The sequence below is a fragment of the Corapipo altera genome, unplaced genomic scaffold (genome assembly GCF_003945725.1).
Source record: "Corapipo altera isolate COAL_440 unplaced genomic scaffold, ASM394572v1 61167, whole genome shotgun sequence".
NCBI classification, from domain to species: Eukaryota; Metazoa; Chordata; class Aves; order Passeriformes; family Pipridae; genus Corapipo; species Corapipo altera.
Window position 1 is genome coordinate 1518359 of NW_020884949.1, and position 129073 is coordinate 1647431.

General features: G+C 38.2%; 4 protein-coding genes and 2 long non-coding RNA genes across 10 annotated transcripts in view; 1 reads left to right on the forward strand and 5 right to left on the reverse strand.

Annotated features, from left to right (window-relative positions):
• Nucleotides 1-1054, forward strand: part of RORB (RAR related orphan receptor B) — a 145003-nt gene extending 143949 nt beyond the window's left edge. For both annotated transcript variants that reach the window (XM_027662887.1, XM_027662888.1), the window contains exon 10: nucleotides 1-1054. This exon is cut by the window's left edge and continues 71 nt beyond it. In XM_027662887.1, the coding sequence (XP_027518688.1) occupies nucleotides 1-85 (85 nt within the window). In that variant the 3' untranslated portion in view covers nucleotides 86-1054.
• A 15577-nt stretch (nucleotides 1055-16631) lies between these two features.
• On the reverse strand, nucleotides 16632-25879 carry LOC113956377. The gene is made up of 4 exons (XR_003530826.1): nucleotides 25815-25879; nucleotides 25413-25597; nucleotides 18612-18705; nucleotides 16632-17622 (listed from the first exon to the last, which is right to left on the reverse strand). It is a non-coding gene; the product is annotated as an uncharacterized LOC113956377 (long non-coding RNA).
• A 598-nt stretch (nucleotides 25880-26477) lies between these two features.
• LOC113956384 lies at nucleotides 26478-29687 on the reverse strand. 3 transcript variants are annotated; one of them, XR_003530830.1, is made up of 2 exons: nucleotides 29437-29687; nucleotides 26478-26780 (listed from the first exon to the last, which is right to left on the reverse strand). It is a non-coding gene; the product is annotated as an uncharacterized LOC113956384 (long non-coding RNA). The 3 variants fall into 3 exon arrangements; XR_003530828.1 differs by lacking the exon at nucleotides 29437-29687 and adding an exon at nucleotides 28771-29367; XR_003530829.1 differs by lacking the exon at nucleotides 29437-29687 and adding an exon at nucleotides 28374-28720.
• Nucleotides 29688-30937: 1250 nt separating this feature from the next.
• On the reverse strand, nucleotides 30938-65335 carry LOC113956380 (transient receptor potential cation channel subfamily M member 6-like). The gene is made up of 17 exons (XM_027662891.1): nucleotides 64874-65335; nucleotides 62967-63166; nucleotides 60441-60573; nucleotides 57616-58760; nucleotides 56797-56909; nucleotides 55762-55888; nucleotides 54778-54875; nucleotides 52512-52570; nucleotides 50893-50918; nucleotides 49195-49245; nucleotides 45734-45799; nucleotides 43072-43358; nucleotides 42733-42815; nucleotides 41991-42196; nucleotides 40021-40072; nucleotides 34814-34920; nucleotides 30938-33947 (listed from the first exon to the last, which is right to left on the reverse strand). Exons 1-17 carry the CDS (start codon nucleotides 64900-64902, stop codon nucleotides 33826-33828), a joined length of 2904 nt encoding a protein of 967 aa, XP_027518692.1. The 5' UTR covers nucleotides 64903-65335; the 3' UTR covers nucleotides 30938-33825.
• Nucleotides 65336-84811: 19476 nt separating this feature from the next.
• Nucleotides 84812-121199, reverse strand: LOC113956381 (transient receptor potential cation channel subfamily M member 6-like). Of its 2 annotated transcripts, XM_027662892.1 has the most exons (10): nucleotides 120920-121199; nucleotides 99702-99781; nucleotides 98866-98904; nucleotides 93515-93695; nucleotides 92938-93151; nucleotides 91997-92121; nucleotides 91024-91195; nucleotides 89566-89740; nucleotides 88100-88223; nucleotides 84812-84941 (listed from the first exon to the last, which is right to left on the reverse strand). In XM_027662892.1, exons 1-10 carry the CDS (start codon nucleotides 120932-120934, stop codon nucleotides 84873-84875), a joined length of 1194 nt encoding a protein of 397 aa, XP_027518693.1. In that variant the 5' UTR covers nucleotides 120935-121199; the 3' UTR covers nucleotides 84812-84872. The 2 variants fall into 2 exon arrangements, with proteins under 2 accessions (XP_027518693.1, XP_027518694.1); XM_027662893.1 differs by lacking the exons at nucleotides 84812-84941; nucleotides 88100-88223 and having other exon boundaries at nucleotides 89562-89740.
• A 2539-nt stretch (nucleotides 121200-123738) lies between these two features.
• Nucleotides 123739-129073, reverse strand: part of CUNH9orf40 (chromosome unknown C9orf40 homolog) — a 5964-nt gene continuing 629 nt past the window's right edge. The window contains exons 2-3 of the mRNA XM_027662970.1: nucleotides 128862-129035; nucleotides 123739-125062 (exon numbers count right to left, since the gene is read on the reverse strand). Coding sequence (XP_027518771.1) covers nucleotides 124907-125062; nucleotides 128862-129035 — 330 coding nt within the window. The 3' untranslated portion in view covers nucleotides 123739-124906. The remainder of the gene's footprint in view (nucleotides 125063-128861; nucleotides 129036-129073) is intronic.

Sequence of the window (129073 nt, forward strand, 5' to 3'; positions counted from 1 at the left end):
ATCTCATCCAGACATAGTGAACACACTGTTTCCTCCATTATACAAGGAGCTTTTCAATCCAGACTCAACCACTGGCTGCAAGTGAAGGGGATAATAGAATTTTCACGTAGTCATGGAATGCATCACTATTAAGACAAAAAGAAATGTTTTCATGAAGAACTTATTAAAAATGTCACTACTGCAACACTAGGAATGTCCTGCACTTAATAGAATTATTTTTCACCGCTACAGTTTGAAGAATGTAAATATGCAACTCTGAGTGGGGATGTCATTTTTCTCTTTTCTTTTTTTTTTTTTTTTTTTTAACTGACAATGATTATACAGATTTAGGACACTGTGTGTTACCTTTTTTTTAATTTACATTTATTGGGGGATGTTTTGGGAGACAACTGTTCCTAGAATTTTATTGTAGATATACATGAGAATAGAGCAGTACTTTGCAGTATTACTCTTGCTGTTTATTGTTCAAATATTATTTAAGAAAATTCCACTTATTAGATTGCCTAGTTCTATGTTTTTAGATAGTTTAATGCATGTGGAAATTTGTAACTGTCTTGGAAATTATGGTGCATATAAGGAATACACACATATATATATGTGCTATATACTTATATATATATATGAATATATAGATAGATATATATATGTAGGTATTATATGCATACATGCTGTAGCTTAAAAATCACATGCTTACATTTAAAGGATGCTCAGCCCAGCTGTAATGTATTTCTTAATCTCCAAGTAATGTATTAGATTTATTTTGGGCAATCAAGATTTGCTTTGCCAGTCAAGAGTTAAATTATCAGCTGCCAATGTGTAATGACAGGATCACTTCTGAGATATGTATAATGTAGTGCATGTGTACTGTGTGTAAATCAAACATCAGGAATGTAGCAATGGTTCAAAAGCCTTGTCTGGATGATTTTAGTGGAGAAAGGAGTAGTTGGTTTTTTTCTATTTTCTCACTGTTGCAGGGATAGAGCATATATAAAAGTGAACATAGGACCTGATGTTAGTAAAGTGTCTGGAGTAAAAATGTAGACTATCTCATATGTACATTTTTCTGATTCCACACATTTTATTTTATATATATTGCTTTGAAAAGTAGTTTCAAGTCTTGGTTTGTTTTTTGCTGAACTCATTAGAAAGGTAGGTCGGTCGTAAGCTCAGTGAAAACCACAGCAAGCCTAAAATATAACTCTGAAGAATAGTGGCAGAGGGAGAAAGGGAGGAAAGGAGGAGGAAAGTCAAAGTGGGCAAAGTCCATGGTTGTTACAAAGGACAATATAACTATCACTGTTTCTGAGAGTCATCATCTAGATGGGACTGAGTTTCCATTACACACGTGCATCTATGTATGTTTTAAACACATGCATATATGTGTGTATATATCTGTATGTATATAACTGTATCTATATATATGCATATAAGGATTTATTTTAGGCTCATTTCAGGAGAGGAGCAAAGCATTGGGGCTTTCTTTTTGTCTCTGAATGGACAGTATGTGCATTTGCTTGCAAAACCAAAGGCAAACACAGAGGGGAGTGGAAAGCTGCCATGGACTTAATCTTGTGGATTAATTAAGTTAATTAGCAGTCATGATTCATGTATCTGAATTCTGCCAGTGATACAAAACACAGACTTTTTAGCTATAGAAGAGGGATTCAGTTTATGCTACAGCTCTCTTTACCACCCCTTTTACCCATTGTGAACTTTTCCAGAGAAGTCTCCTCCTGGGATGCCAGCGGAGGGCATAGAGCACAAATAAGAAGCAGCAGCCAGTAGAGAAGAAAGGAAGTGAGGCCAGGATCACAAGCAGATACCTTTCTTTATTTCAAACCATAGAGCAGTGCAATCTGAGGCAGGGCAAGGGGAAGCATGTTGGCAGGGAGGCCAAAGAACCCACCCATCTGCCCGAGTTTACAGCAGGACAGTGTCACAGGCAGCCCCCAGGGACAGAGGTGGGCCCTAGGGTGGGTGCAGAAACTTGGTTTGTTGTAGCGATAAGTTAATGACTGTCAGAGCTCTGGTCTCAATCTTGTCTTTTCTGCATGACCAAATAATTCACTGGATATTCCGAGTATTTCATGGAGTTTTCCCTTGAGTTTCATCAGTCAGTTTGCAAGTTTGCATACAGGTTTCGTGGTAGAATCGAGTCTAGACAACATCACAGTTTGTTTGTTCTGTTTTAGCAATGTCAGAACAGGTACAAGAGTGGTTACAAACTCTCAGCTAATAAATATTTCTCTGTAGGTCCATTACAATGTAGAAAAAATCTGCACAGCAGATTTAGTTGTGCTGAGAATTTTGTTGCAAATATGAGATTCTCTTTGAAATTATTTAATCCTATAGAATAGCAATTACTAAAATATCTTTTTTTGCTCCAAATTCAGAGCACATTTCTCTAGTGATTACATTAAAATGTCTTCAATTAACATAATAAAGCATTGCTCTAGATGCTTTTTTATACCACTCTAAGACTGACATTCCTTTATGAGGTGATTTATCTGTTTGCAGCCCCTTTTGCATGGCAAATCCATGAAAAGGACCACAATTCCACTTGTTTTTAATATCAAAAAACTTAATTAACTGTGTCTGTCTACTGTTTGTGTGGATTTATTTGGGAAAAAAATGAGCCAAATTGAACTCTAGAAGTGCTCAGTTTTAACTGCAGGGAAGTCGTGTTTTCCTTGTCTTTTCCAACACAAGAACACACACATATATATTTGTTTGAAATATATTATAAATCTATTTTCAGTATATCAAAAGTAACATATTTAACCAACCCACAGAAATACAGAATAAGTGAATAAATACTACTGTTTATAGTGCTAACTAATAAAGAGGTTTGTCATGTTTATAAATAGTCCTCCACAATTGCATATTACATCTTGAAAACGTTTTGTTCTTTTCAAATAAGCTAATTGCTCCTTGAGATTTTTGAGTTATTTCTTAGTCAAGATAACCAAATGGAGATCACCAGTGTAAAAGACATTATTTAATCATTATCTGCAGAGCTTTTAATCCTTAAAGCACTATTATTAAATCACTCCAACCTCATGACCTTTTCAATCAGTAACAATTGTAGCCACATTTTAAAGATGTGGAAATTAAAGAAAAAAAGTTAAATGACTTGTAAGAGACCACAGAGATAGCAATATCCAATTCAGGAATATAAATGGATTCTTGCCTTTTGTCTTAAAAATATTAAGACACTAGCATACAAAATCTTAATTGCCATTCATAGGCATTAGCCTCTACAAACAATTACGAATATTGCCAAACAAGTTTTTACCCTCCAATAAGGTTAATTATCAGCATCTTACTCTGTTTTTATTACTACTTTTACAGAATTAAAGCAAATAGCATTATTGTTTATTTGGAAAATGAAAATTCATTTTCAAACATTATTTATTTATGGTAAGTGTAGTGTGGTAACTGTAAATATATTTTATTTAATTTTCTCTGATTTGGGATTGGCCACATAGCTATAATGCTTCTTTTGCCCTTCATTGACTGACTGTAGAACAACAAATAACGATCACATGCTACAGGCTGGATTTTTGTGATTGGTCTTGATACATAATCATTTACACTCAAAATTTCAAATATTTGATATTGAATTTCACATATGCAAATTATCCAGAGACTTTAAATAATAAAATAGCATGAATTTTAGTAAATAACTTCATAATTCACTCAAAAAATCATTTCAGAAAATATTAGTTCTTGATTTTAGTTTGTCTTGGCTTTCATTAGTCCACAGTAGTACCTGAAGCTCTTCAATTAAATATCCAAAATTAGAATTTGTCACATCTTTCTGTAGTTATGTTTGTTAATTTTTTTAGTGACAAGCTTTTAAAATGACACTCTTTTTTTAAGGATTGATTAACCTGGGACCTATAAAGAAAGGATATTTAAAAAGTATATTGAAGCTACTACTTCTAGCATTGCTGTCTGATAATTGAACCATATTAATCAAAATTATTCTTGACATTGAGGAAACAGATGTCAGCTCTCCATTATACTACCAAAAAGACTTTATCTTGGTGTAAATACCACTCTTATCTGCTCTTTGTTTAAAGGATTACAAGATTCGTATTTCCTTCTAATGGAGAGATTGCTTTAGCAATTACTAGAAAAGAAGCATGGTAGTAGAAGCCACTTCAGTTGAGCAAACTTATTTCTGAAAGGAATATATGGGTTTTGATTGACTTGTGATAGGCAGCATTTAGGAATTTCTTCTGCAAGTTGTCAGATTCCCTTGGCTCTAACTAGAGTCACTTGAAAATTGAGGCATGGAAACGCCAGTGCTCAATCCGTCACAAGGTCAGCCGTCCTTAGCCTTAAGAGGTCTCCTATGAGTTTTGTGGAGCAGAAGGCAGATGTTATTCTCATGTTTGTATTGGAAAATTTTGACTTCATGCTTCCTGTTATTCTTTTCAGCTCAGTTTATTTCTTCTGTTACCCCTTGGGCTCCAACCTATGCGAGGTTACGGTGCTGCAGATGGAGCAGCTACCAGACCTGCCTGTGAAGATGAACTTTGTTATGTGATTTGCTTTGTTCAGTGTCATGGTGGCAGCTTGTACGGATATATGTTTCCCTTTGGGATAGTTTGCAGGGATTTCTGATATAATAACTTCTACTCAAAGAGGGTGCAAAGCTGCTCCTCTGTGCTAGCCTCTTGATCTCCCACCACCAAGCTGTGGGAACTTCTCCAAGGCTTCAGCAGTCTTACAAATTGGTCAGACAGCTTGGTTAGAGATGTGCAGCTGATGGCTCCTATTCCTGTTGACTTTTCCACCTCTCTGAAGCTGTGCTTCAAAGGTAATTTGAAAGATGTTCAGGTGCCCCAACTCCTCCTCCCTCCTAACTCTTCACTGATTGTGCTGTTTCAGAAGAGCCAAGGTCCAGCCTGGAAGGTGGTTCTTAGTTTCAGAGTCATTGGCTGTTGGACATCTCAGGAATATAGGACTTGGCAATAAGATCAAACTAAAACATGGAAGTTGATTTTTTTGTCCAAATTCATTATGTCTAAGCATATATGAAATGGAAACCTGAGACAGAACAGTTTGCTTTTCCCTAGCCATAACAAAGTAGTGTATTTACACCTACCAGCCTGTTCCAGCACTTTCTGCCTCCACTCTAGAAACTAACTCCTGTCTTTGACATCCATTAGGAACAGTGTGTTGAAGACTCCCTCCTCTTCTTTACTTTTTAAGTTTCACGCTTTGTAAATGACAATCACTGCTTGATGCAAATGTTGCACTCTATGCCACTCAGGGATATTTCTTTACTAAAAATAGCTATATAAATATAACAGAATAAGGAAGAGAATGTTAAAGGCTTTGAAGAGCATGGGTTGAGCTGCCCAAGTAAACATGACCCAGACAAGGCTTTCAAGCCAGTGATTTAAAGTAACATTGGTATAAACTGAATTCACTGTCAGCATTTCCTCAGCTCGATCTCACTTCACTCATTGTTTCACAGTCAGCAGAGTCCTACTGACCCATCAACTTATGGTCCTTTTGGAAACAAAATGTAAAAGAGCTTTGTACAAGTTACTGAATTTAGCCAACTGACAAAAGAAAGCACAGTTTAAGAGTGCTGAGTTTATGTACATTAATGTAAGATTATACTCAAAATTGCTGCAGACATGTAAGAAGAAAGATTAAGACATGGAATAAGTGATAGTTTGTCAGCAGTGATAGGAACACCACCTAGGATACGGAAAAATTACTATAAAGAACAAGTAGGTATGAGCAAGTGGCTAACAGCTACCATTTTCTCTCAGGGATGCAGAATCATAGCTAACCCAGGACTCTGCAGCAATGCTTCTTCATAGTACGATCAGTCCCTTTCTCACCTCAAGAAAACATTATCTGATTTTATACTGTGCTAGTGAACTAAAATTTTGGAATGTGTTTATCCCTAGCTTTAAACCACATGTTTTCTATATATCTGTCATTACAAGAACACATACAGAAAGGTAAATTGCAGTCAATTAGATTGCCAGTCATTAAGTTAATTTCTTGTCTTCAACCAAGAGGTTGTCATCAGCTCTGAGCATTGCTTTTATTATTGCAGTGAGTATGTATGGTTTTCTACTCCCTCCATCCTCTGAACTCCCTACACCTAGAAGACAGATGGACAGCTTCAAGAGGTGGAGTGGCCAGCATCCCTGTGCATCAAGGTTTTCACAATCATAATCTTTACCAACTGTTCCATTTCAATTTATATTTTAATCTTTCAGATTGTTGGGAGCCATGGCCAAGTGACTGAAATTCTTGTTAGCATGATACCTTCCTGTTAAAAAAGACAGTCTTCTGGCCAGAGGATCTTGTCCCTCTTTCCTTTTCCTTTTACTCCTAGCTCCTAGTGAATGAGGCCTTGAGTGATCATCTTTCCACTCAAAGTTGATCTGTACCTGCAGCTTGCAAGGGAGTCTCCACACAAGTGGTAGGAAGCAGGCTCCTTCCTCCTTTTCCTTCATGTCCTCACTTAGCTGTGTTGTCCCTGCATGCATTGTCCCTGAAAAACTGTATGACAATGAGCCCAACATCCCAGTAATTTATCATCCCAGAAGTGGTTTGGAGCTATAAAAGCCACTCGTGTATGCAGTTTGCAGACAAAAGTCATTGTGAAAAGAAGGGACCTAAAATTTCTACAGCGGTAGCTCACAGATCAGTAACTCTCCTAAAAAGGTAACCTGAATGTCCAGTGACACAATGGCTGTGTCAGTGTCCTCCAAGTGATCCTTGCATTTCGTGTTGAGAGAATAAAGCAATGAACAAAATGCTCTGGGAAAAGAGAGATATTTCCTGGGTGTTACTGCAGGCGGCGAGGATAATGCTGCTCATAGTGAGTTCAGTAACATGGTGTACTACATTTACATATTTTCATCATTCTCACAATTCAATCACACCACATTGGGAGAGTAAAAGAAAACATCATTGGATATAGCAGCAATAATTAAATTATAAGTGTTTCTTTGTAACTGTACTTGCAGAAATTATTTGCTTTGCACGTGGTCTTCTGTACCATAACATAAAGAAAAAAAATCATCTAATGTAGATATCACAGTGGTTTTGCATATTTGTTGAATTTGTTGGCTATAGCTGCTAATTTATGAACGAAGATACTGCTGTTGAAAAAATTGTGCTTCAGGAAAATGCTGAGGCCTGTGTTTATGACTATACATTGGCAGCAGTAAAGTATGTTAAATTAAGACTTTGTCTGGAGAGAATTAAAAAAATGACTCCTAGTTTTCTATATTATGAACCTGTTGGCCCCTTATTTGGGCAAAAAGAATGAAACTGCATTGAAAACCAAGCAAGGGTGGATGGTTAACCACCAAGAACAGGAAAGAACAGGCTTTACCTTGAAGACTGTTCCAGATAAAACCAGCTTGTTAAAAAAAAAAAAAGCACTTAAACTTGTCTTGATTAGACACACAGCTTAATAAGTCAAAGTAACTACATTAGGCTGTTGACTTTGGGGATTCAGATTCAGATGCACTACATTTGTGGGTTTTTTAATGTGTCACTTCAATGTCAGAATCAGGCAAAAAAGATGTTTTGTTGTTAGTAAGATACGCTAATAATCAGTTAACCCTACAGAGTGTGGACCACACATTCTCGTGCAGTATATGGGGATTTATTCGTGCACTTATTTTTAAAAAGCCACTGAGTAGCATAGCTAGTGAACCAGCCATGATAGTCCTTGCCTCTTGCGTGACTGCAATGTGACCTCTAGTACGCTACGGGGAGCAGCTCTGTGATTGTACTTGTGGCAACAAATAAAGCACAACTGAACTCTAAGCCGATATTAACACTCAGCTAAATCAAATGCATTGGGTATTTTGAGATTTATGCTAATCGCTGTGAGATAATTCCCATGTTAAACTAATTACTCTGGTTGTAATGAATGGATGATATAAATAATATAGGAACAAGAATAGCAACAAAATCCCTTATTTTACGGCTGCACTCTCTGCCTCATCTGATTAACACTAAAGAAGTTACTTAAAAACTAAACAAACAAAACAAGAAGAAAGAAACCTGATTATGTATTGTAGAAATGTAGAAGACAAATAAAATATTTTTTCAAATGTAATTACTTTTAATATATGCTTGTGGAAGGTCTGATATTATGTATGCTGTCTCTGTAATTTTTGCTGTAAATAACTTGGGACAGTGAATACACTGATTTTTCTATGTCTCTGTTTAAGCATAAGACTTTGTAATGTGTTTTTTTTTAAAGAGGAAAAACATCAAAGAGCAAATTATGTACTTGCTTCCTTTAAGTGTAATGTACTCTTCAGTTTTTATGGAAACTGATTGTAATAGATAAAGCCTTTTGACCAGCTGTTGATATTTAGTGTATGCTTCTGTTTGTAACTGGGGGGAAAAAATATATGGGACCGTCAATGGAACATGATCTCAGTGAGTCTGTACAGTAAGTATTGTAATAATTCCTGCAGACTGCATTTGACTAATATGGTTTGAAGACAAGTTCCGTAAGCAAGTATGCTTATATTCCTTACAGCATATAGATTTATGAATCCTTCTGGCATGAATTATATTAATAGAAACATTTCTTTCTTTCCAATAAGCAAAATATTTTTTGTATACTTTTAATCTCTTATTCAAATTTGAGGTCAGGTCACTTATTAACTGTAATCTGAAGCCATAACTGATCTTCACCAAATGCACATTTTAAAGATCATAATGGAAAAAAGAAATTATGTCCAGTTTATCAACAGCTATAATGCAGGCAGGAGCATAAATAACAAGCAAAGTATTTGGATGCTGTTCTGGCATCCAAATATGACTTTAATGGCTAGTATTTTGTGATTACCAATTTATAAAAAAAAAAAATACATAATTAAGATAGATATTTAGATTTAAATGAAGCTTTCTAATATTTTTTAAATATTCCTAAAAAAGCTTCCTTGCTTTTAGGATTAAGAGAAGAAATGATTTTTCATATACTTCCCACTTTCAAATATCTAATGTTTTTATCCTATTTCCAGTTCATTTTGTTAGAGTGAAGTGAGATGTTAAGACCCAGGATCCAAGCCCTGAGCTATTTGGTGCTTGGTTGTAGCTTTATTGTTGTAAATCAATTTAATTTGAATTTTAGGGGTGTGTTGTTTTCTACTCGGTAAGCATGTTTACCACTATTGGTAATGTAGATATCACAGGAGTTGCATTGCCTATCAAGAAGTATGATAATAAACAATCTAATAAAATATTAATAACATCAAAATTAACCACTCTCAAAAGACGAATAAAAATTCCTTTCTAAAATCAAATGCCTCATAGAGTCAACAGTGATTTATTTTTTTTAGTGCTTAACTCTGTAATAACTATAATGTATCTTAACTGGCTTGTAGGTGCAAAAAGCAAAACTGCAAATGAATCGTGACATACTGGGTAAAAATCTGGCTCCATTGAAACCAGCAGCAAACTGTTCACTGATTTCAACAGAGCCAGGAGTTCATCTGGCATTTTTACATCTGCAATTTTCTTCTGATCTTTCTCCCTTGTTTAATATAACTGACCTAATTTATGTGTATGTGAGTAAAAAGACAACCTGATTAATTTAGTAAGTGACCATTAAGGGTTTTATTTTTTATCATGAATTTTTAGGACCAGCATCCCTGTCAAATGAAAAGATTCTATATTACTTTAGAATGTAATAGATTTTTGTTTTATGTCCTGTAAATTATTAGTTCAACACTGTTAGCATTCCGTAATAATGCACACATGATTTTTGAATGTTTTCTGTAAATGACAATCAATGTTGATGAAATTCCTTTCTTTAATGCAAAATTAAAAAAAGAAAAAAGCAACTATAAGAAAATAAATTCTGTTGTGGGCTTTTTAAGTTGTTTTTTTTCTGTCAATTTAAACAAACTATCTGTCAGGAAAAGGTACAATGTGTGCATTTCCAAAAGAGAAAAAACCTTAACATCATGTGTCCCTGCCTACAGCAGGGAGGTTGGAACCCGATGATCTTCAAGATCCCCTTCCAACCCTAATCATTCTATGATTCTATGATCAGGAGCCCATACTTATTTTCAGGTTTTCTCTTAATGAAAGAATTAAATATATAGCGTATTGCTACATCAACTGACAACAAAATTGGCTCTGTTTTGCAATTTAAATTAGAGCTTTGCCTTTTACAATATGGAAATCTCTATACTTATTCACTTATTCCTTTATTTATTTTGGGGAAAGCCTCAGCTCATAGAAAAGCAAAACAACACAAGAAACAATTGCGCGTAGGCGAACTGCGCAGTAATGTAACAGAATGTTACCTTATTTAAAAGAACACACTGTATTTAAAATCACAAATATCTCTCTTTTTTTAAGTTTGTGTATGTCTAGCTGTCAAAGCTGTGGAGAGTACCTTTCAAAGATACTGTCTTTTCATTTAGAGGACCCTAAATTAAAAGTAAAAGTAAATTTAAAAAGACAGTACCTAAAGGTCTCATTTTGCAGACTCTTAGGCACATGTTTATAGTGTACTGACTTCAGCAGGCTTGATGCATACACTTAAAGCCAGTTAGTTATATGTTTAAATGTTTTGTTGCATCTGTGGTAAAATGAGAGTAAAAAGATAATGGTATGGAAATTACGGGGAAAATATGGTTGTATTCCCTGAATGAAATGTGGTCATCTGAAAAAAATTCAGACAAGTGTAATAGAGAATTAATATATAAACATTCATATTTCAGACATCATGAAGCTGAACAGCTGACTAGCCATATGAAATAAATGGACTGTTGTATTTACATTATTTTGAAACGCAATTATATAAAAGCCTGACAGGGCACAACTTACTACACTGTTGTGTCAGTAAAATGTCAGTGTAAGTGTCAGTCTTCACAGGCCCACAACAGATTTACTCTAATGAGTATGAACTATTGTATACATTTTGCACATTGCAGGTTCTCAAAGATAAATGAATAAATATAGGCTTTCAAGAAAGACAATGGTGAAATGCATTTTACAAAACAACATTAAATAACAACAGCTGTCAGTTCCAGAAAAATTATATACTTACAGGTGTTCACTTGATTACAAACCCATGTATCATGAGGTATCGTAGATGTATTCAACCATGACTTATCATGCACTTTGTGCAACATCTTTGTAACTGTCTCATGAAATGTGACCAACATCCTAAAAATAGTCCAGCATTTGTATTGGATAAATCAAAATCTGGCTAAGCAATTTTTCTGCATCTCTTCCTTCTTACTCCTTCACTGTTCATCTCACTTTCCACCCCCATACACATCACAAATCTTGCAAAAAACCCTTTGAAAACTGGATTGCACATAGCTTTAGGAGGGCAAAGACTGACTTATTCTGCTGGAGTTATAATTTTGGTATTATAAGCCTGGCATCTGTTCCTGGAAAATATTTGCCTACTTTCCTAATTATACAGGAGTTTTGTTGTAGTTTTAATGGTATGCATATATGAGAGAAGTGAGATTTACAGGAGACTTAAGAGGTTCGATTAGTACTAATGACGGGACTCTGATCTCAGAAGGGTTTAATTCCAATTATATTGAACAGTCTAGTAAAAATATTATCTCCCCCTACAGACATGCATTAAAAGTGTTTATGTAGCTATGATTCTTGAAAAATGTGAGCAAGTCTTTCATCTGGGCGTTCTACCTGTAAGGATTCAATGTATTTGGTCAGAGAGTTGCACTGGTCCTGTTTGCATTGCTCTTGGGTACTTTGTGTGACCTCCTCCTGCTGCTCCTCATATCTTTCTCCAGAATATGGACATTTTGAATAACCTACGGCAATTGTGATGATCTTCAGGTGTCCATAGACGGTCTAAGCACACAACATCCATACTTCATATGAAAGCCTGGAATTTTGCATGTATGAAAGTGAATTGATTGGACACTATCAGTGATTTAGAAATAATTGCTGTGATTTCCCTTCAAAATCCTCACAACAGTAACTGCATTACAGAGCTTAAGAGAGTACTTCAATGATCAGTAGATTCAGCCCAGTCCTAGTAAAGCTGTTGTGTAAGACACTTCCATTTCATAGAATCGAAGAATCATAGAATCAGACGGGTTGGAAAGGACCTCCAAGATCATCAAGTCCAACCCTTGATCCACTACCACCACAGTTGCTAGACCATGGCACTAAGTGCCACGTCCAGCCTCATCTTAAAAACCTCCAGGGATGGAGAATCCACCACTTCCCTGGGCAGCCCATTCCAATGGTTGATTACCCTCTCTGTAAAGAATTTCTTTCTAATATCTAACCTAAACCTCCCCTGGCACAACTTAAGGCCATGCCCTCTTGTCCTACTGCTAATTGCCTGGGAGAAGAGACCAACCCCCACCTGGCTACAACCTCCTGTCAGGTAGTTGTAGAGAGTGATGAGGTCTCCCCTGAGCCTTCTCTTCTCCAGGCTAAACAACCCCAGCTCCCTCAGCCTCTCCTCAAGTCCCTTCACCAGTCTCGTTGCCCTTCTCTGGACCTGCTCCAGCACCTCAACATCTTTCCTGAACTGAGGGGCCCAGAACTGGACACAGTACTGCAGGTGTGGCCTCACCAGTGCTGAGTACAGGGGCAGAATCACTTCCCTAGTCCTGCTGGCCACACTGTTCCTGATACAGGCCAGGATGCCATTGGCCTTCTTGGCCAATTTCAACTAATTAACCAATAGCAATTTGGGGCAAATGTTGAATCTGTCTGCAATTTCTTCAGATTAAGAAAAATGACCTTATCAGAGGGCTTTAAAAATTGCATTCTCCATCCCACTATTTTTATTGCATTTTGGCATTCAAAAATGCATTCAGTTATAAAGACAGCATCGCTAAAATTGCAGTTGTGGTTGATAAGCTCTGCAACACTCCTCTAAATGACAGGCAAGGTTTAGTTTGCTTCTTTGTGACAGCTGATGACTAAACTCTATGAAGTTTATGCTGGTATTACTCCCTTACTAATGAAATTTACTGTTGGCTTAGAGGTTAGGTCTGTCATTTATTGGGCTTGTAATTTCCACTGCTTCCCCAATTTTTTCTCAGGCAGTGTAGTCACTGTTATACCAAATGGAAGATAAAAGAGCTGATGGTGAGGTCATGATGTTAGGAGAGAGCTCATCCTACCTTCACCTGCTGTTAGAGTCCGTGCTGCTCTAATCACTACGCCCATCTTCTCAATACAAAAGAAGGAGACAATTTAATTTATTTTTTCCAGGTTGCAAACTATGTTTGTGCACAGTGTTTGTGCACTATGTTTGTGCTTCATATTAAATATTTCTGGAGACACTCCCATACATGTGAGGGGGAATAGAAGATTTCTCCCTTTTGTTCCTCAGCTCATGTGTTTGCCTGCTATGAATGTTGAACTGCCACTATTTCTGTCTCTTCTAGAGGTCCTTTACTGCCATATTATTAAAGATCTTCTCTACCCTCACTGTTTCATAACATAGGGGAGGTTGAAAGGCATACTTTAGAAGAGTCCCTGGTGAGTTAGTGGCATTAGCTTGGATGTGCTTTTTAAACTCAAACCCTATACAAAGAAATCAAGACCTCCTCCATGAAAATAAAGCTAAACATATGCTTAAATAACTGTCTGAATACAGCTACCCTTGTACCTTCAGGAAGTGCAGAACATTTTAGCAGCCAAAAGTTGTGCAGACAAATGCAGCTTTAAGAAATTAACATTTTTCAGTCTCCAAAACCTAAATCAAGATACTATTATATAGATAACCGAGAAGCCTACTGGAAAATGAGAACACCACCAAGTTTAAACACTATATTTTGGTAATACTGAGTCTGACTCATTTTAGGCAACAAATGATTTGACATCTGTATATATATTTAGCTATTCCTTGTCACTTCTGAGGTATAAGCACTGTCTTCGTCTTTACTCTAAGGTTTTCAGATGTTATCAAATAAACACATACTATCTTGTCAATCACTACCTCATTATCTTGCTGTCATTTTGGTTGTTAATGAAATACACTCCTGTCTCTGCAGTGAGTTATTTTCCCAGTCTCTCAGAGTGACTTGTTCTGTGCAGGTTAGTCTGAACTGTAACAGCTTTTACATCCTTAAGGGGAAATCCTGCAGTTCTGTGATTTCACTGTAATAGCATGCTGAGAACCTGTGGCTGTTCACAAACCAGGATTTAGAGTTGTCACTCCTAACCCTCAATGCTGCATGCTAAAGGATACCCAGCTGTACTAAAATATGCATCATTAACACCTCCTTCAAACACTAGCAAACCAGAGATATCATGCCTTCTACACACTAGTGAACCAAGCTAATAGATTTCAAAATCTTTCTATGAAAAAGGAAATCTAAACTTGTCAATTTTCTTTTAATTTGATAACATGCAGTGAGTGCAATGAAAGTATGCTTTGCACTTTCAGACGCGTTGAACCTTAAGCCCCCTACACAAGATGTTATATGCCAAAAACAATTTGAGGGCATTTATGATTGAAGCTAAAAAAAGTATATACAGTCAAAAGGATTAAAAAAATGCAATTAGAATTAGATCTAGCATTTTAAACTCTCCCATGGGCACAGTTTTCCTCCAAGGAATAGTGCATTGAAAAGTAATAAAAAATTATATAAATATTATGCAATATTTCATTAAATTTAAAAGAAAATTATATGTCTTTTTATGGTATTCCATAGAAAGACTAAGAATCAGAACACATACCACAGAAGACCAATGACGGAAGTTCTGTTTAAACTTCTTCAGTCATTTGTTGGCTGTATACAACTCCATATTTATTACGAAAGGTGAACCAAAATGTGCCCTTCGAGTGTCTGCATCAAAAGCACAGGCAATAACTCCAATTCTTCTATTTTAAACTTACATACTCGAAACACCTAAGCTAAGGACTGATCTCTGTTAGCTGAGTTTGGGGCAATAAAAGCATTTGCCAATATCTTTTTAGGCTGTCTTACAAGAGATGTAATGCTGTAATGTTCCTTCCAGTATGGAAGATTGTTGCAACATAAAAAGTCACTGACACTCTAGTCTCAACTCACAGTAAAAATGTTTATTTCATCCTGTCTTCAGCAAAGTGATGAAGGTAGGAATGCTTCACATAGGACCGATCCATTTTCTTCCATTAGAAATTGTGTTTTCCGAGTATTAAATAGAGAAAGAACCCATGCAATCATATGCCTCAAATGTCATCATTGTGGGGGTTTTTAAATAGATATTTCATTTTTTTATTTCTTTTTTATCTGATTCCCTTAGAAAACATTTGTAAGTAAACTGCAGAGTAATAGAATTGCAGGAAACAAGAAAGTGTTGACATTTTTGAGTCAAGAGCAATCCTTTTATAGGAATATTAGCCCATATTTACTCTGAAATCAGCAGGTTTACTTGACAGTGATGAAACTGGGTGCAGAAAATTATCATATGAGTATAAAGATTTCCCTAAACAAATACATACAGCGACTATATAACTTTAAGTGTAAAATAAAATAATGGCAGGTTATAAATGTTTATAGCTGCTACCAAGCGTTCAAGATTTTCTGCAAAAGTTCAGTCGGTTTAAGCTAAAAAGGCCTCCCACTGAAATCTAGACGTTGGCTTCACAAACCCACAGAGTGAACAAAAAACACCTCTGTCTTACCAAGATTGTTTGCTGAACTTTATTGCTCATCTGCCTTTGGTCAAACAGCTTGAAGATTAGTATGATGCCAAACAATCATTCAGAGCAGATGGAAAATTTTTTATCTTGTTATCTTTCATCATCCCATGTGATGGTCCTTTATCACTGATCATAGCTATAGAAAACTCTGGATTAAGCAGGTATTTCCAACCCATGGATCAAACACAAGTCTTTCAGAGTGTTGGTCTGTGTAATTGCACCTGTGGCAGTGCTTTTTAGCCTTGGAACGGGGCTGTAAACAGAAGGCCTTGATACAACATTCACTGAATATGGGTTAAATTCTACTTATTAAATTTAGGTTACTTCATCAAGTAGTTTTCATAGTGACCTACTTCTCAACTGCATCCCCAATAGCCCATAAAAATAGGGGTGTATAGCATCATTCACCTGAAACTAAAAGAAACATTAGAAGAAACATTCACTTCATCACATCTGGCTGAATACCTCCATGCATATACTGCAGCCCTAGTAGCTAAATAGTATGGTTGGATCGTCATGGAAACATCTGTGTATGTTGTTTAATGCTTTGGTCTCAGAGACTGTGTGCCATGTAACTCAGCTACAGATTTGGCTCATCAATACCACTGGGAGACTGTGTAACATTCCTAAACAAGTCACAACACTGTTCCTCCTTCCCTATGTTTTTCAGTTTGTTGAGAAGCAGCTGAGGGAGCTGGTGGTGACTAGCCTGGAGAAAAGGAGGCTCAGTGGGGACCTTATTATTCACTACAACTACCCGAAAGGAGGTTGCAGCCAGGTGGGGGTCAGTCTCTTCTCCCAGGTAAAAAGTGAGAGGTTGAGGAAATGTCCATAAACTGTGCCAGAGGAGGTGTAGATTGGATATTAGGAGAAAGTTCTTCACTGAAAGGATGATCAGTCATTGGAACAGGCTGCCCAGGGAAGTGGTGGAATCCCGTTTCCTTGAAGTACTTAAAAAGCATGTGGATGTGGCATCTGGGGACACAGTTTAGTGCTGAACACAGTGGTGGTGGGTTAATGGTTGGATTCAATGATCTTAAAGGTCTTTTCCAGCCTTAATAATTCCACCATTTTATGTTCAGCATTGCCTGGTCTCTCAGTGGGCAAAGATGAATTGCAGTTTTTGGACCAACATGTCCCAAAGGGTCTTTCATTCTTCTCATTAACTCTAATTTGAGGATTTTGTCTCTGGTCCTAATCTTTTGATGAAGGAAGCTGGAGGCATTTAAATCTCTCAGGTCACCAGCATCCATGAGCCCTTTTCTGGGTGTTATTGACTGTGGGAATGGCAGCAGTGAACATGTGCTGTTCCCTACACCATGTTGTTCACAGGCTGATAAATTAAACACAGCCCTCATCATCTCTCACACTGAGATTTGCTGGGAAGTACCAGTCAGAGCTTTTAGGTTGCACTATATCAAAAGAGGCTCCTCCTAGAGCATATAATGTCCTTGCAGATGCCAAAATGAGCCAATGAGCACAGTAGTTCTGCTCAGTAACTAGGGCAATGTTGAGCAGGAATCTCTGGTTCATGTGGATCCAAATGGAAGCATACAATGGCCTCTTCTGACCACAACATCTATGGAGGAAGTTGATGCCTATGTCAAAAGCCTTCAGTCTGAGAATGGCTAAGTTATCATAAAGACTCCTAAGGTGCTTAAACTTCAGTTTTGTCTTCATCCCATCTCCTAGATTCTTTCCAAGTCACAGAGTCAGAAACATTTAACAGCATGAGAGGGTACAGGAAAACAGCTAGGAAATAAAGTAGACAGCATAGTATCTGGAAGGCTGAGGACTCTAATTTGTCCCCGCAAATGTGGAACAGACAGTTTCACTGACCAGCTCTTATTTTTTCACCTTCCACTGCTAGGAAAACAAAACTCTCCTCTCACTGCACCTTCATCAGAGAAGAACAATTGCCCCAAATTTACTGCAGTCCATATTCAAACCAAGTTTGCCTGGAAACAAGAGACAACAAGGTTTTTAGGCTGATGTTATTAGTAGTCTACAATAGACATTAAAGAATTTCGCAGGAAAAAATAAGGAGAAATAAAACCCCAAACTAAATCCAGTTTTTTTAGTCATAAGCTTACAATTAATAAAGAAATAAATACATCTGGGTGACTATCACCTTCAAAAGCCTTGAAAGAAAATAGGTTGCATTCACAGTGGTATTAATCATGCTCAATCTATTTCCCCCTCACTGCGAATCAGAGCAGTTTTCAGCTAACAAGAAAGGGTGCTCCACTTGAGCCGACAAACCCTATTCCCCCTGACAGGAGAGGCACTTAGCATGGCGTTACCATCATTACATCCCAAGGTTAAAGGCAATGAAACTCCAGGAGTGACAAAGTCAAATCAGTTCAATTGTCTGATTGTTCATACTCATGAAGTGGTGAGGCTGGCAGGGGATCCAGCATAAAACTTAGGACTTTCCAGAGGAGCTCCTTTAAGGTAATTCATTGCCCTCTACAGTAGCTTAAATCAGAATGGTCACAGTAAATGTGGCTCCCGACATTTATTAAGAGCAATATTAGCAGTAGCCAGCTGCTAAGCCAGATGTCAAAGGTGCATTAAGAGCACTTTGTTTTGATCTAAATCATTCTGAAGAAGTAGAATGGATTTGGCTTTGAGCAATGCAATAAAAAAGATTGTGATTAATGAAGCAGTACAAGTTAATAACATAGGTTGACTCCCGCTTCCTTCTCTCCAGTATTTTCACTGTCCAAAAGCAGTTGTTTTACTTGCCAGCCTTACCAGGGACATGTAAAATGTTAATCATCAATCTGTGGGCCATTAAAGAAGTAGTTTTTGTTTTCTCAGCTTGAAAACCAAGGGGGAAGGATAATAGGTTTGGTAAACCGAGCTGTTCAGATAATGGAGAAATTCAAAGGAAAGCTATCATAGAGTCAGCATGGGAGCTTGGTGCCGTAATCCTTTTACTAACCTGACTTCAGAATGTAGGTAGGGACTGGAATTCAGGATTGAGACAAGAGGAAAAAAGCCTTTCTCTTTCCCAAGATGTTCTAATTCAGCATGGCCTGGAACAGCAAGAGAAGATAAAAGTATTTTATTCCTTGTGTCTTATTGTTTGAACAGAGGGCACACAGTCAGAAATAACTAATTAATGTCTGCATTTTTTGACTTTACACTAAGTAATGAAGTAAAATTCATGCAACTGCAAATTTAAGATAGAAAAATAAGAAGAATACAGATTCTAGTAAATTGTGCATATTTATAACAAGAAATGGTGAGTAGAGCTTTCTCTCTGTTCTTTAGAGGGATGCAGAGACCATCATGGACAGAAAACATTTTTGCATAAGCTTGAGCTTGGAAAATGGAAGTGGCTGACAGTATTTTGAACAAGCTTCATGCAGTTCTATAAGACATTTTGTAGTCTGTGTTTGAGCATCAGTTCTGCTTTTCCAAGGAGAGGAAGAAGATGTAAAGACACCGAGAATTACTGAGAGGGGAAAGTTCCAGGGGAAAAAAAAAAAGAAAAGAAAAGAAAAAATGTTTTCACACCTACCAGCTGCTCTTTAAAAGTTATTTATTTATTTATTTATTTATTTATTTAGTGTATTATACTGTATTTGAGAGCTCATTAGCAAAAAGCTTCAGCTGCTCCAAAAAAACCACTGTAGTCCCACTTTGAAAGCTGCTGGAGTAAATTCATCTGAAAATACAACCATTACAGAAATTCTATTATCATGTCAGAAGAGCTTACTTTAGCATGTCGCTGAATGAAACCGCAGGCTTACAGGACAAGAAGGGTTTAGATTCAGGTGGAGTTAGCTAGCTGTGAGGCTGTGCTTCCTAATTTGCAAGGCTGGAATTAAAGGATCTTCACCTTTCCCCTTCTCACAAACTTTGCTTTCTTAATATTTCCATATATTTTTGGTCTTTTCCTCAATTAGATAATAAACATCCATCAGGACTTTTGGGTTTGCAGTGGTTTTGAGGTTTGGCTGCAGGTGGTATGGTTAGGGTTTTTTTGTTTGGTTTTCCTTTTTTTGGTAAGACACATGCTTGCTAAAGGAAAGGTAATCTTACAGTACCTTAATTGGAAAGCTGGCACCAGCACTTTCTATAATTTATTCCATGTTGTGGAGCCTACATGGTTCAATTAGATGTCATTGCTGTACCCTTGATTTCCATTTTCTGAGGAGAAGAAGGTTGAGAACTCCTTTTAAGCTCATATTTCCCTGTCCAGAGTTTCCCAGGCCCTTGGGCCATAAACTCTCTTATAGGTGGATTAATCTGTGAAGAAGGGATTTATACCCAAATGTAGCAAAACACCAAATTTGCAGTTTATAATCTAATTTCCTAACAACAGGCATAAGAGTCTCCAAAACCCCTTGTGACAGGAATTTTATTGTTGTTGTTTTCTTTTTTTTTTTTGTACTGTTGAGTCTCCTTACTTATAAGAAAACAAAAACAAAAATCTAAACTCTAAGATATTGGAGTAGTTGTTTATGTATACAGTCCTGGGTGGATGTAGTGCCAAGAAACTATGGGATATGAGATTTGCCAAAACGCAATCCAGTTTTCTCATAGTTCAAGTCCAACCTCACATAAGCAGCAGTATTTGGAAATCAGGCGCAACCACTGTGCAAGTTGTCTGCCTGATCCTAAAAATGGAACAAAATGTTTTAGCACTCCAGTAAACAGAGATCAAATCAAAAGGTTAAGCTTTGCCAGATAACAGTACATGTTTCTGTTTGAAAAAGTGCTTTTTTACCCTCTGTGTTACTTCAAAAATAGGTGGCTGTTTAGTTTGTCTACCCTTATGGAACAGAGATACCAGCAAAAGACAGTTTAGTCACTTGGTCCTACCATAAATATCTGAGTGCAGAAATTTCCTCCCTCAGCATTTAAATGCAATCTGTAATGAAGAGTACATCAGATTTTTAATATTTTTCAACAGAAAATGAAGAGCAGCATGTGTTACTCTTGCTTTACATGCATGAAGAGACCAATTTGATCCTAAAGTCTTATTTACAACAGTTTTAGAGTAAGAAAAATGGCAAATAAAGAAGCAATGAGATCTGGTAAAAAAAGCATATGGAAGATTCATGAAATGATTGATGGATGGGTACTTCACTGTTTATTACCGAGGTGTTGGCTTAACTAAAGCAGATTTCCTGGAGAGCGAAGGTTTCTCTTGTGCTCTGGAAGGAACTGTGTGTGCTGCTCCTTTCAGGTTTAAGGGGTCTGACAAAAAGAAGGTCATGTAGGTAGACCTACCTGTAGTAAGGATTCTGTTCAAGGTACACCATTCCATAAAGGACAGAGAGACAATGCTTGATATCTGCCAAAGTAAAGCATTCATGTGCTGATTAACATTCTGGTCACACTTGGAACATTGAATAGAAGGGTTTTCATTCCTATGGTAAATGATCCTGTTTCACAGGAGCAAGTGGGACATTCCGATGCTGACCCTGAGAGAGACTTTACGTTCAGCTTGATCAAGAAAACAGTACCGATATTGTTGTAATAAGAGTTAGAGCACTTACAGCAGGTATTGACTGGAAGATAGCAATCCCAATGAAACAGCTGAGAAAGAAATTTCAAGGGAGGGTTCAGGAGAGACAAAGGAAATGATGCCACCTGCTAAAGATTACATTCCTTTTTTTTCAGTCCCATACCACATATTAGTCCATTTCTAGCTGGCGAGGAATGGTATGAAGGACCATATAAAACAAAGATTGTGGGTAAGAGTAACAGTCTGAGACTGAAGTGAAGGAGATTAGTAAGGGAGGTTATGGAAGAGCCTTGAAATACCTCCCATTAATTATAAAGTTATGCAAGAGTAAGCCTTCTATCATAACAGTGCCACCCGCTAAGGAAACTAAGGCCTGATGTCCACCTAATGGCCGTCAATCATAGTAAATAAAAATATTTAGTGGCTGTACAGTAATTACGGTTGTGCAGCCCTGAAATGCTGGTCTCCAGTTCTTCCTCCTAGTAATCAAACACAGTTGATGGAGAAAAGCACAAAACTTAACTATTCTTGTGCTAATATATTTGAAGCTTCCATGGGTCTGGAGCAACATTTAAAAGCCAGAAAAAGCACAATTTCATCCTTATTCACATAAATAATTGTGTTATATTAATTAAATGGGAGCAAGAACGTATGCTAGTGAAAGTAATTATCTGAAATTTGCTGGAACACAGAGGGTAAATAGCCAGCTGTCTGACTTCTCCCTTGGCATCTCAAAGGTTTCCAATTAGTATACACATTTGTTCAGAGGAAAAAGACAGCAAATCCATTCTGAGTTGAAATAGCCTATGCAATTTGTTTCATAGTGATCTAGTATGTATTTAAAGGCTAGTAATACAGATGTGTCTACACAAATTTGATCTGTACATCAGAGCCCTCCACACACTGCCGTACACACTAGGGTACAGTAGTAGGCTTTTCTTCACAGGCATATTTGCAGTGAGAGTCCTATAATTGTAATATACTTGTCGAAGTAACTACAAGAGTTGATGCTGTGTGTGAGGAGTGATAATTGTCTAACTTGAGGAGAGGCATATTTTTCCAATTTTGATCTTGTCTTTTGCAGTGGCTACACATTTGCATTTTATCAGACTACACTTGAATCATCTAGAACACGATTGGTGTTCCATAAGTAAAAGTTTATTAAAGCAAAGGAAACATTAAAATCCAAGGAAGTGTTAGTCAAGTACGTAACACATAGGAGAGTTGAAGCTTCTAACAGGACTTGAAGTAGAAGTTTTCTTTCTGTCTGGGTGAAAATCTACCATACAATGTAAGACATCTGACAAAATATTTGGAATGTTGTTGAATTCAGGAAAGAAAAGGATTTACATATCTGATACAAATCAAGGTACTAAATACAAGTTGGCTTGAAACTGGGTGGTGTTCTTTGAAATACAGAATATTTTATATTTTTTTATTTTGTGACTGTGCTATTAATGTCCTTTCTAGACGGTACCACCTGTCGCACTTCTAGCTGGAATATATATATGTTCCTTAGGCTTATGATAAAGGACTATATCTTTACTTGAAGATACCTGTGATTTTCTGTGGCTCGGTTTTATTATGGTAAGGCTATTTTTACTTATGCAGAATACACAGGGGTCATAAAAGTTTTGCTAGGTTGGCTAGTCTTGAAATCAAAACTATTGAGAGAATAATGTAGGTCTACACAAGCCAGTAGGGTCAATTTCAGCTGACAAAAGACGGTCAGTCACTAGCACTCATGCAGAGTGGATCATAGAGACTACACCTACTGTATAATTAACAGACCAAGCAGCAGAGAACCTCAGTGATTCTACCAGAAATACTCATGTTGTATTTAAATACCTCTGAAGAATCTACCTGATGGAAAGTAATTCTGTTCTTTAAGCAAGAGGTGCAGTACTTCGCAGCAAATGCTTCCATCATTCAAATATTAAGTTAATCTCATGTTTGGCTTTGTAGAAAGTTAATACAATATTAATAGATTAAGATTTAGTCTGGATTCTGAAGGTTGTATTAGACACAAACCACTACAAGTATTTTAAGCACCTAAGTAACTCTGATACTCTTACATTTTAGAATGGAAGAGTTAGATATTCTGGTTTAGATATTATTGTGTCTTCACTAGGTATTTTTTCTTCAGAGTGAATGATGGAAATTTTTGGAAATTCTGATAGAACACAAAAAACATGAATGCAAGTGGGTCGTAGGGGAGAGGAAAACAGCAGGAAAGGTTCAGAGAGAGGGTTAGACAGCTAAAGGGGCAGATATTTTACTTGAACACTGAAGTCTAGGTTTAAATCCTGGCTCCGCTGAAGTCAATGGCAAAGTTGTGGACTTCCTTTAGGCCTGCTTTTTAATGTAAATAGTGTAAAAATGATGTCCTTAATGAGCAATGACATCTTGAGAGTCCTCAGTTCAGAAGATTGAAATGCTGAGTTTTCAGCTGCAGTGAGACACTAGAGTAGGACAGAGACTCCACATGCCAGTCATCAGACAGCCTGCCTCAGAGCAGGTGACCTCAGGAATTGCAGCTACCCGGTCTGGCTTTGTATTAATGTTCATAAGGAATTAGTTGCAGACTACCTGTCCTAGTCAATATAATGAGATTAAGCTCCAACATGTTTTGGTGTTCAGACATTACTGAGACAGCTATCAGGCTCTACTTTTCAGATGTCATAAAGTTTCAACACACTGGCGTATTTTAAATCTCAAAATCCAGATGTGAGAGCAGGGGCATTAATTGAGATTATATCCTGTCACCACCTCTAGTATTGTTATGGATGCAGTCTACAGTTGGGTCACTGCACTGTTCTGCTGCTTAGGATGCAAGAGGGTCATTTACTTCTTCAATACAAAGGACTCATATGAGGTCAATTACTCCTTCAGTTAATTATTCAGGGGCAATATGAAAATAAATATTAATCTGTGTCCCACATTTGGGCTCAGGAGTCATGAGCCCACAGCGCAATTTCTGTCCCAGTTTGCCATTCATAAAACACTGGTAAAAATTAATAGTTATGTTCAACTTAGCTGAAATGTCTTATCACTAACAATCCTTAGAGTGATTACATAAAGTCCTAAAGACTTTTCTCACTGGACCTGACTAGATCATCTGTGGTCAGCACTGAGTATCTGGAGGTCAATGCTTGTTTATGGTTCAACGTTCAACCAATATCAATTGTTGACCCAATTCAGAGAAAAAGAACATCCAAAAGTTAGCAAAATATGTGTAGAGCCCAGACAGAGACAATTTCTGACCTATTTTTATATGTAGACATGTTGTTAAATCCACCTGCACAAAAATTTCCAGTTTTGTCAGGATAATTTAATTATTATTCCAGATTGCTGGTCAGACGCAACAGATATCAATCTATCTATTACCTATGCTGCTTGAGGATTATCTGAGGTCAGCTATTGAGCCACAGTTTGGTAGTGGAAGTAAATAAAGTTAAGTAAATGAAAATTTTCACGCTTAAAGACATATTCAGGTGAAATACTACCTCAGTCTTCTGCTGAGGGGAATAAAGGAGATCAAACATTGACAAGTTCTGTGATCTATGGTTCTTTGAAGTAACATGTTGATACAGATCTCCCCACAGCTATTGTAAGAAAACTCCCCTCTTCAACCATCCAGGAGCCGCCCTGGCAGTCACACTTGCTCTGCCTGAACTAGGACTGGGGCTCCTTGGCAGATAAAGTCACCACATTCACACAGTCAGACCAGGTTGCCTTACTGGCTCGAACCTAGGTTTCCCACCCATAGCAGAGTTTCCAATTTCCGAATCCTTAAAATAATTTAATCTTCGTGCAAAAACTAACAAAATAACAGTTTGAGCTGGGAGCATCCAAGGAGGGACCCCAAACAAAGGAAATCCTGGGCTTTTGTACCCTTAAAGTCTATACATGGTAAAGTCTGGGGGTTGTGAGCTCCTGCTGTCTCTGAGTATCCAGTCACGTGGCCGGCACCACAGTTCCTTTTTTGTGCAAAGGGTCAGCAGTTCATAGCCTCTTACTTCAGGTTTTGGCTCAGCCTCAGCCTTCTGCTCCCCAGAGCTCAACCTGCAGCTCACACACTGAGCTACCAGCCCTAAATTATTCCCCAACAGCTGTCAGTAAAGGGTAGCTATTGTGAGATTTAGTTTGCTCTTTGGGATTAACAGAGATCAGTTCTCATCATATCTGTATACAGAGCAGTTAGCTGCAGTCAAGTACAACTGCACTGCCTTGAACAAAGAACATGAAAATGGAAAGATTTACCTGTTTTTGTATTAAGTGATTACCTGAGATTGAGCACAGGAATTCAGGCACAGCCTGGAATTCATGCTGCCTGTTATCTTGGGAGCTGAGGCCCTCAAGCTTGCTTTTTTGTCAGCACCTGCTCATGTAGCCTCTGCTTCATGACTTGACATCAGACCTTCAACACTGTCTGGCAATTGGAGCTGCTGGCAACAAGAAATACGCTACTGGCATGAGTGAAGCCAGTACAAATTGTAGCCAGGGTCTTCTAGGAGCCCCACAGCAAGAGGTGCAGTAGACACAGGTTGAAACAAAGGAAATTACAATTAGACACATTAATAAAAAACAAGAGTGATCAGTTACTGAAACTGGCTGCTGAGAAAAATTGTGAAACCTCCTTTGTTAGAAAAAAGCAAAATTTACCTGGGAAAGGGTGTGAACACCATCTAATTGTACATGCTTTGTGCAGAGAGTGGAACTAGATGAACTTCAAATGACACATACAGACTGAGCTCATTTACTTTTATATAAACCAAGGATGGTCCTGGGTGTCATTTGCTCTCCAGAGATTGTCTGAGGTCAATGGGAATTGTAATTAGATGCACAAAGGTCATTGAAGCTCAGATGATTCCCATTGCCTGACCAGGGGTCATCTCAGGTCAACCTGAGAGACAATAATCTATTCAAGGAGACATGTAAGGTCAATCACAATCCTTATTTCCTGCCTAGCATCTAAAGTCTAGTTTCGATACTGTGAATTTCACTGGGGTAATCTGAGGTCTAACTAAGTATAAATTCAACGTGAAAATACCCCACATATTTTGTCTAGGGTCATCTGAGATTGACTTGATATGCAAACAGTTGACAGGGTATCATTTGACATCAGCTAAGTCCTTGTGTGGTGCATAGGAGTCAATTGACATGAACCTGAGATCCAGTTAGATCTCTAGAGGTAGTTTCAGGCTTTTGCAACCTGAGCTCATTTGACATCAACATGAGAACCACTTGCCTATTCAGAGGTGTTATGATCTGACTAGTGACAGATGCCTCTGCCCGAATTAGGGTTCAAATTAGAACATATGGCAGTTCAACAATACTGACTTTATTTTGTAACATTAAGTGTGTAGAGGGAAGAGAAAGGGAGAAGAAGAAAGAGAGAAAAAGAGAAAGAGAGAAAGAGAGAAAGGGAAAAGGAGAGAGATAGCACAAGCAAAAGATAGTCACTACTCGTGGATCCAGTGGCATCCCATTGGTCCTTGTTCACCCCGAGCTTCTCAGTGGTGGGGCAGCAGAACCCAGTTCATTCTTCTGTTGGTACATCTGGCGCAGAGAGAGATACTGGTTCCACAAAGTCCACTGTTGACTATCAAATCTTCTTGCCATTTATACCTTTTAGCAAACAAAGGAATTAATATTTATTGGCTACCAGTTACATAGTTCTCTTATTAATTAGGATTCTATCATCTATTGGTTTAATGATTCTCTCACTTCTCATGCTAATTAGTCTGCATGCTCAGTCTTTCTCTTCACTTAAGTCAGTAGATTTGGATCAGTGGGCCATGAGTCTGTGGTTGCCATCTCCCCCTGCCAGAATTACCTTTTACCCAGACAGAGCTGATTTCAGCACAGTTGTGAGTTGGCTTTATTAGTTTCTTCCTTATCTTGGAAGCTTTGCTAAATATCCTTGTGGACAGTAAGTTCTGCATTCCTTGTATCCACTATCAGTGATACATCCTTCTTCCCAAGCTTTGTTACCCATTCCATAGATCCTAAAACCCGGACAACATTATGACCTTTATGCAGTCCAAATTCTGGGTATCCAAAGAGGTGTATTTGGGGAGCTTTGTGGCCATTGGTGGTTGTAGATGCTGTCCCATAACTTGAGATGGTCTTTGTTTGACCAGTGATATGCATATGAGCAATTGCTTCTTGTCACACAATCACAGAGGGGAAATTTGGTTTGGATACATTAACTAGGATGTGCTAACCAGATCTTGCCTCTGCCAGGCCTGGCCTTAGCACCTACATGTCACAAATTCCTCCCTTCTGTGGCCTTAACAGTGTTTGAGACAGGCAGCTGTGTTCTGTAACTCCAAACAGAGGCCACTGAGGCCGATTATCAGTCCCCATTTCCATGTAAGGAGCCATTGGAAATCGACTTATAATACAGATAGAGGCTCTAAATATCATCTGAGATGAATATGAGATCCAAATAACTGCTTAGGGTCATTAAAGGCTAAATGAGAATCAATTAACTGGCCTGTGATCACTGAAGGTCACCATTGCTAATCGGGAAGGTCATTTGAGATCAACTTGAGGGCTAAATAACTGCTGTAGGGTCATCTGAGGTCAACCTGATGGGTCAGTTAACCTATCTGGAGTAGGGTTTATCTGGCATGATCATGAGACCCCTCTATATGCAAGGGGTTGTTTGAGGTCAACTAGGCCATTGTTTGGAGACTAAGATCATCTGAGGTCAACTTGACATACAATTACCTCCACAGAGGTCCTTTAAGGTCACCACTTTTCTCGTTTGGAGAAGGGGCAAGTATTTAAAGTCTGCTTGAGATGCAATTAAGCAGTCAGGTTTCATTTGAGGTCAACCAGAGAGACTGTCAGGGTTCATGTGAGGTCAGTGAAGCCTTTGTTCAGTGTCGAGTGGTCATTTAAGGTAAACCTGAGGTCCAATTAATTGCTTGATGTGTCATTTGAGTTCAACCTGCCCTTCATTTGGTGCCAAGGGGTCATTAGAGTTCAATCACAGACCTTGATTCCTGCCTAAGATCATCTGGGTTCAGTCTGAGATGCAACTCTCACTGCACAGTCATCTAAAGTCAACCCTCATGGTTGTGGCACGCATCAATTCAAGTAAACATGAGTTCAAATTACTTATGGGAGTCACACCAGGTCCAGTTGTCCCATGTTTGAGCCCCAAGGTTCATCTGAGGTCAACATGCTAGCAAATTAGACAAAAGGGGTCACCTGGGGACAACATGGCAGCCAATGATCTGCTTGGGGTCATCTGAGGTCAATGCTGCACTCATTTGATGCCTGGGGTCACCTTTACAGACAGTAAATTGCCCAGGGTCACACTGGTCCTTATTTTCATTCAACAGGTTATTTAAATCCAATTTAGAACCAATTAACCTGCACGTGTCATCTGAGATCAACCTTAATTCCAGTTAGCTATCCCAAATGATCACTTGGGGTTACCCTGGCCTCCTTTGATGCCCAGAGGGCACCTGAAGTCAATCCAGACCACATTTCCTTAAGGTCACTTGAGGCCAACCTTAAATCCATTTAGGAGAACAGGGGTAATTTGTGGCCATTCTAGCTGACCACTCTAAACTTCCCTTGGTCTCCTTGATCAGTTGCTGACCTGACCATTTGCTGCTCAGACATTTTCAGAAGTCACATAACACTTCAAATTTCATAGCAGGGGTCATCTGAGGAGAAGAATCTCTTCTTTCATCATCAGGTGAGACATTTACCTATTGAAACAAGGCCTCCTGGGTACATTCTACATTTTAGTAGAGCCTGGCTCATGCTACAGACCACAGAAACAAGATGACATTGGCAGTATCTCTGGGATGAGAGTTCAGTCAGGCAAAACAGCAGGAGAAAAGCTCAGAAGTCAAAGAGTGCTCTCTGTTCCCCAGCCTCCCCTCTTCTTCCTCCTCTCTCTCTCCTACTCTTTCAGTTCCTCCTCCATTCTGCCAGCTATGGGTAGGTTGGGCTGCCTGCACAGTGTCAAACCTAAATCTTACTTTTTCAATGACAACCCAAAAAATGGAAGGTTTTAGCCATCTGCCTAAATCCTTGATACAAGGAACAGACCTAAGCTTTCTTTAGTGTGATAGTTTCAGTCTAGGCCTTTCTGGAGACCAGCTTGTAACCAGGAAGGAACTAGGGAAGTGACCAAGGAAGTATTCTGTGCTATTCCTTTACGTAAACTGAGGTATAAATAAGACGGTCAGAGAGACCTCTTTCTCTTCTCTTCTGACGAGGTTTGGGAACAGTAGATTCCTGCACTGGTCTTGCTTACCTGGAGCTGAGGCCTGCAGTGACTCCTGTTGTCTGCCATGCATGAGGTGGAGAGTGCTGGGCCGGGTCTGGTTGTCCTGCTTTTTCTCAAGGGAAGTGATGAGATTTCACTTTGCTAGTTCTTTGTTCTGCTAGTTTCTGAGTTTTTGATTGTGCATATCTGTTTTGGTTTTGTGCTTTTTTTGTCCCTTTTTTTCTCCCTTCCCTTTTAGGATTGTATATAGTATTTCAACTGTATATAACAGTACTATATGTAAATACATATATATTTTAATATAGTTTGGCTAGTCTGGATTTTTTTTAATAGTTTTTTCTCTTTTACTCTTTGCTGGAGGTTTTGTCCTGGGTCTTGGGGATTTCGCAGGGAGCCAAATCGAAACTTAGACATTTAGGCAGTAAAGTCACTTCTTTCCTGCAAGACTTTTCTCTGATTTTTCTTCTTGAACTTAAGTGCTTTATCACAACTGAATATCAGCATCTAAATGGACCCAGGTTATTTTAAAACACTGGTTTATTTGTTCTGTCCCTACAAACAGAACCAGTGCCAGGCAGGTAAATGAACAGAGCATTACAGCTGTTTACACACTCCAATAACAAAGAGAAAAATAACTTTTGCTTGGTTTTAGGTTGAAATTTTTCTTCCCCAGCAATAGGTACCATAAATTAGGATGTCAAACTCTCTTCCAGAATAATTTGAGGTATGACAAATACACTAAAGAAAAGCTGAAAAGCAATAACAGGTCTTGCAAATGGTCTAGCAAAAAGGTAAGGGCTGACAACTCTGCTGTGACCACAGTTGATGGGAAGGCCCAGGACACTCCAGACAGGCTTTTATTTATCTCTGGGAACAATTTTTCAACAAAAAGAGACTGGCATCAGCATCCTAACAATGTAAAACAGATGTAAAATGTAGATGATGTAAAATAACAGATCTGACAATGAAGTTCATGGAATGCTGTTCTTTTATATCAGCTCCTTGAGATTAAAATAAAAATAATGGACTTATTTTTTGTATGTTACTTTCACCTGTTTCTCCTAGTGCTCAGAAACATATTATTTCATTCTATACCTATCAAGAAACAGAAACATTTTGAAAATGTTCTTTTATTCTTTTGAAACAGTACGAAATAGATTGACAAAACCACAACAAATACAAATCCACTTCTAGAAAATACAGATGTAATATCCCTTTTGACTTTATTATACTAACAATAAATGAATAACCTCAAAGACAACACAATTTTTAAAAAAGCCTTCCTGAGTATGAGGTTTTCAATTTCTGAAAATTTTTCATGTGTTTAAGCTATATCTCCAGTGCAGCAGATGCCAGAAACACATTTTGCTTTGAATAATCCCAAGTGAATTCCCAAGTAAGCTCTTTTAAGCTTATATTAAAATGTGAGCATATAAATACTCCAGTGGTTTTGACTTATTTTGTTTTGTTTTTTCAAAACTTTACTGCCTAATTTATCTGAACTAAGTAAACAGGTCTTTTTTTTTTCCTGAACCCACCAGAAGTATAAAATAAATTTCTGTATGTGCTTTTCAGAATCAACAAACATTGAAACTAATAATCAGAAAATCCTACAGTTTGACACACAAGTTTTCCTCTTCCTCACTGGTTGTCAAGCAGCTGCAAAAAAACCCCTGACCTCCATACCTTTCCTTCCACATACACCACAGTTATAGTGTGGGTGGGGCTTGTTGCTTTTCCCATTAAAGGTTGTTGGGAGTTTTTCATGTGTTCAGTGGGCATGGGCTCCAATCCAAGGTCACTATTTGGACACCAAAAAACAATTTAAAGAATCTACAGGATTTGTAGAAAGAAAGACACCAAAGACTCAAAAGAAATAAAATTTTTTTTCAAATTATTTTCATTATAATTTATTACTGAACTATCAATAGGGAGGGGAGGGTGGTCTTTAACCAAATACTCAAATCTACACTTTAGTGAAATGTGAATCAGCCCTTCCAAAAAATGCCAAAAGAAAGGTGAAGCGTAATTTATTAACTACCAGAGTCACTGGACTTTTTCAACTTAGTGTCTCCATGCATGGAAAAACTAGGATACAAATACTCAGTGGAAGACTTTGTAATGCCTCCTTTTCTTGTTTCATCCCCTTAATACTTCACAGTGAACAAAATTAAAGCAATCATATTTATACCTGTACTATACTGTACAGGTATAAATACTGTATACCTAAACTATACTGTAACACAGATTATTACCTTGCAAGGATCCCCTATTTCAGTGGAAGGTAATATGTACCTTGACAGATTCCTACAAGAAGGAATAAGTAATCTACACTGAGCTACATGTCGTAAGAATTCTCACAAATATTACTATGAATGCAGAAGCCACTCACTGTTAAAGGCAACAGGAGAGTTGCCAAGAAAAGATCATCTGAACTGTGGTTTGTGTATACCTTCAAAACTTAAAAAGAAAAGAAAGGTGCTCATGCCCAGTCTGGTGGAGAGTTTATTTTTTGTGTCTAGTATATATGTGTTTAGAATTTAAGGTCATGTTTGAGGAAAGTAACACTATCAGGGCAGGAGTTAAATCATCCTTGACTTTAAAGACGTATTTATGTGTCATTTAACTTAACTGAATTTAAAGGCATATTAACAGTTAGAGACTCTTTAGTGAAAGTTCTGTCTTTAAAGTATATATGTATGCATGTAAGAACATATCTCCCTGAAGTTAGATTTTAAGGTGATAACCATGGGAATCAGAACTACTACCTTATGAGCAAAGGGACCAAAATTCACCATAAGTCTACAGAGATGCAATTAAATTATCTCTTTCACAGACAAGCTAAGTATTCTGATAGATTGACTTGCTTCCAAAAAAAGGCTAAAGAAAAAAATATATTTTGCAAAATGAAAAGTATAATCTAATAGGGGAAAATGTGGAGGGTTCCACTAAAATTATCTTATAAAAAGCTATTTTCACAAAGAAGAAAAAAAGCAATAGGAATCTCTTCTGAACATTTTCAGAAACTGCAGGCATCTCAGCTAAACATAGTGTTCAATGCCATCATTAATATCACAATCGATATAAAACCTGGAAATATGTAATTTCCAAATCCCATGTATATGTAGACACTTACTAAATAAACCAAAGTAATCACAGATCATAACAAAAAGCCCCCTTACATATTAAAATTTGCTGTCAGCTGTGGTAGAAATATGATTTTGTTTCTTATTCAAGCATAAAGTTTTCTAGTGACTGACATTTGAACATTAGGTGTTTCTACTCAATAAAAAAGTACAAAGTTGCTTTAATTATACATATGATCTGTAATGAAACACCAGTTGTATCAGAAGAATTTCTGCTGAGCACTTCTTTTCAGTCTTTTTTCTACGAAAAATCATATTGCACATAGTTGATTTTTCTGCTTTCTGAACTTCAATTAAAATCAGAGGACAATAATAGAAACAGATATAGATGCTGCCAAATATAATTGCACCGTTAGATAACAGTCCTACGTAAAACCTGACATTGACAAGTTAAATACCAAATGGAACATACCATTTTTTGTGACTTCTAAAATCTTTGTTCCAATTGCAACTTTAAAACATTCAGAAGCTAAAATAATATAAAGAAAGGCAAGTCCTAAAAGTCAAATCACATTCAAGATTATTCTTTACGTTTGTATAAAGATCATAGATTTATCTACTTCATCAGCTAAGAATGAGAAATGTCAGTGATGCTTGAGGGTCCAGTAATCTGCCCCTTCATTGTTCATTTTTTTTGGTACGTGAAAAGAATTCAAGGTGAAGTTTCTACAATTTTTTTCAGTCTATCTGTTTTATCAGTGACTATTGTTTAAACAACTAATTCATTTACTCATATACTCCTGGTTTGTGTCTGCATCAAAATCAACAATTAAGAGGAATATTTCTGGAATTTCTTGGAATTTCCTTCTGTGCCCAAGGAACAGTGAGCATAGGGCTGAGTGGGCTCTGATTTTAAAATTAAATTATTTGCACATGTGTATGCATTCATTTATTTACTAAAGAGTAGAGAGAGTAACAACAAATTACTCCCCCTTGGAAATAAACTTGTCAAAGTCATTTTTCTAAGAAAGCAGAGTTTGGAACCATAATCCACGTTTAAAAACTAAAGGCACTGATGGGACAGTTCATCTACCTAGGGGGTGACCTGCTCCTTGCAATTCATTGACCTGTACAAGAAAGACCAGCAATAAAGCATGTAAGGGGAGTAAATAAAGTTAATTTTTTTATTCCTTGCCTATAGTGTCCAGCAAGGGCAGATAGATGCTCCACTCAGACATCTGCATTTTGTGCTTTTGGACTGCCCCTTGGCAGTGATAATGGGCAGGTTTTCAAGCATGCAAACACATGGGCTCTCCTCAGAGCCACTGCTTCATAGTCGCGTGTCATACTCCAAAGTTTCATCTGCATTGTCAGTTCCTCTGGTGCTTGTTTCCATTTCTGTTTCGAAGGCTGGACCGTCCGTTTCCAATGTGTAGGCACTTCTTCTCAAATCTATGGCAAGAAAATAAATTCCACAATGCAGCCAAGAAAACATTTGAAAACTACATACTCCCTGAGCAGTGTCCAACCCGATAACTGATCTGTTTGCTGTTTTCAGGAGGAAGAAAATCTGCAGCAAGGCAAATCAGAACCAGGGACATGAGAGTCCTTGGAGGACTTAATGGTGTGAGCGGATAAGAATGAACCTTCCCTGACTGTATTCATTCAGCTGATTTTCCACTCTATTATTTCTAGCTGCCACAGATACAAATAATCAAAACCAATAACACTGCAGTTTCTGTTTCAGAATCAAACAGCAATTACTACTCCATATAGGCACTAAAAGGAAAGAGCTTTCCCTATAGAAAAAAATTAGTGCCTGGAAAGTCACCCAGAAAGCAATCTATTTTGGCTTTGAGTCTTTAAAATCTGCCCCACATCAAACAGAAACACATTTTACCAAACATAACATGAACAACTAAGCAGAGGCTGCAGTGTATAATACCCTTTGCAGGACCAGGAAACATCCAGTGAGTTTTCTCCAGCTAATGCATTGCCAATTTTTCTATTGCTACTCTTTCTTATTCTAAAAATTACTGATGTTATCTATAATGATGACACTGGAAAAATGGGCTAAATTTCGCAAAGAGAAGCAATTCAATGAGAAGAAGTTTTCATGCTGAATACCAGCATCAGGTTAGGGAGCTCAAGCCCTTACATGCTAGGCAAAAGAGCCTTTGCATATAAAGACTGTGCCTACCATAAACTTTCAGCTCAACAGAATTTCAGTTCTTGCTTTTATAGCACACCTAGGCCTTTGCTTTTACTGGACTTAAAAAGTCATACATAGATTAAAAATTAATTTTTACTTTACATACCAGGAAGTTTCAGCCTCCTGCAGCAAGAGTTACAACGATGCTTTGCAATGAAGTTTCTTATTGCACCTTCTCCTAGGTTTGCTGGTCCGAATACCATTTTTCCAGATCTAAAAGAAATACTAAAAATCAATGAATGCAAAATAAAGTAGATATTATAGGGGAGGGAGATTATAATGGGTTTTATTTTTTAAATGAGAGATAAGTTAGCCCTTTGTAACAAGGCAATCAAAGATTAATATACATCACAAGTTTCTTAGCTCTGAGACAAAAAAACTGCCAGTTCCTGTAAAATATTAGCCTACACATACCCCACACTACTTCTCTTTTTCTCAGTTGGAGACAGGACAGACCCAGCAGTTCCTACTAAAATGCTCAGAGGAAATCTGGGCACAATGACATTTTGATGATGTATGCTATAATCTGAGTGACTCTGTTGCATGGAGTAAATAGTTTGGTTTCAGTTTTGATGGTGTGCACCTGGGAACACACCAGAACTAGCATGGACTTATTTCAACCTTATTTAAAAACGGAAAGGCAAAAGCAAGCACAGCCGTAGTCACATCAATATGCAGCACAGAAAAAATAAAATAAAAAACCAAACCCACAGTACGCTGCTTATAGATGAAGTTTTAAAATTTATTGGCTTCTTCCTGAGCTCATTTACATGTATGTCTGCTCTGACTGTAAGTGCAGAACAACCTTCAGAAGAAGGAGGGAAAAAATAGTGTTCGCTCAGGGAAACTTTGCTGCCTGGGAGATTTTTTTCCATGAATAGCTTTATGTGTGTCACTCTCTCTGCCTGCCAGGGAGGCTGACTCCTTGTTACAAGAAAAGATAGTGTTCTCACAGACATGTCTGGAGGCCCCCACAGGGGTGCCAGGCAGGCCATAAAGCACAAGGGACAACACAGCCTGGGGTTTTATTGAGCATATGAAAGGTTTTGTAGTAAAAGGCACTAAGAGAACAGGCACTCTGCATCTGCCTGGTGTATTTGTTAGTGCGTTTGACTTCTGGAAATAAACTTTTCCTAGATCCTTAGCTGTGGCCTGGTATCTGGGGAACCTGCGTGCATACAATTGGTCACACTGACCAATTCAACAGTGCTGCCAGGGAATCCATTTGTGAAAGCAAACTGCATATTCTGAATGAAACTGTCACAATTACAAATGGAAGCAAGCTATATGCACACACGTATTAGTGTACCACATAATTACAACAGATTCTTAATGTAGTCTGAAAGATCAGTGTTATTAATTATAGTATCGCTCCACCATTATTCTCAAGAATTTAACTGACATTCTGGACGTTATGGAACACAGCACTCAAGAAACACTTCCAAGGAAACTTTACAAATGCTAGTGTTTTATTTTAATGATATGCAGAGTGGAAACAGCACATTTTAAAATCTGAAATCAATTACAGTTCTGAGAAGCTATAGGAAACATTTTAACTCTCTCAAATCTATCTGTAATTCACACCAGCAAACATATATTCTGTCTAAAGAAAGCAGTTTTCAAATATGAAACTCTTCCCTTTCACACAGGAGAAAAGCAATGATTGGCCAAAACTACTATACAAAACTTAATATATCTATATCTTTAATTTATGGCAGACACTAGAGACTATATGTCTCCTGGATCCTCTGAAGGACTTGGCTAATCATGCTTTAATGCAAATTAACACATCAAACAAGGCAAAAGGTAAAGTATTAATCAAGTGCCATATATACACTTTAAATGACATGATCCTATATAATCATTTATATCCCTTGCTGTAATCTGGTGAAATGCCAGTAGAAATAGAAGGTACTGAAGTATTTGCTTGAGCGAGTATAGGAAATTGAGAAGATTTTGCTAATTCCAAGGCCACACAACCACTCTGATGCTTCCTCTGATCTAAAATTACTTCATGTGAGATGCAGCAAATAGCTCGAGACAGATTGATATTTTCTCACAGGTATATTTTTTGTAACATGGATGGGGTAATCCTTCCTCTCTACCCAGTATTGGCAATGGTTCAAGAGGAATACTGCATTTAAGTTTGGAAATCCATTTCAAGAAATATGGGGATAAACTGGAAATTATCAGCAGCCTAGAAACCATGACATATAAAGATTAGGGGGTAGTCTAATATGAAAAAAATAACACAAAACAAAAAACCAAACAAACAAATAAAAAAAACTTTGGAGGAGAGGACTTGTTGAATTTTTTTCTTCTCTGTGTTGACAGTAAACAGGACCAGAAAGAAACATTTCAGTAAGAAAAACAGAAAACTTCTTTCAGACAATCATGATATAAAACTATTGAAAACAGATATTCTGGGAAGTTTTTAAGGTCATCCTTGGAAGACTTTAAGATTTGTCTATACAAGACCTGTAAAGCCAGGAATGACCCAGATAAACTGCTTGGGTCACTCGACTGATTATTCGAGGTTTGCCTGTTTTTTCAATGAGAGAGAAATACTGAGCCCAGCTTTTCTATTTCCCAAGCAGGTGCATTAATGTAGCTAATGGGCTGAAAAAAACAAAACATGTTCCTCCTTTTCTGCAAAACCTTACTTAAGAGTTATGTTCCATAAATGCCTACCAGATTGTATGACATTGGTCCAAGCAGGTTACACAGACTGTGCTGAAGCAGAGAGCACTCCTCAATAGTCCAGAGCCAGAAATGTTTAAAGCAGATACTAAGATATTTACAGGGTTTTATCGATGGAAAGTAAAGGACTGTGGGGGCTTGGTGACAAGTAGCATCTTTCCAGGGAAGTGTTCAAGTAATTTATTCAGTATATTTTTGTAGTTTTAGCCTCCAATCCACTTGTTTCAGTTGTGTAGATTTCTAGAGTAGAAGTTCATTTCATACAGATGTTTTGTCTGTTGGCAGCAAACCAACTGGAAATTCTCTGGCTGAAAGTGCACAGTTTGGTGAAATTCAATAGATTTTTTTTCTTCAAAACACATGCTAATGAGTAGCTTCAGAGATCATAGTCTCCACTCAATAGTAAAAACTTCAGTCCATCACTATCTGCTCGAGAGTTTTCAAAAAGGAGAGTTAAGAGACCTAGCACCTCTGACTCCTTTTCACATGATTGTAATGAGATTTTTGATTACCATTTCTCTCATCTCTCTTTGTAGGTCTATTGTATCAGTTCTTTCCAATTTGAACCTCAGAACACTATTTTCCTCATCTCTGAATCTGCACTTAATGTTACTGAAAACTTTACTCTCATGCACTTTGTTGTGGATTTGGCAAATAGTACATGCTAAAGAAAGCATGCAGAGTACTGCCTATATGGCAAGTCTTCTCAATGTTTGGGGGATACAGGAATCTGCAAGGACTGCATTGTGTTAAAAGCTTGTTGTTGTGCCTCAATTACATCTGCTCTTAAAGGAAATCTTTTTACGAACATTATACCTTTATCATTTTATCACATGTCCACTAGGTGAGATCTTACATTGATTTACATCAGGTCAGGATATGTCTGCATTGTCAAAGCATCAGGCATACTTTCCAAACAGATGTATTATATTTATCTTGATATTGTATATAAAACCAAGACACAATGCACTATCACAGAGATACGGGTCACACTTTGCCATTGCAAATGCCTTTGTCATTTTAAGACAGAATGCAGAATGCATAACTAAAAAGACTTACATGACACGACAATGACACGAGCCATTAAATCAATGGAGTTGAAGAACCAAAAGATAGATAATTTAACTCTAAGTTATGCTAAAATTTGGATCAGCTCCATCAGTGAAATGCCACCAGTTTTCTCCCAGCCTCCTAGAAGAACATGAGCTCAAAGCAACTTTTGAGGCAGTGTACAGGTTAGGGTTAGTTATTAAGTATCTTATTTACAAATGAAAACTTAAAACACACCTTGCCTCTGTCAGAAATGTTTCTCCTGTGAGAAAATGAAGGTTAAAGCAAAGACAGAGCTTTTACATTACTATTGATACTACTGTTTTAGACAGTGTTTCTTCATTACCTGCTGTTCTGAAGATTTCGCTGAATATAAGAAAATCAAGCTAGTTTTGCTTAATTAATCAACGCTTGCTCTCTAACTAGGACTAACTATTTTGCAGATGATAAAAAAAATCTGAAAATAAGATCCGTATGATCAAGTTTTAGTAATCACGACAAAATTGTTTAATAACAAAAACAATCCAGAAGGACACTAATAAGCATAAGCTTCAAAATAATGTAGATAAATATTATCCCTGTTTTAAAGAGGATGAGTTGCCATGTGAAGTACTGTGCTCAATGCCTGGACACTGTTTTCAGCAATAACTATTATAGTTTATGCTACCACTGATATTAAAAAAATCTATTTGGACTCCCTCCCTCTCTCCTCCCCTCCCTCCTTCCTCTCTCCTTCCTTCCTTCCCTTCAATCAGATGACATGAGCTGAGTAAGAGGGAGCCCAGATTAGCACCAGAGAGCGGAGGAGCAGAGATGTCAGGAACATCTGGAGCGACGTGTGGGTTTAGGAAGGGTAGCCTGTAGCAGAACAGCCATCAACACCAGTGCTTGTGCTCTCACTACAGGAAATACCATTGCAGAGCAAGGTCACAGAACGGGAGAATGGCCATAGTTCTGATCCTGAAATTTGATTCATGAAGGCAGGCTGCTCCTTCTGTGTATGTAGTCTCTCTAATTTTTGTAAGTTTCCACATCTCCATATCACAGCTCTGAAAGTGTAACACACTGCATGCTTAAATGCAACACTAAGCCCTTAAGTGTTGCAAGAGGCCTTCTCCTTATCCTCTTAAGACCTTGTGGTACCATATACTCCATGAAACAGTGCCTCACTAGGCAGGGGAAACTAGACTGCCACATTCAAGTTACTTATTACCTCCTTTGGTAAAAATTTGTGAAGAGATGTACATCTCTTGTTTAGGTGTTCCATCTACCATTCCTGCTTTCCCTGCATAGCCCTTGAAAAATCTTATGCTCCCAGCACAGCAACACAGACTCTCCTCACCTTCATATGCCTGTCACCACACGCTGAGAAATGGAAAACTTACAGTCCACCAAAGCACAGGAGAAGATATAGTCTTTCCATTGGCATCATACTTTCATTTAATTCAAACACCATGGAAAAATAATTAAATCCCACACACAAAACATAAAAAACATACTAAATATACAGAATATTGGCATTATGTCTAAACTGAATGATAATTTCATCAGAAAGAAACCTACTTTTTGTCTTCGGGTTTAATCACTGATGGATCTGTAAGGTTTTCCCCAACACCTACAACAAATCAACGTGTGTGTGTTACAAAGGAAGATAGTAATGATTTCATAATCTGGCACTTAACAAAAATGTAATTAACCATTTTCAGTAGATCATAAGTTGTCAAAGTGGTCATGAGCTAAAAAGAAAATGCTATGAATATAAAAATCCATTAAGTATTGGTAAGCATGTATAGTTCCTATCAAAGTCTTGACTTCAGCTGCTTTGACGTTTATTTATATGTAGATGGAAGGTGTATGCAAATACAGTAAATGTTATATTGAAGCTCAACGAACTAAGCAAAATGTGACCAACAAAACACTGTTATTTTAGTTGGCATAAAGGATCATCAGATATGGATCTTGCAGATATCAACAGATCTACTCTCAGAGACACATTCTCTTCAAGGTAACGAACACAAAAAGCCACAACTTCATGATGCGCAGATGTTTGGGTCTGTTATCCCTCTTTTCATCTGGGTGGCCATATTAAAAAAAAATTCATTATGATACCCGAATGTGATATCTACGCTGCAGTTTTCCCCAAACTGTTGACATACTACCATTTACGAAAAACATCTTTTTTTATATCTGAAGAAATCATTATGCTTTTACACTAAGGAAAAATCTATGATCATATGACCACACAATATGCAACTATTTTTATTTAAATCTAGTAAATTTATATTCTGCAAAAAAAAAGGTAAAGATTTCAGTAATAGCATAATGTGACTGAAATGCCCCCAAATTGCAATGAAGGCCATTTCAATTAATGTAAATTAGGAAAATGCAGTCTATATATATGTATGTGGAGATGGCTCTGATACTATATAATAAATTGTGATATAAATTCATCCTATTAGAACTTCAAGGGAGCAGCCCTTGTACTTTTCCTTAGCTCCAGATTAGAGAATTAAAGATAAACACAAGGCTCAAACTAGATTTGATTTCAGTTAGTTTGAGATGAAAACTGAGATTTACATGGATGTTTAAATTCTTCAGTTTTGAGCCAACACAATTTGTCTGGAACTGTCAAGAGTTGTATAAGAAGCCAAAGCAAACTTCAGGCAAATTCTTGTAGGCTACAGTGAAGACACGCTTACTCTCTCTGTACCTTTTTTTCATGTGCAGCTAAAACAACTAAAAGCAAGGATGGAATTATAGGTTTGCTGAATTGCTTAATAAGTATATCTTTTTGTAATTCACAGCTACTGGATGCTGTAAAATGTAAATATGCTAAATCTTTGACTACGCATACACATTTCCCTTGACAGAAATGACAAATAGTGTTTATATGGTTTGATGGGTGATGTTTGTCTTCTGAACATTGTCAACTGTTTATCTCCTCAAGATATGCCATCTTCCCACTTACATATGTACAGTAAAGTGATCCCATGCTCTTTGAAGGAGTCACCAGACTTTGTGAATAGCATTCAGGCTTACAGTTTATGTAAACTGCTTACAGATTTATTAATATGAACAATAAAAAGAATAGAACTGCAGATAGCAGTTCACACTCTTTTGACAGATATACCTATATATTAAGTGTGCATATACACGTGGGTACACTTGAATCTCTGTAATTTTTATGTCTTATGAAAAATCAAAATACTTTAAATGTATTTTTATGCATTGTAATATGTGGAGCAGTTTTTTTGAAGCTGGTTGAAGTGTTTCTGTACAGTTTATCTAACTGCTCTTTTGCTCATTTAGCCTAGAGGCATTTGAAGCAAAATTATTTTCCTATTACATCTACACTAGTATAGACTGTTTCCACAGATTCTCATTTACCAGCATCAAACAGATATTCAGGGGTTTCTTGAGCTTTGTGTTTTCTTACGTAATTGAGAATTTGGCCCATTCCTCAGTACTAAATTCTCTTTTGAGATAATTGCTTTTCATTTGGTTTCAAATAGCGATCACATGCTAGCAGTCACCTTGCAAATCCAGGACAAGGAGCTCTCCACAGGTGTACACATAGGTCCAGTGAGAGAAGGCCAGCATCAACTCTTCCAACAAGCTGCTGGGAGTAATCTCATCTCCATTGTTGTTGTTGTATTTCCGAAATTCACCAGTCATGTACTTCTCAATGGTCAGCCACTGGTTCACTGAATGGCGGTAGATGAGGAAAACTTCCAGGAACCTGTAGATATAAATACCATCTATCAAGAGCTGGCAGGGTAATGAGCATCCTCACAGCCAGCAAAAGTCATGCTGCACTGCAAATATACCAAAATGTCTTCCCTAGCAGGAGTATTTTGAACAGCAGGAGATACAAAATGGTAGAGAGAACAAAGGCTCTCTTGCTCTGATAACTCTCAAAACAAAGCACCCGATCAGAAAAGTATAGTTTATGAACAAACTATATAACCTGATTTACTCCAGCCCACTGTAAATGAGCTATGCCAAATTGTCTTATATTAATTGTACAAAAGGCAATTCTTGCTTAAGGAACAGTATGCTTATTTTGCTACCACATGCAGCTACAAATACAAACTTCCAAGTTGCCTAACTTTCCTCTTAAAAGTTTATTAGCTATCATTAGACATTATCATTATCACTGCAATTATCATTGCATTATCAATGCAACCCTCTATGGAAAAGGAGGCTGAATCAGACCTGGGACACAGCTGAAAAGAGAAATCTTTGGCACCTAGTACTTAAAGACACTGAATTTACCTTGGAGTATAGGGAATACTATGAGGCTTCACTTGGTTGAAGGTATAGATTAACTTCTGGGCAGCCCTTTGCTGTTGGATCTCCTGAAAAAAAATAATGTTATAAATACCACTTTCATTTTCATGAAGAAAGGTGTCATGAATTTGTCAAAACAAACAGAGAAACATACACACCCACTGATTAGATATTGCTTAAAAATGGGAGATATATCTTCCTTAAAACTTTTTTTTCTTTACAAAAAATAACATCAAACCACATGTCAGCCATGCTGAAGACAATTAACATGTAAGCAACATAATATCAGGCTAGACCAGTCAGTGTCTTTGGTTCTGAACTCACCCTCAGGCAGAGATGTAACACTGTGCCATCATGAAAGATCTTTTGCCAAGTTTGAACCACCTCTGGCAGAAAAGACTTCACAATAAATACTTGCCCCAACTTTAATACATCATTCTCAGACCAAGTACAAATGACCTTCATGGCCCTCCGCAGACCACCATCCATCTCCTCCCGTGACAAGACTTGGATCATTGCAGCCATACCACGCTGGGACCAGGAAGACATGCTTTTATCAAGGTTCATAGGTGAACTTTCTTCTAGCTGATAGACTGTCACTTCCTCTCCAGCTTAAATAAAAGGAAGTTTTGTCAGCAAAAGACATATATTGCAGAAACAGAAGAGAACTGCATTTTGATTTGAAATCTTTAAGTAAAGTATACATAGCACACTTTACACACCTTTGTAAGCCACGCTTTTTTAGAAGAAAGCCTTTTTATCATAACTGTTCACCTGTCTGAAAACTTCTCCAGCCTAGACTTACACAATTTAGTACATGCATTCTTCTACTACAATAATACTTGGTCCAAAGAGCTTGTATCCACCTCTAAACAGAGATGGATTTAAGACCTCCTGAATACTTCCACAGAAACAAAGCTCACATATTCTAGTATATAGTAGTAATTTAAAAGCAAATATTTTTTAAATGGTTACCATTTTTATCTCCAGTGTATAAATCTAAATATACTGAGTGGAGCTCCTTCTCTTTATGCACTTTTGTGGAAGGGGAATTTTTAGTAAGACTTGTTTTACGTTAATCATAATCCATGGAACACACACAGTATTTTTTTTTACTGTGTTTCACAAAGTAAACCTCAAAAATCAACAAACACCCAAACAAACCAGCAGGAGCAGAAAATCTGAAACATTGCAAATAACATTGGAATTTGTAAGAAAGTAAAATTAAAATCTTAGTTTAAAAATAATAGTTAAAATAATATTTTAGAATAACAGCTGAAAAGAAATCTATGAAAAAATCATGATATCAAGCAAACACACAGAGCATGTAATAGTTATTGATTATACCATTCAAGGCCTTTAATTTTTTAGTTGATACAAAATAGACTGTAGTCAAGAGTGCCACCTTTTGGTGCAGACAGACAGCCGAGTTGTTTCAAAAGTGATGACTTGGCCACAATGAGATGAGCCAGTGAAATTAGATTCAAAAGGACATTCCCACTAGAACAAGCTCAAGGAAATTAACAGGAAGCTTACAGGTTCAGTATCTTAAACTAAGATTAGATTTTTTTTTTCTAGAAATTCCAATGTTATTTGCGATGCACAAATGTTTCAGATGTTCTACTCCTGCTAGTAACGTTTTTTCTGAAAGTAGAAACTAGTGAGCTTAAACTCATTTGTATTCTGTTTCCCTCTATAGTTATAGTATCATTCCTCTCTGCAACCAAATCAAGACACCTTTCTACTGCCATTTGTAAACTAACTGAAAACTGAAAAGTAGAGTGATTTTTTAAATCTGGTTTTCCTTCTTGCAACTCACTTTATTTGCACTGTTAATTCATAAGAAACAGGTTTTCATTGGCAAGTGTGACAAGGTAACTACATCTGCAAAATGGCAAAGAATTGCATAAGCAACGATAAACTGGATTCAGATTAGTACATTTCCTTCCCACTCTCAAATTTACCTACACCAATAAGCGTATATGTAGGTGCTGTTGAATGCTGCAATTTACACACATTTTAATTTAAAATAAAGCAACTGGAACAGTGTCTTACGTAAAAGATGGACATGTGTATAAAGATACTGTAACTAGAAACATTTTTTTAATCATACATTAAATCTTCATTTTATTACCTTTTGATAGGTTAATACCTAGAAAAGTATCCTCTGGGAGCTTCAAAGATTAGAATGTTCAATATGCTCATAGCTATATTAATTATCTGCAGCAATCTGGTCTCAAGAAACCCTATGATGCTGCAAGTATCAGCAATTTGTTGCTGTGAGACAAAATATTCTACCTATTGAGAAGCTGGCACCTAGATCTCAAGCATCTACAGGCAGAGCTTCTGCTGCTATAAGTCAATATTACATGCTAACTTCCAATCTCTTCCCAATAGTTTATGGAATAGTGCCCTTTAAAGCAATATTTGGTTTTCTTCTTGTTGGTGTATCCTATACATCTATTTACATACTCTGTCTGTATGTGAAAGATGAACAGACAGAATGAAGTTATCAAGGATAAGGGGAAACTTTTTGTTGTCTTCAGCTATCCTAATAGATATATAGAAGATGGAGTTAGAGTAATCTCTGAGGTTGACAGCAATCGCATGAATGCCAACAGATACAAGCTATAGCAAGGGAAACCTTAACGAATTCCAGAAAAACTACTAGATTCACAGCTATGTCAGTCAAAATCTGGAAGAGGTTGCCCAACAAAACTGAGGAATTTGCATTTATAGACATATTCAAAATGTAATTGTATAGGGTGTCAGCAACCTGATCTGAGTGGACCACAGAGGGAGATGGACAAGACAACCTTCAAAGTCCCCAGATTAGTGCATGACTAAAATTTTATCTGTTTCACCTCTTTCAAAAAGAAGAATTGCTGAAATTAGTCCAAGACAATTTCTCAAACAGAGTCTTTAAAAAGATAATGCACTCACTATTTGTAAAGCAAAAAAACATAACCAGGAAATTAGTACTCACCAAAGAGCTGGACTGGTGTAAATGGTATAGTCTGAGAAAGTCTCATTAAGTTGTTTCTTTCAACAGCTGCAAACAACATAGATTTCACTGCTATATTGAATAAACAAGCTGGCTGAATTTCAAAAACACCTGGCAGCACTTTACTATACAAGGACTTTACTATACTTGGCACTTTACAAAGCCAAGGAGTACTCTAGAGTGTACAAAACCAGTGTGATCCTGTGTCAGATCTGATCACCATTCACTCTACCGAGCCAGCAACTCCCCTTTGCACACTGTCATGGTTTAGGAACTGTATTCCCCAATTTAGTGTTCCCACTGAAATGCTCCAAACCATGCGCTGCTCCCTCACTGCCCCCTCCCTATTCCTCTCACTTCTGCAGTGGGATGGAGAGGAGAATTGAAGGCACAAAAAGTAGAGATCATGGGCTGAGATAAGAACAATTTACTGGAAACAGCAATGAGATAAGAAAATGAGTAGATAAGAAAATGAGCAACACTATTAATAACAGAGGGTAGAAGACAGGCAAATGATTCACACGCAAATGCTCACCACGTGGAAACCGGCAATACAACAAACCTCAGCCACGTTACCCCGACCCAGAAGGGACCCATTCCCCTGTCCCTGGAAAATGACATGAGGCAGTATAGAACAACCTCTGGGTCCTAGCCATGCCCTCTTAGATACTGCCAAAATTAGCCCTGTCCTGGCCAGAACCAGGACACACACCCATGGTATCTCAAAAGCATCAGCTGCTGCTCTTTTGACCATTCACGAATTCCTTCCTTCCAAAGAAACAGCCTCTCTGGGAGAGCCCCTTGCACCCTGCTACAAGGACTGCTTCTGCTACCTCCTTATCCTCCTCCTTTCACCAAGGGCTGCTGCTGCTTTCTGCTCCTGCCAATTTCCACGCAGTAATATTGACACTGTGCCAGTGAGATGCACTGGCCTCAACAGCCTTCACTGCCTGTCTTGTCAGGTTAAAAAACACCTGGAGATTTAGAAAGGCCTGACAGGGAAATCCAAGCTTCCCTTGCACAGAGCACTGTTTCTTCATCTGGGCTTCCTGTCAAGCAACATCGGTAACATTATTATATCTCCCTATCTGCAGCTTATTACTCAGGCTTCAAAACATTACCTTCAAAATTTCAGAGTCAACTAAATACAGTCCTCACAATAACTGAGTTATCAGGAAAGGGGAGAGAGGTGTAAAGTCAGCCACAAAAAGGGTAAGAGGGTAGAACTAGGAGGCAACTCGGATGCTACAGGTCTATCTAATTTGCCTATTCAATGGTTGAAAGCAAAACTAGCATCCAAAGAAAAGAGCAATTTCAGGGTTTAGAGATGTAATAAGAACTAATAGTATTTGCAACAGAATGTACCATGGGAACTACATATAGCTAAGCCAAGTGATTTAAACAAACTAACCAAGCAAAGTGAAGAAACAATTAAGAAGGGAATGGAGGCAGCCAGCCAAGCAACACCAAGTTACTCTACAACCAGGTGAGTTGTCCTGAAGAAGTTCATAAGGTGGTCACTTAGAACTTCAGGGGCTCCAGATAGAGAAGAACACCGGAGACCCTCAATAAGTGTTGGGAAATTTCATGAATATGTAACAAGAACATAGGGAGCAAAAAACAAATAATCATGTAATGCTGATATATAAGCTGTAATGAAGATACCTATGTGTGCACTTTGGTGAAGTGATTATCAGTGCACCTGGCATGCTTAAATCATCCAGCATATTGTAATAAAAGAATGCCTGCCTGCTAAAACTCACAAGTTGAGTATTAGAGGCTTCTTTTAAGAGCTGATATTAGGCAATAAGAATGAACCACAGCAGAGCTGTGTTTCTCTGCAGAGTAACCGAAAAAGCCGTGGTGGCAGTCTTATACAGCTTGTACATTGTCTATCCTTTTAAGATTACTTCTCCATGCAGAACTTAATTAGAGATTACCGAGTCCAGTAGGGTAGAGCAAAGGGGACCCATGACTCGTCAACCCATGAATTATGGTCCTCATCTGAGAAGATCTACACTTCGGACTAGTCTTGGAGCATGGACTGAAAGTCATGATCTTTCTTTGATGATGACTAGGAGCATGCTCATGAAATTAGTGCATAGCAGAGACAAGGTTGTGAACAGAGCAGCCGCCAAACCTATGCCACCTGCCAGCAGTCACTCTACAACCTTGAGATCACATGGACTTGCACCAGCTGCTGAATCTGGGACAAAAATCTAATTCTTTTGGATGTGCAGAGAGGCAGGATTTTATTTGCTTGCTCAGCATGATAGAAAAATGCATAAGCAGTATATGGTATAGGATTTTAGTGTCCAATTTTTGGGCCTAGTTGGCTAAATTCCATTCAGGTCTTCCTGAGAGAAGAAAACTACACTGCAACCTCTTAAGATAGTTGCCAACTCATAATGGAAACCACTTTCATCTGTGCTAAAAAAATCCTACCTCATCTCAAATAGTAAGCCTAACGAGGGACAAATTAATCACTACAACAACGTCAACATGTCAGCCAAATTACTCCTGTATAATTCATTAAAATCCAGGAGGTTGTATTCCCAGTGAAAACAATGTAGATTTTGAATTTAAGGAGGCTGCTATTACTTCTGGTTTACCCCAGTCTTGCCTGTAAAAGAGACCAAGTCCTGTGAGCAATCTATTGGCAATCTCTCCTCTGAGAAAAACTGAAATCCATGCCTCATGGGATAATCTGTGTAGACTCAGCTCAGGAAAAGACAGGACTGCAGGAAATCAGCATTCAAATTATCTATTCCCTGCCAGATTTTCAGGAGTTCATAGGTAAAAAACACAGATTAAGTAGTACAGCACCAATTTACTGAAGAAAAGAATTCTAGAAAGTACAAAGGAGAGTGTGGGAGGTGTGAGGGGAAGTGACAGCTATCAACAAATTAGCACCTCTTCTGCCCCCTCAGGAATTGGATGTGCATTCATTGTTTCCAATGATATTTTGAAATTGATTATCTACAGAGTCTGCTCTGGATTTGCCATATATACCCAGAACAGAGAAATTATTAGCAAGAAAATAATTAATAATGCTCTCACTTAAGTGTTAGGCATGAATTAACAGAGAACCTTCTTAGCAGTGGTCAATTGTACAACTCTTCAAAATGAAAATCACAGAATATGACAAGGGGAGGACTAATGTTCTTTTTAATTGCTTAAATTTCTCAGCTATTATTCTGGTGCCTCCACTGTGGCAGACTGTATTGCAGGAAAAATGCTGAGGAGCATTCTGGGAAATGTAGTTCCTTATACTCTGTTGCACACGCTCCATAGAATGCTTGTATGTAATTGGTTAAACATCGTTTGTTACTTTTCAAACCCCATACATATATCAGATGTGGTTGTTTTCAATAAAGCTGATTCAGGCATCTGCCACCCCAGGTGTCAGGGTCTGTGCCCACAGTGCCGTCACTCCTCCTTACCTGAGTAGTGATGATGCAAATCTTGAGATGTTTTCAAGCAGGCAAAGATATCTGAAATAATGTTTAAAGGATCATTACATTAATTATTATAAAAGACATAAATGTATGATTTTTTAATTCCTTCCATCCTAGAGTTTGTCATGGAACAGATTAATCAGAATTACTGTCTCAGGATTCCAAAGAGGAGAATTACTAATTGGCTTTAAACTACATTGTAATGTACTGTATATTGGCAGATTTCAGTTATCAGTGTAATATAGACAGATGACTTATTTCTTCAGGAAAATGGTGGGAAAATGGTGTTATTAGTCTCAAGGACATGTTAAGACAGTTACATCTCTGGTATAACAAAAGAACTTTGCTGTCCACCATGCTTCTTGGTTTCCCAAAGTCATGATTTTTCTAAGCCATTAAGCATTCCATTAACTATACTACTGAACCAAAGTTATAATAATACTGTCCCATTAACCTGCAGCATCTAACATGCTGTTAAAATATAAGCAGGCAAACAATTTATGTGGTGACATATTTAACAGGCTCAACCAGACCAAATTTGGTCAAAAAATTTTGGTTTTACAGAAAGACTTTTTAATACAGCCAACGTTAATGAGCATGTTCCCATTAGGTGGATGAAATAATTTTGTTCGGCTAGAAAACAGTTCTTCAAAATGCCAGATTTTAGAATTATATATACTGTACTAATGTTAATTTTGAAAAAATAAGATAATCAAAACAATGTTCATCAGATTTTTGAACTTAACACTTTTCTTCTTGGTGTATTCTATTTGCTTATACTTCCTTATCTAGCAAGAGATCTTATACAGAAGTATCAACAGATTTGGGGGAAGGCCTTGCATTTTCACTGCCCTTAGTGATTCGAAGTTCCTTGTGCTTTCTTTCTTGCTGGATCCAACAACTCTGCTTACTGCAATATGCTTTGGCATGGAAGTGCTTTGTGCAGAGATGAACCCTGAAAGAGCAGCACTTGAAGGAGAGATAAGACTAAGGGCTACTCATTTCTGCATCACATCTAGCCTCAAAAAGAGATAGATGCCCAGATGCTCAGCCTCTTACAAATAAGAGTCATGTTAGGAAAACTGGAATATAAGGCTAAAATGTAACAAATACAAGTGAAGTTAATACTCTACTTTTGACGAACAAAGTATTTCCTCACTAAAACCTTGAATTTCTTCATTGGACATTTCAAAATAAATTCAATCCTTCACTGTTGTCATAATTTCAGGTAAACAACACAAACGGAGGAATTACACAAAATTGCAACCTGAAAAATCGAACATACATTAAAATTTTATATCACAATCTGTCTTCAGACTAACACTGTTTAATTTAGGAGGTCTCTTATACTGTAAGGGATGAAAGCAGAACCATCATCTTAAAGATCTTTTTCCTGCTGAAATTACTGGGCAGACTAGAATAAAAATAGATTTTTCCATTTAAGATTAGGGAGTTATTATGAGAAAAACATGTCCTCATAAAAAAAAAAAAACCCTTAAACTACAAATTAAAGTTTGTAATTGTTTGTATTGTTTCATGAAATAATGAAACAATATCTGCACATTTTCCTATACCCCTCAACTACAGTAAATTAACTTCCTTTTAGGATTTTGTACTTCAGAATTGTCAGAGTGAAATTTCCAAATGGGAATTAAAATGAGTGACAAGCAATGAAAAACTTACTGTCAGTTTCCTCTGAAGCTCTCAACCTGTTTAAAAACAAATACTTGATATTTTAATCTGAAATATCTGTCATTAAGCTAATACTGGTACACATCGATCGCATATAAAGAGATGTGATCTATGTGAAGGCTAAACTCACAAAGGTTTGATCAGTAATTACAAAACAAAATAACCCTCAGTGCAACTTTGTTCAATGCAGCAATCAGCAAAACACCTTCAGGTATTGAAGATGTGACACATTTTTCTGCGTGTTTCTTTCTCTGCTTTATGTTGAGCTGCTCTGGATTCTGCACTGCTGTTCGTATCTTTTACACTGCAATAACAGTATCAGTTACAGACCCTTCAATCACATACACAATGGTTCATTTTTCAGTGAGTGTGAGATATATTAAAAGCTACATGTGTCATTACCACCACTTCTGTATGTATAAAAACATACTTTTTAAATTGATGGGCTTTTGGATTAACAAGTCTGCTTATACAAAAAGACTATTGCATCAGTAATAACATTAAAGCAGTCTTTCACAGAACACAGAAGATACGATTCACCTCACAGACCAAAGAATCCTAACTGAGGACAACTGACTAAGTGACAGAATCAGGCCACTCAAGAGCCTGTATGTCCTGCTGGTACATATGTGGTTTGCTTACCACCTATAAATGAGTCGGAGTAAAGAAAAAAAAGAAAAAAAGAAGAAAGAAAAGGAAAACCACCCAAAATAACAAAAAAACTTCACCCAACCCTCTCATACACACACCAGTATGCATAAAAACCAAAAAAAACCCCCACAGTAACCTTTTTCCTCCTCTCCCCATGGTGAAATCACACAGGATGTGATGGCTTTCTAGTATCTTTTATTTATTACATCCACAGTGCTAAAAAAATAAGAGCAATCTAGAAGAAATTGATGAAAATAAGAAAGAAAAGGAAAGGGAACATATGGACAGCACTACATGTGGTAAAAATACTCCTAATATTAAGATAATGATTAATCAAGCGGGGGGGGATGGAAACCACTTGTGAAACCAGTATACTTTCACCAAATATAATCAAAGCTTAACAACTTTTGAAAATGTATGAAGAAAACTAAGGTAAGTATTTCATATTTTCTGCAACTCAGCACAAAAGACATTAACCAGAGAGTGAGAGAAGCTTTCAGGAGCTGCTAGTATTTTAATTATTAAAAAAGGAAACATACAATTTGCACAGTAAAAGCAAATGCAACTTTTCATGCTCACTAGATTGGAAAAATGGTCAGTCAAAGATGGTCGTAAAACCACAGAATCATAGAATCATTAAGAGTAGAAAAGGCCTTTAAGATCATGAAGTCTGACTGTCATCTTAGTGACTGACATAGAAAATTGGATTATTATTAGAATTGGAATGGGTGTGTATTCCACCCAATATCATACACTTTGTTTAAACGTATCTCCTTCATCTCCAGTAACAAGGCTTCCCCTAAGCATCTTAAAAAACTGAACTGCCTTAACTCTTCATTTCACATAAGTTTCTCATCTGAAGTATCAGAAACAAAACTGAAGTGGAAATCTGCAGACAGTATTAGACATCTCTTTCTGAAAACATGTGAAGGGTATCTTAATACACTAATAATACATACGAGGAGTTCCTGCTCAGATTACTTTTCTTCATATTTCCAAATACTCTATTACTCAAATCCTAAAAAAGAGAAATACTTTTACTGGTAAAATATGCACATCGCTATAATATGCACACTGCACAGCTCAAAAAGCTACAGTCTTAAAAACAGTTACTGATATGCTTATTGTTAACATAAATAATGACAACGACAGGCAGGTGAATCACAGTATTGCCAAACTTACACTAAAATGAAACTAATTACCTCACATTGCAGTGTTCCATGTTGCCTCCATACATTTGAAATACTCAGGTACCCACCCATATCTCAACACACTCACAAAGCTTGTTAAAGATGTTCTAAAATGAACAGTATCAGAGAACTAACTTTATGTTGGAAAATTCCAGTTTAGGGATAGGCTTTACAATTGTTGAAAATAAAATTCACTCTAAACCTCTATAACAGAAAAAGGTGACACACTGAGCAGCTTTCCAGTGATATACAGATCACATATTTTACAGGTCTTTTGTTTAAAGAAATACTGAAGTAGTCTTTTAAACTTCCAGCGATATTAGAAAAAAATGGGTCAGCTAGGTCCTCCTAATGTGCTAGTCAGAAATAGAATTTTTCTTCTGAGTAGTAGCCAGGCAGATTTCAATTCTCAAATGAAAAAGGCCCATCCAAAAAATGTTCAGAGACAGCTAAGTTTAAAGATAAATCAACTAAAATTCAGCTTCTAATTTAATCTGAAACTTAACTTTTTTTTATTTCTCTCGTATTTTGACCTCATAGCTTGATCTGCAGATGTAAAAATCTTTTAAAAACCTTCCTACACACACCCTTGCTTTGCTCCCTGCTACCTACCAGTAGGGATTCCTAAACTACTAGTATGCAGTGGATAAATCTGAGAAGTACCACTTCAGGAAAGAGAGATTTCTTTAAAATATATCATACTCCAAGTGGAACAGTTGGATGCAGCAATTTTATTACATCTCAGTGATAAATATAAACTTTCATAGTCCAGAGGGGACTTACAGAGAGGCATGATAATTCAGTGGGTATTGAAGACTGTATCTTAGAAGAATAAATAATCTGAAGTCAATGTTCTGAAAGTGACTGGTTTCAGCATAACTCCAATACTGCTATTAGTCATTAGATTTTTTTGAGAATTTTAAAAATCCTACTCTTGAGTTTTACCCAAGAACATCTTCATATGAGTTTTGAAGCACCAGATGACTTGGTTCCTTCACACAGTTTTCCTGACTTTACTTTTATTTTGCTTGTCTGATCTTGTATTCAACATTTCAAAGATTTATGGATTTATACTCCAAGCTCGGGTCTCACAGAATACAAAATCAGTAAATTTATTTCTATTTCTCTCTTTCTCTTCATTTTTTCATAGAAAACCCCACCATTTTTAAAACTGACATTCAAGGTCTCTTTCCTGGTATTTGGGATTCAAACTCTACAACACTGGCATATCTGAAATTATCTGGTTTATCTTTATTCTTAAAAAAAAAGAAAAAAAAAAGGTAAATAATAACATTTACAGTGAAAAATAAGCTAACCTTTGAAAGATTACGATTTTAATAATCATGCCAGAAGTAAAACAGACAAGGAAGGGTACTTTCGTACTGTTGAAAATGAAAAGGAAAGGATACTTTCACATTTCCTTTTCTTAACTTATTCTTTATTTCCTTTTATACTTGTGAAATACAATTATTCTAGCTCCATCGCATTGGTTTCCACAGGCTGAGGACCTTTAGATTAAGAAGCTGAAAAATTAATTCTGTTAAATCACAAAATATTTTTTAATAAGCCAATGGTTAAGAAATCTACACTTTGCAATTCTTATCAATATTTAAGTACTGTTTTGCAAGAAATAACTATCTCTATGTGATAGAGTGAACACTATGTAGCTTAACTTTCCAAAATTTCCTTCTGAGCCATTCTGCCCACAGGTTCAAGACTAAGCTGTGTGTTCAGGCGTTGCCTAATGAAACATCAACACACATGCCATTTCTGACTAACTTCATATTCAGAACAACTCTGTGACTCAATAATTTAATATCTTACTTTGATAATCTTAGTAGAGTGTTAATAGATGTTAAATTATTCATTTACTCGCACACATAGACTGAGCCAGCAGACAACAAAGTTCCTCATCTCTCAAAGAGGTATGTCACGACAAAGAACCTGTAGTGGCAAATCTGGGGACAACAGTAGAGCTACCCTAGGCTCATCTCAGCCAAAATTATGGGCTAGGATGTGTAATTGTAGGTCTTACCTCTCGAGAATGCCCCATGTAATCACAGGATGGTATGGTATGCCTACCGATGTCTTGATTTTTCATTTTCTGGTGCGTGAAACTGAAACGTTCCAGACCTAGCCGAAAGAGCACGTCAGCTATTTCTAGAGTGTAATGAACAGCTCTATCATTATAAACTAAATACCTATGCAGTGTTATAAAATGAACATGTATATACCATACTGTCCCAGCAAACCCATATTTATAAAAACAATAACAGAATTTCAGAGGGATAAAACAGACTATTTCCATTCTTTGTCAGTAGATTTGGGAGGAGTGCAGCCCTCCTCAGATCATGAGGTACTGAGTCACACATTCCCCAATGCTTCTCCTAGCAGCTCTCAGGATGAAAACAGTGAGCTACATCACAGCAAAGCTGAACGATAAGATGAACTATACAAAGGACTTCTGAGAACGAAAGAGATGAAGAATTACTAAAAGAAGACTAAGGAGGTCATTCCTTTTCATTTCAAAAAAGACAACACAAAATTCATATCTTCCATTTGGAGGATGTCTTTCTGAGCAATGAGAAATGAATAATGCAAGTAGGGGACCTCCCAGAAAATACAGTATCACAGCACTGCCTGTGAGTGTAAATGTCCTGGAAAATCATGAGTTTATTTTTACAACTAGCCAGGATGCCACTTTAAAAGATACTTCAGGAGAGGAGACAAAGACACCACCCTCCTTCTTCCCACTTATTCCTGAGATCAGCACTCTATTGTCTTCCATGCAAGAGAGGCAGTGCTCCCAGAAAGATTCAGCTGACCTTCCATCCAACCTATATCTCTCTTCAATGATGGAGCAAATAACCAAGCCATGCGTGATTGCAACTGAAGACTAATTTGTGGAAATTATTCCATGAGATGAAAATAGTGGGTGACACTTTGAATTCGTGATTTATATTTACTGACTCTTTTTAAAAACTATTCTGAAATTCACTGTTTGCAAAATGTCACATACTTAGCTGACTGAAATTAGATACAGTGAGCCAATTCTTGCTGTGTTTCTCTTGCTCATCCCAGACATTGATCTCTGCAGGCTCTGAGATCACTTGAGTGTTCTGGGGACAATCATCCACTCTAATCACCTGGCAATACAGAGACAAAACAATACTCAATTTACAGGATAACTAGCATCTCTGCAGTTCCTCTGATAGCCTATGGTGTGGCCTTTCAGAGCATCACTGAAATGCCAATGACTGAACATACTACCAAACAAGAAAAAGAAACAGGTTTTCCAATTTTTTGTTACAAGTTGCAGAATACATGTTGCATTTGTCTAGTAAATACAACTCATGAAAGATCTCACACTATTTAAAGATATTTGAACTTCAGAGGTATTTGATCTCAAACTTTGAGTATTTGCTGACCTGAGCATCTTCTTTAAACAAAACAGTCTTCAGCATTCATCTCATTAAACAATGATAACTCTTTCTAGTTGACAAAGACACTAGGAATTTCTTTATAGCTCTATAAATAGATTTTTATATATGAACACACAGATACAGTTACAAAAAGTTGCCCCATACATATGACACAATCAATATGCTTTCTGCAACATGCAAAATATTTGCCATCAAAAAAGACTGTGGGACTCTTGTAGGCAGGAGATAACCTTATGAGGCCTAGCTTCCTTGTTTACAGTTGTATACCACCTGGATATGGCCCCTTCTTCAGTTTATCCTAGATCCTACAGAGCCTCCTCAAGTTCTCCTGCAAACTGAAGTGCAAGGACTTATTTATTCTTGTGTAAAATCCATATCACTCCAGTACACTATCTAGCAAAGTCCCTGAGCATCAACAAGTTAAAAGGGAAATCCCACACATTTCAAATAAAAGGAAAACTGAAGCAAAACTAGACACACACACGAGATACCCCAGTTTGTGTGCAGCATTTTAAATGTATACATTTTCAATTAAATCACACTGAAAAACTGCTCTTAATGAATGAAAAAGACAGTTTTGAGATATGTGATTCTCTTGCATCTGCCCATACCGGCACCTGAAGGGGTTTTTGATTCCTCTTTCCTCTCCCAGGCTTTCTATCTCTGTTTTGCTGTTTTGCTTTTGTTGCCTCACTGTGGTGTAGCTCACTGGATCGTAAAGACTCTGCAGAAAAGAGCCAAAAAAACACCTTTAAGTTAGAGAGTTTCGTTTACTAACGTAAGAATGAGAACTGGCAGATCTCTAAGGCAAGCTGAGAAAGACTTGTGACATACAAAGTTAATACTCATGTAGTTCATTGCACAGTTGTGCACCATCACAAGATATAAAACAAGAAATGTTATCCATCATCTCACATTAATCATAATTAGAACAAGAATTTGCTGTATTTTAGTTCTTGGTAAGCAAACTTCGTGGTGGACAGGGAGGGATTTAAACTCACAAAAAGTGTATACCTCTTCTCCGTGTGCCCATCTGACCTACGATAATCCTAATGTATCTCTACGGGATTGTGTAATTTATTTTGGGTCCTGCAACTCTTGCATTGCATCCCCATGGCAAAGAGACTTTCCCAGAGTGAGCACAATCCTTCTGTTACTCCATTTGTGTAACCACAGACAAAGGGAGTTCATGAGAAGGGGAGAATCAGGGTGGCTGACACATAGGTGTATCACAGCTTGGGTACAAGGCACACTTCAGAAATTCCCAACAGTTGCCAGACCCACAACAAAGAAACTGAAAGAGTAACTCTGGAACCTCTGCTACTACCATCAACTACAGCTAATACCTTATCGGTGCAAATGAAAGATTTTTATAATGTCTAGGACTCTCCAGTAAAAGATACTGTACAGGTATAATGTTTTATAATTACCGCCTATAGTCTTGCACGTTTTCCCTGATCTCTCTTTCTTAGGGGACTGTAAGCTCTTGCTTCTGCAGAAACTCCAGTCCCTCCGGAGTGGGCTGATCCAAAAGGAAGTGCTTCGTTTCAGCATGTTCTGAGAGATGCTGTTGCTGCTGTGATGTGACCAGTCAGAGTTGTAGGAGAAGGACTTTGATTCTACTAACTGGACATGCCTGGGAGGACTACTCTTGCAATTATTGTCCCTGTCATAGGAGGAATGTATGTACATGGCTTTCTTCTTTGAATCTGATATGAAAACACCTTTTTCATCACCTTCAGAGAACCCCCAGTTCACATAACCACCTTCGGTTTCTTCCCCATCATCGCAGGGGGATGCTGCACTCTCTTCAATATCCAGCGGTGGCTGGAGACCCAGAGGATGATCAGACTCTACAGCATTAATCTTTTCTGAAGGCAAATGAATAGCAAAGTCTTTCTGGCTCCAATGATAATCTTCTGTCTCTTTTCCAGTGAGGCTGACACTGGGCAAATTTTGCTGCATCACAGTGCTACTTTGCAGGTCATCTCTGACCACTTCATCCTTGTACTTGGCAGGAGTGCTCAAAAAGGAGAAATTTAAGGTGACATCCTCAGACGAAGACCCTCCCTGATGGTCAGGGGGCACCAGCAAAAACTGTCCATACCTAAGGGTTGACTTAGTCTCAGAGGATACTCCTGAAGCGGGTGTGACACCTTCTATCTCTACTTTTCGAGAGCTGTCTTCTATCACCTTGTTACTCTCAGACCTCCATACATGGTCTTTGCACTCTGATGGACCCAGACTCCTTACCACGCTCCGTAAGAGGGAGGGTGGCATGCTGTAGTAGTGGTATTTCTTGTCGTACAAACACTTCAGGCTGCTCAAGGTCTCAGAACAGAGTGCATTGCTCCAGCTATGTGGCAGCTTCCTACACGTTTGATGTTTTGTGTCAGCCAGCAAGGCTTCTTCCACCTGCAAGGTGTCTACAGCAGAAAGGACTTTCAGGATGTCCACTGTTAAGGCAGACAAGTCTTGCAAGTGTCCTAGCTGGCTGTCCAGGGAGAGTAAAGATTCCTTGATAAAAAATACCTTCTTATGCACCTCTTTAAGCTGTAGAAACATCTCCTCCACTCTAAGTAGAAAAAACAAAATATAATTAAAATACCAAAACATAGATCTTTATATCCTTTTGCAAGATGATGAAGGAAGCCACTAACGCATTTCAAAAAGTCAGTGTTTCAAGCAGGCACTTTTTTTTTTAATGGTGACTTTCACTTTTGTCAAATAAGTACACTTGACAAAGCCCAGCCAACAACCAGTGTTTCCTAAGGAAACAGACTTTTTGCTCAAAAAGTATCTATTTCAAAAACTCTTGTTTTCCGACTAATAGCCATTCATTGCCACTGAAGTACTAAACCATGGACAGCAGGCAGCTATTGCTGCCAGTGTAAAATGCTATAAAGGATATTTCTTGTCAGCTAGTCATCCTGCATTTCTACATTTCTTGCACAAGCATGAGGACAAGACTTACACAAACCTATATGTATTTTTCATTCTTGCATTTTTCAAATGCCAGAGACTGCTGGGAAAGAGGTCTTTCCAAGAACCTATTTGGCCTCTGGAAGCGGATTCTCTGCATCTTATGGCATCGGTTACCTTTAAGTAAAATACAACTTCCTAAAAAGCAAAGCCTATTTTTTTATCATCTTCAAATCTCCAGTAAAAAGTGCAAGAACTTCTTGGCCTGGAATTATATAATTTTAACCAAATAATTATTCTCACATTTCCTGAAGATACTCTCTGGTGCTTTATCACTAAGTCATTGATAAATTAGCTGCAGGCAATATGCAGTAGTCATTTCTTCCACTTGTCACAGAATAACTAAAAGATATAGTATTAACTAATTGCTGACTAAAATCAAAGATCAGTATTCCAGAACATTTTATCTAAATTAATTTCTTGCATGAATGTTATGTAATCCTGTGAAGTGTATTTCACTTTCGCACTCAGAAAAAAATTCCTTTCCAATTCTATATTTATCCAGTAAATGAAATCTTCTTGATGTAATCAATTCTGTAGCTTTTGAACAAAGCTATTTATTTAATTTCTTTTACAGGTGATGTTTATACTGCTTCTGTTTTGTTTTAACCTGCAGAAAGTAAGATCATAAACAGGCAAAGATTAAGAGTCTATCTTTCTCTAGGCAAAACAAATTTGTTAGGTGAGTTCAGTGTTGGCATTCACTAAGACTTTTTTAAATTTTCCATTTTTTTAACTCTTCCCCTTAAATTTAGTGGCAGATTTGCCATTGATTCCAATAGAATGCTAAATTAGGCCAATACTGAGAGTTTTGAAGCCCTACTGACAGCTGTGTATTAGCATTTTGCAAACCAAGACACTATATTGAAAATAATGCTAAAATGGTTTTATGGTTATTTCTGTAAACAGCAATTATACTCAATCACAAGCAATACTATCACAGCATTATTACACTGCTAAGCTTTTAAACAAACACATATATTATATGATGTTCTCTGGCATGTTTTTGTAGTGCTAACTGGTCTGCAAAAGTGAAACTTAGCAACACCTAACTGTACCCCTTTAACCACCTACACACATGTGGGGATACAGTTCTGCCAGCAAGGCTTCCCAGACAGACCTGACATGCACCTCAAACAGATATATTTCCATCAAATTAGCAAGGTCTATGCATGTTCACAGTGCTCATAATCTGTTTCAAAAGCATTACCTTATCAAAGTCTTTTTATATGACAAATTTATACAAAGAACACAAATCTTCAGCAAAACACACCTTTCTGTGGTCAGATGGATCCTTTCACTGTCACTGGAATTCAGGCTTTCGTTCTTTTCATGAAAATACTTCTCCACACACTGTTGCTCAAAGTCATGAAGTTTCTTTAACTCCTCATCACTCAGGTAGAGCTCTGAACAAAGGAAGTAGGAATCAGTACGAAGCATGCTGATAATTACAATTGTTTATGAACATCCATGAGGAAAAAAAATAAAAAACCTGTCAGAACTTGTTTACACTCCCTTCCTTGAAAAGAAAGAATCAGGCCTAACTCTGTGAATTTGGGCTTATGCATAAAGACCCTACATGCCAAATAAAGGAAATTATGTTTTTTATCTTTCCTTAGACAGGGAACATAACCACACTGACAAAAATTCCAGTGCACTTCCCTTTAAAGCCTCAAAAGCACACCCAAATGGCTGCACACAAAGATATATTTTCTCACAAACTTTTTCCTTTATTTTGTTATGCATGTGTCACTTACAAGATGTAGATATACATATAAAGGCTTACAAAAATCTCACTCTAATGTGGTGAAGGCATTCACTTCAGGTTAGTCACCTACAATTGTAGTCCTTCCAGGTATTCAAATCTGCAAAGCTTTTTTCCCAACTAAATGCTTAATTTTTGCATATGTATAAAACATTAAGGCATTCCTAATTAACATTCATATGTATAAAACATTAAGATCTTCTCTCCACCCCCTTCCTCTCCAAGATTCCTAAAGGAGGACGAAAACACTCAGAAGTTTACAACTTGGGCTGTTCATGATGCTATTCTTCTAGTACACCAAGATTTCTGAGAGAACAGATTGATTACAAAACAGTACAAATAAATGCATATGGTGGAAAGCTGTTTCTCTGATTCAAACTCCACATTTTCCAAGTTCCTCTTTTCTTTCTTTATTTTAGGTACCAGAGTCCTCACTGTACTTGATAAGGGGATATCTCCATCAGGTAGCAAGGCACTGTTTGTCACAAGCATATAAAAAAAAGCTGCAACACACAGCTCAGCAGCCAAAACCTCAGCAGTGTTCTGGGGTTCCCCCTTTCACTCCCAATGGGACTTGACCACCTTTGAGGCTCTTTTCCTCCATAACCTATCTATGTTCTTTCCTCCAATATTTTACTCCATATATTGGTATTTTCACTGATTTTCCACAGGGTGGCACTGGATCCTCATTGTGAAAACCAGTTCATTATAACCACACCAAAAGTAAAGTAGAAGCAACTTACCAAGCAATGCACAGGTATATAGAAAAGGGGCACAGAGGCATACAAACGGGAAAAAATTCTCCTTCTGAGAGAAGTGTAAGCAAGTCATGAGCCCTCTTCTATCCAAAGACTTTTAGATGTGCTAAGCAGGGCTTTAGTTTTCCTTTAGCCTGATGCACCTTACAAGACACTCGTTATGCTACATCAGTGATTTATGCTATTCATACATATAAAATAATCAGTGGCACTTCAAAGTGCCTACTTTGTATCTAGTGTATCCAGTCATGATGGAGAAGGTGAGCCTGGGAGCAGCAGTAAAACAGCTTAGCGTTGATTATTTAAGCCTGGTTTTGAACTCTGCAACTACCTGCAAGCATGCCAGGACTCTTCAGGGATTCATTGTTTAGCAGAGCAAATCCTAAGTAAAGCATAACTCAGGCAGGATCCTCCCCACATCTCTTATTAGGTACCAAGGGAGCATGTTGCATCAAAAAGGATGAGGCTGTATAATATTATACACCAGTGTTCCCCAATGTTTTTGTAGAAAAGGTTATAGCCACCAGCCTCTCCTCCCCATTTCTCTGCCTCACCCCAACCACCAAGCTCCACTACTGAGTATTCATTCCCATCCCAACATCTTGTGGTCCCGTCCCCTCAACAGCTAGAGCTACCTACTCCTGGCAGAGCTGGCAACAGTGAGACAGGGAACTGATATCACCTTGAAGAAGCATTAGGAAGGACGCTGGGATGAAGATATCCAGGCTGGGAATGTGCAGTGATAAGCCAGCGCACAAAGGAAAGGGAAACAGTGAGAAGGTGGGAATCCTCTATGCTCTCTCTCTGCATCTGCCATCACTTGATCTCCTTTGTCCTTGAGTTCTGCACCTTCTTTCTCCAGGTAATGAAAAAGGAATTGTTGGGTCTTTTCATGACAAACATACAGAAATTTATACCCTCACTACTGTTTAATTTCTTTAAAAATAAGGCTATTAATTCCTACAGAATAAATTGCTGTCACTTTATTTCAGCTGTGTGTCACTTTATTTCAGAGCTGTGAGGTATCTTGACTGATGCACAGTATGTAGCACAGCAAAGCATTCCCCTAGTCACTTAGTCATTTTTTCCTTCAAGAATTCTCAGGGAGTCAAGTTAAATTCAATTTTTAAAATTAAAACAGCCCTCTACCCAGAGAATATATTTTTTCTTTTTTTTTTTTTCTTTTTTTTTTTTTTTTTTTGAGGAACTCAACTTCAAGGTGATGGGAGGCTGACAAACAATTGTCACTAGCTATTTCTTTTGGTTCCCAGCTTACTTAGTCCAACATCGCCTTCCTCTTGATCCAGCTCATTTGGGGGCTGATGGCGGAAGATGCGATTTATAAGAAGTCCGATGTGGCTCAGCAGGATGAATGGTGGAGGCAGCCATGGCTTCTCATGGTAGGTCATAATGTAGCGGTACCGGTTGTACTTCCAGAGCTTGTTCGATATGGATTTCAAATCAAAATAAACATTACTGAGAAGAGAGTGACAGAAGGAGGGGAAAGGAGGGTAAAACACTGTGAGGAATACTGCCAATATAGCACAAGATGCTTGTGTACAGATCTAATCTGACACTGAAGAAAAGTGCCACTCCTCCAGTGAGGTAAATCTGCTTAGCAACTTTCATTTAACAAAACAGCAACATGTGTCAGCAGCTAGTGCACTGAGAATGAGTGCATGAAAGCTGCCTAACAGATTCGATTCCTATTCACATTAATGGAACTTGGACAGAAGATATCACTGAAGTGGCTTTGAAATCTCAGCCATATTATTTAAACTTTAATTCACAGCCTAACTGAAAATTCAACATTGTCTACCTCTTTGGACTGGACTAAAAGTAGGTACCACGCTAAGGGAAGACTGTTAACAAAACAGTTCTGTGCACTCCCCCTAAACAAAATCCTGCAGCTACATGAGCCATTCTTCTGCAGGATACTCACTGGAGCTCTGATATTATTAAACACAACTGCTGTTGCACAGAATAATTTTCCATATCTACTATCATAGGCCCAAGCACAGGAAAGCAATGTTGTGGTTTCTGGCACTGTAATTTCATTTGAACTGTCATACTACACACACAGCGTATAGTCACAGAAACATCAGCTTTGCTTCTGAGAGCATAATTAAATATATTGCTCATACCCATTTTTCGTCCCATTTCTGGAACAATCAAATCACTATGCAGAAGATTTATCATATCATCATTGCTGAAGGTTTAATTCCAGAAATAATTCAAATTGCAATTTCACAACTGTGTAATATAAAATAATAGACTGATTCCTTGCCAAAATTTCAGGAAAGGGATTTTTAATTGGAAGTGGGAATAGAATGACTTTTGATAGTTCATTTTTCTTGAATATTAATCACTACATTTATTCATTTAAATTTTGTTTTAACCTACAGCTGACTTTTTCTTCCTCAGAAATGGTAGAACTCTAGGAAAAAATTATTAACTACTTGGGTTAGGCTGCTCTTATATATTACAGAGCTTGATCCACTACTAGGGGCTCCCTGTTAAAACTTGAAAGGTTAAAATTACTATAAAGACAGTGATTAATTACCATAGAATTAATACGAATTACTATAGAATTAGTATGAAGACCCTTCCTACTCAGGGATTAGTAATGACAGCAGACATTAAAAGGCAGTTTGTTTAAAAAACTACAGTTAGATTTCAGCCTAGAGCATAAGAAATTGCATCAAACAACAGGAAATTTCAAATTATTTGCTAAAGGAAGAGCATACTCCTACAGTCATTATTCTCTTCCCTTGAACACCTCCACTGATCTGCCAGCTTAAAACTTGGGCTACCCTATGATGAATGTTATATGGGTTCTCAGCACAACACATACAACTTTCAGGAACAAAATAAAATTACTTCAGAGCTGAATTAATGTTACCTTTTTTGCCAGTTGGAGTTGTCTGCTTTCACACAGTCAGACGCTTGTTAAATGGCAAAACAGTTTAGGTGTCTTCTCGCTATCCCTTTCTTTGCACTGTCTTGTTACCACCATTCTTTTTTTATTCACCTTACCCCCATGGAAGACATGGTGGTACAACACCCATTTATGGTAACAACGACCATTAACATGCCGTTGCTGGGGCATTTTTGGTGAAAGGCTTTTGAGAAGCATTGGCAGAAGCATTAGTTGCTTTTGCAGCAATATACCAAGGTACCTACTTAAAGAAAGCAATAAGCAAGTTGACCATGATGATGTATTGCACAAAGAGGTAGACAGCTTGGAGGAACGGTGTGAGGAAGGAGCCAGGAGGACAGTCTTCATTGTTTTCACAAACTGGAAATTAAGGACATACAGAGCATAGTTAGCATGGAAATCAGAGCAGAGCACAGCAATGGCCTGCGCTTCTCATTTGTCCCAGCAAGAAACAGAATAGTCCTCACTAATTTCACAGATACAGATCACTAAACTTCCAACTAAAAGGTCAACCTTCACCTAAAGGAAAACTGCAACCTCTTTATGCTACTACAATCCCATAGTTACCCTCGCAGTTCAGAAGCTGCAGACACCACTTCACACATATCAGTTCTTATTCCAGTCACTCCAATTTTTTGTTAAGGGGAAAAACGATGCAGCCGAAATGCATTTGAGAGATGGCACACACTCAAGCAAACTGAAATCCAAATCTTTGATCCTTAAAGCAAGTGGCAAAGCTTTCACAGACTCCACTGTGGAAAAGATAGAGCTCAAAGGCTGCTTTATCAGTACTGGAGTGATATTCATTTAGAGCTTCACACACAAAATCACATTGACTCATATGCAAAAAGATACATAAGGCTATGCATATTTGTGGGATGAAGCAACAAATAATAGAAATTAAGGGATCTCTTTTAATGTTTTTAAAATATCAAAATAAACATTTTTCAGTCCTTTTAATGTCTAATAAAATTTCAGACCTTTGAGGAAATTTTAACACACACTTATAAAGCAGTAGCTCTAAATTCAGGAGATATTCTGAGCATAAAAAGTCACTAAAGAAATCATAGCTTTATTTGGGAAGTGTCAAATTTCTAAAGGTTTAGCATTACTAAGTGATTAAGTGGATTAAATTGTGAAACTTAACAGCGTGCTTTCATTAAAAGAATTTTGACTTATATAACCAAAATACATAGTCATCATGTGACTGTTCAAGCAGTAATAATGGATGCAATATTCTAAATTATTTTAATGAATTGGGTCTGTGTTGAACTATGTAATTTAAATATATGCATCTATTTCCATACCTACTTGTCCATTTTAGGGATTATTTTACTTGTACCCATCACACAGTAGCATGAGAGTGTCTTCCATCGGTAATGCTGAAACACCTCCTGGAGTGCCCGGTTCTTCTGTCTTGCTCAGACAAGTTCAAAGCCATAACCAAGATACATTGTTTTTCCTATTTACATTGATTGGTTCTATTTTTCCTATGTTCACATGGTTTACCTGTTTAAGAATGATGCCAGGTAACTTATTTCTCCCTTTTTTTCCCCCACCTTAATTTTTTTCTTTTTTAAGGCAATTTTGTAGTCTTTTCTTCAAGAGATCAGCAGCTTTGTATTCATCTGACTAGAAATTCATTTCAATGCCAGATCCCCTGAGCACGAAGTAGCTAAATATTACTTCCTATGTGCTTTGCTCTGAGATTTGCAATATACTTAATTTTAAACACTACATTTGAAGAGTTTAGAGCTTACTTTATTTTTAAGAAAGAAACTAATATTCTCAACATTATTCATGCAGTATTACTCATTAAAGACATATATATGCTGGAATCAGAATTGTTTGAGAAAGAACAGGTAGTCAAAACTCTAGTAGTCCAAAGTAGGTGTGTTTCTGCATGTATTATATTTAAGCTGTTGAACTGTATTATGCAAATTACCTACCATCTATTTCTCCAGCATAGACCTCACCAAACATCATCCAGTAGGGCTGAAATACAATATCTCGTGCCAGAGTCCAAGAAGGAGGCTCCTCTGGTGAAAGAATTGCCTTTCGTGACACCCCAAAACTCAACAGAACTATGGCCATCATAATCACAATATAGAACATGTTTGCTGTCTGGAAGACATGTTTGTGTGAAAGAATTAGTTGTGTTAATTATATGTGAAAGAGACATACATTATAGGGAAATCTGCTTTTACAAATCAGAGTATAAAACAGAGGTAATAATCTAATATGTTGGAGAAAATAAAATATTTTATTTCTATGACCTGGACTACATGAACATTTTGCAGACATTAAAATCCTCCTGGACCAAAAAAGCCACAAGTCCTACTTGCTTCTTATGTCCCTCTTAGATCTTAAGCAAGATTTGAAAAATGCAGAGATCTTACGATGATGATTTTTCTCAGTGGTGTTTCTTTCAAACTGAGAGGAAAGAACACCAGTGAAAACTATTTTGCCTTCTAAAACTGAATTGGAATTACCATGAAAGAAAAAATGTAAAAGTATTAAGAAGGTAGACCTCAATAACGAAGTGAAATTACAATGGGAATTTGCACATGTCCCTCAAGACTAGGCAGCAGTTCAGCAGCAGTTCTTACACTAAAAGAGAAAAAAAATTAACTTTGATCTCTGATAAAATGGGATACAATTATTTTAATCAAGAAGTAAAATAATAATGAAACAGTTTCCAAGAACTAGGGGAACAATCTATACTATTGAGCCCATCTGCAAAAGACAGTGGCTTTTCTTCCATAATCAAGCTGGATAAGAAAATTAATTCAAATGCAACCCTTTTCTAAGGAATGACATAAAAATGGCTTTTTTGAATAAATTCACATAATTAATAAATTAAAGAAAAATTAAATCTGATTATGGTCAACTCACAAACAGAAGAAGTCACTGTATTTTCAGGTAACACATTTACTATGAATTATTAGGTGACCTGTCCTTTGACCATCACTCTTTTCTGTCACTTCTCAGCTTTACATATTACTGAACAGATGCCTTAACTACAAAAATACTGCTCCAAAGCACAATACTCACCATTTTTCCAATCATTGTCAGGTATGGGCCAGCATGCTGGTTCACAGCAAAAAGATCAAGGAGCCGAGTATACCAAAATATAATATCCAAGCAGTAAAGTAGCCTCCCTGCAGTTTGAACAGGGGGGTTGGACCAGCGCAAACCAAAACCAATCATAAACAGGATGATACCTATAGAATCAGTAAAATTCCAGTATTCATAAATCCACAACTTCACTTTGTGGCAGAATTTTCCAGGTTCTGAGATAAATACCTGAGTAGAACGTGAAAAAAGTCCACAATAAAATGCCATTAAAATCACAGATACATTATTTAACCTTTTCTGTCTGAACTATTTTACAATATTTGGGAATGTATCATTTCCCCCCCGCCCCTATCCCTTTTCTTTATTTCTGCTTTAGACTCATTAACTGCATATTGCCATTCACCATCAATGGAGGTTTGTACTTAAGCTATAGCATCATATTGCTCGAGTATGCCAAATAACTCTTCCTAAGGAAAAATGGATTCCAAACCTGAATCCATTCACTAAAGGGCACATACCTCAGCAGAAGAGAGCAGCCAGTATAGAATTGTTACTCATAGGTATCATTATAAATTAACAGACATTTTCTAAAAGGATAGTCATGACCTGCAGTGGCCTTTTCATAAACCCCTAAGTCATGGAAACTAACCTTGCTGATGGGAAAATAACTAATGCCTTTTACTTCAGACCAAAAATATAAAGAAAGATCCTTGTATTCCACCAAGGACACCTTAAAAAAAAGGAGTGCTGGCAACTAGCAAGGTAAAGAGTGAAATGTTCACTCCTTGAACTGTGAGATCCCCCAAAGGGATTTTAAGCTTCACTGAGCAAATGTGTGAATTGGAATCTTTGGGAGGCCATAAATAAAACCTTTGCACATTGCCGCAAGTGAGGCCAATTATGCAGTGTGTAAGGTCACACTGATAAGTACCAAGTAAAGGAGAGATTTTGAAATGTTATGCTCCGATCTTGCAAGAACATATGCATACAAACACATTAATGTAAACAAGTGATCTGGACTAACTCACATGACTAAGTAGTTGCAGGATCAGGGCCTAAGGCTTTAACAATTAGTTGATACAATCTAGAGAAATAGAGGTTTGCAGTTATATATAACAAGGCCCTCAGCAGTTAAAAGTTGCATGTGTAAGACAAAGTGTCCTACAAAGTCTTTGCCAACAGAACAGAACTAGAACATGGATAAAGAAAATCAAGTAGAAGACATCAATTTCAAACTGTGCAGTGAATGATAACGCTAGAAAGAAGAGCTGATGTTTCCACTGTCCCACCATCAAGATGATGCAAGAGTCCAACAGAGATTTCCAAATTTCAACATTTTTCTCATTTAGGGAATCCTGGTGATTTTTTCAATCTTATCTCATGCAGACACAGAACTTGCAAGTTTATCCAAGCTTCTATATACTTCCAGCATTTGTGCCAACCCTTGAAATCTTTCACCTCTCTCAATACTGCTGTCACAGTCTTCTGAGTGATCTGCATTAACATCAACTTCACTCAGAACTGTGGCTGATTTTTTGCTATTTATTCCTCTGGAAGTACAGCATTTCAAATATCATACAAAAGATAATTCACATTACTATTGTTTACTATGTGCTAATTTTACAGTGAAGTTGGCTCAGATATAATAAATTGGGAAATATATAGCTCCATTTGTCCCCACACTCAGGTTTGGAGAGCAAGTTGTGTCCAGAAGCTTGGGTCTAATCAACGGCAAATAATTGCAATCAATTTTGATTGAAATATCATTTTTCTGTGCTCAATGTATCCAGCATTAAAAGCGGATGGTGGTTTTTTTCCAAGTTCATTTATAGAAGGTCAGTTAGTCTTGAGGGAGAGCCCTAGATTTTGCTATGAATAATACCTACTAATTCATAACAATGTCCACTCTCAATTCCCTGTATAATTCTTTCCTTTGTTAAATTCTATACAAAAATAATGCAGGATTTGGCATTCTTCAGATTATGGTATTCTCTGGGTTATGATATATCCTCTACAGATGAGAAGAGTGAATGGAAAAGCTTACCTCCCTGACTTTTTCAACAGCAGTGGTGAAAATATAAATGCTAACAAGCCATTCTTGCACACTTGGTCTTGGTCCCATCTTCACCAACACAGTATAAGTAAAGAGCATGAGGAATGCCATGTATGACATCTACAAAAGACAAGGTATATAATCCATATGCACAAAAATCTCCAATAAATTTCTGCAAACATAGTAATAGGTGATTAACCTGAATATATGTATTCAAACTACTGGAGCACTGTCAAATGTTTGAATGTAAAATCTTTATTCTAGTTCTCCAAAGCTTTGTTTTATTTTGTTTTGTTTTTATGGGAAAGTCCTTAAACACCATTTGGAAATTGCTACTATAGCACTGAAAAAATAGATAGGAGCAGAAAATAAACTATTGCAGCACATGTTCACCCCATATATGAGACAGACTATTTCATCTTGGATGTTGGACAGAATGGTCCCCAGAGGTCCCTTCCAACCCTAACTATTCTGTGATTCTGTTCTGTGGTCTGCACACTATGCACTGCAGTCCTATGCTTTTATCCCAACCTTCTATAGGAGGTTACAATTCTCAAAGTTATATAAATCACTGCTGGTTAATCAGTGCCTTCCAAAACCCAGGAAGAACAATATGAGGTGGAAAACATGCTGTAAATGTATCTGACATAAGGGATTAGCAATCTATAAAGCAGTTAAGCACAGTCCGTTAAAGGAGTAAACATTTATGCACACGGTGGTCTGACCTAATGGGCAGCCTGATCTTAAACATCCTGAGCTCTACTGACACACGGTTACTTAAACCGATTTAATAAATGCATATTTTTCTGTAGCAAATGATCTCCTATAGATTAATATTCACTCTTTCAGAAATAGTTCCCAAAGAAAGGGACATAAATATCTGTGAGATACTAAAGGTATTAAGGCCAGCTTCAAATCTGTCTCTACATGTGCAATTGACCACTGTAAAAACCTGTGCTTGAGCTTTTCTTTAGTTCCTTATAATTGTTTTTCTGTTGTCTTTCTTTTTGTTTGTTTTAACACAGTTAGATGACTTTAGTAGAAAATCTTTCCACTTAATTGCCAGAGAAATATTCAAATATCATCCCATCTACACCTACCAGTGACTGCAAAGTAAAAGCAGAATTAAGTGGCATTTGAAGGATCAAAGGAAGGATTTGTCAATCCAAGTTCTAGTATGATCACTAACCGTGTGAAACCAGAACTTGACAATTGGTGCGTTGTAGAACTCATAGATTTTTCTAGTGCCAGGTAGGTCTCCTTGTCCACCATCTACTTGGCTTTCACCAGACTTCTGAGCAAGCTTTTCCACATCATAATCCTTCTTTAAAAGAAAACAGCATTTTAAAAGTAAGAAACAACAGTCTATGATTGCAAAGGTAGTGTTGTTTCAGAGGGAAAACAGACACAAATGTCTAAACTTTGCTCTGGTCTAAACCATTACTGTAGCTTGCTTTATTCTGGTTACAACCACCTCATTTGCAATTATTACCATGCACACTTTCCCACCAGAAATACTAATTTACTCTTATGACTACGGACAGTAGACCGGGTGTCAGCAGACCTGAGTCCACTCCTATTTCTGCCACACATTTCTTTAAGTCTCTAAGCATCACATAATCACTCTGTGTCTCACTTTCCCCATCTGTAAAATGTATATAAATAACAACTTCCATTCAACATAACTGTGTTAGCTAGAACTCCACTAACACTTGTGATTACATTCTGAAAAAAGAACATCACATTTCTGCTCATATATACAGTTGCATAGCAAATGTCAATACAGTGAAATTCTAAATACGGAATCTAATTGTTATTTTTGCTGTATTTTACATCTGATTAGAAGATAAGGTTGAAATAAGTACTCTCTAATGAAGATCTGCCTACGCAATATAGAGATAATTCCCTTATTTTCTTCAGTAAAATAAAAACAGACACCCAAGAAAGCAAACATACTTCATTTTGTATCCACAATTTGTTTGAGTACACCTCTGAAAGTTCAAATATCTGATTGCTGCTGAAGCCTAAAATAAGCTGCAGACATAGCAGGGGGCAACTGACAAAACCAGAAGGTGCTTAAAGGAGTTTTCAGTGATGAAGGAGGGAGGCCCGAGGGATGCACACACACTTTGCTCAATTTGTTAGAGAACAGTGCTAACAACGACAAGTTTACTTGTTCGAACTATGGGCAAGGCTGAGGGAACCAAACTAACTTGTTCAGTTTTGTTTCAATGTTGGCCAACTGTCTTGGCTAATATCAGTTCTAAAACTTATTGCTACTAGATATCTACAGTACAGAACTTTTTATGTAATGTATTTATCCCTATTACACAAAGTTTCCTTGAGTTATCGGGGGGGGGGACGGACGGATTTTTTTCATCACATTAAACTTGAAAAAGGGCTAAACCACAGAATTTGATATACAGAATCATCTCAATATGTTAATATCAGATCTTCCTAGGTGAAGAAGAGAATACACTTCATGAAAGAGTGCGATTTCCAGCTGCAGCTGGTCATTGGAATTGTGAAAGATGCTCTATAAGGCATATGTGCACTGCTGAAATTGTATATTTTTCTATATTATTTCCTATAAGATTATTTAAGAAAAATCATTAGCTCAGACTTGTGCTTTAAACAATTCTCTAATAGATAAAATCAAAAGTTAAGCTTATTGCTAGTCCAGGAAGGGAGTAGCCCTATCTGCGGCAGATCAAAAAGAGTACTTATACACATTTCCCTGCAGCCTTCTGCCAGACTGCAGGGGTAGTCCTACTGCAAATAATTACAACTGTCCTGTCCTCTGTATCATAGCTGTTACCTAACACAAAAAAAAATAATTTTTGAATCATGTTAGACAAAAACCACAGGAGAGAATGGCTTTGAGCATTTTTCTGCATCACAGAAAAAAATGTGGCAAAAATAAGTCTACCCAAAGTCCTCAAAGACAATCTGTCCTCTTTTATTGTACACAAATTGAAAGTTAAATGAGAAGGTCCCAAGCAATCTACAATATTTATCTGCTGTAAGGTAAGCAGAGAACAAAAAGTTGCCTGACAGCTCTCACTTAGCAATCATGTTTTCATGGGTTAGCACCTCATCAACATTTACCCTTTGGCATAGAAATTCTCCATGTCTGTCCATGTCTAGCTCAGACTGAAAATTTTTGGAAATTCTCAGCTCAAGGAATGTGTGGTGGAGAATGAGAAAGGGCATTAACAGAAATCTTGGAGAATTCTTGAAGATCTCAAAAGGCAAAGACATCACCTCACTTATGCTGGAGACTCCTCACCAACAAGCGTAAGAAGGACTTTTGCACAACCACCTGTCTCTGCAGCGTGTTTTGGCACTTGCTTCAGATGACTAAACCAAAAGCACAGTGCTTCCCTTTAAATAGCTTTAAGATGCTTTAAACAGCACCTTTGCTAGGCTCAAGGAATGCAGAAGACACCCTGTTTTTCATCAAGTAAGAAAGGTGCTAGACAGGTGCTAGACCTCTGGAAGGGTACGATGTAATTCAGGAAACAAAACTACAAGGAGAGAGTAAGAGGGAAGGATGGTCATGGAGAAGGGGAGAGGCTGAGGGTGAGATGCAGAGTATTGGACACTGGTCAGGCAGAATGGGAAGGAGGACTGAGTTGGAAAGGATGGGACCGGGACTGTCACAGTTCTGCTGTTTCCCTGCCCACCCAGGCAACCTGAATTGAGTTTTATAGTTGTGATTTTGCATATGACATGAAATCTTTCTTAGACTATTTGGTATACAAGATTACATTGGTACACACGATTACATAGGTATTTATCTGCAGCTTGAATAGACTTTGTGCCCTAAAAGACCTGCAACTGACAGATAAGTATAATCTCAATATACTTGTGTGAGGTTGGGAAGGATTTTCTCATTATGACCAGTATAGAAGTGACATCCAGGACAGATGAAGCAACTTGCCCAAGTTCACATCAGTCTGTATCCAAACCAGGGATCTAATGCCTACATCATGAGAACTGGGTTCCAGCACTTTCAGCTGATGACCATCTTTTCCCTCCTTAGAATTATACTGTGGTAAACAAAGTCTGGCACTCAAATTATAATCATCACAGACTAACCAGAGACAAAGTATCTTTAGAGCTGATTGGGCTCTGATCCCCATGATACCACGTGAACTGGTGGAAGTCTTGAGACTGAGGAACATGAGACATTTCTGCCTTGCTTTTAAACTCTAGCATCAGGATGGCAGGAGGCAGGAGAATACTCATGATGACCTAAAAGAGAAACACAAGATTCAGGAAATTATTTCAGCACAAATTAATTGCTCAATAGACCTGAAGCCACAGTCAGCCATATATGGTGTCAGCACAAACCCAGCACAATTCCACTGGCCTGGGAGGAAGCCACTGGTGCTGGGAATCTGTGTATCACACTCTGACAGCCTCTGTAGGAGTGTATTGTTCTTGCCTGTTTTGTGGCTTTCAAGAGTGCCATGGTATCTGGGGATGCTTACGATACTGCTTCCTATGTTCAGAGAGCATTACTCCCATCAGCAGCTCTGCCAGAGAACGAGTAATGTGCAGAAGCAAGAGCAGGTAAGGGGGGACTGAAGGGTGCTAAGAGAATGGGAACATAATAGGAATAGGAAAATAAATCCTCCCTCCTAATGTCATCCCATAGGTGCTTTTGCAAAGAAATAAACCAGAAGCAAGTACCGTTTCCCCTCCCTGCCTTTCTTTTGTTTTCCATATGTGCACATTCCAACACGTGCTTAAACACAACTGTCTGAAGCTGCATTAGCCATGTTCATAAACAACAAAACAAGCATAAAGCATCTAAAGAGCTTCTAAATACTCAGAAAAAGCTAGAGTTGTGCTACCTTAAACCAGGAGTTCTTCCGCATCTTCAAGCGTCCCATCCACATATCAGTCAGCAGCATCTGTGTGCATGTATGGGATATGAAAGGCCGCAGGCCTACAGAAACCGCTAGTTTCAAACAAGTTGAGTTGCTCCAGTTTTTCAGTTCATAGGTCAGCAATTTCATGGCCATCTGCTCATTTTGTTTGAATGCTTTGTCCAGCACATCTAAGGCAAGCTGCCCAAATTCCCTAAAGCAGAAAAGAATTAACAGCTAATATAACAGGGATCTATCCAAACTCAGAATCATTGCTGCAAAGAGGTTGTTGTGAATACTCTCGTAACTAAAGTTCAACTAGAAATCTGAGTAAGCATGCCTTCTCCCATTTTTCTCATTGCTTTAACAATATAACTAGTGAAAACCATTTTAGGGAGTAAACTTAACCATTTATTCCTAATCACAAGGTTTAGAGTCATCCTGTTTTCTATTTTTTTATTTGTTTTGTTCTTAAGCTCTCTCAGTGATCAAAATGGACCCTACGAAATTCTGCGTATATCCTTCAACAGATTCATCACCACTGTGGGCAAGCGCTGCAGGCAGTTGCAGAAGTCTCTTCTATTAGACAGGCTTTAAAACATCTCTGTAGGCAACACTCTCCAAGGAAACTACAATTCCTTCAAATTAAGCTTTGGAGCTGCATACAGAAGAAGGCAGTACATTTTTATTGTACTTTAGGCATGAAGTCTACAAAGCACAAAATATATTACTAACAAGAAAAACTATCAGAAAACACTAACTGAAAATTGCAAACCTGAAGAAAATTCTTTGTCTACTTTCCTTTTATTCACTCAATTATTTCAGGATACATTTTTCATTTAGTCTTACACAGAGCAGGATTTTAGCACTGATTTTAGTTCGTTCATTACTACTTGTTACAGATTTGAAAAGTCCAATACCTGTGTGCCATATGCCTTCTTAACAAACTGAACTGTAAGGGAAATTTCAGCCTTTCACTTGACCATTTAGCAGACAGAGAGCCATGCTTTACTTACCTATAATTTCATTTTCAAAAAAGCATCTAGGGAATATACAAATAGCTTTTCTTTAGCTCTCAACCAGACTGCACACCAATACATAGATCCATTATATAATACTGATAATTTCTTTTATACTCCATAGTCCATGACATCACTAACCCTATAAACTCTTAGTGGATTAGGAAAATATCTAACCATTCCAAGCACTGCAGAACTTTATTAACTGAAGGGAGAACTCATACTTTGAATACTTCTTCAGTTCTTCTGAAGTATCATCCACCATGTTGCTCTGTTTAGCTTCACGTGCCATTGCCCTGTAGAGTTTACAAGCTACAACAGCTTTGACCATGGCTTCCTCTCCATGCTTCCAGAAGAACATTGCCATCTTCTGTCTTTTCATTAATACTGCCCAAACCAGGAGGTCATTATAGGGGTAGATAAAGCCAGTTGACTCATAATTCTCTGCATAGTTTATATCCTCTTTTAATTTCTTCTTATACTTATGGAAAGCACTGGATCTTTCCTGTAAATTTGTTAAAAAAAAAAAAAAGAAAGAAAATCCCAACAAATGATTGAGATTCAGATTCATAAGAATAAACGGCACACAAATCTGAATTGTAAGTATTTGATATTGCAAACAATTGCAATTGTTTGATAACTATATATATTTAAGTCATAAACCACAAGCTAGGATCATGTTCAGATTACCAATGCTAAGAAGCTGGTAATACTAGTGAAGGAAAAATACTCCTTGCTCGGTATCCATGCCTTTTATAGCTTCCTTTTCCAGAGTGTTGGGCATTCTCCAAACCCTGTGACTCCAAGATCCCCAAGTCTAAAGTAAGCAATTATATTACCTTGTATTTGTAAGGCTGTGCTGTTCTGAAGAACTGAGAATGCAAAGTACTTTCAGTAGATCCCATTCCACTATTCATCCGATTATTCTGATGAAAGGAATGAGATCGGCTCTGAGAAAAGCTGGGGAGTACTCTCTAGATCCAAAGGCATACCACAAAACACAAGGAAAGAAACACAAATTAGATATGATTTTGTGCCTGTAGATATATGCTTGTACTTTCTGACTGCAATACTGCATGTAGAAAACTGATGTTATTCAAAAACTAGTGAGTCAGTAATCACCATAACTACCACTGGAGCTTATACAGTAAAGGAAAAAATAGCCTGTTTCGCATCTTAGTTAAAAAAAATATATATTTTTCTGAAACTCTGAATTCAAAATATTGATTTTCCAAATAGCATCCATCAGTTAAAACAACAACATAGACTAGAATAATCCAACTGGAAGCTCTTCTGAGTGCCAACCTTTTTTATAAAGTGCCATAAGTCCTTTGGAAAACAGAAGTCTCTGAATTTTCTGCTGCTTGTTTCCTTTAAACATCTAGCATCCCCAAAAATTTTGTTCAGTGTTGACACAGAGGGAAGAATGTTACGAGCTGAATCACTAATGCTCTTTCCTATAGTACTTAGTTATATGATTATAAAGTTTCATCCATTCCTGTTAAGGTTATATTTCATCAGCAAACAGTGAAAAGTGTTACAACTGCTCACACATCTTTTTTTAAGCATTGTATTAAACTAGTGACATACAGGAAACTTTTTCTCTGTTTCTGTTCACTACAAGTAACAGTTTTCATTATTTCTTCTCATTTTCCCTGATCCTCCTGAAATTCTTCTCTTAGTCATGAAAGCAGTTCATGGGGATGATAGGGTTTTGTTATTTGTTTTTTAACATGTGGAACTACTTCAATCAAAGTCCAGTTCTATTATAAAAACTGGGCAGAATTTTTATGCAGTGATGTTGGCAATGATATTCAGCTAATTTATTGAGAAGTTTAGGCTGTTTTTAAGTTACTGGTTTTGGAAAGTCAACAGGGAAAATAATGACACACCCTAAGTCTAGTTCAAGGCATGTGGAATTCAGTATTTCTGTGATGTGGTTCAAGTTGCAAGAACAGAAACATGCAACTGCTTCAGAAAAGGGAAAACGATGGTTGGCACAGTCTTCTTGATCTTTATTAATGGATGACAGACAAAGAACACAACCCAACTACTGGACACAAAGGTAAATTTACTGAATTAATAGTTAATTTAACAATTGGTACTCTTAGGGACTTGTCTGTTTTATTTGCAACCTCCCCACAGCTGGTAAAGAGATTCATAAAACAGACAAGTCTGGCATACCTTTAACTGATGCTCTTCAGGCAAACCACAATGACAATCTGAGCTATTTTCAGGTGTCACATTTTGGCTTTTCTTGAAGACCAGTGGTAGTAATTTTGAAGAAATTACCTTATGTTTTCTGTAGAGATCATTGTAGTGAATTCGGAAATGCTTCCTTGTGTAGCTGCTCTGATAAGCTTCACCAAGGAGGTACTCTATTACCAGTCCAATATCAATCAGTGATATCTTGTAATCCAAAGGAAGGGTATTCTGAAACACCAAATGTCACAAACTTTTCATGATGCTATTACATACCACAGTCAGCCATGTCAGAGCCCTACTAAGAGGTAGTCTGGAAAAATGTGCAACTGAGAGTTCCTGCTCTCAGGAAACTGTATACATTCATTAGGCATATGGAACTCCCCTGGAAAGAGAACACAGGCACATCCCATTTTCAGTTCACTGCACACATGTTGCATAGGGACATATACTGCATGATCCCAAGACCGGCTTCATTCAACTGTGAGGGTAGTTGTTCTTCAGGACAATCACGAACATCAGAGAGACAGATAAAAATCTTCTCCTCATAACAAGAGACAACTAGCATGAGGTGATTTGGTCTTTAAGCTCATTCATTAATTAAAAATCAAGAAGTAGCTGAAGCATGTATTTAATCTTGCAGATAGTTCCTGGAGACTGGAAATCCCTTGTAAAGGCTCAAGACTGTCTCTTGTCAACTAGGACAGAAACTGTATGTGCATTAGCTCTACCTTCTGAATCTCTCACCACTTCTGCTTAAAGTAGCTTCACTGTCCTTCCCACACCCTTTGGTTTGTGACAAATTCTCTGAAGAACAGATTATTTTCCACATAGATGTGAAAATTATTGGTGAAACCTTAAAGTGCAAGTCTTTAAAGTGAAAAATGGGCCTGTACATAAATAGGATCTGAGACATTATGTATTCCTAGCAGTACATGCCTTTCAGACTGTGAAAAGTCTTTCTTCTGGACTGAGGGTTTTTTTCAATAGACTTCAATAGCAAGCCTCAGTACAGTCAGCTAAGGCCACCCAGCCTTGAGTAGCATAAGGCTTCAACATGTTGAACACTCTAGGACAAAAGCACATCTCACAGAATGGAGCTTTTCAGCTCTGTCATTGAGAGTTAGTTAGGTAAATATTTCTGACTACCTATACTTGTAGATACTTCTCTGCACTAAGCCTCACATTTTATGATATTCGAGTAGACTGCAATGTATCTCCATTCAAATGAAGCAGCATCAAAGGTGGTGACCCTAATGGAGAAAATATTCTGAAATCCATGATCACATCACTCTGGTGACTGTCCCACCTACTGTGTCACCATAGTAGACTGCAACTGCATGACTCATTAACAGAGCACTTACGCGTATTAACAGAAGCTCCAGTGAAAAAGGGTTTACAGCATTTAGCTATGAGTGCAGATCCCAAGTAAATTTAGCTTACACAATGGCATAGAAAGTTTTGATATTGTGCAGATAATTTTTACATAAATTCCATTAATATATATTAAGTGCCAAAAGTTTCTCTTCAGATCACACGCTGAGTTTTCCCGAAGTGTCCTGAGATACATACAGGGCATGGATTTTAGGAGAGGGGTCATATCAATTACTTCAGTATCAGTGAGGGAGACAGATTTTTCAGCTTGGATAAGTTAGATGTTTTTTCAACACTGAGCTCTTCCAGATCTTTCACATAAATCAGACCTTGAATATGCTCATCAATAAGGGAAAATACACAAAACAGTTTGTTATGGAGACTAGAATACCATACATCTATCTAAAGAACCATAAATGAGATTGACATGAAAATCACCCACAATAATAAAATCACACCACAAATACAACAGAACTGTGCAAAGATTAGGATTTTATCTTAGCATTCATACCCTGGAAAGAACTAGCCAATTAATCTATTTTTGGATCTAGGAATCCCCTGCAGTGAAGTCGAGATGCGTAAGTAACAGCTCATCCCTTCCTGGCTAAGCAGTGCTGTGAGGTACAACAGATAACAGAAGCATGAAATAAATTACTGATGTACCCAAATAACAAGGCTGACACTAAATTACTAATGGAGCCAGTTCTACATGCAGTAGTCATCCACTGCCACCCTCTGTTCTCCTAGGCAAAGCAACACTCTAAAACAACATTATATTTTGTCACAGTATCTTTTTGTTATTGCTCAACAAGGAAAGAATATTTTAGCTTGGGGGAAAAAAGGAAAACCCTAAAACAATGACAGTAGTTATTGCACTAATTCACTAAGTCTTTTGTACAATCACTTCATAATGTCACATTAGTAATTTGAGAAAGAGAGTCTGATCTACACAAACTGCTTGACTTTGAAACTAAAGTACAGGATCCTTGGGAGTCTCAATAGAAGTGTGCTAGTTAATTTCTTAGGGGATCAGTGGGATTAAGATAAAACCATTTAGCAGATATAGGACCATAATAATGAGCCCATCACTTCTATTCCTAAAATTTCCCTGTGTTATCTAATAGCAGTGTGCCAGTGGACACTGAAGTTCTAAGCTACCATTTTTGCTCCCCAGCTTTTCCTATGTCTATTACCTGTTTCACATCTCGAACTAGGTGATATAAAAGTAGATTTGATGGTCCTTGTTTCTGTGGTGTGAAAAGAAAAGACAGTAAACAAACATGCCACTCTACATTAGAAAATCAATACAGTAAAAGAAATCAGCTAAAAAATCTTCAAAATAAGCTACTGCAATTGAAGCTCTCCTCATTTAACATCTACACACAAGTCTCTTCAAAAATATTTCAACACTAATCTGCAACACATCTACTATCTTAAATCATGACATATTCTAGAAAGAAGCTGATATAGCTTTGGTCTAAACAACATAGCATTTTCAGCAAGACAAGCATGTCTTTACCGGATTTAAATCTGAACATATTTCTCATAAGCTTCCTGTGAATACTCAGTCTGGTTTAAGACAGTGAATCAAAAATAACTAGCTGGTACACCAACCCAAAAATCCCACATTACAATCAAAAATTAGCAAAACCCATTAATTTCCAGTTGTACACTGGAATTCCAAATACTCACCGTATTGTAGAGTTCTTCTAAACGAGATATGGTAAGAAAATGGTGCATGTTCACTCCATGCTCTATTAACAGCTTCACAAAATCCACGCGGTCCATCACTAAAGCATCCAGCATTGCCTGTTCCAAGGCACCAACCTCCAAATGGACAGAGTTGGAGGAAAAGCTTAGAAAATTACATTTGGAAATAAATAAAACATTCCTGAACAGCTAATAATCCCTTTACCAAAATGACTATGTTTCTTTAAAGTGTAGAGTACAAAAGAAAAATATGCAGGAGGAAGCATCTGTGTTAAAATATCCAACAAAGAGGAGAAGCAAAACTGAGTTACCATAAACCCAACATCTGCAGAGACCTCTACGAATGTAACTTTACAACTAGACTCTGATAATACATTCTCTACTCTCTAAGTCACTTCAAACGCCAATGTAGGATAATGCATAGGGTGGAGGAAAGCCTTTCTTTTGACATATGACAAAAGATATTTCAAGATACTCTATTTCAAAATCTCTCTATAGAACTGAAATTTCTTTAAAGTAGACTTTTTTCAAATAAGAGGCAACATGTATTAGAATAAACTCTCTTAAAGAAACCATGAAACAGCAATCTACCTACAATAGTGTCCAAACAGTGAAAGCACTGTACTCATGGCACTTGCGCAGAGCTCAGCAAGGTTTCTACATTCAAAATAGCAAAGGAGTTAGACATAGGAGGTTCATATAAATTCATATAAAGTTTTTCTACAGAACATATATGCACAGGAAATGCAGTGGCGTGAGCAGAATGAGGAGGATGGCACTGGGGCAGGTGTTACTCCTAGCCTGAAGTTAGTCCTTTCTGCGTACATATTGACATTTGACAGAAATTATGTCAAAAGATGACCAACAAATATGACAGAATTTTCACATGTAAAAAGAATACTTATGCACTGATCCTTAATTATTGGTGTTTCTTCCAGAAATATCTCAGAGTGACTGACCATTCTTGTATTAAATTTCTTGTAGCAGTCATTCCTTGAGCTGGCAGTGTGTCTGAAGAGGTTTAGGCAGCTATTCGGTAACTACTAGAATGACATTCTTTGGTGTGAAGTCCATTTGAGATTGAGTTGACATTTGAGCAGAAACATAATTACAGCTCATTACAGTCTTTACCTTCTGAACTTCTAGGACCAGAGTTCTAAAAGAAATGGCCACAATCTGTGCCTAACTGTGCATGTTTCCTTGAAACACTTACATAGACAGAAATATACTAAGACTCTACAATCACCTAAAAATTGCTGCTTAAAAACATAATTCAAAATTTGAATACACAGTCACAATAACCCTGCAGAAGCTGTAGCCTCTGATGATTGCAGGTCCGGCAGTTCCTGACAGTCAGAGGGTTACACCTCTTTAATTAGAAAGCAACTAATTTAAAGGTGTAACTTAAATACTGTGCTTATACTTTTTTTTCAGTGCAAAAAGAAAGTAGTTGTTATTTAAGATTATTTTTTTCTGCTCAGTCAAAAGAAAAACTTTCAGGAGTATATGTCATTTTAATTTTTGCTTGGAGAAGCAACAGATCTGAGGCTTATTTATTATGAGATCTTTATGTCTTACTGAAAGTGGGGAATATAGTCATTATTTGACAATGGCTTTTCATATCAAATGCTGCTGAACAATTGTACTGAAATAGATATGAATAGGTACACAGATTTTTTTCAAACATATCAGAAGCAGAGAAGTGGGAGTAGGGGTCCTGCCAGTGGATCTATAAGGTCAGAGGATAATCAGAGTATAAAAGAAACACGTAAGGTTATTGCAGACACAGTAAACTAATTCACTGCCTCACTGCTCACTACAGAACAGTTTGGGAAAGTTGTATACTTGAAGCCGTTCTTTATGGCAGATAAATCTGAGGAACTGTGTCAAATTGAAGCATCGGTAGAAAAGACTATAGAAGTCATCCATAAACTGGTAGCAAAATGTATTCACCTAAGAGTTCCAGAGAACTGAAGTACAGTTGAATTCAACCCCTGTAACAGCATCATGGAAGACAGTAGAAAATGGGTAAATACAGTAGAGTAAGTGGAAGCAAGGTTAAAATTCTAGCAGAACTACCTTCTCAAGGCATGAATACAAGTTAGAAACCAGTAAAAAAAGCATACAACCTATAAGGATTTATCCTTAGGTAATTATTCTTAGATAGTTATCTTAGATTTATTCTTAGATAATTATCCTTAGATAAATAGAGAACAACCTGTAAAATATTAGTATTTCACTAAATATCTAAATTAGAAAATTGAGTACAGTGCTGGTCTGCCTGTCTCAATAGACGACTTTTACATCTGAAAAAAGCACACAGAAGAGCAGAAAATATGGTCAGAAAAATGGGAAAACTGAACAGATACTCACCTTGGAAGAGCCAGGAATAAAGAGGCTGAACTGTTCAATAGTTCTCTAAACTCTTGTGTGTTAAAGAGGTGGGGACTAGGAAGATGTTACGCCTTACTTCCCATACACACAGAATCATTGAATCACTTAGTCTGATGATCTTTAGATCATCAAGTCAATCTGCAAACCTAACACTGACGAGTCCATCCCTAAACCATGTCATGAAGTGCCACATCTCTACATGTCTTTTAGATAGTTACAGGAATGGTGACTCAACCACACCCTGTGTAGGCTGTTCCAAGGGTTGATAACTGTTTTGGGGAACAAATTTTTCCTAATATCCAATATTGAATTCATGGATGTTTAATTGTAGATATCTCAGGCATAATCCTCCTTCAGCTTTATATACCACAGGAAAGTATGGGCTGGTGACAAAAAATTCAGGTCTCTTGTTGTGGTAAACAGTCAGCTATGGCCACTCATATATATATATACAACTGTATCTTTTTCAAAATTTACATTTTAAAGAAGAAGACACACTTGGGACTGGAAAAATCAACCTTGTAATTCTTGGCAGGGAAAACTTAGGAAGTACTTCTGGGATCATCAGATATTATTTCTTGAGCAAAATACTAACTTTTATAAAAATGGGAAAAACATGTTAAGGCATATAGAGTTTTATATTTGTCATATATAAAAATCATGTTATGTACATAAAAAAACTTGCTAAGGGAGGTTATACTTAAATACTGGATTACACCTGAAAACTTGGAAACCACAATTTATGGGATTGATTTAATTCCTACTTTATGTTCTTTCACATAGATATAGTTAATGTAGGTCTAAATCATGGCTTGCCTTCATTGTGGGTATTCCTAAGAAACGGTCTCTAAGATAACGTTACCACAGTTAATTTTACCTTTTTTTTAACCTGGTGATTTACACTGTGATTTCTGTATTTCTGTCTAGAGCGAGGAAAATAGATGCAACATTCCTTCAGAGCTTACATCTTTGGAGAAAAGAATGTTTTGGGCTAAAATGAAATATCCCTGACAACTGATAATTGTCAACTCCTCTCTGGAGAAACAGATGAGATCTGATGCGCTCTGCAGTTGAATATTCCATAGTTTTATGTATAATGTCCCTCCAAAATCACAGCAGGTTACAGGACACTGATTCCAATCATTGAACTATTTCTTAATTAAAGTTTGACAAATGTAAATCATGGAAAATTAGTCATCATAGTAAAGTGTAAAGACATTGTGAAAAATAAAAGGTAATTGTACCTTCCAGTGTTGTCCATAAATGAGTACGTGTTTCTTGGCAATATCTAGCTGGTTCCATGCCAATGCCAAATCTAGCTGATCTGAAGTAGACATATTTGTACCTAGGAAACAAGTAAAGGATCTAGCAGTTTTCACACATTAATGTCATTCCTTTGCTTTGAACAGGCAAGTCAATGAGACTCTATATCAGATAAAAATAGGTCATATTTTTCAATACCTTTCAAGAGTGCAGTCAGAATTGCCAAATCAATGTCCTGCTCATCTTCAGACTCCGCATCAAATATGGTTATCTGTTAGAATTGCAGAAGTATACTATTTGAGGTGAGGCAGAGAAGTCTGTAGTTATTTCTTCTTGGTATGGGCTGTGGTAGATTAAATTATACACATTTCAACACAAACAATGCCAAAGGCCCAGACATAATTTTCCTTTGTTTCAGACAGAAAATGCACCATTTTGGTTTTTAATGCAATGGCATCTCAGGCAAACTGGAATCAACCTACTGCATGAGTCTCCATGAGTCTATTTCCTTTTGATCAGCCTTTAAAGCTGAGAAATATAGAAATGTAACATGTTTGATATCCACTCAGTTTTCAACTAGAAAACAGACACTCAAATAAAGTAAAACAAAAAATACTAAAAACATATTGGGTAGTTTCCATTTTAGTGATCCTTGCTACAGTTGTCATTACTCCTACAATAAATACTTGGTACTCCATCATATTTGAAAAGCTGTGGCAGACTGGTGAATTTCCCAGTAACTGGAAAAGTGGAAATATAACTACCATTTTTAAAAAGGCTAGAAAGAAAGACTTGGGAAACCATAGACCAGTCAGTCTCAGCTCTTGCTTCTTGCCTGGCAAGATCATGGGGCAGATCCTCCTGGAAACCGTGCTAAGGCACATGGAAAATAAGGAGGTGATTGGTGACAGCCCACATGGCTTCATTAAGGGCAAATCATGCCTGACAAATCTGATGGGCTTCTATTGCAGAGTTACAGCATTGATGGATAAGGGAAGAGCAATTGATGTCATCTACTCAGACTTGTGCAAAGCATTTGATAATGTCCTGCTCAACATCTTTGTCTCTAAACTAGGTCAACGTGGATTTGATTGGTGGACCACCCCATGGACAAGGAATTGGCTGGATGGTGGCACTCAGAAGTGTTGCAGTCAATGGCTTAGTGTCCAAGTGGAGACCAGTGACAAGAAGTGTCCCTCAAAGGTCAGCATTGGAATCAGTATTATTTAAAACGTTTGCTGGGGACATGGACACTGGGATCGAATGCACACTCAGCAAGTTGGTGGATGACACCAAGCCGAGTGGTGTTGATACTCTAAAGGGAAGAGATGCCATCCACAGTGACCTTGACAGGCTTGAGAAGTGTGCAGACCTCATGAAGTTCAACAAGGTCAAGTGCAAGACCTGTACCTGGGTCAGGGAGATCCCAAGAACAAATATAGCCTGGGAAGAGAATTAATTGAAAGCAGCCCTGGAAAGAAAGACTTAGGTATGTTGGTGGGAGAAAGGATCAACAAGAACTATAATCTGCACTGGCAGCCTAGAAAGCCAACTACATCCTGGGCTGCCTCAAAAGCAGCATGGCCAGCAGCATTTGGTCCAGTTCTGTCCAATATCTTTATTGATGAGATGAGAGGATCAAGTGTAAGTAAATTTAGTAAGTTTAGTAATTTTAGTAAATTTAGTAAAATTTAGTAAAATTTTAATAAATTTGAGGACAACATCAAGTTGGGTGGGAGTGTCAATCTGCTAGAGGATACAAAGGCTCTGAAGACAGATCTGGACAGGCTGAATAAATGGGCCGAGATCAGTGGCCTGAGGTTCAATAAGACCAAGTGCTGGGGCCTACACTTTGGCCACAATAACTCCATGCAGTGCTACAGGTTGGGCATAGAGTAGTTGGAAAGTGGCCCAACTGAAAAGGACCTGGGGTGCTGGCTGACACCAGGCTGAACAAGAGCCAGCATGTGCCCAGGTGGCCGAAAAGGTCACTTGGCATCCTGAAATGTATCAGAAATAGTGTGGCCAGCAGGACTAGGAAAGTGATTGTCCCCTTGTAATCAGCACTGGTGAAGTGGCACCTCAAGTCCTGTGTCCAGTTCTGGGTCACTCACTTCAAGAAAGACATTGAGATGCTGAAGTGAGTCCAGAGATAGAAAATTAAGCTAGTGAAGGGTCTAGAGAGTAAGTCCTGTGATAAGCAGCTGAGGGAGCTGGGGTTGTTTAGCCTAGAGAAGAGAAGGCTCATGTGTGACCTTATCACTCTACACAACTACCTGAAAGGAGGTTGTAGTCAACCGGTACCTTCTGCCACGCAACTAGTGACAGGACAAAGGATCACAGTCTCAAGCTGTGCCAGGGGAGTTCAGGTTAGACATTAGGAGGAAATTCTTCACAGAAAGGGTGATTAAACATTGGAATCTACTGGCAAGGGAGGTGATAGAGTCACCATCCCTGGAGGTGCTTAAAAAACCACAAAGACTGGATGTGACACTTGATCTAGTTGATATGGTGGTGTTCAGTCAAAAGTTGGTCTTTTCCAACCTAACTGATTCTGTGATTCTTCCCCTCTACTCTGCTCTGGTGAGATCCCACCTGGAGTTCTGTGTCCAGCTCTGGGGTCCCCAACATAATAAGGATGTGGACTTGCTCAAGCATGTCCAGAGGAGGGCCACAAAGATGATGACTAGAGCACCTCTCCTTTGGGATTGTTTAGCCTAGAGAAGAGAAATCTCAAGGGAGACCTTGTAGCTAGCTTCCACTATCTAAATGAGGTCTACAAGAAAGATGGGGAGGGATTCTTTATCAGGGATTGTAGGGATAGGACAAGGGGTAACAGTTTTAAACTTAAAGACGGTAGATTAAATTAGATGTTTGGAAGAAATTATTTACTATGAGAGGGGTGAAGCACTGGAACAGCTTGCCCAGAGAAGCTGTGTATGTCCCATCCCTGGAAGTGCTCAAGGCCAGGTTGGATGGGGCTTTGAACAACCTCATCTTGTGTCCGTGCCCGTGGTAGGGGTGGTGAAACTACATGGTCTTTAAGGTCACTTCCAACCCAAACCATTCTGTGGTTCTATGATTCTCCTTGCAAATGAGCACTTGAGCTCCTAAACATACCAGCAAATTACAAGAGTACATTGCATTACAAGTTCTAGGAAAATTCTGTTTTAAGTAGAAGAATGGAAGGAAACCTTTCTAAATTATAAATAAGACTCTACTAGAGAAGCAAAAAACTAGGAATTACTTGATCTTTCCAGTGAAAACAAAGATATATGGCCTTTTACTAAAATCAGAAAGGCTGTCATTTCATAAACAAACGCTGAAACTTTAGAAGTCAACTAAGTGGGCTCTCTAGAGCTACTCAATATAGAAATTGGCACAGACACCTTCATGTTATCTTTATATTATACCTGTGTCTGCACCAACCCACCACAGAAGAAGCAAAAAGGTTAACACCAAATTAAGACATCCTAAATTCAGGGCATAAGCCCCACTCACGGATTCTCTGTGTTCCATGCATTCCATCAAAATATGAAATAGATGACTGGACTGTTTCTGTTCCAAACTAAATGTGTTTTGAATCATCACTAAGACCTCTTTCTTCACTTGAGGGCACAAGTCCCTGGAAAACAGACATACAAGCAAGAACAGTTATATTTTAGCTACTTCTTACCTGCCCAAATGTCACTTCAGAAAAGATGAAACCTGTACTAAGCAGAGACATGTGGGAAATCTCTTCTTTTTCTACTTCTCTGTTGACTTAATCCTGCCTTCTTTCAGCATAACAAAGCAAAGTCATCACATAACATAAATTATTATTCCCATGGGTATTTGTTCTGACATACATATTTACTACTGGAAATATAACACATGAATAAGTTAACAATTTTGAAAAGATTGTCTGTGAACAAAGAGCTAAAAATCAGTGGAAGTTTAGCAAATTTTTTCTTTCTTTCAATAATCATATAGAGATAAAATGAAATTGCTCACTATTTTTTCATTAGACTTCATATCTCTCCTTTTTCTCCCCTTATTAATCTTTCCATTAACATTTCCATCCACACTTCCTTTTGAAATGGAAGGTGTTTTTTTTTTAAATATCACAAATATGGAAAAAAGCAAGTGAAGAAAAAAGTTCTCAATAGAACATACTAGGGGCAAATACTACCTCTCCAAAATAATATTTAGAAAGGGCAATAAGTAAACAATTAGGTTACAAAATTTATTAAATTGTTTATTTGCTCAAATCAGAAGGAATCCAGACCACCTCTTTAAAATTTGATTTTTTTAATCTAAAAAGGTCTCTGACTTTGAAAACTTTCACAAATAATATTAATTGGCTTTACAAATACATATATTTTTTTCCAGTTTGGATGAAAAATTTTCATCAAGGTAGGTTCAATAGCGCCTGCAGCTGAAACTGCACCGGTAGTGGCACAGAGTTACAGCTAGACCAGAGTGACAAATCTGGGTTACCACTGAGTAAACCAAAGCAAACGACAAGGAAACTTAGTCCTCTTCCTGCTGCAGTCTGAGGTTCCTACAGCAACTAATCCCAGCTCTAGTCTCAAAAGCTTTACGCAACCAAATTCAAGCCCATATACAGAGCATTAATAGCAGGAGAAACAATAGAGTCAAAACACAAGCAAACACTGGAGTCATCTAACAGTGTCTCTCACAAAGGTGAGAAACTTTATAATAACTCAAAATAGCTACATGCAGGTTTTTGTCTTCAAAAAAGCCCCAGTAAATTTGGCAGAATAGCTATTTCAGCACTAGTTTGAGACAGAGAAGGAATAAACTCCACTCTCAACAGAAGTTAAAGTTGGCAAAAGGCCATAGTGGGGTCACCCCTAGAAGCATTAGAAATTATCTCATAATATATACGAGGTTTTGAGATAGGTGTTTTCAGGTCCCTGCCAGTATGGCAGACCAGGAAGGAGGACCATTATGCCAATACTCACCCTGTATCGCCTGTGTGTTTGTGGGTAAAAGCCAGGATATCTGCAGCTCTGCCAGTGCCCTCATAGACCACGACAGGGACAGCTGGGGTGGCCCTCACGTACTCCCACACCATTAGAATCACACTGGGGCCTCCTTCCATCACCAATCCAACTATGGGTACACCTTGGCTCATTCCTGTTTCAAAACACACCTAATCAGTCATAAACACGTCTCAGTCACACATAAAAAATTCAAAATATTTGGGAAATAAATACTCATGAAGGAGTCTCATACATGGTTCAATGAAGATGAAATCATGCCTTCACCATCTCTAAGTTGACAAACACTTTTCAAGACTTTCACAGAACTTCTGCAACCAGATCAAAAAGACCCTGGAAAACTCCTGAATAAACTGTGGTCCTAGCACTGGAAATTAAAAATATCCTTCCAAACGTCCCTCTGCCCTTTATGATAGATGTCACATGCAAGGATGTTTGAAATGTGTTCAATATCCATTTGGTTACCTACATACCCATAAAGGTAATCATGCATTTCTTCAGAGACTCTCTCAAGTTTTGCAGCAGCAGGGTGAGTTTTTTAAAAAACAGAAATAAATTTCAAATACAATGCAATAGAAATGAAAATACTACAGAAAGCCTGACCTGTAAATACTCACAGTAAGAAAAAACATAAGGATCTGAGCAAGAAAGTCTATATATGAACATATTAAAAATTGAGTTAGTTTCTAAGTTTGTAAATTCAATAATGTGAGCACATAAGGGAAGCAAGGGTTCAACATCATAACTGCCAATGCCTTTTTAACATACCTCGAGATTCAAAAGACTAGGTAAAAGTGATATAATAATTTGTACAATCTAGTGCCTAAAAGGAAATACTTGTCTATGTAATAAATAATTAATGATTTCTGTACCATAACTTAGTTACTCTATAAGCAAACAGTGGAAGTTATGCAATCGGTCAAACATTGTCTAAAGGTATTACTTTTGCAACCAGTCTTTATTGCTGTACCTGAGGACATCACAGGCTTCAATAGATAAGAGTGATGAGGACAAAAGTAGTGAACAGAGGAAAAAGGATTTGAATTCCATTGAATGTAACAACTTTTCCACCTAGCAAAATGCTGGGAAAGTATCTAATGCTGATACAGAGACCACACAAAACTGCAAAGTGAGCAAATGCTCAATACTCCCTAAATAATCTGAGTCATTTAGATGTCTCTGCAACTAAGAAACCAATATGTGAGTTCATCCAAATGCATAATGCTTTATGAATATAAAAATGCTGTCCTTTTCATTTTTCTGATATTCAGAGTTCAAGACACATGCAGTTAATAACATTTGACCTCAGTGAAATCTATTGCAAATCAAGATGTATAACACGTAACAGGAAATGTCAAGTACCTCCACAACTTTTAGGATAGGTTTTTCAGTCACAAAGATGACCACAGTAATACTCACTCATATGTATTTTTTGAAGTGATATGTACTTCTCCAAATTCCTCCTGAGCATCATCTCACTACCATACTTGCCTACTGTGCCATCATCTGCCATTAGAAAATAAGAATGCATGCTGTTGAGCGTACTCAGCTTGCTGAGTGGGTTACCAAGAGTCTGGTACAGGCAAACTACCTGGGAAAACCAAAATAAAAAGACCCTTAAGGAAACAAACAAAATACCACCATGTATGTTGCCTCACATGTATGTATTCATCATTCTGTGATTGTCTGAAATCCTCCATCAAGCTTTTTGCATTTCATCCTTAGCATTTCATTCTTAAAAGCAACCAAACCACAATTAATAGCACAGAAAGCATTTCTGATTAGGTTTGCAATACTTAGATTACAATCTAAGGATTGCAATCTAATCCTTGCAATAACTGAAAAACAATTACATAGTTTCCCTAGGTTGTATTCCCTTTAAACACACATGAGCTAACATTTAACAGGAATGATTTCACCTTACCTCTCAAGTGCTCTTACATGGTTAAGTAGATTGTGCCCTCACAGTGGCCCTCATATAAAGTTATAATTTGTGCACAAAAATCACACATATTAATAGTGTATTTGTGTACACCATTAACCTGATTGCTTATTCTGAATCTTAATATAGAGATACATAATTTGCAACCACAAGAGAGTTGCCTAATTAATTATAAAATTTGAAAAAGGAATGGCAATTTCCTGTAAGAAGAGAAGTATTTTAAAACTATTTACATATGAAAAGCAAAATACAGTGCCTCAACATGCCACAGAATGAATAGTTGAGTAAAATGAGTGGCTGATTTTACACTGCTGAGTAAAATCTAAGCCTCTGTTACTGAGAAAATGTATCAATACAGGAAAATGGATCAAGAAGAAAATCAAGCATGTGAGAAAGCTATAAGATCCCATGAATATGAAGGCTTTTATTATTAAAATCCGTCCAACTCACATCTTTTCCAATGAGATCCCTCTGGTTCTCAATGACACCCCATGGAGGAATCCCAATAGCGCAGATCTTTCTCAGGTGTGGTGAGGCACGGCCTTTCAGTGCGTCCCCAACATGCCTGGACACTCCTAAACAGATAATGAAATCATAATTTTTCTTCTATATTCTGAGACCTACTCCAGGACACCAAGAAAGGTTTTCCCATCACTTAATTTATTCTATGGTTATATTTCAACAAAAACATCCCACTCAACATGTGTTATTGATGTACACTTCAGGAATCATAAGGTTCACATATAATGCACCAATTCTTCAAACTCAGCACATATTCCTAATTAGTAATACTCTTGTATGTTGCTAATGGTGCTTTCAACATCTATAAAACTTCATTGTTTACATAAATGCACAGGACAGTTCTCCCCTAAGCTCACCAGCTAAAGAAGTAAAATTCTTTCAGTTCCATGGATTACTGACCCCTGAGTTTTTGAAAGTACTCTAAAGGGAGTTTCAGACACTAATGGCTAATTAATGGATTATCCTAATTCAAATTTTCTTAATTATAAAACACAAGCTAAATTTAGATTTGAAAACTGTTTTGTCTTGAAAAGACCAGTTATAGTCCTTAGAACCTAAATACTTTAATGAAACAAATAAATTGACTGCAAATAACTTCTGGCTAAATACAGTGTTCCTTATTACATGCAGAATACTCTGAGTTTTAATAAAAAATAATATTAAAAATATTCAAATGCCTGTCAACAGTAAAGGAACATGATGCCACTCTTTGAATTATGCATTTTTCCTTAAAAAAAAACAGGGTTTTTTTGTATTACCATATCACCAATTGTCAAACAATTTCACTGTATTTGACCTAAATGTATATGCTCTTATGCAGGGAAAAAACACCAAAGGCAGACTGAAACAAAGAAAAAGAATTACACTACCACTGTTGATGCCTTCTGTAATTATCCATGCTCCTGTAACCTCAGCAGCCTTCACCAAACCTCTGCTGAAAACCTTCTTGACCTTTGAGGGAAGCTTGAAATTTTGAATGCCTCCATGAACAGAGATCACGAGCTTTGGCAAGTCCATCTGCCATTCTTTAACCATCAGGTGCAACAGCTGATCTGAATTGCTATCATAAGAGAGTCTAATATACTGGAAAGAATAATAATAGGTTAAATAAACATATTTTAAATACTCTAAGAAACTGCAACACATTACAAAGTTCTCAGCATTAATGTCCTGCAGATTCTGTGAAGGATTAGAAGTGTCATAATACCACTAAAACTGATAGCACAAAAATACATCTGTGAGTAATACAGACAAGACAGCCTATCCTTAACCACATTAACATGAAGTCAAATGTAAAAATATCATACACAGACTTTAACCTACCTACTTTCAGAGTCCCCTGCCCTCTTAAGACAATCACTCTGATATTCACCCAAAATCACTTTTTGTCTTTCTTATGCTGAAATTATAAAAATAAGTTGGACATATAAATACAGTGTCTATTACCTTGGCATGGTAAGTGTGGTCTCCATCTTGAAAATTGATTGTACCAAATGCATCTGTTGGGCTCATCTCTGTGTGGTTTTGCACAGACCATTCTCCATCATCCCTCTGTGAACTAGCCTGATAAACAGGCCAGCTGTACTGTACTCCTGGGTGTTCTCCAATCAGCCGTCCACAGCAACACCTCACATTAAAAATACAAAAATTATTTTATATCAAACTCACTTGCATATCACTCTAGAGTCTTCACCTGAATAGTCCAAACAGCTCTTCTACAAAGAGGGATATCGCAGTTTTTGCACATGGAATATAATAAAAATTAACTGTGTTGAACTCAACAATGGCAAAATTACATTGAATGAAATAAAAAATATGTTTTGTTGGATACAGAATTTGTTCTCTACCTGAGGAACACTGATAACAATTTTGGGGGGTTGGACTAGATAGTCTTCAAAGGTCCCTTCCAATCCAAACCATGCTGTGATCCTGTGTGATTCAGTAACAGCTGGTATTTCCCACATAGCTCATGCTTTGCTCCAGTCAGGTATGCTTGGTCTCTCTAGCCATCTAGCAGATGTTAAAGATTCCTGAGTGTCTCAGATACACAAGACAAAATGTTTGCCAAGGAGGATGGGAACCTTCCTGAGGTAGGAAGAGGAAAAGAAACAAACTCCTCCCTCTGAGTTATTATAACTTTGAAAATTAAGAAGCTTTAGGAGAAAAAAAAGCGTGGAAAAGGAAATAACAGTCCCTTACTACGGAACATATATAACAAAAACAGAACAAGCATCAACACCTTAACTGAAACTTTAAACAACTAAGTATATTCGCCTTTCGGCGCTGTTCTAACCACAAACAGCAGGGACCACTGTTGGGCTCCGGGAGCCAACAATGAGAATGGTGACCGCGAGCTGTGTCAGTGCCCCGTTGGGTAGCGGGGGAGGGAAACAGACAGGAGGCGGCAGCCCCCGCAGGAGGATGCTCTGGTGTGCAGCACCGGCGCAGGGCGTGGGCTGGGGCGGGTACCTCGCTCCAAACGGTCCATGGCGAGGGCTCACCTCACGCAGGAAAAATTTCCCTCAGCCAGCAGCTGTGCAGAGGTTCACGGGTGGAACACAGCCCCACTCAAAGGGAACCCCCCGGCCGGCAGCGGTGGGGACTCTCCCGGGCTCCTCTCAGCAGCGGGAGTGGCGACTGGCAAGGGACAGGGCCTGCTCCTATAGGGGTGCGCAGTCAGGGAACTCCTCCTCAGGAGCCGAGCAGCACAACAAAAGTGGGCTAACAAGTAGTGCCAGCAGCCTTAACTGTCGCCTCCCTTCGCGCGATATCCCTCTGTCCCCCGTAGACTCTTCCCTTTGAGCTGGTACACCAGCCGAGGTTATACAGCGAAACTTGATCTTGCCCCACTGCCTAGGGGGCAGAACAAACAAAAAGAGTCCCACCTCTGCAGAGAAAGCTATTAGCTTTTCAACAGGAGGGCCATTAGAATCCGAGCTTGAAAACAATAAATCTTTGATGCCTACCTCCTCCTAGCAGAGTCTTGCTCTCCCCTGCCGAACCACACTTCAGTGTAGAAAATTCACGGAGAAAAGTTTGAAACTGTAACACTGAGCTACCTGGAAGATCTATAGCCAAGACTAAGAAGCTCTCAGGAAGGTTGAGGAAGCCATAGCAAAACATTACATACAGCTGTTTGTGGGGGTTTTGGTGATGTTTGCTGCTGCGTGCAGAGTGACAGGGTGCAAGGAGGAGTGGCACTACAGCCTGAGATGATAGTTGAGCCAGAGGAGAGGAGCAGAGGGGCACTTGACTCCCACACATGTCCCTGGGACCTGTCAAGCTGCAACGCAAGGTGCTTAGGTAGGTGGCTGGGGTCCCTGAACAGCCAGTTTCCATCAGATGTCCAAGGCTGTGGATATCAAGGAGGTCCCCAATAAATGGAGAAAGGCAAATGTCACACTTGCCTTCAAAAGGCAAAAGCCATCCTGGAGAACCACAGGACAGTCAGTTGGCCATCAGTTCCAAGTAAAATCAAGAAACAAGACCTCCACACATCTGGGCACATGAGGAAGCAGACAGTGACAGGAAGCAGTAAACAAGGATTTACTCAGGATGACTGACCCACCCACTGCCTTCTGCAACATAATTGTGGGCTTGAGAACAGAGCAGCAGATATCACCTTACCTCCACTCTAGCCAGGTTTTAGTAGTTGGTCTGTGCCATTACAGTCCAGGAGGGATGACATGCTGAGAGGTGAGGACCTGGTTGGGTGGTGGGGCCACTATCAAGCAGGGTCCCGCAGGGTCTGTAGAGGGCCTGTCCTGTTCAGCCTCTCCACCAGCAATGTGGAGGAGGGGAAGGAAGGAACATGCAGCCCTAGAGAGGGGGTAATTCTGGGGCATAGTAGTAGGTGCTGGTGGCCCGTGAGCTGAGCCAGGGCCATCCATGTATCTGGGCAGCAACGGGGGACAGTGGTGCCTGGGGTAGTGGGAGCAGGACATGGCCTGAGAGCTGGGGGACAGCAAGGACTGTCCCTTGTGCTCAGTCTTTGTCAGCCCCTTTCTGGGTACCACCCCCAGTTTGGGCCCCCAACACAGAAAAGACACCAGCAAACTGGTGAGATTTCAGGGGCAGAGTGACTGTCCTGGTCATCGTGGCGCTGGAGCCCTCGTCCTCTGAGAAGAGGCTGTGGGACTGGAGAGAGCTCAGGTGGGAGGAGAGACAGATTCAGGAGCTCCAGCAATACACCCAGCACTGATTGGAGAGGATACAGAAGATGTGGATGGGCTCTTCAGTAGTGCATGGCAGGAGGGTGAGAGGCAGCAGCACAGCTGAAATATGGGAGGCTGAGGCTGGAAATAAGAAGCCTTTTTTCCAGAATGACCCAGTGGTGGAATCATGGCTTCGGGAGGGTGGGCTCTATCCCTCCTTGGGACAGCATCCTCATCTGTCCCCCTGGCTGAGCATGCTCTGGGAAGGGGCTGGGACTGAAGAACATGTTCCTGGAGAGGGTGGGGCATTGTCAGGAACACAAAAGCAGGCTACTAGAAAAATCACACTTTGAGCAACAAGAAGAAACCTAGAGGGTCAACACTGAGGTAAAAGTAACTGCAGTAGTCAGACTACAATATCTAGTGCCCTAGCAGGCAGCGATTTAGAAGCCATATCCAAAAATTATGCCTTAAAGGTCAAATATAGAGAAAAATTGTGCGAACATCTCAGATGTATAAGGATGCATAAATTTGGCACAACATTTCTGAATATTCATATCATGAGATCAGTCTAACTGCTGTCTGGGATGCTTCTGTGAGTACTGCACAGAAGAGTAGATCGAGGCCATTTCAACACACTAGGGGAGCATAGACAAAAGTGCCAATTACTCAAATTTGATTAGCAACTGCTAAATGGAGTCATTCTACTTAGAATTAGCAAATAGTTGCATAACCCATTCATAAACTGTTTGCAAATCTTGAAAGTTCTCTGCGAGTAAGAAATCATTAACAGATTTCATTTGCCTACAATATCAGATCAAATTATAGTAGGCATCAAGTACATTCACATGATTTTTAGACTGTTGTGGAAAACTACAGATCTCAGGAGGTCCAAAACCTGTTTCATTGCTGATCTAATAAATATAGTATAACCAGTCAAAATAATCATGTGAAAATTATTTCACCTTATTCAAACAGAAAAATTTTCCTAGAACCAAGCTCTGTGTACACATTGAGATATACAAGAAGACAAGAACACTTAACATTTGGGAAAATGTACTTGCAAGATAACGGTTGACTGAAGTGAATGTTAGACAGCCACAGACATTCTGCAAACATAGACTGACAAATCAGATTTAAACAGCATGAAATGCTCAGGAAAAAGTGAAAGAAACAACTACAAGATAAAAAGCACACAAAGGTACGGGATGTCTTGACAGAGAAACAGGAAAGAAAAAAACAAACCCATCCACTGGGGTGCACATTTCCTGTTTCTCTTCCTCCCTCTCCCAGTGTAGTATTCACATTCATGCAGTTAAACTGTGTTTGATTAGGAGGCTGATTTGGTGAAAGGTAATCTTAGTTTGGTTTTCCACCTCTTCAGGGTAATTTCTCTATTATTGAGCTTCCCAGACCAATTAACAATATGGTCACTCTGCAGGGGTAGAGGGTGAGGATTACAGAACTGCTGTAGTTTTGATTTAGATAGAATTGAACTACTATATTCTGAAGGACACATTAACACTAGTTTAGATAACCAGCTGAGTATCTCCAGGTTAGCAGGAAGTATTAGAATCCCCCTGCATTTCTACTTTCAGAAAACCTGCAAAAACCTTTGAATCTCTGTTCTTCTGCCCTAAAGCAAAATGTACGAGACCATTCTCTTAAAAGGAGCTGAAACTTTCTAAACAGATTCCATGCAGTTCATTTGCCTTACAGGCCAGCACAATTCTGCATATTAGCCCTTTACAGTCATCTGATTTTAAGGAGTAATTTATTTAATTTTTGTAAAACATGACTCTTCCCTTCACATAAATCTTAGAAGCAAAATAAAATATGAAGCATAATAAAAAGTCCTGCTCATGCAGGTGACAGGATTACTTGGCATCAGCTTGCTAGTCATCAGGTATTAGAAACTCATTGTTTTCTGTTGCTTCAGCCTTCAGAAGCCTTTAACACAAAACAAACGTCAAGGAAAATTGAAATTTGTGTTCCAACAGCTGATAATTTCTTATCATAAATATATACTACCAAAACCTCTTTGGTAACACCAGCTGAAAGACAAATGTTGGATTGAAAGCAATGACTTAATAAAAGACACAAAATACAAGTTGTTTGAAAAAAATCACAAACTACTTGAAAGCACCAAAGTGATGCTATTTTTGTTGCTTGCTTTCCCAAAAGCAGGAACTCAGAATGCTTATTGCACAGAAGTTGAAAAATCTTCAGAAAACCTTTTATCAGGGATGTTTCTATTATGTCCTTTCTTCTCTCTTCATTTTCTTCTTCTCCTTTCCATAATTCTTATTGTTCTCTATTACTTTTGTCCCATGCTCTTTCATATAACCCAGGATATAGCTGGAATTGTCTCACTGAAAGAAGCATTTCTGCCTTTCATTCCTCATTAGGACAAACTCACATACACAAAGTATTTGGATAAAATTTTCTATTTCAGATAATGTAAGGGCTATCATGCAATTTATTCTACTTACATTTATGCTAAGGATTCTCCAGCACACCCCTAGAAATGCTGCTCTGACCATATAAGAAGAAGAATATTTCTCTTGTTATTATTTTCTTGACTAGGAATGCCTATTACTAGGTCATTTTAAAAATCATAGATATATATTTATGTACTCTTACCTGATTAAATTCTGGCACACCTGGCATCCTGCAGGACACCTGTGATAGAAGGTTGATAATTAATACACACTTGCATAAAAAAGATACCTGTAATGCTATTCTTAAAGGATCAATTCAAGTGTGAAAAAACTTTTATCAACAGCATTACAGTCTGTCGTCTTCTGCACTAAACCCTGGAAGATGTACTGGATAACTTTAGTGATGTGTTTGGCATTTCACATGTCACACTGTATGTCAAATCCTCATTTCATAGACGAGTTATCTATCTTATCTATGCTACATTAACCATGTACTCAAAACCATATGATCAAAATCACAATTTCAGATCCTCAAAAAATGTTCTCATCAAGTTTATTTAGGTAACAGCATCCACTAGATACGCCATCTGGAATGCCAAGTTATGTTTGCTTTCCCACGTCCTAAAACACAGGTTGAGATTTGTTATCTACCTTACTCTTTTCATACTGTACACAAGTCTGAGCAGAAATTTCTCAGAAGACTGATCAGCAAAGGGATTATTCTGAGGAAGGGAGAAAGTAATACAGCAGTACGTCCGTGCAATTCAATCACTCAGTTGGATACCGTATTAGTTTTGGTTCCTGGACTGAGAGCAACAAATCTAAGAAGCCTATGAAGGTTAACTGTTGCCAATTTCTAATTCAAATGAACAGCCTGATTTAATATGTACTGGTGACAGGATCCATGAAAACCCATAGACCAGCAATCACCAAAAAGGACACTGAAAACCATCATCCAAATCACACAAAATGCCCATAAAAAAATTATTCTGATTCTTTCTAAATATAACAGAAAGAAAGTGAAATTCATAGTTTTACCTGTGTGGATCTTTTGAGCTGGGAATGATGTGTGCACATTCTCTTTTACTGAAGACCTCTTCGATCCAAGTTTTGGGGGACTAAAAGGACAATTCAAATTTAATTGTATTTCCGAACATCAGAACATGATGTCAAAAATTGCACTGTAATGACAACATGGCTATATACAGATAACATAATTCAGAACAATTCCCATCATGTTGGGTGAAACATGATAAGCTGAAACAGCTCTGAACAGGCCTAGCCCTTCACCTCCAAGCTTTACAGAATTCCCCAGAAATCAATATAAAAATTTATTGCCACCATGAAAATTATTTAGAGGTTCTATCAAACACATGTACAATAGAGAAAGTAGCAAGGACAAATCAGAATTGCTTTAAGGTTTGCACTCTCCTTCTGCCAGAAGACTAGCAAATAGCAATCTTACTAAAGCTGAGTTAAAAAAGGCAAGATTTTCATTTTACCTGGGAGAGATGGTTGAGTCCTTCTTTTATTATTCTTGATAGAGTAAAGAATAGATTCATCCTGGTCATATGTTTGCTGAACAAATGAACAGTGAAATGCAAAAGCAGAGACCTAGACCTAGCACTGAGAGTGTATGGTAGGTGACCTTTTTCCACTGGCCTCCTGGTACACTGTGAAAACTGTGTCAGTTACAGCTGAGCAAACTGAATAGTCACTGGTAGTACACAGATTTTTTTTCAAAGAATCTCACTGGGAATCTTTGAACCTTTCTCTTCAGGTCTATCAGGATCAAATTCCCTGAAAGGAACAATAATTTTTGGATGCTGAACTTTGAAATCTCTGGATCTGAATTTAGTAAACACTGGAAGCAAAGGATTTTTTTTTGTCTTCAAAGGAAACTACCCCCACAATGAACTGTGCAATGGACAGATATTTTATCATAAAGAGTAAATACAATTATTCTGGTAATTATTGCCTTACTGTTTCTCATGTTCATCTCACTCTACATCTGTTGTCTAGCTTTCAAATAGACAGCAAGCTCTCTAGGACAGAGCACAGCAGTGTCCTGGTTTATGGTTAGGCATACAAGGCATATAGTAATCAAATAATAAACATTAATTCCTTATTCACTCCTCATGTTTAAAAACAATTGTTCCTTTGCAAAATGTCATCCCTGTGAAAATATTTATGGTAGGTGTTTATCTTCCTATCTGTTTTTAAATTGTGTCTTTCACACCATGACTTAGAAAACAATTCTATTCATGAGAATGCCAGTAATTCAACTTATTAAGAGTACTGCTGGGAGCATTTTATGGATGGAATTCAACAATAGCTCATAAAAATACCTATCTTTTATCTTCCAAGTAGAATTATGGTCCTTAATAAAGCAGGCCCAACTAGTCATGCAGTTATAGAGGGCGATGACTTACTTGAACACACCTTCCACCAAAATTAATAGACGCCCTACCATTGGTTTTATTGTATGCTGAAACAGACCCCCACTGACAAAGATGAATGAGATAATTAAAAAGCAGTTTGCTGGTATTGGTGTGCATGTGTATTCTTTTGGGAGCAATTAATTGAATTGTGTTTGTTTGAGCTTTGAATGAAGGAGAAACAGTGAGGAAGATCCTCTGGACTAGCAGAGCATTGGCATGAAAGAAAATTAATTAACTTTGAAAGACACATAGTAAAGACGAAGTGCAAAAAATTAAATCCAGAGGAAAACACTGGAAGCAGTGAAGCAAATTTCATTACCTGAGGGCAGGGCTTTTGGTAGTATATTCCTTAGTAATCAGTACTGTTTCATGCTTCCTAAACCACTTTATTCTAGTTGTTTGAACTATCAAGCAACCACAAAATGCTTCTAATACTACAATGGTGGGGGGTTCTGATTTTTCTGAAACCCTTTACTATTTCTGGTAATTTGTTTTTCACTAGAACTAAGGAACGAAAAACCTTTTTATGTTATGGGATGCCTCGGATAAGAATGACTCTTACTAAACTTTTCATTAACAGGAACAAGTATGACAGAATGGCCAAGGGGTTGACAAGCCTTACAGCATTTGTTGAGGCAACATGCTCAGCCTTTTGAGAGAAGAATAACATTCAACTGCTGTCACTTTAATTTAGTAAGAGAAGTAAGAGTTCAAAGGGACTTTGAGCAAGTTGTTGGCATTGCGCAGACTCAGGTAGCTCCCATTGTGGTACTTTACCTCGGCATGATATACTCTGGAAATCAATGCCAAGGTCTCCTGGTATACATCAGCTGTTTGGTGTGGTTATTTCAATCCAAAATATAACTTGCAGTCCTCAGCAATGGCAATACACTGTGTGAGTTGACGTTATAATATCTAATATGGGAGATGAAAAGACATCTTCTCTACTACTTTTGATATCAGCTAAACTGCCCCCTAAAAGACATCCTGTGCTTTAAAAAGTATCCATTTTCTAGATTTCAGAGGGTGATTATGACTTAAGACAAAAGTAACAATGCTTAAAATTTGTGTATCCTTTTTCAATTTGATTCAAAAGTACCTTTTTCTTTTCTGCAACTGAGGCAGTAAGGACAGAGACCGACACACACCACAGCTGATCAGGCCACTCTAGTGACAATGGTTTGGGCTCAAGGTCCAACAAAGCCAATGGAAAAAAGAATTCTATAGCTTTGGATCACATGCCATGAATTTTTCCTTGCTACTGCACAGGTCATTGAAAAAAATGTCCAATTATTCCAAATGAATAAGGTCACTATGAAATTTATTTGACCTTTGAATCTCGAAGTACAGAGGATGCTCTTCACCCAGTGGCACAAATACTCCCCTAGCACATCACAACAGCTAATTCTACTTCATGATTCTCAGTAAATAGGACTGAAAACAAAATTTCAAAGTGCAATTAATACAACACTGGGAGTTTTCACTCTGCCTGCCAAAGAAACATAATAAGTTCCCATACAGATATTTCACTAATAATCTTTGTTCATTTACACAGTTTGCCAGAGTACTGTCTATGCTACACTCCTTCACCTACTTGATTCCTGTAGTTTTTACATTTTAAAAAGCAGTACTTGGATAGCATATCAACTGCACAGGATCCTGATGAAGCCTGTAATTTTAACATTTATTTTCATCTCAAATGATAAACATGTGAATATAACAAAAACCATCATTTGCAAAGTTGACCATTATTTTCTTCAGTGAAGTTCTTGAACAGATCATACCACTGAAAAATATATATATATTGAAATTCCAATCAACCATAGGAAAGCAATAGGAAAAAATAAAATGCAAGACTGTATCACTGTATTCCATCTTGTGAAGCACAAATCTTAAGATTTAAAAAAAAACCTGTGAGACACACACATTTACCATTATTCTTAATTTAATATAGGTAAAATCTTCACTTAGTATGTAAAATTTACACCATAACAACAACATTAATTTCTTAATCTAAGGCTTTACTTAGGTTTTTAAGCTAATTGTATGATCAGGAAAAGGGTTGTAAAACTTCATGTTTTTTACAGACATATATGACATCAGGGCAGGGCAAGTAAAAACAAAAAAGGAGACTTCTGAACTGAAGTCTGTTTGCTCTTGGTTCCTAGCTTTGTAAAAGACCTCTGTAACATGTGTATCTCCTTCCACAAAATCCTAATATTCCAAAAGTGCCATAATTTAATTAAATTTCAACAACAAATTAAAATTTCTCCTGTCACTATACTGAGGTGCATATACCTCAGCCAGCATGAACGTGTATCCTTTTTGCCACCAAACCCTAAAGGGAAACAAAAATAAACCTACATCTTCCTTCTGACTGGCAAATTTCTGTTCTGATATACCAAAGACCTGAAGACAAGTTTATATTGCAACCTTCCTTCCAAATTTCCTCTGAGGAAGTCCTGAGACCTTTGTGAGTTTTGGCTTCTCATTTTTTGCCAGTCTGAGGATTAGGATTGCTGCTTATACTTCCCTGCCACAGAAGAGGCTTTGGAGATTTCTAGACTGATTTAGTCAATGGAGTGGCATGAGTTTGGCTCTGAAATTTAAGGCACATGAGTAGTTTTTAGAAAATTGCTTTTAATCACTTCTCCAATATCTTTAATGTCTGAGATCCTTGCATAATATGGTATTAAAGGGACACTGTCAGGTCAAACCTGGTTAAACATAACTAATGTTCAAAAATTAAGGTTTCCAGAAGTAAAGAAAAAGATCAGAGTGTAAAATTCAGGGAAACACCTGCACCACTCATTTCTTTCAAATCCTTGCTGATGGGCAGTGAGAGCAGACAAAACCTAAAAACCCTGCCTAGCACAGAGGTAATCTGTCCTTCAAAATGCAGGGGTGCTATCACCTGCAAGGCAGGTGACCGTGGGGGGTCAGGTATGCAGTGCTTGGCTCACCAGTCTCAGAGGACTGCAATCCCCTGCTGTACCACTCCCCACACTGATTTCACCACTCACCCATCCAGCAAAAACAGGTGAATGCTTTGATCTTTGTTTCTGCTTTCTTCTCCCCCAGCCCATACAACTCTCCACCACCACTCCTGTAAAGGACTGGCCAAAGTCTGTAGATGCACTGCACCAATTAAACACTGATAAGAAGAGGGTTAATGTGCATTCATTAACTGCTGCAAGAAACATTCAGCTCCTTCAAGACCAGACAATAAGCACTGTTCACTGGTTGAGTACCAAACTCAAGAAAACTAGGTCACAGTGCTAATACTAAACAAATTTTTAGTATCATTAGTTGTACATATGTCCACTTTAGAGTGAAAGGCATAGATACATACACTTTTCTAATTAAACAGCATGTGCTTTAGACAATTTTTCCCCTGCAAAAGGAAATTAAAAGGCACACCTCTCTCTGTCAGAATAATTTCATCCATTTTTGAAATATAATCAATTATTGGACAAAACAGTAGCAACTGCCTTTAATGACATATCATAGCTCCAGACAGGTGCAGGTAATAAGAAATCACATAATGACTAGCGAGTTTAAGTAAGAGGTTAGTCAACCTAAGCAAAGTACAGTTGTGCTGGAAACTAGCCAGAACAATCAAGTTGTAAGTAGCTTAATGAGACTGCGACAGAGAAACAGAGTGTCTTAGCCAAAACACTGTTTCAAGAGCTAAAAAGTGCAGTCCAGCACAATAACTCAGCTCTGCATACACTGTGCATGTAGTGAAACCAGTACACGATGTCACTTTCAAAGAACTTGTGTTTTCTAAAAGGCTGTAAGTAGTAGAGCCAGTTGTTGACCAGGTTTGTCAAAATTTTAATTAAAAAAAAAAAATTACACATCTATACATCTTTTTCCAGTTAGGAAATTGTTACCCTTAAAGAGTATTAGATGAAAGCAAATACTCTTTAAAAAGCAACAGATAGTCCTGAGGCTAATAGAACTGCATCAGTACTCAAGTATACAGCACCTGTAAAGATCCAAACCAATTTTCAGCACAAGGGAATGAGGGAGGTAATATTTTCAGGAGAAAGCATGCCTGTGAGAAGTTAGCATACTGCAGTCTGTGACCAGCCTTTACTCATACACACCAGAGGGAAAGAACTTTCCCTCATTACAGCTACTGCATGAATCCACTGCAAGAAGAATGTCCTAAAACATTAAACCCTTTTAAAATTACCTACACATACAGCAAGTCAATTGCAGTAACACTGGATACCTGAAATGCAGCCAGAGTTCTTGTAAGCTAACACTCAAGACTATTTCACAAGAGCTCAGGGTATAAGCATATTGGTATCTCTTGAACCCTTACCCCTGGAAACTCTTCATGGCAACTGGTAAATTACTGCCAGCATTAAAGAGATTTCCAACTTAACAGGCTGTCTTGCATAAGCTTTTCAGGGCAGGAACTTTCTGGTTCAGCATCCATTACACGCATGCTTATGGTATGAAGTAATACAACAACTGATCGTTAAACAAAGAACACCACCTCAGTTCCACTTAGGATAGAAGTACATTGTCATACTCCAGGGTCACATACAGTAAAATATGAACCCATGTAATGTTTTCAACACACTCTTCTAGAATTTCCTTGTGTTCAGGCTACCCTGCCATAGGGTGACTTCCTGGCTTTGTAACATAGATATGCTGGAGTTCCTCTTATCTTCATCACTACAATAGGTCAGTACATCTGTTAGTAATTGGCAGCTTTTGCTTTTCTACTCTTTCTTACCTACTTCTTTGCCCCAGTGTTCAAGACTGGGGCATCAAGACTGCGCATCTGTGGAAATACAAAATTATAAGTAATTGCATTTGCCAGAAAATTTTATTCACTAAATTTCAAAAAGACTTACAAGAATATTGTGCAAATAATTTCATTTGAATACTTCCACTGTTCACCAGTTCACCATGCCCAATTATAAAACAGCTATCAGCTAATCTCAAACTGCCTTTGCAAGCAGACTGCAGATTCAGCAGACTGTCAGATTCCCCTTTTAAAGACAGAAAAAATTTCAGGTTAAAGCAGAATTTCTGTGATTATTTCCTAGTAACTAATTCAAACTCATCCACTGCAAAATATTCTCAGATGTTCACAAATAAACTGCCTATATTAACAGAAGTCATTTGTCCTAGCAGGATAAATACAGACACAAGTCAGAGTAGGATAACAGAACTTCTTAAAACTCTTCAGATATGCTGAAGAGAGATTTTAGATTTTTTTCCTCAGAAAAAAATGCAGCATGTCAGCTTCTCAGAAACATATAAATTCAGTATTCAATCCACAGAATGCTATGACATTTTCTTTCACAATTAATCTACTGTACTTAAAAGCTAAGTATGGATGCCTAAGTGCTTTTCTGGATTGGAGTCTTACATCAAAGACTCATAAAACTGTTTCCAATATTTTGATCTCAAGCTTAGCCAATAAAAGAAAAACTCTTTGACTTTAATGGGCTTTCCAACATGGTGTTTCTGATCCCAGAGTAGACTGCACAACACAATTGGAAGAATATTTCTGAATGCAAGTATTAGTGAGGCTATGATGAGAAAACACAGGAAATACTAAAACCAAAACTATCCCTGTCAAAGAAGGTCCACCTTAACTCTTGGAGCACAGAGCTAGTGAATTGATAGAAAGCTTAGCCCAATCTGAAATACTAGACCTTTAATTAAATTGCTGCTTTTTACTTTTTAAATTTATTAAGTAATCAATTAAGGCTTTCTGCTATCCCTGAACATGTAATGTTTTAGAAAAACACATCAAACAGCAGTTCTACAAGAACATGCCCAGCTTAGGACATGGTTTGCAGCTGGAGGGTGTGAGCAGACTATCCTGTCCCACTGCAGACCCCAGGGCAGTGGACTAGGTGGGAAAGGCCGTGTAGGCACTCACCTTAACACCTCTGACAGCAGCCCAGTTTTTGCAAAGGAGCTAGACACAAGAAATCTCAAAACACAATTTAATTCCTCAGCCCTATCCTTGAAACAGGTCCCAGAAACATTGCTAGAAATCCTATATTGGCACAGTAACAAAATCTTCATGGGCCTGACAGCTGCATACAGCAGCCCTTGCACACACTACAAGACAGGCAGGCTGTCACAGGACTGAAATTCCATTTTCCAAAGAAAGATGAAGCTCAGATAATTTCTAAAGAGGCTGAAGGTATGGTTAGTCCCACCTCTGCATTTCCCACCTGGACAAATCTCACCACTCTCATCAGTTCTGCCCTCCATACCACCTTGCAAACAAAAAGGTTTCCTTTTCAGTGCTAGCTCACTGTTAAATGTAAGTCATGTCATTAACTCATCAAATATCACAGATCCAGGAGCAGTCACCTCAAATCAGTTGGAGGAAGAGCCAGCCATGGCCTGGGAGCAGCCAATGGGAACTGCAAGGAAACATCCTCCTGCCTCTTTGTCCCACATGTCGCCTGAACACACCCTTGGGCTCTCCACCGGATCTTACTGCAGTTTCAGCCTTATGTCCAAGACGCATTCTGTGATGCCAAGCTTATCTCATTGTTTATTGCACTGGAGGTTACAGCATCAGCCAAAGGGACCCCCAAAGGCTTGGTTTCACTGGGGCCAGGCATGAGAAGCAGCTGTGGTTGCATTTTATGCTGGGCTGCACAGGATGACTTGGCAGCCATCGCCACTGCCCTCTCGGCATGAAGCCGAGCTGCAGCTCCTGGCTCCCAGCAGACCAGGCTGTGTTTCAAGGCATACTCCCCTGTCTGCTCCACCCTGATGACAACTCTTCTCCCTCCAGTCACAGCTCCAAACGGCACTCAGCCTTCCAGCATCACTCTCTGCTCTCCAAGATGGCTATCTGCATCAGATGGTGTTCAGATGGTGTCATGAGCTGTTCTGGCAAGAGGATGAGGGAAGGGCCAGAGCATGGGGAAGGAGGGTACTGCAAGGAGAATGGACAGGACAAACACACCGACAAGGCTGAGGTTGCACAGCACTGCCACCCAACCTTTCTGAAACACTGGTTGGCTGGCAGGCACAGAGATGGATGTACTTCATAAGCATTTGGGATATACTAGTAGAAGCTCTGATATGCCTCTTTGGGGGTTAAACTGCACCAATATAATGTAATTAATTGCACTGGCTTATAGCAGTAGGACTGATCAAACCTGGGATCATTCCACCCCAGCCAGGCTGGTAAAAAATTTATATCCACAACCTGATCTCAGCAATGCAGCCTAGGCCAATTGACATTACAGTCACAACAGGCCACAAGCCCTTAAGAGATATGACTGAGTCCCTCATTGTCAATGCATCCCAATGGAAACAATTTTTATAATGAAAACACATTATTTTTTCACATCACAGAACTGACACGAAGGTGCAGCCATGGTGTTTACCAAGTCCTAGACCACTGCACCTGAAAATACCGAAGGCTGGGAGGCAAGTCTGCCCAGACACAATTCCTGTGCAGAGTTTTTCATTACTGGCAACACTGAGACTTAATAACCAGGAAAAACGGAAACACCAATTTCATTAGGAAATCAAGGGCTTCTGATTTGGAAACAGTGACAAGAAGATGTCACAAAACCGTTTTTCTGACTTGCATTTATTAATATACAGCATGGCAGAACTCAGCTTCTGTCCTAGTGAAAAGAACAGCTAGAAACTCCAGAAACTGTTTTTGGATGCCTCCTTCTGTTCCTATAGGATAGACAGGAGGAACTGTACAACTCAGAACAGCGTGTACCAGCAACGGCACTAAGGCAGAGATGCAAAGCAACAACAGTGCCAAGGAAAGGATGAAGACAAGTACTTAATACATCCTGCCTTTCTTGAGGCTTAAGCACTATGGTCCCTCAAAGGGGACTCTCTTCTTTCAGGACTGGGAGGGGAAGGTATGACCAGGTCAAAAACTAAGGCAAAATGTTAGAGATGAGAACATAAAGCAAAAGAACTAGTAATTCAAAGTATACAGAGTGGATCACAAGGGTTTACCTAGAATGCATGAACACAGAAACAGGTTTATGTATTACACAGTGGTTGATAGAGCCAGTCTGAAAACAACACAGAAGGAAGATCAAAACTTGCCAAACTGTGGCCACCTCAGCTTCCTATTGTACTGTGAACTGCCCAAGGCGTCTCAAACTCATTACTCATTCTCAAAAAATAGGATTACCCTGCTTGGACCTACCACCTCCCTGGATAGCACACAAAAACCTGTGGATTGGCTTATTGGGAGACATGTGTGGGGGGACCCATGGCTTCAGTTAACATAGTGCTACTAAGTGAAAAATAAATTTAGGATTATCTAAACCACAAAAACGAGGGATGAAGGGAGTGATTTATTTAGAAAAAGAAGTAGGAAGAGTATTGCACATTGTTCCCATAGATTTTCCTCCTCGGAAGGTTTCATTCAGCTTCAGCAGACCAGATTAGAGCCACACAGATGGATGGACATCGTAGATGGGATATAACAGTCCAGCATGGTCTGCACCATCCTATTTCTAACACCAGTCATGTTCAGTGTAGTGCTGACCCCAACGTGAAGGGACTGACCTTCCCTTCTTCCTGCTGCAGCTTTCCCCTGACATGCTATCCTGTACTGCAATCCCACTTTAAAGGCAGTACTATAAATCAAGGACAATTATGGCCTCATGACCATTAAAACCTGTTTTCTATTATTTGGGGCTTCTCTCACTGTGGTTATACAGGGGCGAACAAGAACTCCTTGGCATGACAGAGGAGTGACATGCTGCAGCTGTTGGGCTCATGAGGTTCTCCACAAACAACACCAGTCACAAGGTATGCAACGTTTCATTGGCCCCAGGGGGACCTACACTCTTAGGTGCCAACAACATTTTTGAAAACTGAAACTCAGGCACATAAATAATTGAGATGTTTTTGAAAATATTACCTGCAGCCTAGAGTGGAGTACTGTGTGCACTGCATAATCATGTGTATGCACAGACAGACATATTTATCTACATTTTCCTTTATGAGCTGTAGAAATTTTAAACTCACCTACCTTCTGGTCTTTGAAAACTACTACATGGCCTTTTACTTTTCACTTAGGTGGTCACAAAGGGAAGGAGGGGAAAGCAGTAACAAGTAGAAATTATCTGTTCCCTGTTCCTACAACACTAAAACAAAAAACAAGTGAAGGTAGAGCTCTAAGAAACATGCCTTTTTCTGGTACAGTTCTGAATGATTATTATGTTTTCTTCCTGATTCTGGTTACCTCCAGGGACAACATACTTCAGCACATTCACTACTGAGTAATCTCTGCACTCCTGACCTCGTAACAGCCAAGAAAGCTTCAGTATCTTTTCTTTATCAAGCCATAAAACAATAAAGGAAAGAGGTACAAACATAACAATCGATTTTGTGCTTATTGTAGTTTTTACACTACTATGTAAGCCTGTTACTACTTTAAATAAGGTTGTTATGCTATAATACAAACTTAGCAAAGTCTGTAAACTGATTTCACCACTTCAGAGCATACTTTTAATTAGGAAAAAAAAAAACAACAAAACAACAACAAACCCAAACACTAAAAACACACTATGATGATATTTTCTTAAATTCATTTCAGGCTCATACCAGCATGAGCTTATGTTTATAGGTAACATTGCAATTCCCCTGGGAGGTCCAAAATACATGAACCTCTAAAAATCGACCACTCTGTTTTTTTAACAGGAGTTTGTAGTTTAATTTCAGGTGTTCACAACTTAAAACACTAGCTGTTTTTTGGGTTTTTTTGGTGTACAAGTAGATGCTATTTATTTTGAAAATTATATTCATAAACAGACATAGAAAGAATATTACACTATAAACATATTTTTGTCAGCAAGTATATCAGAAATGGATACAGTATATATGTTGCTACAGCATGATCTGTGTGAAATACCATTCAATATTATGTATAGTAGCAGAGCTCTCTTCTTAAACTCCCAACATCCGAATCACAAACGTTCCATCTTTAAATTACAAAACGGAGCAAAATCAAACCAACCAAACAAAAAAAACCCAAACAAACAAAACCCGAAACAAAACAAAAAAACCCAAAACAAACCAAGAGAATACCCAAAAAAACCTTTTAGTCAGCATCATGGTAAAAAGAACTGAAAGTTTACTAGAGCCAGAGGCACTTGTCTTGCATGTTACACCTAACCTCATGGCATTCAGACAGCGCTGCCACGAAACCGCCGTGCGATGTCCTGCTCGTAGCGTGGGCAATATTTTTTGCTATAAGCCTTTCATGGCTACCAGGATACAAGCAGATGTGTGTGTGCGTGTGTGTGTATAAAATCACTCAAGTCCCCGTTTGCAGCAGCACAGGGGACTAATCAGTATCGGCACCAGAACATCAAATCCCTGGTGAAACAGCTCCGCGTAGCCCAAGGGGTTCTATTTGCCGAGACCTAACCGATCTGCTCTCTCCCCGATTCGCCTGGACTTTCAGACGGACCCTGTTGCCATTTGCGGATTTAGCTCAGACGCTGCTCACGACACGGCGAGTGCCGTGCACGCCGACGGAAACAAAAGAGCTGTAGCTCCGAGCCAGCCGCCCACCACCCACTCTGCGCGGAGACGAAGGGACCGTGGCCCAGGAGAGGACGAGGAGTATCGGTCCCCACAGCCGCCGGTCACCCGGGGAGAGCAGCGGCGCCCCCGGTGCCGCCCTCACCTGCGGGTCCGCGCGCTCGCGGGGCGGGAGCCGCCAGCCGCCGCCCCGCCAGTCCCGGCCGCCGCGGCACACGGAGCCCAGCGGCGAGAGGAGCAGGTCCCGCCACGCCGCCATGCCCGCCGGGCCGGCGATCCTTGTCCCGCGGCGGCGGCGGCGGCGGGGCGGGCGGGCGGCGCCCTCGCGGGCGCGGCGGCTCCTGGGCCTCCGTCCTTTACCCCCGGCCTCTCAGTGAGCCATGTGCTTCGTTGCTCCTGTCCCCAGTATGTGAAAGTCTACGCTGCCACAAGGCAGCGACGACGCTTTCCTATGCGAGGCGGCCGAGTACCGGCTCTGCCTTCGCTCCCGCCCGCCGGGGAAGCACCGACGGCCGCGCCGAGCACCCTCTCTGCAGCCCCCCGCGGACACGCTTCACCCCGGGCCCACCAGCGCTTTGCTTCCACCTTGCCAAGTTCTTCCTCACGTCGGGAAACCGGGTCATGGGTATCCCGAACCAGTATATGATTTTTGCCTATGGTTTGCCTGCATCTCAGCTCCCCCTCCTAATGCTTGAGTTTTGATCCTGGTCATTTTTTAGGGTCCTGTAAAAGTAAATTTGTGGTATGAGTTACAGCACTCGTGGCAAATCTAAGAGGAAGGTCCAAGAGTAAATCAACAATTTTCTTGAATTGTGAGCACTGGAATCATATGTAATCAAGACATTATTAAAGGCAAAAGGTGAAAAAAGAAACAGTAGCTGTATTACAGCTCATGACAATGAACTCAAGCAGTGAACAAGAAAACAGGATGTGACCAGTGTATTAATTAAAGTCTTCATAGAGTGATGAAATTTGGATATAAACCCAAATTTTTGAATACTTAGGTTCTTGATCTTCCTAGTCTTCTTCATATACCTTCTGTAAAATTTCTTCCACACTGACAAAGAAAACTCAAAGACCACAGCCATCAAACCAAATCAAGTACCTGCAGGAATTATAGCTGGTTGTACCAAATGTGGACTGATAAAACAGGCATACACCATTCTCTCTTTATTCTGAGTTTTGTTCTGTTTCCAGTCTTTTGTATTTTCTCCAACTTATCTCAAACCTCTCTGTTCATTCAATCTCCAATTTCTCTTATCCCGAACTAACCTTCTTCCTATGCCAGGCTCCAGTTCTTTGGTTTCTCAGCTCTGCCCGATCATCTGCTTCTACCCCACTGCTGCTTTTATTTTGTTGCCTCCAGTTGTACCACTGTATTGACTGTGAGCTCCAGTGTCCATCTGCCTCTGGATTTTATCTGTATTTCCAATCCACTTGCTCTTTCTAAATGTTTCTCCCATTTTCTGGTCTCTCTATTTTTAATTTTCCTGCCCAGCCAAGTCTCATCTTCCTCTGTGGTGTTCAGCTCTCTCTCTCTGTACCCCACAGGAGAGGCTTGCCTTTAGATCACGCTGTTCCAGTGCATGAGCCTGGGAGCAGAGCCTCTGTGAGCACCAGGGAGAAAATACTTCACTTTTAGTTCAAGAACCCCAAAAACTCAGCAGCACCCCAAAAACCAGAGCAGGAGCACGACTCAGGACCTTTTGAAATAGTGGCTGTCAAACTTAGCACTGGTTTCACATAAACTATTACTTCAAAGACAAAGACAATAATAAAATTGCTTCCAGCCCCCTGCCATACACAATTTTCTGCTTCTTACACTGCTTCTGTTTTTTCTTTAGACTTCTTATATTGCACTTCCTATACAGTAGGTCTTAAAAAAGCATTACCGCTTCTAATAACAGAATGGACTTCTAAAAACTTTAGCAGGTGTTGAACATCACGCTCATTCTTTACACCTTTTAAGATACTATTTTCAATTACATTTTCTCAAACAAGTCATCCTGAGTCAGCATAGAAGTTTTCAGCTTGATTTGCTAGTATCACTGATGTTTATAAATGAAATAAATAAATGCCCATGCCCACTCTTTATTTGAAGCTGAACTCTGTAAGAAACCTGAAACACATGTATCCCAGCACAGGTGCACTGGACTTACTGGGACGCAGCTATGAGTACATATTGCTCTGACTGCAAGTATTTTCTTAATTCTAAGTTTCTGCCATTTCTTTCTGAATTGTGAAGATTTTTTCAGACATACGAAATTGTCAGTTTTCCCTGGAATCAAGTCCTGCCATTTGTAATCTAGTAAAAAACCTAAATATCTTCTCTGAAAAGCTGTGTAAACCAATTCTCATGCTGCAAATTCCCACACCCAATTCCTCAGCATTTCACTGATACGAAAATAACATGTGGTATATTTTATAACAGCCATTTTAGTAGTTCAGAGTCCATATAACTCTCTTGTTATCTCTAGAAATCAGAACTGCTGAGATGTTTTCTCCTTATCAATTTTATTTCTACAGACTTACCTTGGGATCAGTGCTATCTTGCTTGCCCATCTTTTAGGCTTCTTTTTTCTTAGTCCTATATTTCCAGTGCCTAAGCTGTCACCTCAACAGCAGTGGAGCCAGCTCATTTCTCAGATGCTCATCAGGAACAGCGCATCAGATGTCCTGCTTTTCATGGCGTAAGTAAGTGAAATGCATACATGTCAAAGTCTGACTGCATTAATTTATGTATAACTTTGCACTATTTTCAAAGTACAAAAATGCCATACCAAAAAGCATTCTTAAAGTAAGATAATATGCTTAACAGAAACCCTTATTAAAATAGCAATGGCTTTGTTTCTGTTGTTTCCATGGGAGGCCTGTAAAGGCATAAAGATCAACATGTTCACTCTGTTCTTTTGTTCTGTTAGATCATATCTCATACCCAGTAAGTACACCGAAGTGGGGGGTTTTTTCCATCCATTGCATTTAATCAGGCAGAATCTACCAGAAAAGGCCCAAACTATCTCATGCACTAATCTGTTTTAGAGGGATCTCCCAGTCTCATTGTTTCATCATCTCCAAGCACACTGAAGACATTAAGTTTTGTAAGAGTATGTACAAACCTTTGCCTTTGCCTCAGTGTCCTAGCAGACCTTCAAGAACTGATAATGGAGCAAAGAGAGGAGCAAGGAATGAAACTGGTAAAGACTACTTCTAGATTCCTCCCCAGTCCATATCATCAACAAATCAGCCTGGGTTTAGGCTAATGTACCTCTATCTTCCAACATAATTAAAGAAGCCTCATAAGTTAGTCAAACACCAAAGGCTGGCAGCAGATACATTGAACACTCTCATCAGATGATGACCATTTCAGCCTCTGCTCTAGCCTGCTGTGGAAAGGCACTGTGGCACTTATAGCACAAAATATAAATCTTGTTTTACCATGCAAATTCTGGACTACAACAGAACAGAATCTTCTACCTTGGTCTTCCCCTTCTACATACACTGTGTAAAGGCAAACTCATGGAATGAGCTTAAGTCATGCTTTATGGTTCATTTCACAGTATGCAAATATGCAATGATTTTTCCAGATTATTCCTTCCTGCTGCCCACTGCACACTGATATTAGAAACTGATCTGCCAACAAAGGACAACATTACTTCCCTCATCAAAAATACAATTATTTTTTGATTCAAGGATGAGTTTAGCTCAGTTGGTTAGAATATGGTGCTAATAACACTGAGGTCATGGGTTTGATCCCTGTATGGGCCATTCACTGAAGAGTTGGACTCGATGATCCTTGTGGGTCACTTCCAACTCAGTGGAGTCATATAAATGTCCGTCATCTACTGGTTCACATGACAGATGTGCTACAACATGAGGCAAGAAGGAGGACAGTTTTGAATATTGAATTATACACACACAAAATGCTTTGTGGTCTTTTGGTGGTTTTTAAGCAGATCATCCAGAAGTTGCACGAAGTAGTTAATGATATCTGAGTATGGCTCAAAATCATTCAAAATAGTTATGATGTTGTATTTACACGAAGAATTATTTGAAGTCAGCAGGACAGTCTGAAGAACTTATTCTATGAGAAAAATTGACTTTTTACAAGTTTTTATTAGAGTTTGTAAGTTTACAGGAATGTAGTGGGGTAGGTTTCCTCAACTTGATGGTCACAGTCACAAATATCGAACCATAATTATCCCAAAATGTATTCTGAAATACCTTTGAAGTCAGTGCAGACCCAAAGAACAAAATGCAATGGTACAGTTTAATCTTGTTATAATCATGAATAGTTTCTGTCCTTCTAGCAATGGTGCCAAGGAAACCAACTTCCCAAAGTAGGACATCACAGTCCAGAATAGGGAAATAACGTTTCAGATGCTGTATGTCGTCTCTATTATTCAATTTTCTTAACAGAGGCAGGAAAATTAGTGAAGGCACACCAAGAGGACTCAGTGTAGGTGTGTTTGGCAGCTTTAAGACGTAGTAACCTCCTTCTCTTAAGAATAAATCCTTCACAGTGATAGAGAAGCCCAATGTATTTTTTCAGGGCAACAATCATAGATTCAAAGAATCATTTCAATTCTAAAATCAACCAGCCATTAACCCAGCACTGCCAAGTCCACCACTAAGCAATGTACTTAAGTGCCACATCTACACATCTTTTGAAAATCTCTAGGGATGGTAACTTAACCACTTCACTGAGCAGCCTTGTTCCAATGCTTGGTAACCCTTTCTGTGAAGAAACTTTCCCTAATATCCAATCTATTGGCACAACTTGAGGACATTTCCTCTTGTCCTGTCTTGCTGCTCAGGACAAGAAATGAAACCCACTTCACTATAACCTTCTTACAGGTAGTGGGGAGAAGGACAAGAAAGATGCAGAATCAAAGGATAACTACTTCAGTGGCCCTTACCTCAACATTCAGTGACTCCTTAGATGGTATGTGTATCTAAACAGTAACACCTTAAAAATTTTTCAAGTTTCTAGGGAGTCTTCCTTGACCAATAACACAATTCCTACTTCTAAGAATAAGCAGTCTTGAAGGTTTTGTGCAATAGTTGCAGGCAACACTGCCTGTCGTCAGTTTGTTCTGTCATCCCTTGTATCCCTCAGAGTGATTAACATATTTTTCAAACGCATCATTTTTCAGAGTACCCCTAAAAAATTTGAACTCTGCCTGCCTTTTAAGCTCCCTGGACTGAGTTAAATGACAAGCATATGGATTCTTCAGTGACACTTTCTCCAGATGTGACCCTGCAGCTCTCAAAACCTCATTTTAAAACAGTTTTCAAAATCTCTATTTTCCTTTCCGACTTTTTTTTTTTTTTCCATACTAGACACAGTATATGTGGGGTTGGTACTGGGGCTGATACTGTTCAAAATCTTTGTCAGTGACATGTGGAATTGACTGCACCCTCAGCAAGTTTGCTGATGGCAACAAGCTGTGTGGTGCAGTTGACATGCTGGAGGGCAAGGAGGCCATCCAGAGGGACCCAGACAGGCTTAAAAAGTGGGCTGAGGCAAACCTCATTAAGTTCAACAAAGCAAAGTACAAAGTGCTATATGTGGGTTGTGGCAACCCTAGGCACATCTGGTTGAGGAGACAAGTGATTGAGAACAGTCCTGTGAAGAAAGACATGGGGGGTGGTCAACAAAAAGCTCAGCATGAGCCAGCAACATGTGCTCATGGCCCAGAAAGCCAACCAAATTCTGGGCTGCATCAAAAGCAGTACAGCCAGCAGGCTGAAGGAGGTGATTCTTTCTCTCTGTTCTGCTCTCATGAAAACCCACGTGGAATGCTGTGTCCAGTTCTGGTATCCCCAACGTAAGAAGGACATGGAACTGTTGAATCAAGTCCAGAGGAGGGCCATGAGGCTATTAAGAGGACTGGAACACCACCCCTATGAGCAAGTTGGGACTGTTTCAGCCTGGAGAGGAGAGATTACCTGGAGATCTCACAGCAACCTTTCGATATCTAAAGGGGATCTACAGGGAAGTTGGAGAGGGACTCTTCCAGGAACTGTGGAGATAAGACAAGGAGTAATGCGTACTAACTGAAAGGGGAAATTTAGGTTAGGTATTAGGAAGAAATTTTTTACTATGAGCGTGTTGAGAACAAGTTGCACGCACACTTTGTGATTGCAACTGGAAGAAGTTGCACAGACATGTTGTGATTGCCACAACCCTGGAAGTGTTCAATGCCTGTTTGGATAAGGCCTTGAACAACTTGGTCTCATAGGAGATGTTGGGACTAGATGATCTTTAAGGTGAATTCCAAACGCTTAACATTCTGATTCTATGATATCTTTCTCACAGGCACTATAGAGAAGACAGAATTGGAAAGAGGTTTGTGTTAGTATTCATTCTCAAAGACCTGTCAAAGCAAATGCTTTGAACTTTAGAAGAAAGGAGACAAACAAAAATCTTTCTGCTTTAGACTGAAAAAAAGGAAGTTATCCACATGACTTCTTCAGTTTGAACTAACCAAAAATTATTTACCTAAAAATCAAAGGCTAAACAGTGATGAACGTACAGAGATTACTGTGCTTCTTTAAGAAAGAAGGAAGTCTGCCTTTAGTGACCATGGCTGGAGGCAAGAGGAAAACCTGAACTTACTAGGGCGTCTGTAAAACACACTAAGCACACATATTTTCAGAGTAGACTTAAGACAACAGCAAATGATCCAGCTTAAGAAGATGGGCTGATTCATGATGAATAGTATTGTCTATCATCTACACTAGTCTTCCAAAGGCTTGAGGCTGCCGAAAGCACATCCACATTCATGTGATACTGTGCCTTTAATAATTGCTGATTGCTCTGCAGGCAAGTCACACACACTTGACTTTTGATTTTCACAGCCTAATCAAGCAATTGTGGGATCTGGACCTGAAGGTTCCCCTCAGGCACAGCTTGATGGCACAACCATGGCACAAGAGGCAAATGATCATATATGGATTCACCCTATGAGCTGTACCTGGCCAGCAGGGCATGCATGGCACTGACCACACCCTGCTGAAAACAGCAGGCAGATGATCACAGGCACAAGTAAAATTGAGATGTTGGTGTCAGCTAGGCAGAGCACTGTTATGATTATTATTGCTTTCAGGCTGTGTTTTGAGGAGCTAGCCCATAATAAAGGACCAAAACATAAATCTTCAAACATTAACTTGGCTGTGTGTTGCTGGCTGCTCTAATTTCACCTTTAGGTGCCCAGATTTCTAAAAGGAACGTAAAGTAAATTTAAGCTTACTTCTATTCAGGAAATTAAGGAGTTTGTTACCTCATATGAAACCATTTTAAGTATTTTTCCTCTCTGAGGAAAAACTGAGCAGCCTAGGAGAGGAAACAAGTATGGTTGCATCCTTCGTTCAAATTGGTATGACTGATTATTTTTAAAAAATACATTATATGATCAAATAGACCTTCAATTTTTTTAAGAAAACACACTAAATACTGATATTTGTTTCCTTGACTACTTGAGACTTAAGACAAAAAAAGGACCTGTTCTTGTAAAGATTAGTAGAGTTACTGCTCACTGTCCTGAAAGCACAAATCCTCTATAGAATGAGTACGCTATAATTAGAAAACTACAAATCAGAATACATCTCAAAAAATCAAATTCCACTATTAAAATCTCTAGTAAAACAGTACAACTAGATTAGAGAACTTCAAACATTGTATCTTTAAAAGGCAAAGTGTTTCTAATTTTGGTTACTGAAAATCTATTAATGCACTTTTATTATTCCTGCAAGTCAATCACAGAGGCTGGTAATCAGCGAGAATGTGGTCCAAGGAATTTGAGTTAAAGAATTTTGATTGCTGAATTTGTTATTGAAATAACTGGTCTTTACAAATTAGCAATTCTAACCTCACTTTGAGACACCTGAAAAAAGGTAAAACAGAAATCCCAAAATGATTTGTGATTGGACTAGTTAGCACTGACAAATCCAAGACATTCACAAATAAATTGCACAACATAAAAAGGGGAGAAAGGAACACATTGAAATGTATGTACCAGAACCTGTCTCAGGGCTCAAAATAATGAGAAAGAAAAATACCTTTTACACTGTTCGTTGGCATAAAAGCTAGTAGGAAAGTAGGCAGACTCAGTGTCTATTTCTTTGACTCAAAGGGACTCCAGTAACTAAGCTGGAGTACTTAAAGCACTTTGGGCATCTCTGCACTGCATGTATGGACCTAAGGAAAAAACACTACCATATTGGACACCAAATCCAGCACAAATTCTTCCTGAAGCTTTGTGCTTTCATAGAAATTTAAGGCACTTTGATATTCACACTCTGGGTTTGATGTGTCCAAAGTATAAACAGTTTTTGCCTGTTATCTATACCTTTCCTTCTCATATCATACCACATTTCACAATAATAGTTTTGAATTATTTTTACAAGTTAAATTTAAACAATTAAAAGCTGTCTTTGTTGTCCCTGTATTTTTGCATTACATATTTGGAAATACAGAGGTTTGTCTGAAGTAGACTTTTCTCTTTTCAACCACAAGTTTCTCCAGTTTCTTAAAAGTAGAAAAAATATTACTGGATACACAGATGCAACCCTTTGTGATTATCTGATTTAAAAAGCACTGCAGTTACCAGCTAACAATCATGAAAGCAAATGATTTTGATAGTTTACTTTAAGCAAAGTAGTTCTTACTTAATAATTACGCAATTAGAAATAAAATTAGGTTTTTATAAATCCCAGGAATTAAAAGAAACTGAAAGCAATTTTCATATTCTACAAGTTGAAGCATCAAAAGGAAACATCCAGCATAAAGCTTCAGGCCTCAGAAAGGGGCATTTGACACTTCACAAAAATTTACTTTGTCTCCCTCCTGATTTCACATTTTTTCTCCTGGTAATGGTGACATATCACTTTAAAGAAAACTATTTTTTCCCTTCAGTAGTGGAAAAAGTTATTTACTATCTGTAGGGCTTTAAGAGAAGAAAGAGCAATGATTTTTAAGTCCTTAGAACTGACTATAAAGTCATGAACACTATTTTTTCCACCAGGAGCATTTAAAACATACTTATTAACAACTAATCAGTTCACTTACAAATGCAATAGCAATTAAAATAGACTGTTAAAGTACACTATACATCAACATCAAATTCTCTAATACAAAAAGCATGAAGTAGGAAGTTTAATAAGACCACCAGAAAAACCCTATTTGAAATTTCCTCATACACATCAAATGTATTGTTACCTATACACAAACATTTAAATACTTCTTTATGAGTTAGTTTCTTATGAATTACCACTTACCTTTTTTTCCCTCATTTTATCACTTTACACTTCAAGTAGCCTTCAGCCACCGATCAAGGTTTCCATCTAACACACAATCAGATAAACCTTGTTCCCCAGTTCTGACTAAAAGAAACAGTACTATGAAGCAGTGTCAACAGATTCCCATGTACTAAATTGATAATTGGATTTGGTTGCTTGCTTTTGGTTTGGTTTTTTTCCGGGCAAGGGACTTGAAGAGATAATTAAGAGATGAATCAAAAATTCTTGCCACGACGTTTTTACTCTAGTTATGCTGAAAACCTTGTGTCACCTTATGATCAGGAACCTGTGACTTGATCTGCCTTTATTTATGTATCACTGTAAGGAAATCATTAGCATTCATGATGTCACAGCTTGAATTTTCAGTAGCAGTTCAGAATAAAAGCGTACCGAAACCATTTTTAAGATTCACTGTAACTTACTGTGTATTTGTATTGCCACCTAGAGAGTCAAGGTTATAACTGTAGCCATGGAAATAATTAAGCCAGCCCAGGCATACTAATTATTATGAAATGTTTCTTTGAGCATAAGTTTTGCTGCAGCAAACAGTGAGTCTCTGCAGTCTACCACCTCTTACTGCAGCAGTTGTGAGATGCTTTCACAAAAGTGTACACGAATTCCCCACAATGAATCTGCTGTAACCAGAACATGCTGGCAAATGCTGGACATTAATTATCTTTGTTGTCACCTGGAAACACACATATACATTTGCACTCTTTATCTTCTTCATGAAGCATCCTGTGGACTTTTCAACAACCTATATACATAAGCATGTGCTTTTTTATTGTCCACTAAATTCTTGGCCTTGCCAACAGGAAAAAACCATCCAGTAACTGTCAAAACACTGAGAAACCTAATAAATTTACTGTTGATACTCATATTCAAATTAGTGTACTGTTGCTGTGCTGGAGCTAATGCTGCAAATAATGTTTCTTGTCACTGATCTGCTGGCCAACTATACTTTCACCCATAGGCTGCACTACTTCATCATCATCTACCTTCCATTACCCAATTTTTTTCTTCTTTTCTTTCTACCACAGTCTACCTACCCAACACATGCTTACCTGTGCAGCCTGTTTTCCATAGCAGTTCTTCACTTTCCTGATTTGGACTGAGCTTTAAGCTTCTCCCAGAGGCTTATCTATCTTGGGAACCATAGCTATAAAGCAGGCCTTCAATAAATACAAATCAGACAGTGTAAAACAGGCCTCACGTTTAGAATGATGCAGAAAATTTACAAAGACGTGTACTACTTTGCTGTTTAAATCTGCTCTGAAGCATATTGAACTCAAGCATACTGAACTCAAGCATTTGACTTATTATTATTATACATTTACTTGCAGATGCAGCACCCTTATCAACCTGGTTGGTGTCTAGGTACAGTTAGCCTTTACACTTGTGATGCTGAGTTTTCCTTTTAGACAGAAATATTTTAAAGAATAGCAAACTCACAGGTACCTGAAGAGAATATAAACAACTTTTTTCCTGAGATTCAAAAACATCAAATTAAGATTGTCAGTTAGTATGTAGTTAATGAATTGTCTCAGGACTTGTGCTGGCAAATTAAAACATCTTAAGCTTACAGCTTTTGAACAAAAGGTCTCTAGAAAAATGGAGTCAAAAGTCAAGACCAACATTTTGATAGTTCACAGTGACACATGGCATCTGGAGACACCAGACTCTGCGAAATGTAATTTCTCAATCACACCTTTTGTCAGCTCTAAAGCAAAGTTTATGTAACCTATCGTCAGTCCCCATCACCTTTCCCAGCTTTTTGCATAACCCGAACTCTCAGAGTAATTTCAAAAAGTTTTCCAAGGCTTTTAAATTTACCTCTATTTGCAAACAGATGAATGGAAAAAATCAGCTTGGCAAATGCTCTAAAAGTAGCTGTAACATTCCAGCCCATTACGGAGTCCACAACTGGAACAAACTAAGATGAAAGTGCTTGCCTACAGCGTAATTGCAAATGAAGTAAACGTACAGCCTACAACACATTGCAAGCTTAATTTGTTTTAAAGGACTTATCTATTTTGTTACGGAATAGATCAAATATGTATTTCAAAGACACATCTCCTGTCCCATGAGTACAGTGGAAAGACGGATTTTAACACTAAAATGCAGTCTATTGCTAGGACATACTTACTGTGTATGAACCACCAAGCAGATTTTAAGTGACTAAAGTGTGATGCAAAGATACTAGCTAATAATGCAAAATACTGGATCCTGAGAACACTGGATGGTGTGAAATATTATAAACCCCACAAACGCAGGAACACATATATTAGCAAGGGTGAAAAAAAATCCTAGGTAATGTAACCAAATCAAACACCTCAACAAATTAATAAATCTATTTCTTCATTAATTTATTTTCGTTAAACATGAAATAGTTGCATTTTTGCCAGAAAAGGTTTTTAAAAAGATTTTCAAGTACCTCCTAAGACAAGTTGATGTATTTGGACTTAAAATGTTAAAAATGTCTTGAGAAAAATACAAATTGTCCAAATATGTATTCAGCTAATCTAACAGAAAGTTGAAGCATATCCAAACAAGCATGAAATGCTTGAGTCACTAAGCCTCGTCCTTTCTTCAGCAGGCATTCAGAGACCCTAACAAGCTAAATGAATATGCAATAAACAAATACAGATACCTATACAGCACAAATACTGGAAAAAAGTTTCCAAATGTTAACCAAGAAAGCTAACGAGCTGACTAGTTTAAGCAAATAGACCTAATAAATCAACAAAGTTACAGAAGCAACAATTTTAAGAAATAAAGTCAAGAACTTCACACAGTAATAGTCCCAAAGTTTTCAAATACATGCAGGTAAAACTTTATTGTCCTTTAGCAAATACATTATTAAAAAAAAATGAAATTCAAAAGTTGCCTTCTTTAATGATGATTCCAGAAAAATACAATGTTTTCTATCCTTAAAGACAATTCATATTTGCAAAATGTAACAGTCTTCCCATAAAACTTCAGCCTATTATTTCTAATTGTAGTTCAACTAGTAAATAAACTGCAAATCACAAGCATTAAGTTTGTATTTCACAGCAAAAAAACACTAATTCAATGAACTTCGGTAAAAAATTTCTGCAAAAATTCACAGTCTCTGCAAAAACTACACTTCAGTCAGTACAGTCTGAAAAACTATATGCGGTAATTTAATATTGCATTAACTTTTTTTGACACATCTGCACAAACCTGCTGTTTAGACGCTACCAACTGGTTCAGAGCTAATGTCACAAAGACTAAGAATAACAGTCTGAGAACGGACTGAAACCCCAAAAGCTGGGTGTCAACTATTATGTGTAATGTGAAAAAAAGAAAGGGAAAAAAATTTTCCACAATGAGAATGTGAAAAACTTTCAGAAGAATGGCAGCTTACAAAAGAAAATATCCCCTTTTCATTCCCCCTCTCTGCCACACAAACTTTTAGTTTGCATAGAAAAGGGAATGTTTTGTCCGGTCTTGACAGACTCTTATTTTTTGGTTTAGCTATTACACAGAAAAAAATCACATTAAAAATCACTACAGATTATGTGCTTTATGATAAATTCGTATGTTAAATATTTCACTTTCAGGTACCACAGTTACATCTTTTTGTTCAGGACAGACAAAACGATTTTCCATTTCCCTTTGATATGTAACATATCCACCTGTTTCTTTTAATTGCACCCTTAAGTTCTAATTTTCTGTATTCTTCTTTTAGTCTTCCTCCATGTTTTCAAGTATTCTCATTAGGCATCATAGCCTCCTCCATACTGCACACCTCCAGAGAGCTTACTATAAAGTACCCAGTACCGATTATCCCATTCACTTAGGCAACTCAGATTTGCTTTTGCAGACTGCCACAAGTTTCTTCAAGATGGCATAAGCATGCTTATTATTCAGTCAAGTAACAAAACCTGAATCCCACTGGAAACAAGTTTCCAGCAAGTAAATGTACAACTGTGAAACAACTGATCAGGTTTCCATTTCAGTCTCTGTGGTATCAGTCTTCGAAGGAGTTCTAGTGTTTGATGGAGTCTCCCCAACTAGGTTCTGAATATCAGACAAATCAATAGTAGGCAGTGGTGCTCTCCAATACAGGAACGAGTTATACGGACAGAATTCTTCTTGCTTTGAAAAGAGACAAATAGACAAAGAGGCAACAAAACATTAATTTGTATCCCAGCAGTAAAAAGAAACTTTTTATGCAAGAAACTAAAACAAGGAGCACTTACTCAGCTGTTCTATATTAACAGTTCTTAAAATTTTATGATTTTGAAGTAAATCACACTTTATTCTGCCTTTTTAAATACTCTTGCAAAGAACTGTCACACAACCTCTGTGAAATACATTCATAACTGCACCAATTTCTTCAACTTACAACCTTTGCACAGAAAAATACTGTAAAACTTGTGCAATTATTGAACTTTGCATGCAAAAACTGCTCAGTGCTTTTTCCTCTCATAACAGTATGCAAATTTCATGCACATTTAAAGCATTCATAAGACTGTATTTACCTACTTTACATCAACTCAGATGATGATAATTGCAAGATAAATAAGGCATTGCATAGTGTTTAAACCACATTTCATTTCTTCTTTTCTGTGTCTAAATTTCATACTCAAGAGAGGAAAGTTTAAGAACTGGAAAGCAGTATCAGAAAGATCTTGGAGCAACATGTACTTATCTACTATGTTAATATGGAATTACATGTAAAAAAAAATTGTTTAAAACGTCTTTTAGAAAACACACTACCTGTTTATAACCATGTCATTGTTACAAACAGTGGCCAATCTGTGCATGTTTCTATGGACACAATACAGAGAAGAAGAGGAATTCTTAAGTCGTTCCTTAGGTCTTAAACATGTATTTCCTTCTGGTATTTAAAAACAGTAAATACTGTCACAAATCTGAAATAATTCATTTCCGCATAGTATTTGTTTGCATTTTTCTAACATACAATTAGAATTTTTAAATATTTTACTTTAGTGTCTCAGCTGTAACAGGTGGTAACAAATAAGCTGGTGTAACTGTTTTGGTATTTCTCAGACCACAGTGTGGCCTGCAGGGGTGGTGTATGCACCACCACCATCAACTTTTCTGGGCCTCTACAGTATGGTTCTTGAAAAAATTCATGATTTGTCTGGTTTTGCCACAGAATAAAAAAAACATGCCACAGAATATTCAAACAATAGCAGTATCACCCCTATACCCTCTAACATACTGAAAAATTATGCTTCTTCCCACTTCCCAAAAGAGAGACAGACACATGTAAATTCACCATACTGCCCATTTAAAGAAAACATTTTTCTGTTTTTTAGCACACAGACTTCTCCTGAACTGCATACAATCTGCTGTACTAGGTAACCTGTTTCTACTGCAAAACCCTGCATTATTCAAGACCTATAACAATTAAGAGAAGATGAAAGGTGCACATGTTTCATCACAGCAAGTTGGCTCTGTGCCTGTAGGATACTACTAACGTGAATTTGCTCACTGTCTTCAGAAAATAACAAAGAACAAAAATTCCCATTAATGAGAATTGAGACCAAAACCAATTAAACTACATAGTGCCAGTGTACTGCACAGCATTAAAAACAATCAACAACATGTGGCAGGGATGGTTTTCCAGTCTGTATTTCAAACTAGGCAGCCTCACTCACACAGAACTGTGCAAGGCAGGTGGCAAACAAAGTCTTTGAAAAAAATCTCTGGCAGTGGAGTTTCAGAAACTGTCAACTACCTTTACAAATACTCCCATATGTTTAATCTGAAGTCCCTTTACATTTTAATAAGTTTCTGCTTATGCTGAGAGCTAAGTACTTAAAAACAGAATCCTGTACTTTGTATACACAGAGTAAATGACTGCATGCTTGTTTCAAAGCGATCAGAATCTAAAACTTCATAAACACAAAAATATGCATACTCTTAATTTTGGACTCAGACTACATGCTTCATTAATCTCAGAACATTTCACATCTATAGAGCAGCAGTATTTCAGTGTATTAGTAACTCCCAAATTCAGTGAGAAAATGAAAAAACCCATCAAGCACAAAAGACAGGCACCAACGCTGAACATTCACATCTAAAAGGCAAAACAAAGAATCAAATATTCACCTTCAGCTAAATAGGTTTCAACACACGTTTTGAGAATAAATTCTATCAAGATAGGCAACATGTAGCAAGCTCAGAGATACGAATGCTCTGTTTCTATGGACCAAGTTGTTTAATTTTTAAGGAGTTAGTGTTCCAACTCTAGTTGCAAAAATGGGCTTCCAAATAAAATTAAAATAATATTTCTTCTCTGGCCAACTGTAATATAATTGGAATTGCTTTAAACTTCAACAGTGTGAAATTAACAGTATCCTGATCAAGCTTATGAATATAAGTAATGAAATACAAGCCACAAACAGCAAAGAATAATCCCAACCTAGAGACTGTATTTTCAGAAAGGTCTAAAAATCATCATCAGAAATATCCCTATAAAAGACTTAAAATATATAGATAGGAAAAAAATGGAAGAAACATTCTTGCCTCAGGTGCTAACCAAGCTTTATTTTAAAACTAGAGCACTTTTTATACAACACTGTACTTAGAGAAACAACCTGTTAAAAATACAGTCCTACAAAAATATTTTACATAGAGTAATACTCTCTAGTGTGTGGACATTCAAGGGGCTTCTGATCTTCCTGTCACTGCTAAAGCTTACAAAACTATGCCAAATAACCCTAGGGATAAGTAAAGAATCCACCGTTATATTTGTGATGGAGTTAAACTGCTCTTTAAGGGTTTGTTCAATTTGTTTAATTGCTATGCTTCCAAACACACTTGTTCCCTCTTCAAAAAAGAAAGAGATTCTTGTTTAAATGGCACAGCCTAAAAAGGCTGTATAATTTTCATAGGACATAGAGTTTTTCTTCAGATTTTCCTTTTTGCCTTAATTCTACCATTCATCACCAAAAAAACCCACTAACCAACCAACCAAGTAATAAAGAAAACATGAAAAGTCAGAGCAAGAGAAAGAACAGCCACCATTTTCTTTACAGATGGATTTACAGATGAGTGTTATACTGTGAAAGGCCCCAACACCTCAAAACCAGTCAACAATTGTAATTCAAAGTCCACCTAACCTGATTAGCCTGCTACTTCCGTATCACTTGATCTAATATTCTGGTCTTACTTAAAAGGTCCAGGTGGGACACAAATTGAGTTTATATACATCAAACTTCTAGAGAGGTGAGAAATTTGACTTAGCATTTTATTTTTGGAAAATTAACTTTCTTGGTACCAAATTTCGTTTTCTGAACTACTGTGTAAAGCACGGTCAAACCAGAAAGAAGAACGCATGCTGTTCAAAGTCAATCAGAAAAGTAATTTCAATATACCCTGATCATTAAATCACTGATGCTCTTCCTATGACCACCAACTCCAACAGATGTTTTGGTTAAAAGACAGCTTTGTATTGGTAATAAATGGCAAAACACGAAGTTCAAGAAGTTGATGCTGTAAGTGAGCCTGACCCTCGCCCTCACACAACAGACATGCTACTACAGTAACCTTTCCACCACGCTGTTGGGAAAGGGATGAGGCAGAGGATGGACTCAAGTAAGGTGAACTCCTGGCAGGTTGTTTCCCATCAGTTTTTCCATGGCGGAGGGAGGGGGAAGGAAAGGGAGTGGCGTTGAAAAAGCTGGATGCTACTTCTCTTGTTTCGAAAACGAAAAAAAAAGGAAAGGAAAAAAAAAGAGTTTTAAACAGCCCACGGCGGATTAACCCCGGAAGGCACAGAAGGGGCTGCGCGGCACCGAGCGCTGTGCAGTGCCTGGCTAAGGCCCGCCAGCACCCCGCGGTATCGCTTCAGCTGCCACCGGCACCGCCCGCCCATTTCCCTCCCCGGGGGCGAGGGGCCCGGCCCGCCCCGCTCCGTTACCTCGGCGGCGGCGGAGGTCCGCTCTTTGCCCCGGCCCCCGGCGCATCCTTCCGCCGCCCGCTCGTCCTGGGGCACCCCGGGCCCTCCGCGCCGCCGCCACCCGCCCTCCCCATCCCCCGGCGGCGCACGGGTGGCGCTGGGCCCGGGCCGCTTTCCCGGCGGCGCCTCCGCCTCCTCCAGCGGCCGCTTCGGGGCGGCCGGGCCGGCGCGGA

Coding starts and splice junctions, on each gene's coding strand:
- LOC113956380 (XM_027662891.1), bottom strand. CDS start 64,902: ATGGTCAACTTGCTTATTGCTTTCTTTAA. Junction 63,167..64,873: donor TTGCTTATTGCTTTCTTTAA/GTAGGTACCTTG, acceptor CTCTCTTCTCAG/TAATGTTTATTTTGATTTGA. Junction 45,800..49,194: donor TTTGCATCATCACTACTCAG/GTAAGGAGGAGT, acceptor TGTTGTTTGCAG/CTGTTGAAAGAAACAACTTA.
- LOC113956381 (XM_027662892.1), bottom strand. Junction 93,152..93,514: donor ACCACACTTACCATGCCAAG/GTAATAGACACT, acceptor TATTCTTTCCAG/TATATTAGACTCTCTTATGA. Junction 92,122..92,937: donor TACAGAAGGCATCAACAGTG/GTAGTGTAATTC, acceptor TTATCTGTTTAG/GAGTGTCCAGGCATGTTGGG.